At 51.5% G+C, this 118,709-nt stretch overlaps 3 protein-coding genes and 1 long non-coding RNA gene across 12 annotated transcripts; 2 read left to right on the forward strand and 2 right to left on the reverse strand.

The window, feature by feature from the left end:
- Positions 1-336: 336 nt before the first annotated feature.
- Positions 337-11,788, forward strand: KCTD6 (potassium channel tetramerization domain containing 6). 5 transcript variants are annotated; one of them, XM_055135517.1, is made up of 3 exons: positions 337-660; positions 7,515-7,584; positions 10,573-11,788. In XM_055135517.1, exons 2-3 carry the CDS (start codon positions 7,558-7,560, stop codon positions 11,257-11,259), a joined length of 714 nt encoding a protein of 237 aa, XP_054991492.1. In that variant the 5' UTR covers positions 337-660; positions 7,515-7,557; the 3' UTR covers positions 11,260-11,788. The 5 variants fall into 5 exon arrangements, with proteins under 5 accessions (XP_054991492.1, XP_054991489.1, XP_054991490.1 ...); XM_055135514.1 differs by lacking the exon at positions 337-660 and adding an exon at positions 1,375-1,902; XM_055135515.1 differs by lacking the exon at positions 337-660 and adding an exon at positions 2,307-2,327.
- A 153-nt stretch (positions 11,789-11,941) lies between these two features.
- ACOX2 (acyl-CoA oxidase 2) lies at positions 11,942-83,019 on the reverse strand. Of its 3 annotated transcripts, none has more exons than XM_055135512.1 (15): positions 83,001-83,019; positions 46,332-46,537; positions 45,425-45,587; positions 45,154-45,305; positions 44,233-44,340; positions 42,292-42,411; positions 41,916-42,031; positions 41,304-41,476; positions 38,788-38,950; positions 36,770-36,960; positions 35,121-35,300; positions 32,683-32,788; positions 28,316-28,533; positions 19,758-19,890; positions 11,942-14,327 (listed from the first exon to the last, which is right to left on the reverse strand). In XM_055135512.1, the coding sequence occupies exons 2-15, from the start codon at positions 46,489-46,491 to the stop codon at positions 14,265-14,267; spliced, it is 2,046 nt and encodes a 681-aa protein (XP_054991487.1). In that variant the 5' UTR covers positions 46,492-46,537; positions 83,001-83,019; the 3' UTR covers positions 11,942-14,264. The 3 variants fall into 3 exon arrangements, with proteins under 3 accessions (XP_054991487.1, XP_004616528.2, XP_054991486.1); XM_004616471.2 differs by lacking the exon at positions 83,001-83,019 and adding an exon at positions 48,505-48,619; XM_055135511.1 differs by lacking the exon at positions 83,001-83,019 and adding an exon at positions 48,391-48,487.
- On the forward strand, positions 30,394-32,670 carry LOC129404238 (uncharacterized). Its single transcript, XR_008629783.1, has 3 exons — positions 30,394-30,502; positions 32,091-32,221; positions 32,499-32,670. It is a non-coding gene; the product is annotated as an uncharacterized LOC129404238 (long non-coding RNA).
- On the reverse strand, positions 57,508-110,913 carry FAM107A (family with sequence similarity 107 member A). 3 transcript variants are annotated; one of them, XM_055135519.1, is made up of 5 exons: positions 110,579-110,913; positions 85,354-85,417; positions 62,348-62,522; positions 60,151-60,307; positions 57,508-59,710 (listed from the first exon to the last, which is right to left on the reverse strand). In XM_055135519.1, exons 1-5 carry the CDS (start codon positions 110,600-110,602, stop codon positions 59,603-59,605), a joined length of 528 nt encoding a protein of 175 aa, XP_054991494.1. In that variant the 5' UTR covers positions 110,603-110,913; the 3' UTR covers positions 57,508-59,602. The 3 variants fall into 3 exon arrangements, with proteins under 3 accessions (XP_054991494.1, XP_004616552.1, XP_054991493.1); XM_004616495.2 differs by lacking the exons at positions 85,354-85,417; positions 110,579-110,913 and adding an exon at positions 83,001-83,094; XM_055135518.1 differs by lacking the exons at positions 85,354-85,417; positions 110,579-110,913 and adding an exon at positions 74,343-74,502.
- Between the last annotated feature and the right edge of the window lie 7,796 nt (positions 110,914-118,709).

Here is a 118,709-nt window from a genome sequence, read left to right on the forward strand (position 1 = left end):
CAAGGCAAATGCCCTACCCGCTGTGCTATCGCTCCAGCCCCCCAGGAGCAGAAACTAGTCTTCATCAAATTCCTCTGTCTATTTGTTTCCTTGGGTCTTATCTCTCCCTGGGGTGTGGTACACAGAGTCAGAGTTCCACACGTGTTGGAAAAAAACCACAGGAGAAACGAGAATCGGGAAGCCCAGGCCCAAGAACCCGCGGACAGCTGGGTGTGGGATCAGGCTAACCCCAATCTGCGGGCGGAGACGGGATGTACAGGCGGGTCCTGGGCGGGCCCTCGGGGTTTCGGGGCGGAGCCTCGGGGGGGGCGGGACTGGGGCTTCGGGGGCGGAGCTTCAGGGCGGCCGCGAAAAGCCCGTTCCGAGCGAGCGGCGCCGCCGGGCTGCTCGCCGCCGAGTTCTTTCGGGCGGCCTTGCCCTCTGGCCTCCGGCCCGCGCCGCCGTTAGGGGGCGCTCGCGCTCGAGGCGCCGCGGTTGCGCTGGGGAGGCGCCGCCCGCGCCCGGCGGCAGGAGCCGCAACTCCGGGCGCGGACTCAGTCGTCCTCTGTGCCGCCGCCGCCGCCGCCGCCGCCGCCTCCGGGCGCGGGCTCGCTCGTCCTCGCGCTCGCGCTCCTCGGCGCCGGCGTCTCCCCGCCGGGCCGCCGCCGCCGCCGCCGCGCAGTGAGTGGGGGCGGGCCCGGGGCTGGGAGGCCGCCGCGGGCTCGGGAGGGCCCGGGCGCTGCGCTCCGGGGCTGGCACGCGCCCTCGGCAGGCTGCGGCGGGGGTTCCGGGGCCCGGCCGGCCGGCGCTGCACGCGGGCTCCGTGCTCCCGGGTTCCGGGCGCAGGGCCCGGACCTTCTTCCGTCCCGCGTCCGGGTCGGGTCGGGTCGGGGTGGGGGAACTTCGCGCGGACCCCCCTCGAGGGCGGCCGGGGGGAATGATCGTGGCGGTGGCGCCGACTCGCCCCGCCTGGCCCTAATTGATAAAGCCCGGGGCAGGGCTGCTGAGCGCCCCACCCCGAAGAGACCCCTCTGAGCTCCTCACGCTCCGGGTCACAAAATAAACGACTAAAAAAAATTTTAACGCCTGTTGTCAGCCCAGGAGCACCTGCTCGGGGGTGGGTTGCACGGGAGATACCAAACACATCTCCCTCCAGCTGGCTCCGCTGCCGGGGTGTCCTGTGCCGGGCCCGTCCCACAGCAAGTTAAAGTCCGGTTTTCGGACCTTTATGATGGACGAGGTCCGAGAGCAGAGAGCTTGCAGGGACCTGGTTTGGCTTCGAACCTGTGGAGTGACCCCCACCCCCCACCCCCGGAGGCGCTTACCATCCCCCGCCCCCCCCCCAGGCGCGGGTTGATTTTCTTGCTGTCATTAATGCCTCTTAGGGTAGAAACAAACGAAGCCCGGGGGTGGGGGCCAGCGGTCAGCACACAGGCCTGCGGCCAAGACCGAAACGTTTTCAAAGGACTAAATGGGGTGGCCCAAGCAAAGGAGGATCTTTGAACCTGCAGCCTACGTAGGTGGAGGAGAACTTGATCTCCCGCGGAGGACTGTCTGTCCAGTACTGCACAGTCTCCAGGATCGAGCGGTCAGGAGGGCCGGAGTGGCAGCCCTAAGGCTTGTGTCATTTTTGAATATTCTCGGATCATATTTTAACTAAAGGGTGGCTGCACGTGACTCCTTTGGAGCCGTCGCTGCGACTTGGGTTTTGAGAACCGAACTCTTTGCCCGGAAAGCACCTTTATCTGGGACCTGCTTTATCTTGGAGATAGCCCTGAGTCATGCTTTAGAGAGGTGCCCTGTGTGATGAAGAGCTCACGTGTGGGCTGGTCCAAGCCCGATGCTCCCCTTTCGCCTTAGTCCCGGAGGACCCACGGGGGCCCTGGGAGTGAAGAAGCCTTGTCCTCCTTGCTCGCCAGTGCTGTAAGTGACTGTGTTCGCACCCGAGTCTCGCAGTTTGCAGCAGAATTTATTTATGCCACGGCTGCTGGGGTGTCACATATTTCATACTTGCCAGTTTACAAAGTTGGCAGGTTTATACTCCGGATCTCAAGATTATTTTCTCCTTTTCCCCAAAGAAGAAACTGGGCATAGAGTCATCTGCTCAGGGACTCATTTAGTAATATAGTGAACTTGGGGCCGGTTGGCAACCAGCTCTCCTCCCTCTGCTCTTAGCTTGTGTGTGACTTCAGAACCTTGGTCCTGGGGGCTTTGCCCGCAGGAGATGTGGGTTTGTTCCTGGGCGCCTACAGGAGTGACACCCCCCCCCCCACCACCACCCAGCACCACTGGGTATGGCCCTAAATGAAACCAAAACAGAGCCCTCGGCCTCGTCTGTTTTCCTGTAGGTCAGTTCTTGCTTTTGTGTTGTTTAATAACTCTGGGTAAGGTGGTGCTGTGCCGTGTTACCGTGTAGAAACTGAGAAGAGGAATTTCATGGAGATTTTGTGACTGATTGTGATAGTTTTTGAAATTAAGGTCACTTCAGTCTGGAGTGCCTTTCTTTTAGACCAGGAGAGAAAGAAAGAATTAACTTTAGAAAAAAATATGGATGATCTAACACCACAATCATATTTCCCTTATGCGCCTGGCCACAGGTGATACCCTCTATGTGACTATTTTTGTGCATGTGGTTTTTGTATGTGACTGTTAATGCAGACTCCTTTAGATGTCCCTGAACCAGTTTCTATTAAAAACGATTTCACTGACAAAACTCCTGGATTTCTAGGAAAGAGAAATTCAGTACAAAGGCCGTTTTAAAGGTATGTAAAGGTGGAATTTACTGAGCTGTCTTTTCTGAATGTCAAAGTTTTCAGTAGAAAGGAAGGCATTTAAAAAAGAGTTACGTGACACCAGGAAGGCATTGGTTACAGGTTTTTATTGTTCATTCAAATTTGGAGGTGTGCATTGCAGTGCAGAGGTTATTCTATAAGATAGGACTTTCTTTGTCCTAGACAATGTCAGGTGTAGTCTGTAGCAGAAGTGATGAACCTAATATTTATGTTAAATTACTTTATCCATAAAGACAGTAATTGTAATTCTTCAGTGGAGAAGAGCGAATGGCTTTCAGGGACTTTTAGAGTTATTAAGTTATGAATTGTTCAAGGGTATGCTTTTTTTTTAGGTTCACTATTTTAGAAATAGCAATTTATGGCTTCTAACAAATTCTTGAAGTGTTTTACTTACTTATCTGCTATTATTATATGGTCAGAACTTTTACATCAGTCATAATTAGCCCTCCAACTTTAAGTGAGGGTGAATTTTTGTTATTGTATATTTTCTGGAAATGGTCAGCCATTATTTCTAAAAGAATCTACACAAAAGGTCAGGACTTCTCAGGTCAACTGATTTTATGGGCCATAGCCTTTGGGCATATACTGTTCATTGTGTTAAGTCCTAATTAATAGGAAAATGACTTTAAAGGAATTACTTCTTATCGTTATCCTCAGAATTCTAGTGCTGGCAAATTTTCTCAAATACTTGGTTTTTCTTTGTCTTCCTCAATGTATAACAGGCCCATCTGATGCCTATTTCAAGATCTTTCTGCTGCCTGTCTCATGGTCATTTAACTTCTCATTAAACCCACTACTGGAATCTGTGCCAGAAGGGAGCGAAGATGAAAAGTAAATGAATCATTTTCTAATTGTTACCAGCTCTGGAAAGTGATTCAGTAAGAGAGACTGAGCCTATTCTGAAAGTCCTTTTGTGGGTTCTGTTATATTTCATTCATCTGCATTATCTGTGAAAACTTCTAGTAAGTCCATTCAGAGGCTGATTATGCAGCTTGTGGATAATGTGCAGTCTGCTTTCTAGGGCTTCTTGCTGTAGCTAAGCGTTTTCCCAAAAGTTTAGGGATAAAGTTTAATCAATACAATATTGCAGTATTTCCCCTCCGAGCTTTGTATTCTTTTTTTTTTTACTTAAAAAAGTTATTCTTTTCTCCCTTAGAGCTTTTCGTTTATTAATTTATTCGGTTTGGGGCCACACCTGCTGTGCTCATTCTAATGGTTATATTCCTAAACTATTCATTGGTGGGGCGGTGCGGGGTGTCTGGGGGAGTTGAACCATTCCCCTCAGTGCTCAGAGGCTAGGTAGTTCTGGATCTGTGCGAATGAGTGATCCCTGGCAATCTGGTGTGGAGGACCATATGTGGTGCTGGGGATTTAAACTGGGCTTAGCGGTCAGGCCCCTTCATATCTGAATTATTAAGCTTGAGCTTTCTTTATATACTTGTTCTAGAACAGAACCTTGAGTTTTGCTGAGTAATAGATTCAGGGACAGTATCTGAAAAACATTTTTCTTCTTTCCATTTTTGAGCCACAGCCGGTTGTGCTTAGGGATCACTCCTGATATTTGTATATCCTTAAGGAACATATAAATGTAGAGTACTAGGGATTGAGTCATGGTCCCCTGCATGCAAGGCAAGAACTTGAACCTTTGTCCTATCTTACCAGCCTCTCTTTTTGTTGTTGTTGTTGATTTGGAGCCACACCCGAATCTGTCCTTAGGACTTGCTTCTGGCTCTTCTCAGGAATCACTCCCTGTGGTTCTAGGGATTGAACCCAATAATTGTTTTTTAAAGGATTGTTATGTATTTTGTTTTCCTTTTGGTATTGGGGATTGAACTCAGGGCCTCACACATGCAAAACAAATGCTCTACTGCTGAACTCCATCTCTGGCCTAGAGTTATCTAAACCAAAAAAAGAAAAAAAAAAAGGGAAAAGAATTATAGTGGACAGATCTTACATAACAGCTATAACATGATTTTGCTAGCTTTTCCTCTTGAATTTGTTCTCTCATGTAAGTAACTGGATATTCACGATTGGTGTTGTTTGTCTATAAGACTAGATAGCCTTTTTCAGTCACCCTAATATATAGGTTCTTACTATTTTCCTTTTGGGAAGGAAAGTCATTATGACTGTTCACAGAGTTATGGTTTATTTGTATACAAATTCCTACTAGGTTGATAGGATTAGTAGATGACTCCCTGGGGTCTAAAGTTAATTCTTTTAATTTTTACTTTCTTGGATTTTGTTATTTAATTTTTTACTGAAGTAGTAGATTTGTGAACAGTTCTGAATTAAAAATTTGAACTCAAGTTCTTTAGTTACTTTCAGCTGTGACCTATGAGCAGGTCACATATCTGTTTATTTTTCATCTCGAAAATGGGCGCAGCAATTCATTTTTTGCTCACTGTTATCTGGAATGTTCTGTGTGGGAGAGTGGGGGAAAGACCTTCACATCTGCCTTCTTAGATTGTTTCTTCCTTCTAGAATACTTTCTCAGGTTGTCCAAATATTTCTTTAGGTTTTTATTGAGCGAGCACTTCCTGGAAGTCGTCCGTTTTCCCGTTTGTAATTGTTCTTGTTTATTTTCTGGCAAACCTCTGCCAGTTCATTTATTACATAGCACTTTTGAATTCTGCCCTGCACTTCAGTTGTTGCCTATTGCTTTCAATATGCAACAGATTGAAAGGTTTCATGATCGAAGGTTTCATGAGGGCAAGGATTATACTTTTCCTATTTGTGTGTACAGCTTTTTCCTGATAATTGAAAGTTCTGTTTGGTGTGATTTAGGAGGTTATTTGGGGGAGATCTTAGTAGTGAGATATAAATTAATGGCAATACTATTATCAGACTCCAGAAAATAACCTACCAAATTATGCCAAATAGGAATAATCTGGTTTTGAGAAGTGGGAGAAACCTGTAAACCTGACTTTACCTTGTATATAGATTCCCCTGTGCGCACGGGCTCCCTTCTTCACACCCCTCATATTGGTTGACTGAATTATTTTTGAGACTTGGGAAAGAATACTAGGATGATGGAAAGATGCTGCAGAGGAGTATCTTACTAGAACTTTTGGATGACTGGTCTTTTTAACTCCTCAGTTACTGTTCTGTCTGCTGTTACCCAGAACTGAGTCAGATGATTGTGATAGAAGTTGGTAAAGCCCATTTCTTGGTTCTGTTTACTTCAAATACTGTTTGTGAAACAAATCAGAGAAATGCACCAGAGCAGCCCTGAATTTGGCAGTTGTTTTATTTCTTACCTTATAGCATGTGAAGGCCTAATGTACATCCAGCTGCTGAGCATGCAGAGTTGCTGGTCTGCACGGACTGCATGTTGTCTGGCCCACATTTTATCTTGTTTGCTTTGAAGAATTTGCAAGGTGGAGAAATGGATGCTTCAGGCTCTGATTTCAGCCCATGCTGTGCTATGCAAATGTTCTCCACATGCCTGAGTGACCTTTTGAGAAAGAGCCTTTGTGATCATCTGTGGCCAGGGCCTGTTCTGGGAATTGTGTGCCAGATTCCTCCAAAAGTGGGAAAAGTGAATCTGTTCAAAGACTACATAAATAAGTCAGTGCGTTTCCTGGGTAAATACCAATAAGTTTGTGTTTCTTACCGTCTTTGTCAGAGCTTCTGAAATTTGCTCTGTGCAGAGAAGGGTGATGTGTGTGAGAGAACTGACTAAATCAGATTAGTACCTGTGAAACTGTTTAAATGCCTTTGAATTGTAGATAAAAATAAATTTAAACTGGCATCATTAGTAACTGGGTGTTTATCATTGTCTTAAGACTGGCTCTTTCTTTTCTTTTTTTTTTTTTTTCCTCTTTTTGTGTCACACGCGGCGATGCACAGGGGTTCCTCCTGGCTCTGCACTCAGGAATTAGTCCTGATGGTGCTCAGGGGACCATATGGGATACTGGGAATCAGCCCGCGTCGGCCGAGTGCAAGGCAAACGTGCTATCGCTCCAGCTCAAAGACTGGTTCTTTTAAAGTGTTATTTAGACAGATTTGTAAGGTTCCTTTTGTCCAGCTTGTGCTCTAATGGTTTGACATCTGAATTGATTCATATTTGTTTTGATACTGCATAAAAGGTATGATTCATTCTAAAAAGTGTAATTATTAAAGGTATCATTTTTTTACCATATAAAGTAAATACTATTCTGATGTATTTCTCTTGGAAATTGATACTAGTGTCTTGACTTATTGTCTTGAATGCTTTTACTGAGATTTTTAGTTGTGTCACTGATATAGGTGAAAACTTTTCTCTCCTTCTCTGAAACAAACTTACTGGTGGTGGTAGTGGTGGGCTTGCCGCTGCCGGGGTCCAAACCTTGCATGTTCCAGGATGTGCTGTACCGCTGAGCCACATTTCCCTTGACTCCAAAGATAAGATCCTTTTTGATAAGAAACTTTGGTTCAAGATAAGATTACAGAGTTAATAATATTATCATACAAATTACAGAATTTGAATTTTCAATTTCAAAATAGAATTGACTTTGTTTTTGGATGACATTTTCTTTTCCTTTTCTCTAAGTGCAGGATCTTTCTCTGCAGAGGTATCAGCCTCTTGGGTACTTGCGGTGTTAAGGGGAGAGGAGCCCCAACATCTTTGCCCCGTAGCTGATTTTAGTTGAGCAAAGGTTTTCTGGTGTTACCAGAAAATTTGTCCTGCTGTATTGGGTGCAAAGCCCGTCTTGTCTGTTTTCAGTTATCTGTGCTATACCATGTCTCTTTCTGCTCTCCAAGCTTCCCTGGAACCTGGGCCCCTGGAGACTCAGCGCTGGAGCAGATGGATAATGGAGACTGGGGCTATATGGTGAGAGGCTTTCTTCACGGATTCATTATGAAGACCGGCAAATGGCTTTGTTACCTTTCCCTTGTTTTATATTCTTAGGCGTAGTAAAGCTTTTTAAGAATGAAAATTCTGATGCTGAGGTGATAGACTAGAGTGTGTGCTTGGCTTTCTGAAGCTCCGGACTGGATCCCTGGCACTGCTTGGTCCCCTAACCAAGCTCTGATCTTACTGGAAATAGCCCCAGACCACTGATGAGAGTGACCCAAAAGACCCAAAAGAAAGAAAGAAAAAAATCAAAACTTCTAAATTCAGCACCTCCTAACTCCCAACTTAGATATAGTTTGGGATGTTTTTCTTTCGTTTGGTGGTTTTGTTGGGGGCGTCGTGGGGGTGGTGGTGGTGGTGTGTGTGTGTGTCTGTGTTTTGGGACCATACCTGGCTGTGTTCAGGACTTACTCCTGGCAGTTTTAGGGGGCCATGTTGAGAGCCAGAAATTGATCCTGGGTATGCCACATGCAAGGCAAGTGCCCTGCCTGTTGTGCTATCTCTCCGATCCCTGGTTTGGTGTTTTTATATAAGCAAACTCAATATGGACTCCCCGAATAGCTTTTCTTTATTTGTTTTTGTGAAGCAAGATAGTTTTTGTTAAATGAAGCATTGCTTAGAAAGATGTGAGAGTGGGGCTAGAGAGTTAGTACAGTGGGTAGGGTGCTTGCCTTGCATGCCAGTGACCTGGGTTCGATCCCTGGCATCTCATGGTCTCCTGAGCACCACCAAGAGTGGGTCCTATCTGCAGAGCCAGGAATAACCCTGAGCATTGCTGGGTATGACTTAAAAGCAAACAATGAACAATAAAATTAAAACAAAAAACAAAAAAGAAAAGGGAAAAAGAAAGATATGAGAGCACATAGAGAGGGGAAATGTGTTCAAGAAAACATGCGCTTCTCTAGAGTGGAACTAAGTAAAGAAATAGACAAGCTAGCGAGATACCTGTCCACAGGAGAGCACAGGCTTGAAGAGCAAGCCTCTTGGAGCAGCAAGTTTTTACATCCACTTATATGAGGGAGCATCTTTTTGGCTTAAAAATGTACATTGCTGTTAACTTTTCCTTCATGGAATAATGATGGTCAAAATACTCTAGTAGGTGAAGGTACAGAGGACATTTTCTCAGCGTCACGGAGCTACATGGTCAAGAAGCTGTCAGTGTCTTCATTGAACTTTTTTCCCGTGTGTTTTGCCATTTTTCTTTTTCTTCAATAAGAAAAATTTACTTGCCTGGGTCCTTAGTCTTTCTAGTTTGGAGGTTGGTTTTGGTTGTTGTTGTTTGTTTTTTGGGCCATATGTGGTGATGCAGAGGTCTTACTCTGTGCTCTGTGAGCTCAGGGATTGCTGAGCTCTGGGGCAGTGCTCTGGGGACCCTATGGGATGCTGGAGATGAAACTCGGGTCAGCTACGTGCAAAGCAAGTGCCTTACCCAATATACTATCTCTCTGGACCCTCTTTTTCTTTTTGCTGAGGAGTGAACCCAAGTCTTCCTTTATATAAAAAGCCAAGTCTATGCTTTACCACAGATGCGATCCCTGACCCTGTCTGTAATATTTTTTGTTTTATTTTGGGGCTAGCACCTAGCAGGGCTCAGGGCTTACTTCTGGCTCTGTGCTCAGGGATCACTCCTAGTGGGCTCGGTGAACCATATGAGGTGCCAGGGATTGAACCCAGGTTTACTATATGCAAGATAAGTGTTCCACATACTGTTCTATATAGCATTTGATATATGTTGTTTTAAGTTATGTATTATTTAAAAAAATCAGTATGTATTATTTAGAGAGACTTACTTCTCAAAATTAAAGGCCCAATATGACAAGGTTACAAAAGAGAATATACTGTCATATTTCTCATATTATGAAATTTGAAAGTTGCTGTTAACTTGTAGGTAGGTGAGATTGTATTGACTAAACTGTATATATTGGCCCAGAGAAATAGTACATACATGGAGTAAGGCCCTTGCCTTGTACAGAGCTGACTTGGGCTTGATCCCTGGTTCTGCATAGGGTCCCTTGAGCAAACTCAGTCTCTTTCTTTTTTCTTTCTTTTTCTTTTTGGGCCACACCCAGCGATGCTCAGGGGTTACTCATGGTCCTGCACTCAGAAATTACTCCTGGTGGTGCTTGGGGGACCATATGGGATGCTGGAGATTAAACCCAGGTTGGCCTTGTGCAAAGCAAACCGCCTATCTGCTGTACTATCTTTCTGGCCCCTCAGTCTCTCTCTTTTACCCTTCTTTTCTTTCTCATTCTCTCTCTCTCTCTCTCTCTCTCTCTCTATATATATATATATATATACACACACACACACACACACACACACACACACATATATATATATATATACATATATATGTATGTATGTATGTATGTGTATAGCCAGGATCTACATTCAGAGATCACTCCTGGTGGGCTCAGGGACCATATGTGGTGCCAGGGATCAAACTCAGGTTGGCTACATGTAAAAGCAAGCTCCCTACCTGTGGTACTAGCGCTCCAGCCCCAAAACTGTATATTTAACTTAGTATTTGGCATTAGTATTTCCATGAAAAAATTAGATCTGCACAGATTTTTATTTTTTGTGTTTTGATCTTTTTGGCCACACCCCGCTGTTCTCAGAGATCACTCCTGGTGGGTCTGGGACCATACCTGGTGCCTGGGATTGAACCTGGGCCAGCCACCTGCAAGGCAAACGTCCTTTCTGCTGTATCATTGCTCTGCCCTTATTTATTGTTTTTTCGGTCACTGCCTGCTCTGCTGGGGGGGCAGGTACTCTTATCTTGGTGCTCTTGGTTCATGCCTTGCAGTTCTTGGGAACCATGCAGTGCCGAAGGTGTAACTGGGGGCTCCTGCATACATTCCACCCTTTGATCCAGCTCCCTATAGCCCTCTTTAATTTTCTAAAATTTTTTAAACTAGTATTTTAATATTTTCAGATAACTGATCATGTTTTTAAAATTTTCAGATGACTGACCCAGTCACATTAAATGTAGGCGGACATTTGTATACAACTTCTCTCACCACATTGACTAGATACCCGGATTCCATGCTTGGAGCTATGTTTGGGGGAGACTTCCCCACAGCTCGAGACCCTCAAGGCAATTATTTCATTGATCGTGATGGACCTCTTTTCCGCTACGTCCTCAACTTCTTAAGAACTTCAGAGTTGACCTTACCCCTGGATTTTAAGGAATTTGATCTGCTGAGGAAAGAAGCAGATTTTTATCAGATTGAGCCCTTGATTCAGTGTCTCAATGATCCTAAGCCTCTGTATCCTATGGATACTTTTGAAGAAGTTGTGGAGCTGTCCAGTACTCGGAAGCTCTCCAAGTACTCCAACCCAGTAGCTGTCATCATCACCCAATTAACCATCACCACCAAGGTCCATTCCTTGCTAGAAGGGATCTCAAACTATTTTACAAAATGGAATAAGCACATGATGGACACCAGAGATTGCCAGGTTTCCTTTACTTTCGGACCCTGTGATTATCACCAGGAAGTCTCTCTCCGGGTCCACCTGATGGAATACATCACCAAGCAAGGGTTCACGATCCGCAACACCAGAGTGCACCACATGAGCGAGCGGGCCAATGAGAACACAGTGGAACACAACTGGACTTTCTGCAGGCTGGCCCGGAAGACAGACGACTGATCTCCACACCTGGGGAAAGTCCTGGAAACTGATTCTCCAGGAGATGGAGAGACTGATTTTTTTTTTAAAAAATCACAGTGTGGGCTTTTAAAAAACAATGTATTTATTTGAAGGCATAAGGACCAGAAGGTGTGTTAGCAGACTCTTCTGTTTCGTTCTCTTCACCTGAGTATGCATGTGCCTGTTCAGAGCCTCCAGATACCTTTTTTATAAAAAGAAGTCTGAAAATCATTATGGTATATAATCTACCCTTAACTGAGCTTTTGTTTTTATTACAGTGCTAAAATGATTTCTGATTAAATGGTCCCTAACTTAACTAGAAGGCTAAAAATACAGGAATGAAAGAATAAACAGAATACTCATGATGCCTTTGAAAAAAATCAAATCATCAGGGCGACCTAGTTCCAACCCAGTGAGCAGTATTGTAATATTAAAGGAAAACTTTCAATCATTTAAAAGTACTTGTTAAGTACTTCTTTTTACAGTTATGACAACTGTTTCTTTCTATGCATATAAATCAAGCAACCAAATATCTGTAGCCATGGAAATGTCTGATTAGAAATATTTATATTGGATTCTGACTATAAAATGTCCCTCTGGTAGAAATCTTATGTTTTATACCTGGTGCAGTATAATTCCCAAGTGTACTGTCTACCAGAAAAAGAAAAAACCCTAATAAAAATGAAATATGCAAATTAAGTTTGTATTTATTGATTATTGTCATGGGGAAAATCATATTCCTTGTCGAATTTATGTATTACTGTCTCAGTACATACTGCTTATATAGTACATTTGTACTTGATTCAAGAAGGTGGGACTTTAGGGTGCAGTGTTAGTGAAGTTAGTTTTATTGTGTTGAGTCACTAATTTGTCTAGAAGAGTGCATTTATGAACACACAATTCGACAGAGTTGTTTGTTGTTTGGGCTGTGGTGCTCAGGGTTCACTCCTGTCTCTGCATTCAAGGACCCCTCCTGTTGGCACTCAGATGAAGATCATATGCGATGCCAGGAATCCAATCCTACCTGCTGTCCTATCACTCTGGTCCGACAGATTTTTTCAGAATAAGACTAAAATGGAATATGGCAGATTCTTCTTAAAAAAGTCAACAGTTTTTATACAGTGCAGAATATGATCTCTCAGCTTTGTATTGAGTGCAGGAACAAACATTGACTCTTTGCCCCCTCCCCACCCTTTTTTTTTTGCTTCTTGTGTCACACCTGGGGATACACAGGGGTTACTCCTGGCTCTGCATTCAGAAATTACTTCTGGCGGTGCTCAGGGGACCATATGGGATGCTGGGAATCGAACCTGGATTGGCCGCGTGCAAGGCAAACGCCCTACCCGCTGTGCTATCACTCCAGACCCCCTCCTATTTTTAATGTATTATGCATATCCACAAATATATTTTGTTTTGTTTTGGAGCTACACTTGACCATGCTTAGGGCTTACTCTGACTGTGCCTTTAGGAATCACTCCTGGCTGGGCTTGGGACTCTCTGGGGTGCCAGAGATTGAACACAGGTCAGCCGCGTGCAAGGCAAGCACCATACCTGCTGTACTACCTCTCCAGACTCACAGATATATTTTATTTTTAAAGTTAAATTTATTTCTGGTAAGAAGTAAATTAAATGAATGAAGGATCTGGGATATTTGGAGGTGTCTATGTATATTTCTTTCACTGTCATTTTCACAGTGTATTTGATTTCTGCTTTTTGTTATTGTTAATGTGACCACACCTGGTGATGCTCTGTGGACACTCCCAATGTATTGCTCCTGGGCTCGAGTGATCAGGCGTCCTGGAGGACCAATGCAACCCTGCATGCAGAGCACGTGCTCCTTGATTTCTGATGGTTAGATGTTGCATTACTTAATGAAGGAAGACCTGGGCAGGTCACCCTTTCTCCGAGACCCACTGAGGATGAGATTCTTTGAAAGGAGGTGAAAACACTGCTCTCCACTTTTGCCCATGTCTTAAAATTTTTCACATTTGACCAAAAGAAAAAAAAAATAGAAATCTATTAATTACCCTAGTCCCATTATTTTAAAATAAAAATCCCTTAATGTTATGTGCAGGCTGCTATGGCTTTAGTAAATGTATCAGTATGAGCTTTCCTTGCTACCATCCTAAAGAAATGTCTTTTACTTCAAGTTGGTTAGCCGTTAGCTGAACAAACCAAACAAGTCAAAACAAAGTCCAAACAATAGCTACAAGAGGTGACAGTCCCAGACATAAAGATGTCTGCTGAGGTAACCTGAGGTAAGATGATTTGAGCTAAACAATTGTGGGAATGGGAATTTTGGTTTAAAGTTTTAGAAATTCAAAAGTTATGAATAACAATCATCTTTGCCAAGTGTATTGGGGAAAAGTTTGCTTTTGGTAAAAAATTACCAGGTTTGATCTGGAATGAGTGTTTTTATTTGGGCAATTGAAAATTATATGAAAGCATGCAGTTTGCTTGTATTTGAGCCAATCCAGTCGATTTTTATCATTTCTAATAATTTTCATCATGGAAAGTTGATTTTAAAAATTGATAATGAATTGCATTCCCAGGGGTCTATATTTTATTTTAGTTATTTCAAGCAGAGGCACTTTTGGACAAGGACAGTATGCATGTGTCATTTTATACCCTAGACTAAATGTATGATAAAGATACAAGTGCTATGTAATAAACATTGATTAAAGCAAAACCCTCACATAAATCGATTCTACAAATGAATAATATTACTATCTTTTGGTTGTGGAAAAATTTAGGCATTCAAAGTTGTAGAAGGAATAGTGTGGATACAGATATTCACTGACCAATTTCAATCCCCTTTTTCCTTTCATGGGTTATTTTGTCTTAAGTAAATCTCCATATATTTCATCTGCTTCAGACTTGGTCTCTAAAGGATAATGACTCCACTTAAAAATAGGTAAGTACATACATTAACATTTTAATGATACTATCTGTGTGTCTTTGTACCCTCCTCGCATGGTGGTGGATCTTGAATGCTGTCCATTCCTTCATAACTTGGATCTCCAACTTTGTAAGAGTGGTTTTAAATATTTCTCATAGGCAGGGTTCCCCTGTTTGTAGAAAGAAGTACATTATTAAGACAGTATTTATGCCAGGGTTAATACAACTTTTACTTTCAAATTAAGTTTTTAGTTTTAAAAATATAACACTATGTAAAGTCCTAATTTTTAAAATTATTTTTTAAATTCATATTGTGTGAACATACGGAGAAACATTTTTTCCAAAGGGCAGCTTCCTTTCCTTGTGCAGATTTTAATTGTGGATGCAGGTGGCCAATTTAAAAAAAACACAGCTAATTATTTGCCTTTGGAATTTAACGCAAATAACAGTTAACTTTTTGAGGTTCTTTGAAACTGAGCTTTAATCCCATAGCAAGGAGCCAGAGGTGGAATTAGATAGGCAAATAGTATTTGTCAGTACAGGTTATTTCTATTATCCTTGAGTATAATGTATTATTTCCTTCATATCTCTCTCTAGCCTTGTCTTTTATAATATGTTTATTTTTTGCCTAGCTAGATAGAATTGCAAACTCTCTGAAGATGGTATCTATGCCTTTTATTCTCCACTGCACCACAGTACCTAGAATCATTTTTGGCATATAGCATATGCTCAGGAAATATTTGCTGAATGTTAAGTGGATCAATAGAAGTGTTTAACCCATCTAGATACTTAGTGGACATATTTTTATGATAGAATAATTGTGGAGAAATTGGATTCTTGTTCTGAAATTGTTTTGCAGTCTCCATTGTTTTCTTCACTGCTTGTATGGGTAGTGATCACTTAAGAGTTCACTCAGGGAGGAGGAACAACGGCCTTTCGAAGTTAATTTTGGAGGAATTGACTTGAAATAGCATTAAATCAGGAGAAAAAAAAAAACACACCAAAAAGCAGATGCCATGGGCAGAATAAACCACGAGAGAGTGAGCGCATCATCTCCTCATGGGTAAAGCTCCCACTTAACCTGCCCCGTGCAGAGGAGACTGCCTTGTGTTCTGAGTCACTCGGCTTCGCATAGCACTTTTAGTAGAAATATAGCTATAAAATATAGGCTCATTAGTTCTTTTGTGTCTACACAAGGCATATTTCAGCAGAGCTGTTTTAATTTATTTGAAATGCCTGTACTGTGCCTCCCTCTAGTACAAATGAGGAAACATGTCTCAGTACAGCTTTGAGATAATGTGCAGCAGATTAGAAAAATATACTTTAAAAGTGCTATTTTTGATGGTCTCTTTAAGGAGCCAAAAATGTAAGATTTATGTGACTGTATTTTAAGTCAACCATGTGTCATTTTAACTGCCTGGAAGCAGTTCTCTGAACCTCACGTTCCCAACTTGCTGTGCACAGTAGTCACATTGGTGTACCTCTCTGCTGTAACCTGTGGCGGAAGTCTACGGCACAGAATTCTATCTGCAGCAGGTTCTTTGATCTCACCGTTTAGGTAGTCATGTGCATTTGTCCCATCAATGTGAAGCGCACTCCACGATAGATCAGAAGTTGGGAAGAACAGTTCTCAGTTGGCAGGAGAGAAGTGAATGGGATAAAGGGCATCAACACTTTGCCAGATATGCTGCTGAGGGCCAGTCATGCCCTGAATTAGAGAAGCCAGCCTTCTGTCCAACCTAGGGTTTGTCCGGGGTTTTTTTTTTTGGCTTCTGTTTTTATTTTATTTTATTTTTTTGGTCACACCTGGCGGTGCACAGGGGTTACTCCTGGCTTTGCACTCAGGAATTACTCCTGGTGGTGCTCAGGGGACCATATGGGATGCTGGGAATCAAACCCGGGTTGGCCGTGTGCAAGGCAAACACCCTACCCACTGTGCTATCGCTCCAGCCCCTTGTTTTTAATTTAGGGGGGGGCCATACCCAGCGATGCTCAGGGTTACTGCTGGCTCTACACTCATAAATTTCTCGTGGTGGTGCTTGGGAAGTATATGTAGGGTGTTGGGGATTGAACCCTGGTAAACTCTGTGCGAAACAAACACCCTAGCTGCTGTACTATTGCTCCAGGCCCACCAGGGGTTTGTCTTTTTAAAAGGATTTATGTTATTAGTGAGACGGGGAATAAGGGGACCTGGCAGATTTCTTTGAGCAGTTAGCAAAAGAAAAAAAGCAAGGTTTGAGCTATTTGTGTCAGCATTTCTTGACAGCTGCTAGCAGGGTTTTTCTTTGGAGCATCCAAGGGTATGTATTTATCTTTAGATTAAAGAGCTTATTTGCAGTGGCGGATTGCTGTCTTTTTATGTGAGGATTTAAATGTTAGAAAGTTGATTATTTGAAGAAACACTAGAAGTAGCTTAATTGTAGCACTGTCATCCCGTTGTTCATCGATTCATTTGATTGGGCACCAGTAGCGTCTCCATTGTGAGACTTGTTACTGTTTTTGGCATATCGAATACGCCACAGGGAGCTTGCCAGGCTCTGCCATGTGGGTGAGATACTCTTGGTAGCTTGCCGGGCTCTCCGAGAGAGACGGAGGAATCCAGCTTAACTGTACTAAGCAGTAAATGTAGTTGTGGGTCACACCCAGCAGTGCTGGGATTGTGTGGTGCTGGAGATCCTAAAGATCCTAATCCTGGCTTGGTGTTCTGGGAATATGCAGTCCAGGGATTGAGCCTGGCTTCCTGCATGCAAAACATGCAGTCCTGGGCCAGAGAGAGAGGACAGCGGGTAGGGTGCTTGCCTTGCACATGGCCGACCTGGGTTTGATTCCGGAATCCCATATGGTCCCCGCGCACTGCCAGGAGGAATTCCTGAGTACAGAGCCAGGAGTAACCCCTGAGCATTGCTGGGTGTGGCCCCAAAACTTAAAAACATGCAGTCCTGTCCTTGAGCTATGTCGCCAATCCTGTCATGCCATCTATTTACTTACTGTTTTTTGGGCCATGTTTGAGATTTACTCCTTACAAGTGTTGGGTCTGGCTCAGTGATGACTCCTGCCTGGATTCAAGGGCCCGTATGTGGAACATACCGTTTGGTCGGGTTCGTACAAGGCAAGTGCCTTACCCACTGTACTGTCTCTTTTGACCCCTTATCTTTGGGTTTTTTGTTTTTTTTCTTTTTCTTTTTTGGGTCACATCCGGCAATGCACAGGGGTTACTCCTGGCTCATGCTCTCAGGAATTATCCCTGGCAGTACTCGGGTGACCATATGAGATGCTGGGAATCAAACCCAGATCAGCCACATGCAAGACAAACGCCCTACCCGCCGTGCTACTACTCCAGTACCCGCCCTACTCCAGCCCCAACCCCTTATTTTTTTTAAAAAAATATGTATTTTTTTTTTATGGTGGGTAAGGTATGCTTGCCTTGCACACAGCGGACCCAAGCTTGATGCCTGCCATCACATGTGGTTCCTGGAGTCCTGCCAGGAGTGGTCTCTGAGCACAGTGAAATGTGTATGTGTTTGTGTTCTAGTTGCTGTTGTGTGTGGGGGTTGTGTTACTTCATGGTGCTCCGGGGGCCATGTGCTTCCAGGGGATGGAACTCATGTATCACACATGTAAGGCATGTGAACTACCATTTGATTCATATCCCCAACCCTGTATCAAACCTTTAGATAAATTTTTCATATTTACCTATTGAATTGTAAGGACACCTTTCTAGATATAGGGTAGAACAAAACAGGTCGGCCTTTTGTTGGACAGCCGCCTTGGTGGGGAGCAAGGGTCGCTCATTAGGCCGTAACTCTGGATAATGTTAATTTAAGCAGTGACGTGTGACAGGATATAAAATGTTAAAAGCAAGTCTAACACCATGTTAAGTGTGAATAAAAGCCAGAGAGTTGCCAATTTAATGTGGTGTTAAGACACCTTTTCTGCAATTTGACCTAAGTGGTTAAAAAAAAAAAAGTATGCTTCAGCGTCTGAATAACAATATAGTTGCACTACAAAACTTTTTTTTTTTACTATATAACTTTAAAAAAATGATATTACAGCAGGCAGAAATTATAGCAGGCAGGGCACTTGCCTTGTACATGGCCAACCTGGGTTTAATCACTGGGCACCCCATATGGTCCCTTTGAGGCCTGCCAGGAGTGATCTCTGAGCACTACTAGGTGTGATCCATATCAGTTTAAAAACTTTTTTTTTTTTTGCTTTTTGGGTCACACCCAGTGATGCTCAGGGGTCACTCCTGGCTCTGCACTCAGGAATTACCCCTGGCCATGCTCAGGGGACCATATGGGATGCTGGGAATTGAACCTGGGTCAGCCGCATGCAAGGCAAATGCCCTACCCGCTGTGCTATCACTCCAGCCCCAACAGTTTAAAAACTTTGTAGATAAAAATAATAATAATAATAAACTTTGTGTGTCTCACGGTAATTCAGTTAAATAAAAAAGTTTGTACCAATATTGTATGAGGTAGCTTTGTTTTAATGAATTAATTCTATTAAATACTAATACCCAGAATTTAAATTCTGTTAAATTCTAACTACAGAGTATAAATATTCATTCCAGTTAAGAAGATCTTCATCGACATTCGTAACTTTCCCTTGTGAGGGTCAGACAGCATCTGAGATGCTGACCCTGGCCGTGGCCCTGGCCCCGATTGTTAGGAATTACATCTTCTCCCTCTGTCAGTGAATGTCAGAGTCATGGTATTCCCTCCTGGAACAGCTAATTAACTTTTTGCTGCAACCCTTTTAATTGTCAATTATATTGCTTTACTAGGCCACAGATGGAAGAAGCCTGTTCTGTTCCTGCATTGTGTTTGAGTGAAGAGGAAAGAGGGATCTCGACCAGACAGCTGGATTTGAGAGCCATCCCTCAAGTTTCCTCGTCACCTCTGAATGCCCATGTTTTGTTTTGTTTTGTCTTTTGCGCCCTACCTCTGTACTATTTCTCTGGCCCCTGAACACTCATTCTTATCAACACAAAACCTAGAGTTAAGAAGTAGATGGCTAAATCACAGTGAGTTATGGCCTTACTTGTGTTGCTTAAAAGCCAGTTTTTCATTGTGTTTGACACATGTCAAACCATAATTTAGAGCTTAGGCCATCCTAATTCCATCTGCCAAATTCTGAGTGATACATTTTGCTGATACAGACCAGATTGGGGGGAGGGGTACAGGGGGCAGTTGGGCCATGCCGAGCAGTGCTCAGGGTAATATGTGGCGCGGGGGGATTGAACTTTGGCATGTACAAGGCAAGCACTGAACCACTGTGCTGTCTCTAACCCTCTCAAAACACTTTAAACAGACATACTATGCCTACTGATTTCACATGTAATGTGAATGAATTAAAATGGGGGAAATGGAGATGTAATTTTGGCTTGATCTCTGTTCATATAATTTTTTTTTCCACACCAGGCAGTGCTCAAGGGTTACTTATTGCTCTGCACTCAGAAATCACTCCTGGCAGTGATTGGGGGGCCCTATGGGGTGCCAGGGATTGAACACAGGTTGTCCTAGTGCAAGGCCAGCACCCTAATCGCTGTACTGTCTCTTTAGCCCCCTATATATTTGTAGTGTGGTGTTCTCAACTACCTGAGTGTTGGTGGGTGACTTCTGAGCCCACTGGAACAGACGTTCATAGACATTCCCATCGTAACAGCCAAGTGCCGAGTTTAAACTCTGATCCGTGAAGTCAAACGCATCAGTTAACAAGATGGCATCCTTCCTGTGAGAGAAAAGTTTGTATTTCATTCATTTTCTTATTTTACAACACCCCTTCTCCCTCCACACACACACACACACACACACACACACACACACACACACACACCCACACACCCCACCACTACCACCACCACCGTTGTTGCAGACAGCGGTGATGTCACACACCAGGCATGGTACTCACTGGCGATAGTCCTCCCTGAGGCTCACACTCCTTTAGTTAAAGGGTTTGCGTGTGTGTGCCCCAAAGGACTGCATTCTCAGTCCAGACACACGAGTTCTGCTTACTGGCTGCTGCACATGATGCCAGAGTTGCACACTTCCTGACCGTGTGCTTACACGTCTCCTCTAGTTGCCATGCTGGCAGGGGCTGGGGAGTGGGGGGCGGGGCAGGGCATGTCACACTCCTTGTGTTGCTTACACACACATGGCTGTGTAAGCTGCTAACACACATCTGGCTGCAGTTGAGCCAGAAGCTGCGTGAGGAAGGACAGCAGAGCTGCCAGGACAGTACTCGGTGTGTCTGGACCATAGTGGACTCGGACTGTACCTCACGGCTTGTTCCTCTGGTCCCAGCATCTGTAATTCAGATCTCTCATGAATCTAATCTGAGATGGCTAATAACGCCTGTGTGTGTGTGTGTGTGTGTGTGTGTGTGTGTGTGTGTGATCCCCACACTGGGGATCAAACTCGGGCTCACACTTGTGATGCAAGTGCTCCACAGAGGAGTACAATCACAGATCCTTTATTAATTTTTAAAAAGTTTTTGGGGGCTGGAGTGATAGCACAGTGGGAAACGCACTTGGCTTGGAAGTAGCCAACCTGGGTTCAATCCCTGTCACCACATACAGTCCCCAGACCCCACCAGAAGTCATGATCACTTCTGGTGCAGAGCCAGGAGTCAGCTCTGAGCATTGCCAGGGGTGCCCCCCCACCCCCCAAAAAATGAAAAAAACCCAGATAACGAAGGTCTGGAGATCGAGTACAGCAGACAGGGCACTTGCCTTGTGCAATTCCTGACACCACATACAGTTCCCTGAGCCCCATCAGGAATGACCCCAGAGCACCTCCTGGGGTGGCCCAAACCAAATAAAAGTAAATAAAAGGCTTTTATTTTTGATCAGTTACATATGCATAGCATAAAAGGTTAAGTCATTTTAAAATGAAAAGCCTCTAAAATGATTTTTGTGTCTCATATCCATTTTTTCCCTACCACCATCATTTTTCCCCCCTGCTAGTATTTTTTTGTTCACTATAAGTAAATGCCAAAATATGTAGATACAGAATAACTTGTGTGCATTTTGCTTTTTGGGTCACACCCAGCGATGCACAGGAGTTACTCCTGGCTCTATGCTCAGGAATTATTCCTGGAGGTGCTCAGGGAACCATATGGAATGCTGGGATTTGAACCTGGGTCGGTTGCGTGTAAGGCAAATGGCCTACCCACTGCTATTGCTCCAGCCCCACTTTGTGCATTTTGAATATCTTATTTATACTCATTTATAGCGTTACTTCTTGGTTGTCCAGGCTTGGGGATTCTCTGTCGTCTCTATTACAGAAGACAGGACTTATTTTTGGTATTCTCTCCTCACCCATACCCACATCCTGCACCCCTCCCCCACCCTAGGGCTTCTTCCCCTGGCTTTCCTGCTTCCTGATACGGTTTTGGCCGGGCTAACGGCACTCACACCGTTCTGACATTATGACTGTATGTATCCTGTCCATGATGACTATATATCCTGTTCACAGCTGAGCCAGGTCCCCACCACATCTCATTACAGTGATCTACTTCTAGGCTCACTCTGTCTCCAGCACTCTGCCATAAATTCTCAGAGATTTCGCCATGTATGTGGCTGTTCTTTGAAAACATCGTCTCAGAGTTCCCTGAATATTCTCTTGCATCGGCGTAGATCTGTGTCTCCCTTTGTTATTCTCTGCCAAGGGCAGATATGGAAATGCCCTCATCGCCGGCAACCTCTCTGTAATTTCTGCCATGTTCTATTTATTGTCTCCTGCCTTTTTAGTTTACTCCTTCTATATTCGGATTTTTGTTTTGTTTCGGGCTTTTTTGGGGTCACATGGGTGGTGTCCAGGGGCTACTTCTGCATCTGCTCAGGGCTCTCTCCTGGTGGTGCTTGGGGATCATATGCAGAGCCAAGAGTCAAACTGGAGTTTTTGACCCTTGACCTCTCCAGCTCTCCACTGTTCTGATTTTTATAATTCTCCCCCCCCCCCCAGCTTTTTTTTCCTACTTTTTGGGTCACACCCGGCGATACACAGGGGTTACTCCTGGCTCTGCACTTAGAAATCACTCCTGGTGGTGCTTGGGGGACCATATGGGATGCTGGGAATCGAACCTGGGTTGGCCTCATGCAAGGCAAACGCCCTACCCGCTGTGCTATTGCTCCAGCCCATCTTTTTTCCCCCTTTTCAAGTAATAAATTGTTTTAGCTAATTGAATGAAATATTAAAAAGCAGTGAGTGCTTCCCTTTTTAGAAAAATATATAAAAGAATATGCAATTATTCACTTTTTAGCTCTCATTTCATAAGGCATTTGAGGTGACTTGGATACTATTTTAATCTTTACTGGATGTCCCTTTATCCTCATTATGAAGTGCTTTTCAGAGAGAGCTGTTTATAGTTTTCTGACCCTACTGACATGTTCCAGTTTAATTTCCCTCATCCTTCTGTGGTCTCACTTCCCTCCTTACCCATTATACTTGCTCCCTTAAAAATCTATTCAGGGGCTGGAGCGATAGCACAGCGGGTAGGGCGTTCGCCTTGCACATGGCCAGCCCGGGTTCGATTCCCAGCATCCCACAGGTCCCCTGGGCACTGCTAGGGGTAATTCCTGAGTACAGAGCCAGGAGTGACCCCTGTGCATTGCCGGGTGTGACCCAAAAAGAAAAAAAAAATCTATTCAACAGGAGCCAGAGAGAGAGTACAGTAGGCAAGGTGCTTACCTTGCATGCAGCCAACCTGGGTTCAATCCCTAGCACCTCATATGTTCCCCAGAGCCAGGAGTGATTCCTGAATGCAGAGCCAGGAGTGAGCCCTAAATAGTCAGGTGTGGCCTACATCTGTACCTTCTATGTATCTATCTAATCTATTTATTCAACACATTTTCTTGCTTTGTGATACTTGCTTAGAAAACCTGCATCCCTCATTATCTTCAGTTTTCTACCACCTCTAACGATACGGATAAAGAAAATCAATACTGCTGTAATAAAGAACCAAGTGGACTTTATTGCTGCCTAGCAGTCATAGTCAATTACTCGTAATGAATTAATTCTTTCATTCCCTTAGGTGATTACTTCACATTTTCCCTTCCATCATCAAATCTACAGTGTCTACCTCCTTATCTCTCTTACCTACATGATTTTGCATGCTACAAATGATTTGACCTTTGCTTCACTGGTGAGTGAGAAGCAGTAAGAGCATTCCTGAAAGTTCCTACTTACACATTTATACAAACAGTGATTTCAAGTCGTTGCAGTACAGGAGACTGTCTGGGTCCTTGCTCAGACCACACCTCCTTTGCTTGCTTACTGGAAATACCTTATTTTTTTGCTATTGGAAATAGTGTCTTAGAAATTCTGCCATTTCTTAGCTGGAGCGATAGCATAGTGGGTAGGGTGGTTGCCTTGCACGTGGCCGACCCGGGTTTGATTTCTCTGTCCCTCTTGGAGAGCCCGCCAAGCTACCAAGAGTATCCTGCCCACATGGCAGGGCCTGGCAAGCTACCTGTGGCGTATGGCATATTAGATATGCCAAAAACAATAACAACAAATCTCACAATGGAGACGTTACTGGTGCCCGTTTGAGCAAATCGATGAACAATGGGACGACAGTGCTACAGTGCTTTACAATATCAGAATTCACTCTGCTGAATTATTTTCATGAATATACAGACATGCTTTCATTTATTTCACCTTTTTGTTTGTTTTTAGACCACACCCAGCACTGCTGAGGGGCCACTCCTGGCTCTGAGCTCAGCGGCTGTGCCAGCAAGAGCCTTAACCTTTCTAGTCTATCTCTCTCTCTCTTTTTTTTTTTTTTTTTTTGCTTTTTGGGTCACACCTGGCAATGCACAGGGGTTACTCCTGGCTCTGCACTCAGGAATCACCCCTGGCGGTGCTCAGAGGACCATATGGGATGCTGGGAATCGAACCCAGGTCGGTTGCGTGCAAGGCAAACGCCCTACCTACTGTACTATTGCTCTAGCCCCTATTCTATCTCTTAAGACTCATTTCTTTCATTTTATAAAGAAGCTTTTGACCCAATCAAGTTCCTTCTCCATATATGCTGTATCTTAGCTCCCGTTTATGACAAAATGCCTGGAAAATGTTATGCTTGTGTGTGCATGCTATTTCTAGTGCTTCTGCTGTTCTCCTAAACTGGCTCTGTTCAGGTTTTCACTCCCACCAGACCACTGAAATAACTCATGTCAAGGTCACCTCCTCAGCGTGTTTAGAGGGTCCCAGCTCGCAGTGGTTGGGCCTCGTCCTACACTCCCGTGATACACTTCTCAGTGCTTTAAATACTAACCATATGCCAGTGACTTCCAAATTTATCTTTCCAGTCTCACCTGCTTACTAACATCCTACTTTCTAACAGTTTTTTTTTTTTAACTTAATGTGCTCAACACCAAACTCCTGATTTCTAAACATTTTCCTTTCTCTCTTGCCCACACCTGGCCTTCCTCCATCTTTCCCTTTGATATTAAACGGCAGTTCTGTTCTGGCCAAAAACCTGAATTTGCTGGCTCCTGTGCTCATTCTTTCTCTCCTTCCCCCCATCTCCTCTCTCCTCTTTCTCTTCTCTCTCCTCCCTCTCTCTCTCTCCTCTCTTTCTCTGTCTCTCATTTTTGGCCACACCTGGTGGCACTCAGGGCTTACTCCCGGCTTACTCTGTGCAGGGATCACTTCTCGCAGGACTTGGGGGAGCAGGTGGAGTGTCTGGCTGAAGCCCCGACTGGCTGCCTGCAAGGCAAGGGCCCCGCTTGCTGTACTTTGTCTGATCCCTGAACTTGCTGTCTCTTATGTTCCATGGCTAATCTGTCAGGAAATCCTGTTCTAATTTCAAAATTTATCCTAACTTGAAGGGCCAAAGAGATAGCGCAAAGGTTAAGGCACTTGCTTTGCATGTGGTCCACCCTGGCTCTGTCCCCAGCATCATAAATAGTTCCCTGAGCACCAGCAGGAGTGATTCCCGAGCACACAGCCAGGAAACCCCTGGAACATGGCCAGGGACGACCCAAAAAACACCCCCCTGCCCCAACCCCCCCTTACTTTTATCACATTTTTTTCTGCATGAACTAAGTACTCATTTTTTATGAATAAAAATGAATTTTGAAAAAAGAATTTTCATACAGTGGACTTGGGCTTCCCGTCAGCTCGGCAAGGAGCTTTCACAGGATGTAATGGTGTTTCCTTAGCTTTACTAAGTTACTATCCCTCTTTTTTTTCTTCCAATTTTGGGGTCAGGGGGTTGGACCACAGCTGGACAGTGCTCATGGTCTCTTCCTGGCGGTGTGCAGTAGTGGCCCTGGCTGTGTGACCATATGTAGTGTCGGGATTTGAACCAGGAACATGGCAGCCACAGCTGTGTGGGAGGCAAATGCCCTATTTCCTGAACTATCTCTCCTGCCCTATTTCTCATTTTCATGTTACTTCAGAGAGTCTCTTGCCCGCACGCCTGGCTGTCTTCCCCAAGGCCCCTCGGAGGGGATGGGCTCCAGCTTCCCTCCCTGCCCCGAGCAGAGGTCCCGGTGGCCAAAGACCACCGGAACCTAGCCACAGCCATGCTCAAGGCCCCTCTCCACACGTTCAGACAGGCCTCATGCATGAAGTTATCGGCAGGCAGAGGAACCCAGGTGTGTGTAATCCCATCAACGGCCAACATCTAGAGACTTAAAATCGAGCTCCCAGAAGAGAGCGATGCTGAGAGTCTCTTGCCCGCACACCTGGCTGTCTTCCCCAGGGCCCGTTGGAGGGGATGGGCTCCAGCTTCCCTCCCTGACCCTACTTTTCCCTCTGGGAGAAACTCGCAAGCGACTGAGAGCTTTCTGCCCACATGGGACAGCCTCGCAAGCTTCCCATGGTGTATCTATATGCCAAAGCCAGTAACCAGCTGAATCTCATTCCCCTGACCCTGAAAGAGCCTCCAATGCGGCATCGTTGGGAAGGCCGAGAAGAAAGAGGCTTCTAAAATCTCAGGGATAGGACACAGGTAGAGGTTACTGAGACTGCTCGAGCCACTCGACAATCAACGGGATTTCGTGTGATCGTGTGTTACTTCTATCATTTTCTCCTGTGTTTTGTCTTTTTAAAAATCATCTTATTGATGTCTTGATTTCTGGTTTTGATTTTGTGGCCACACCTCGTGGGGTGCTCAGGGATCACTTCTGGCAGACTTGGGGTGCCGGGGATGGAACCTGGGTTGCTTTAGTGCAAGGCAGAGGCCCTGCCCCTTTTACTGCCGCTCCCGCACCTCTTGTAATATTTTAATCGTTGTTTTCCCTTCTTTTTCTGTTTTTATGCCACACGCAGCAATGCTCAGGAGCAGGTCTTGGCTCTGCTCAGGGGTGACCCCGACAGTGAATTGAGCCACTGTCGGCTGCATGTTTTAACCCTTGTCACTGTCTCTCTGGTCCCTTAACGGTTTCAGAAATGAGGGAGCAAAAGTGATAAATGCCAACATTCAATCTCATTTTTTACCTGAAAATCTCCCCACTGAGATTTTATGATCATTTATAGCCGCTTGGGTCTGTTAATTACCATTACCTAGAGAACTGTCACGTCATAAAAGCCTTCATTTATCATTTCTATCTCAGGGCGAGAGTGAATAATCAAGGCAGGATATTGTGATAACCATTTAAAGCCCCGAGTCTGCTACACACCTAATTGCCTTGCAGTAGTGGCAAGGTTACTTAGAAACCATAATGCGAATGAGTCACTTTATGGGGTTTATGCATGCAGAAGCTGTCCATTTGTGTCAGTGCTATCTGTCTTGTCTTGAATTGTAAGTCTCTGGTGTCAAGCTAAGCACTAGAGATGCGGCCACAGATTAAAAATCATGCGCATGAGTTGTTAAGGTAATCTGTTCGTGTTTCATCATTACTGACAATCAGGCTAGAACATCATTGTCTCTATGTGCGTTTAAATGCCAAGTGTTTCAGAAAGGTAGACGTACTTAGATTTTTAACTGTGAAATATTCAATTATGCTATTAACAAGTTTCTACCACTGAGTTTTCTATATTAGGGAAAGTTGAATATCTTTTTTAGTTTAATACAAAGTTTCATACAAGAAGCATAATTGTGTTCTTGTCAGTTTTTGATGATGCAATTATACTAACATGGGTTGATCATCAATTATATGATAGGTGTTTTAAGTATAGTCATCAATGGTATGTTTTTGGTGTGTTGTTTGGGATATTTTTTTGTTTGTTTGGGGGCCACCCCTGGCCATGCCTGGGAGTATCCCCTGAGCCACCAGGTGTGGGCTGTGTGCCCCTACCTACCCAAAAAAGCTCTGCGCTCAGGAATCACTCCTGGTAGGGCTGAGGGATGCAGGGGATTGAACCTGGGTCGGCCATGTGCAAGACAAGCACCCTACCTGCTGTTGTGCTGTCTCTCTAGCCTCCGCAGCTGAGCCTGGCTGGGTCCCTGATACCGGAAGTGGTTCCCTGATCACTGCCAAGCACCTTCTTGAGTAAGGAATTGCCCCTGAGCATCACTGGGTGTGGCCCCAGACAGTGCCCTCCAAATTTTATTAATATATTACTGATCTGTAGAATGCTTCATCTTTTGTATATACCTTAGAAACTATTCTTGTTTCCTTGGAAATGTTGATGACTTCAGTTGGGGTAGTAGATAACTTAATTCTCTTTTGTGGGAGGTGGGGGGGAGCCCACCCAGCAAGCTCAGGATCTACTTCTGGCTCTGGATGCACTCAGGGATCGCTTCTGGTGCTGCTCAGGGAACCATCTGGGGTGCCGGATTCAAACCCAGGTCATCGGTGTGCAAGGCAAGTGCCCTACCTCCTGTATTAGTGCTGCAGGACTCAGGGTTTCGGTGTTTAATGTGACAGGTGAGGATCCTGAGTAATACTAGCACAGCAATTGAGAGTACCTGCCCTGAGTATGGCTTTGAGTTTAAACCCCAGTGTCTCACATGTGTCAAACATTTAGGTCCTGGCAGCTCTGTCGTTTGGACCTGGCAGGTATATATGTGAACACCATGATATTGGGCAAAGCGAGCGCTGAAGCTGAGAAGGGGTGTGGACACCCTGGGCAGGTAGTATGACCCCTGACAAGTCCAGGTATGAGCAGTGTAGGCGCCCTGGAAGCACCACAAGCAGAACCTGTGCCTCCACTGAGAAAAAGAGGGGGCTCACTGAGATAGCACGCGAGGGCAGGCCACTCACCGAATGAGACGGAGCAGGTCCATGTAGGCTGTTCTGGCCATGTCTACCTGGGCCCCAGATAGGAAGCCATCGTGGAGGAAGTCGCCCGCGTTGGTCAGAATACCTTGTAATGCATGGAGGTCACACAGGCGTTTGAGTGCCTGCCGAATTGCTGGTTCATTTTCTAGTTTCTCCAGAGCTTCTACAAAACTCTTCACAGTGATATAGTAGCAGTGTGCCTACAGAGACACAAAGGAGCATTAGTCTCTGACTCCTATTTTACGTCTTTCATTTTGGGGCCACACACATTTCTGTGCTCAGGTCTGCAGGGGCTGTGCAATGCTAGAGTCGAACCCTGGCCTCCTGCGTGCAAATCATGCACTCGCCCCATTCAAGGCCTCACTCTGGCCTCGGATACTGATTTCTGACTTCTGAAATCATCTGGGAGGCAAGGCGGAACTGCTAGATAAGCTGTCTGCTCCAAGTGTTTGCTAGCAGTCTGATACCTGGTCTGAGCCTTTTAGATGGTATGCAAGAGTGCGTGCACGCGCAAGCACGCATGTACACACACACACACACACACACACACACACACACACACACACACACACACACACACACACACACACCCGTTGTTTCCTCATTTTTGTCTCGGATAGTTTCAAATAAGTTTGGTAGCTGACAGGAGGATGCAGGAGCATTGAAGGCTGGCCTGGGACAGTGGAGGACAGCACAGGGAGGAAACAGCTGTTTGTTGTCAGTCACGTTCAAGGGAGTGAGAAAGTCGGGGTTCGGGATGTTCAAGATGTAACCCTGTGGGCCGGAGTGATAGTACAGCGGGTCGGGTGCTTGCCTTGCATGTGGCCAACCCAGGTTCAACCCCAGATGGTCCCTACAGTCCTTTGATGTAGGCAGGTAGACAGGGAAAGGTCAACAGAACTTCTAGGAGGAAAATCCTAAAACTGACCCACCCTGTGGGTACAGAAAACAGACCTGATTAAGACTTTCAGGAGACCCTGAGGAGGTTGGGCCCCTCCCCATGAAGTTCCTCAAACCCTTGGACCTCTCCCTTAATCTGATTAAAATGTGATCCAGCCCAAGAAGACTTCAGAACTTCTGGATCAAGACAACCTGCAAAGAGCCTATAAAAGCCACCTTGAGCAAAGGAAGGGCACGTATGTGCTGCCTGAGCCCATGTGCTGCTTGTGCCCATGTGGCTGAGCACATGTGGTGCCTGAGCACGTGTTGCCCGCATTTCCCCTCTTGAGATGTGTACTTTCATACTTTCGTATCTAATGCTGGGATGTGTCTAGGGGCCTTCTCTGCTCTTGGAGAAGCCCGCATTCTCTCTTGAGTGTTTCTCTCTCTCTCTCTCTCTCTCTCTCTCTCTCTCTCTCTCTCTCTCTCTCACTCTCTCTCTCTCTCACTCTCTCTCTCTTCCTCAAAAACCCTCCAAATAAAATCTGTTTTACTTCACTGCTTGTCTACTCCTGAAATTCCTTTCTGCGAGCAAGACAAGAACCCAGTAGCCCTGGGTCCCAGGTGGCGGAGGCAGATCTGGACAAAGTGACCATCTTTCTCCTCCCCACTTCACACGAGCCTCCCGTGGGGCCCACCGACATCACCTTCAGGAGTGATTTCTGAGTACAGAACCAAGAGCACCACTAGGTTTGGCCCCCAAACAAACAAAACAAAACGATGTACTATAAAACATCCCACCTAGGGTCCGAAGTCCTTAAGCAGAGCTATTATTCAGCCCTGCGCAACCACTTGCTCTGGCAGTGGTTACGATAGATAATGTGAAGCTACTGGTTGGTAACTAACCACAGCCCTCAACGTGGTGAGCACCCCTTCTCTGGAGGACCCTTCCTTCCTACAACCTGCACACAGGCTCAACGCCTGACAAGTTAGTAGGCTTTCAGGATCCTGCCTCTCATGTCTGAAGTTCTTTCTGTTCAGTCAGTACCTACTATTTCCCCCTCTCCCTAAGCCCAAAGCACAAACTGATTTTCTTTCTTTTTTTTGCTTTTTTGGGTCACACCCGGCGATGCACAGGGGTTACTCCTGGCTCCTGCACTCAGGACTTACCCTGGCGGTACTCAAGGGACCATATGGGATGCTGGGAATTGAACCCGGGTCGGCTGCGTGCAAGGCAATCGCCCTACCCGCTGTGCTATTGCTCCAGCCCCACAGACTGATTTTCATCAGGTGGGATATATGTGTTCCGTGGGGGAGGGGAGGGGAGAGTCCAGCAAATGGGCATCTCAAGAGTTTTAGGTGCCTGCCTCTGTTCCCTGTTTGTCAACATGCCTATTGGGGGCGCTGCTTTCTGGCCAGCTCTGCAGAAATGGCCGCACTGCTGGCTGAGCGTTTAAAGAGCAGGCCAGAGCATGTCTCCGGGGTGGACGGAGCTCACCGTGGGCGGGGGGAGGGGGGTGGGGGGAGGGGCAGAAGACAAAAGACGGGGATGGTCATTCCAGGCAGTGGGCACTTGTGCAACATGAACTTTGCCGCCTGGACATGGCGTGCCCTTGGCTTGCAGCGCTTGGACAGGGACGAGGAACAGATGTGCCCACTGTCTTGCCAGGTCACCATAACCCCGCTGTTCAAACTGGGTCCCTTCTTTTTTTTTATTCTGCAAAACCAGATACTTCTTTCACACAGGCCCCGCTTGCCTGTTCTGCCAGGAGGGGGGGCACGGCTTAACACTCTTGTGTGCAGCTCCCGGGGCTGAGGAGTTTCGGCTCGGTCTGTGCCGTGGACAGCAGGTGAGGGGACAGAAAGAGAAGGCGACCCTTACGCTTCAGGAAGAGCCTGAGCCAAACCTGTCCCCTGAGGTCTAAGCACAGTGAACTTGACCTGCTGTTTGTAGGCCTTGGTTTAAATCTTGTCTCGTTTTGGGGGGTGGGTGGTACACAGAGCTTTTATGTGCTAGCTGCCTTGCTGAGACTCATTCCTATTAATTCAGTCATCCAAAATAATCCCTCGAGGCAGGTGCAGGTGTGTTTTTTGTGTGTGTGTGGGAGAGGGGGTTCTCAATTGGTGCTTTTACTTTTTTTCTCACTTTTAGTAGTCTGGTGACAGCACACTCTCTTCTGCGTGGATGGGATGTTTATACCAGTGGGAAGCATGCCTGAGGGGGTGGGGGTGGCTGCGGTGGCAGGCAGAGCCGCACCAGCAGGTGTGATGGCGCTTGCGGGTCACTAGAGGGCGCTCACGTGCAGCCTACCCCGGCAGCCTTGCCCTGACTCCCGGCTAAAGTCTCATTCCAGACTGCCCCTGCCCACGGTCCTTAAGGATTGGGTACTTAAGGATTGATGTGATCACCTGGGTTTTCCAGCTGTCAGCAGGGGCCCGGCTGCTGAAGCCACAGCTCAGGAGTCATCCTTAGCTCCTTTCCACGCCTTTATTCCCGGAAACCTGTGCCATTCTTAGATTTGGGGGGCTGCGTGGCACGTGCACGTGTCCCAGGTCTCGCCCATCTTTCTTTCTCTGTGATATTCTTTTTATTTATTGTTGGTTTTTGAGCCACACCCAGCTGTGCTCCTGGCTTGCTCCTGGCTCTGCACTCGGGGATCACTCCTGGTGGTGCTTGGGGGTCTGGGGATGAAACCTGGGCCGGCTGTGTCTAAGTCAGGCGCCCTACCTGCTGTACTCTCTCCCCACCCCATCTCCCCTATTCTCTTAACTTTTCTCTCAGGTTTAGCCTCCCTCCTTTGATTCTTCCTTGGGGTGGGGGGACCTTGCATTTCTTCTCGGAAACCATGCTCTTTTTTTTTTTTTTTTCCTTCCTCAGCCTCTCCCAGATTTGCAGAGGAATTGGTCCCCTCCAAAGATGAAGCTACCTCCCTTTGGCTGATTTCAGCTCATCCTTGAAGTCTTGGCCTGGGGCCATTTCTGGGAACTCTCGCTGACCACTCTAGGCGGGTAAGAGGCGAAAGCTCTGGGATCCTCTCCACAGAGCTTCCTAACCTGGAGACGGGGGTGGGTGAGCACTGCCAAGCCCCCAGCGCCCAGAGCAATGCCGGGTGTTGAGTTGAGTTGCACATCAACACAAAAGAGAATGGAAATTGACTCAGACATCTAAGGATTGCCTGTGGGGCCATCACGGGGAACTTGACCTGCTTTTTTTTTAATCTGGGAGGAAATATTTGAACAACCTGAAGCAAATCCAATAACACTGCCTCATTACGTTTTTCCCTAGGAGCTGCCAGCAAGACTGCCTTGGAGTTAAATCCTTTAATTAAAATACCCCAGACTAAAACCTTTTGGTAGTGAAAGGAGGGCAGCCGCTGGGCCCGGAAGAATGGCAGAGCTCAGGTTGTCCCCGCAGGAGGGCCTGCCAGGAGACAGAGGTGCCCCGCAGCCTCAGGTCACTGGTGACTCACCTTGGCGGCCTGGAGGTGTATGACGGTGGTTTGGTTCCAGGCATCCTGCCTATCCACCCCGGACTCCATCAGAGTTTGTAAATGATGCACAGAGTCCTTGATGAGCCTGGAAGCCAAAGGGGAGGATGGTTGAGCTTCCTGACTGTGGCAAAGACAGTGGTGGGGTTTGGACCCAGGCTGCCTGCGAGGGTCTCACAGAAAGAAAAGCGGCTCCCAGCTCCTGACCACCCCTGGGTTTACAGAGCTCGGTAGACCTCACGTGTCTGGCCCTCCTAGTTTACTGCGGGTGGAGCAGACTTGTCTGGGGCACACAGCTAAGAAGCGGGCAGGCAGGTCCGAGCCCCCTGCCCTCGGCTGGCCATGAGGGCATCTGAGCCCTGTGTCTTCAGGCCAGGCGGTCACTGGCGGCCGGAGCCCAGCAAGAGCAGCTGTTCTGTAACGGCTCCTGAGCCCGCCGGGCGTCCAGCCCTGGCCTTCCACCCACCTTAGAGGAAAAGAAGAAAAGGACACCCGTGTTCTTCTAACTCATTACATTCGGTCAGTTTGCCACTTTCTGTTGTTTTCTTCTTGTTGTTCAGGGGCTAAACCCAGCAGGTAACCCTCGGGGCTTACTCTTGGCTCTGTGCCCGGGGAGCACTCCTGGCTGTGCGTTGTAAGCTAGGAGTGCCTACCAAATGCAGTGATATTTTGAACTGGGACCAGCCCCATGCAACCCTTGGAATCTATATGCAAAGTCAACTGTGGGAAGCATTGTTTATTTTGCTTTTCCTGGGAGTAGATAAGCAGATGTTATGTAAGCTCAAAGCACTCTAACAGCATTTTTAATGACCTCAGCACCTTTCTTTTGACCTTCCCTGAAGTGTCAGTTTTGTGAGGCCTGGCCTTATCACACTGGCTTATTGGTGGATTCCCATTGCCTAGCATTGTCCCGGCATGGTACAGCTACTTAGGAAGGACTCATGGAACAAACGAGCAAATAGCCCAAGTTGCAGGGCTTTAGTGATAGCAAAATGGTAGGGTGTTTGCCTTGCGGCTGACTCGGGTTCGATTCCCAGCATCCCAAATGGTCCCCTGAGCACCGCCAGGGGTAATTCCTGAGTGCATGAGCCAGGAGTAACCCCTGTGCATCACCGGGTGTGACCAAAAAAGAAAAAGAGAAAATATATATATATATATCCCAAGTTGCTTGTGATCTTGAAACAATTATTAGCCATCCCTGGGACAACAGATTGGCACACAAGACCTCAAAAGATTTTTCTGAAAGTTGCTTTTGATATTTTAGTTGGGGAGTAGTTCAGAAGGCTTTCGTTTTTAGAGTGAATTTCTCCACCACGGGCCCAGGATGAAGCTCAGTGGTAGACCAGTGGCCAGTAGAAGGCCTGGCTCTGATCCTTATCCCCCCCCCCCACACACACACACAGAGTATTGACTTGCTCCCTCTTGCCTGTGATGGCCTGAGTTTGCCTGTTAGAGCAGGGCTTCTAGTCTGCCCTGGCCCTTCCCCATGCACACTAGGTGGATGACAGTATTTGCTGACAGAATGGAAGAGTCTTATATCTTGTTCTGTTCCCTGGAGTCCTGTGGACCCTGGAAACAATCTACTGTGACACCTCGACGCAGTCACACTGTTTTCTGTTTCACTTGGGCCACAGCCAGCTGTGCTCAGGGGACCGTGTGGTGGTGGGGGGAGGGGGTAGTAAAGTAGGAACTTTAGCACTTGTTTCCCAGGCGTTGAGGTAGTCGTCTATATTTTTTATATTTTTTAATTATTATTTTGTTTGTTTCTGAGTCACACCCGGCATTTCTCAGGAGCTGCTCCCAGGGGACCATGAGGTACCAGAGACCAAACCCAGGCTTCCTGCCTGTTGGGCTAGCTCTCTGGCCCTGTGAGGTCCGATTTTTAAGAATTATTTTTACACTGTGGACAAATATTGCCTTATGTGTATACATACCGATACACAGTAGTACTCATCTGTGAATGTCCTTTGTACTGGAAATTATTAAAGAACCTAAAGAATTTTAAAAATTCTCTTTTTTGAGGGGGTGGGCCGGGCCGTCCCTGGCAGTGTCCGGGAGCCACTCCTGGTGGTGTTGGGGGTAAGTGCTCAGTGCTCGGGATCAAACCCAGGGCTCTCCAGCACAGCCTGTGCCCCAGCCCTTGGAACCATCTCCCCAGCCCTGAAATTCCTTGCACTGGCCAGAAGGATGATGCTTCCTCCTAGCTTGACCAGCTGGGATGGGGAAGTGATGGTGGCCCGCGACTTAGCGATATGACTCCCCCCGTCTCTCTGCCCAGAGCGGCAGGAGCCGAGAAGCCCAAGGAGTCTGGGACCTGGACGGGTATTTCGAAAACCGTCCACAGACACGCACCTGGCCGTCCCACTGCCCCCCCCTCTCCGCCCCCATGTGGGAGGAAATCACCCCCAGCATGGGCTCACCTGGCCGCCGTGTGTGCCCAGGCCTCACTGTAGAGCTCCGGACGCAGGAAGTCCGCTGCCTTCCGGGCTGGACACCGGGGCACGCCAGCTGTGGCCAGGTAGGCAGCAGACTGAGGAAGAGACCTTTGCGATCCGGCACCCTGGGAGGTCTGAGCCTGCAGGTAGGTCTTCACCAGGAACCTAGGGAGGCAGGTGCGAGGGAAGGGGGTGGCCCAGGCCTCAGTCAGGCCCCCCCCTCGTCCCGCCTGACCGTGGGTCACTCTCCAACCCAGAGCCCCCAGAGACAGCTGCTGAGAGGCCCGCAGGCAGGGGGGAGACGGACAGACTTCCTCTCCCCGTCCGGGTGAGAGCCGGGCTGACATGCTCAGGTCCTGAACGTCATAAGCCCCTTTGATATCTGAGCAAACAACCCTTTCCGCGGGGTAGGATCTTGTGACTCGGGGATTTGTACTGAAAAGTTCAGCGACTGCGGAAATCAAATTTTCTTAGCTGAGAAAAGACGGGTAGATGCAGAAATGCTAACACGAGTGGGCGGATTACAGGTGATTCAGCGTCTTAGGATAATCCTGAGTTTATAAGGCGCTGGGGCTCAGAAGGTCTCTGGAGCCCCAGCTCTGAGGTCGGTGTGATGCTCCTGAAGTCAGTTCACCTCCCTCAGCCTCAATTTCTCGGCCCTGGTTGTTCTCCCCTGATAGGGCTTGTGAAAGCCGGGTGAGACTGTTAAGGAGTCAGGCAGGCGCTGGGCTCCGGGCAGAGCCCAGGTGTTAACTACCCCTCTTGGAATTTGAAGGAGGGAAAAAAAAAGAAACCCAAGCCAAAATAAATGATATTAGGTTCCAAGAAATGTTCCATAGTGTACTTGCAGGCGAACCCTCTCTCCCGGCATGGGGAAGTATTTGCCTGAGGGTGGATGAATGTGAAGGTCCAGATGCAGAGAAGAGAGGTGGGGAGTGGGCCGGCTCACCCCGCCCTCCTTGCCCCTTGGGGTGCAGCCCCTGCCCTGGGGCACAGGGTGTGTGGGTGCCCGGCCCTCAAGGGCACTCCTGCTGCAGAGGGAGACCCCTGCTGTGAGCGTCACCCACTTGGCAGGAGGAGGGAGGGCTGCCGGCTCGGGGCGTGCCCGCTTCCTGCCCAGCAGGGCCGTGAGAGCCGCCAAGGAGCCCGCAGAGGAACACGTGGATGGGCGTCGAAGAGAGCAGGCGGGCGCAGGGGTGAGGGGTGGGGGGTGGGAAGGCAGGTGCAGAGGCGCCCTGGTAAGGGAGCCCGGGCTAGAGTGTGGTGGACCGGGAGGGCAGGAGGGCAGCGCCAGGTCTGAAGGACCCAGAGCGCAGGGCCACCGGGCAGGGTGTGACAGGTGCCCAGAGCAATGGGAGAGTGCGAGTGATCGGGGTTAATATCCGACAGGAAAGCAGCGTGAAAAGAGATCTTCTCTCTCGGCCTTGCAAAGCTCCCTCTGGCCACGTGGGGAAGAAGGACTGATGTGGGGCGGGGAAGAAGGGGGAGGCCGAGGCCGTGGTCCAGGAGAGGGGACGGCGGCCTGGCTGGGCGCCGTGGTGCCTCCGGGAAGAGGTTCCGATCAAGCCTTAGCATCCTGCTCCCCTTAGAGTTCTGCTTCTGTTCCAGTGGGGGCCGGGCCCCGCCCGCCTTACCTGGCCACCTGTAAGTAGAGCACCGTGTTCTCCCCCTCGTAGGTGCAGGAGGCGGTCACTTTGGTGACCAGTGATGGCAGGCCACTCAGCTTTGAGAAGCCGTGTCCACCGCAGGCCCTGCGGCACGCCTCTGTCCCCTGGGCGCAGAACTCCGACACCAAAGCCTTCATCCCCGAGCTCAGTGCATGGAGCTGCGAGAAGAAGCGGGGAGCGTCGTGAAGGGCCCCCAGGACCGGCCAGGCTTCCCCCTCAGGGAGCCCCTACTCTCAGGATGGCGTAGGCTGGGCCGCGGATGTGGCCGGCAGCAAAGTCTGGCCTCCCCGCTGGGACACATGAACTCAGTGTCTAGATGGGCAGTGGGGGCAGGGAGGGGGTGGCAGCATGGGGAATAAGAAAGCTGAGACTGAAGTGTGGCACCTCATCAAAGTCACACAGGTAGCTGGGCCAGAGAGCTGTGGGGGCAAGAAGAAGAAGGGCAAAAACAAACAAAAGAAAAAAGGGGGCTGGAGCAATAGCACAGCTGGTAGGGCGTTTGCCTTGCACGCGGCCGACCCGGGTTCGATTCCGAGCATCCCATATGGTCCCCTGAGCACCGACAGGAGTAATTCCTGAGTGCAGAGCCAGGAGTAACCCCTGAGCATCGCTGGGTGTGACCCAAAAAAAAGCAAAAAAAAAAAAAGAAGAAGGGACCAGGGCTGGAGCGATAGCACAGCAGGTAGGGCATGCAGAGCCAGGAGTAACCCCTGTGCATCGCTGGGTGTGACCCGAAAAGCAAAATAATGATAATAATAATAATAATAATAATAATAATAATAATAATAATAATAATGGACCTAGGATGAAGCTAGGATGAAGGTAGCCTGGGGGAGGTCTCACTCAGTGCTCATTGCCCATTCGGGGTTAGGTCTCGGGCTGGCAAGCAGAGGGGCTGGGTGGGGGTGGGGGTGGGGGAGGAGGGGTGAGGCATCAACGCCCTGCTCTGGCTAACAGGAGGGCCTGGCAGGCAGCTGACCAGATCGGGTCTTTGTTCTTGAAGCCTCCCACAGGTTTCAGACTTTCCAGTGCTGGGGGGAGGCGCATGTCCTCTCGGCCCTGTGAGCCAGGATGCGGAGGGTACCCGCTGTGCCCCGGGAAGGATGAGCCGGAGGAGTGCACAAAGCCGCACCACAGCAGGGGCATTGGCGTGCGCGCCAGCCCAAGGTGTTTCATCCGCAACGCTGGGGTTCGGAGGTGTTCAGGAATCAGAATCGGTTTTTGGTTTTTTTTTGAGTTTTAGGCCGGTAAAGCAGGGCATTTGAGGTAGAGTAGATGTCATAGTACCCGTAGAGGAGTCTGGGATAACCTAAATAAGCAGACACCATAGTGCTGCAAATGTGCTCAGACGTGGCCGGTGCGATAGGACAGCGGGTAAGGGCTTTGCCTTGCACGTGACTGACCGAGGTTTGGTCCCCAGCATCCCTGAGCACCACCAGGTGTGATTTCTGAGTGCAGAGCCAGGAGTAACACCTGAGCACCACTGGGTGTGGCCCAAAAGCAAACAAGGAAAAAAAAAAACCACGTGCTCAGGGGGCCCACAGGGCTGCCGCAGCGACTGTATTCTGAGTCAGACTGTGGGTTTGCTGGGCACTTGGGGATGCCAAGTGCAATCTGGGATTGTGCACCCTGGTGTTCTGTCTAGTGGGTGTGATTATTTCCTCTGTGTTGCCTTAGGGCCACGGGGAAATCATGTGGTGCCAGGGATCAGCCAGGCCGCCTGCTTACAAAGCGTGCGCTCCAAGTCCTTGGCGCTATCTCTTGGCACTGAGGCTGCCTATTGTTTTCGGAGCTTTCTGGGGGCAGGTGGGCGTGGGTTTACTTGTTGGGGTAAAGTTCACCGTGGGTACCTTGGTATATGGGAGGGACCCAGTGCGGGGCTGTGGGAACAGGGTTGTGGCTGCTTCCCAGGGCAGGTGGGGGAGGGGGCGGGGTAGGGACAGTTTCACTGGCCAGCCCCTAGCGCCCCCGAAGAGAGCAGGTACCTCGGGCAGGAGGCTGAAGTCTCGGTCCCGGATGGCTCTGTAGGAGTGACGGAAGAACTCCAAGAGGTTGTTCGCCAGGAAGTGGAATGCATAGGCCGAGGCCAGCGGAGGGAAGAGTTTCTGCTGCTGCGTCTGGTAGTCCAGGACTTTGGCTTCCGGGTCACTGAGTGGAGCAGAAGCAGAAGACTGAGAACACTGCTCCGTGCCACAAATGGCTTCTGACATTCCCCAGGGCCAGGACGGTCCTGGGGGAAACTAAGAGGACAGTTGTTTTGGTAGCAGGTTGCAGAGTCAACTGTTAGGGGTCAGTTGGTAATCTTACAAAATCCCCACAGCCCATCTGAATTAGTTCACCCAGAAATCCTTGCTGAGGGGAACTGACAAAATGGTGGCAGGTGAATCATTCTGCTTCAACCCAGACGCTTCTGCATGCCACACCCCGGGACTCAAACTGCTCTTTTATTATTATTATTATTTTTGCTTTTTTGGGTCACCCCCAGAGATCCACAGGGGTTACTCTTGGCTCGTGCACTCAGGAATTACTCCTGGCGGTGCTCAGGGGACCATATGGGATGCTGGGAATCGAACCAGGATCGGCTGCGTGCAAGGCAAACGCCCTACCCGCTGTGCTATCGCTCCAGCCCCTCAAACTGCTCTTTGACTGCCAAGGTACATGTGCTGTGCCTGGGACCTGTGCAGAGGCCGGTCCAGAATTCTGAGGACATGGACAGAATCCCAGGAGGACACGGCACTGGCCAGTGGTCGCTGCTGTGTCCTTCAAGCCGGAGATGAGCCCGCATGGTAGGGCCTCCCTTTGTGAATGGGGGGGGGGGGTGAAAGGTGAGAGTAAACCCCAGCTTCTGCCTGTCCAGCCTCTTGCCCACTGCAGCCCAGACAGCAGCAGCCTCCTCCTCCCCACTCTGCTGGCCTCTGGAGAACACGCCCGATGCCCTGGTCTGCCAGAGGCCATTGTGTCTGGCACTCTGGATAAGGTGCATGTCCTTGATTTCTCCTCAGCTACACTCTGAGGATCATTCCCATGACACCCGGGTTGAAACTAAGGAAGCTGGGGTCGGGCAGCTGGCCTTAGCTCTCACAGGGGGCCGGTTGGACGAGGGGTCCCCGGCCTCCTGGTCTCTAAGCCCCAGGCACTTAGCATTTGACTCCTGGGTCCCCGAGCTCAGGGCAGAAGTACCACCAGACACCCGGACCAGTGTCCGCTGGCTGCTGTCCGTCCTGCTGATCTGACTGTCCGTCTCACAGGGGAAGGTCAGGGCCAAAGGAGGGGGCAGGGCTGGCCAGGGGGCACTGAGGACAGTCCGCCAAGTGGAAGCTGTCCCCTCCTAGTCCCCAGCTTCCTTTTTTTTGCTCACGCAGCTGTGAGCTCCCGCTCCACTCACCACACTGACACCATTTTTCTGTGTCCTGGGTGGGTGTGTCGTGCCCACATGAAACACATTTCATTGAAAATTTTGTTATTCAATCTTCACATACTTTTGCCTAAGGAAACTTAAAAAAAATTTTTTTTCTTTTTGGGTCACACCTGGCAATGCACAGGGGTTACTCCTGGCTCTGCACTCAGGAATCACCCCTGGCGGTGCTCAGGGGACCATATGGGATGCTGGGAATCAAACCCAGGTCTGCTGCATGCAAGGCAAACGCCCTACCCGCTGTGCTATCACTCCAGCCCCAAGGAAACTTTTTTGGATCATTTTTAGCAGATTATTCATAACAAGCAATACCAAATAAATTATTTAGGGCCTGCTGTTGGGGCAGTCTTGGGAGTAATTGGGAAAATTTGAAATAATGGGGGTGGGAAGGTGTTATGGTGGTGGGATTGGTGTTGGAATATTGAATGTAATAAAATACTGTGAACTTTATAAAAATAAAATAAATTTTTTTAATTGAAAAACAATTTTAAAAAAAGAAAATTTTGTTACTTATTCTAACTTCAAATTTAACAGACAGTCCTGCATTTTTATGTTCTGAACCTGGCAACTGTGTGCACACAGACATTAAGAGAGGCGAGAGGCCTTTGCTCTTTGGCACCATGGAGATGAGGGAGTGTGATCCCGATGCAACCACGGACAATCACACTGGCCCAGACTTGAACTTACCCTGGGGGGAGGCTGACACTCCCAGCCAGAGAAACCCTTTCTGATGAGGACAGGCTGCTGTGAGGGTGAGGAGCTGTGCCACACACACACATACACACACATACACACATACATACACACTTATACTGACTCATATACAGACACACAGACACACATATATACACATTCACAGACACACACACACGCACACCCCTGAGAGAACAAACACAGAAGCCACAGTCCCCTGCAGTGTGCCAACCTGCTGCCCGTCACAGAACTGGACACTGGAACCAGTCAGACCATAGCCCAACTGGTGCTAAGGGCCAAGGACACCAGCCTGGGAACCCACGAGGCTAAGAGAGCCGAAGGCCAGGGCCAGGCCCTGACATGGGCAGCAGTGGCGGGGGGCGGGGGCCTTGCCTGGGCCGGAGGCGGGACTGGTGGCGGATGACAGAGTAGCGGATGGCGATGCAGCAGGCCTTCTGCAGCAGGGGCACGATCTCGCCCAGCAGCAGCTCCACGCGCACCACCACCATGGAAAGGTAGTTGCTCTGCGGCGTCCCCAGCTTGACGTAGGTGCCGTCAGGCCGGACCTGGTGGGCCAAGGACAGGTGCTGGGTCTGAGCTGAGGCTCGTGGTTCAGCAGCCACGAGGGCGGATCAGCACCTGTTGCTGGTGGCTGGGTGCCACTGTCCCCAGGCCCTGGCTCGGGCTCCTGTGCTGGGACTCGCTGGGCGCTCGCTAGAGTCTGCAGCTGAGCCCTCCTGGCCGGGGGACACACAACTGGCTTCTGTCCCGTGGCCAGTGTGTCCACACACACTGCGCCCTCCTCTCAGCTTGCCACCCCATGAGGTGAGCGTTTGCTCCCAGGAACTGAGTCTCAGCGAGGACAAGTTGAGCCCGAGGTGACATATATCTTTCACCCAGCTTTCAGGGACACCAGAGCCTGGGACCTCAGCGTCATGAAGGAGGCCGCAGAGCAGTGGCTGCCAGGGACAGCCGCTGCCCCCCCCCACCCCTCGGCTCACCCACCTGTGCAAAGCGGTTCAGCATGTTCTCCCGGGGGATCCGCACGTGGTCCAGCCGCAGGAAGCCATTGTCCGTGTGCTCAAAGTCCATCTTGGGCCCGATGTCTCCAACGGTGACTCCTAGTAGAGGAAGGAGACGGGACAGTCTGTCACTCAGTGACACACACACACACACACACACACACACACACACACACGGTAGCTCACCCGCGCCTCACGGCAGCCTGTGCCCCCTGGGGGGCGAGTCAAAGTCAGGACACGCCAGGTCTGCCCCACTGGGGCCCTCTGCCCAGGGGAGATATACCCCCTCATTCCCAAGATGGCACGGCTGGGTGGGGTCTCCTCGCAGGGGTCCCCGAGGCCACAGCAGCAGCACTTACCTGGCAGTGGGCTGTGGTCCTTGAGGCTCCGGATGGGCACGATGAAGGCGTGCATGCCCTGCCGGGCTCCCGAGCAGATGAGCTGGGCCTGCACCAGGGCGTGGGTAGCGGACCGTCCCACTGAGGGCAGGGGGGAGAGGCCAAGCGTAAGCCGCTGCTTGGGAAGGCGTAGGGTGTGGGGTGGGCGGGCCAGCTCTCCCCTCGAGGTCCGGGATGCAGATCCCGCTGATGGCAGGGAATGGGGGAGGGGTGCCGGGAACCTGGGGGAGCCCCGCTGGGAGGCCCTGCTTTGGCAGAAGAAGGGCACAGGGGGGGAGGGGGGGAGTCCTGAGCCCCAGATCTGCCCCGGGGGGCACGAGGAGGTGGGCCCAGAGCAGGGCTACGAGTGCCAGGGGGGCCTCTCCCTGTTGGGGCTGGGCTGCCTGGAGCCCCCAAAGTCTCTCACAGCACGTCTGCTCAAAAGCCTGGCTTGAGGCACTTATCCGGGCGCTCGGGGGCTGGTGGGGCAGGGGCTTCTGTCTGAATGCCAGCTTTGCTGGGTTAGCGGCCGCCTTACGAGCGACAGTGTCACATGTGGGCAGGGATGCTCAAGGAGGTGCGTGGAGGCCCAGAGGGACCCCCGCCCCTGACGTGCTCTTCTAAAGGGCTCAGCTCGGTCACTGAATTCCAGCGGAAACAGTCTGCAAGGCGCTTCTGGAAGTGCGCGGGCCCCGTGGCCGGCGAGAGCTACTCTCCGACAGTGCTCAGACAGTCGGGGCCATGCTGCTCCCTGCCAGGGACTCCCCAAAATCACTAAACCTGGGGGGGCACTGCCCCCAAGGAACCGAACAAGTGTGACCCTGGCTCGCTGCAGATGTGCATCTTTGTTTTTCTGTCCTTCAAACCTGGTACTGGGGGCCGGAGAGAGTACAGGGGAATGGCCGAGGCGCTTGCCTTGCACATGTCTGATCTGGTTCAACCCCCAGCACCCCATAACGTCTCCCGAGACCTGCCGGCAGGAGAGAGCAGCACTGGTTGTGGCCCCGAGCAAAGACAGAACAAGGGAAACCTCATCATGACTCGCTCTGATGTCAGCCCAACTGGGAGGCATACAGACGCATCACTCCAACAGGCCCTGAGAGCCCGCCCTGGCCTTCCCTGCCCGGCTGGGCGCGGGACTTTCCCAGTTAAGGGGATTAAAGTTCTGAGAGTGGATGGGTCCTCGAGGTGGTTTGAACCCTGTCCTCTCCGTCGTTTTACCTGCTGTCCCCCCTTATCTCTCTCTCTGAATACTCCCTCCTCCTTTCTTCTCGCTCTCTTGCCCTGTAGCTGGAGTCTTTGCATCCGCTATGTTCTGTTTTTCCCCTTAGCGCACTCACCCACTACTCCCCCACCCCCATACAAGTGCCACATGTGTCGTCAGCACTTGTTCCTGTCAAAGTGGAGGGGAAGGGTGGAAGCCCCTCAGTCCCCTTGGGCTTCGCCAGTCTCTGAGCCTCAGGGAAGCGCAGTGAGGCTGCCACCTGGCGGCCATAGGGGAGCATGGCACTGGTGGGCCGAGGGGGCCTTCTCTGGTTTCCAGCAAGGTGCAGGTGCGCTGGACCCAAAGCAGTCAGGAGCTTGGGAGACAGAGGAACTGGGGTATGGGAGGTCCCTGTGTGTGAGAGACAGAGACAGAGAGAGAGGGAGAGAGAGGAGAGAGAGGGAGAGAGAAGAAGCGAGAGGAAGGGAGAGGGAGGGAGGGGGAGAGAGAGAGAGAACCTCGGCCCTCACGCTCCAAAGGCTGGGTTGCTTTTTACAGTTGCTTCCAAATTCCCTCATGGGTGAAACTCTCTCTGTCCCACCCATGGCACAGGGCGATCCCCTGGCGTCAGGGAGGTCAACCAAGGGGGCCTCCAGCCTCGACAGGAACTCAGTCTGAGATGCTCACACTGTAGGGCTGTGTGGGTTGGGGGTACTCACGGTCCCCAGGCCACCACTTGGTGGCTGTCAGTGTGGGACTGTGCATCACGAATTCCTGGGTGGCTGCATCATAGGTGGCTTCAGTCTCCAGGCCCTGAAGATACGTCCCTAGGAGTCAAGGAGGGAGGGGCATGCTGTGAGACAGGGTACCAGGCCGGGTGCCCAGGGGGCTGCATCTAGCCAGGCTGAAAATGTGCATGGGGCAGGGCCCTGTTTTCCAGCACCTCTCTCCCCCCTCTCCCTCTCCCTTCCGCTCCTCTCCCTCCTCCTCCCTCCCTGTCCCCCCCCTCTCCTCCCTGTCCCTCTTTCTCTTTCTCTCTCTGTCTCTCTCTCTCTTCTCTCTCTCCTTCTCTCTCCTTCTCTCTCTCCTCTCCCTTTCTCTTCCTCTTTCTCCCTCTCTCCTTCTCTCCCTCTTTCTCCCTCTCTCCTTCTCTCCTTCTTTCTCTCCCTGTTTCTCTCTCCCTCCCTCTCCCTCTTCCTCTCCCTCTCCCTCTCTCCCTCCCTCCCTCTCTCCCTCTTCCTCCCTCTCTCCCTCCCTCCCTTTCCCTCTTCCTCTCTCCCTCCCTCCCTCTTCCTCCCTCTTTCTCTCCCTCTCTCTTCCTCCCTCTCTCTTCCTCCCTCTCTCTCTCCCTCTCTCTCTCCCTCTCCCTCTCTCTCTCTTCCTCCCTCTCTCTCTCCCTCTCCCTCTCTCTCTCTCCCCCCCCTCTCTCTCCACAACACCCCCCTCTCTCTCCCTCACCAGCAGCCCAAGTGGGGGATGAGGAACAGCTGCTGGCCTCTCCAAAAGGAATAACCCTTCCCATCACCTTCACACAGGACGCTGGTCTAAGTTGGGACCCGGTTCCCCCTTCCTCAAGCCCCTGACCCGCCTGCTGGAGGGTTTCCCGGGCAGGTCTCTGAGGCGCGCAGCCTCCCGCTCACCGTGGCCCAGTTCCGTCTGGGCGTACGTGACGATGATCTGGAACTGGGAGCTCGGCGGGCCCCATTTAGCGATCTGTTCATCTGAGCCCAGGCTCTCGAGCGCCTTCTGGAACACTCTGTGGATGTTGAAGGCCATGTCTCCAGAGAGGGCTCTGTGGGGAAGACAGAGGCGGCCGGTGAGCAGCGGCAGGCGGGGGGGTATGGGGGCTCACCTGGCAGCTTGGGGGCTTGGGGAGATGCCCGGTGAGCCGCTCTCTGCAGGAGAACGCACCTGTACGCGTATTTTAGTTCCAGCCCGTCTTCAGGCCAGCCCAGACGCTGTGCCAGCATCAGGACACGGCATGCCTTCTGCACGGCCGCCTCGTAGCGTTCATTCTGCGTCATGAAATAAATATCCTTCACACTAAGCGTCTGGTCGCTCTGGATGATGCGCTCTGCCGGGGACAGACAACAGAGGCCTCGCAGACCTGAGTGGTTCCTGGTAACCCCACAGGTCCCCACCCTGGCTGGTGTCAGGGAAGGAAGGCGGCGAGCACTGTGCCCAGAGGAGGCAAATGACTTGTCCCAAGTGGCTGGGCGCCACAGAGCGAGAGTCGGGGCTGGCGTTGAGCCTCCTGCTCCAGGCTCGGAGAGCACCGACGTGACAAAGATACCTTTCCCAGCTCGAGGTCGGGGAGGTTTGAGCTATGTCTGGTTGATGCTGCTATGGACTACTCCTGGCTCTGTGCTCAGTGGTTTTTTTTTTTCTTTTTTGGGTCACACTCAGCGATGCTCAGAGGTTACTCCTGGCTCTGTTGCACTCAGGAATTACTCCTGGCGTGCTAGGGGACCATACGGGATGCCGGGGATTGAACCCAGGTCAGCTGCATGAAAGGCAAACACCCTACCCGCTGTGCCATCACTCGGGTCCTCAGGGGTTGTTCTTGGCCGTGCTTGGGAGGACCATGGTGCTGGGGGTCAATCCTGGGTCGGCCGCGTGCCAGGCATGTGCCTTAACCTCTGTACTATCTCCAGGCCCAAAGGAATGAAGTTCTACCAGTGAATTTTGAGAGCAGGACTGGCTTTTGAGAGATGGGACTGCAGTGAAGGACCTTTCCAGGGCAGCCTCTGGGCGCCAAACCGCTCCCCCAGCCCCACGCCCCCGCCCCCGCCTCCGCCCCCGCCCCCACTCCCCTTACCGATCTCCCTGCGGAGAGCAGTGTTCTGGGCGCCTCCGTCGAGGAGGTTGGTGAGCCGCTCCACGTTGAAAGGCCTCACGGACCTCTCGCTCTCTATGTCGGGGTGCACGCCCCTACTCGGGGTCTCCCCCATGGACACGCGGTACGCTGGGCTGCCCATCCTGGCTCCGGCTGGGCTCTCCACTTTCTGGCTGACTGCAGAACACCTGTGCAGGGGCGCGGACATGGGGGAGAAAACGCTCAGCATTGGAGCTCCACTCCAACCCCCCGCCAGGCCCGCCTGGGCGCTGGGATGTGTGCCAGGGCTTCGGGCATCACCTCCCATAATGGCCTGGGAGGTGGCAGGGCAGAACGCGTTAGCCAGAAAGGGGCTAAAGCCTCCCGCCCCCTCCCCCCACCGCCCCCAGACACCTGCAGCTGTACAAACAGCGCTGCTGTACAAACTCACGGGGCCCCCAGACCTGCTTTGTCCACATCCCCTGAGTGCAGGGCCCCTTGGCCACTGCTGGGCGCCGATGGCATAACTCTGGGAATACCCTACCCCAACTCTGGGCATTCACAGGCCCCCCAGAGCCACGGTAGACCCCGAGTCCTTCATAGCAGTCCCTGCCTGCTTAGCAATCCCCGTTTCCCCTTGACAGTCTCCAGTGCTTCTGCTCTAGTTTTCTGATTGTTTCCAGTTTGGGTTTTGGGGCCACACCCAGTGATGCTCAGGGCTTACTCCTGGCTCTGCACTCAGGAATTACTCCTGGCGGTGCTCGGGGAACCGCACAGGATGCTGGGGATTGCCATGCAAGGCAAGTGCTGCGCCCGCTCTATTATCCCTCTGACTCCTATGTTTTGTTTTTGTTTTCTTTTTGGGTCACATCTGGCGATGCACAGGGGTTACTCCTGGCTCTGCACTCAGGAATTACTCCTGGCGGTGCTCAGGGGACCATATGGGATGCTGGGAATCGAACCCGGGTTGGCTGCGTGCAAGGCAAACCCCTACCAGCCATGCTATCACTCCAGCCCCAGACTCCTATGTTTCTGTTTGATTTTGGGTGCACCTTGGCAGGGCTGGGGAGTTACTCCTGGCTCTGTTCCGGGTCCACTCCCAGACGTGCTTGGGAGACCACGTGGCACCGGGCGTCCAGCCCAGACCATGGAGCACAACAGGTGCCCTGCCCCTTGGTCTGACCCTCATAAATTTTTCTGAAGTCTGACAGTGCTCAGTGCCACTGCTCGTGGTTCTGGGGGACCACGTGGGAGAGTATCAAACTTGACTCCGGCCCACAGCCATTCTCTGGGCCCTAGCCCCAGACTCCAGGGCCCCCTCCTCGCAGAACCTTCCTACTGGCAGCGCCCCTGGGACAACAGAGCAGTTCTTGTGACCCCCACCCCCACCCCCAGCCCATCCCCTAGGGGTGGGTGATCCTGTCTCCAGGCAGGCCATGTCAGGGGCACCTCTGCTTTATCCTGGAATCTGGGAACCAGCTGACAGGCAGCCCTGACACTCTTTCCTGCAGGGGCCCATTTTCGGGGGTCCAGTCTTCTGCACCCCAGCCTTACAACTAGGCATGGTCGGTCTTCCCCGGGTAGAGCAGGGCAGGAGCCAGGGAAGAAGCTTGGTGGGGTCACAGGCTGCAGGGTTGTGGGGACGCTGGGCATGTTTAAGCCCCGCCCCTCATCTGTACAGTTCCCCCCCCCACACACACACACTCAGCTCTCCCCGCTTCCTCTGGACCCTGGAACACTCAGGGCCCTGGGCCTCAGCCCGGCCTCTGGCTGGCTGGCGCGTGCCCAGATGCCCTTGCCTTTTCCCTTTCCCGCTGCTCTTCCGTGTCCTCAGCACACGGGCAGGGTTGCACCAATGTCACCTTTTCAGTGTGGCCCACGGGACCACCCTCTTCCAGACCCCCCCTTTCCTCGCCTTTCTCGGGGCCCTCACTCAGCTCTAGGGGCCTCTTTCCCTCCCCTGAAACCGCCAGGGCGATTTTGCTCACGGATGGGGCTTCCTGGGCTCGCCCACCCCAAGGTCAAGTCTGTGCAGGGGCTGCTACCGCACCGCGGAGCCGACCTCTGGCGGCGGGTCTCGGTGCCGGGGCGCGCAGGCGGTGCTCGGGGCCCCTGAGGTGCTCGCGCCCCGCTCGCCGGGCCCTGCCCGTCCCCCGCCCGGCCCGGCCGGACTCACTTGGGTCCCGTGCGCCGGGTTGCGCCGCCTCTGCTCGCTGCAGGCCCGGGTCCCGGGGCTCAGGCCCGGCCTAGGCCCGGCGAGCGCGGCCCGGCCCCTTTCTCCTCCCCCGGGGCCGGCCCTGCCCCCGGCCGCGCCCGCCCAGTTCGAGCCGCGGCGCTGCAGGCCCAGCGGGTCCCGGGCGTGGAGCCCAGGGGGTTCGGCCTCCGCTTCCCGCCTGGCCTCGGGGCTTGGGTTCCGACCCGGTGCACGCCCGCCCCGGCCGGTTCCGTGGCGCCCTTCCCCGGCGCGGGTGGGAAGGGCAGGGCCTGGTCCAATGGGCCGGTTCGGTGGCCTCCCTGCTCCTCCGCAGGAGCATCTCTCGGTCCCCGCAGGGCGCAGGGTGCACGGTGCTCTCCAGCAGCCGCGACGCGTGCGGGCCGCGGTGCGAGGCCTCGGGGTGGTGGTGGTGGTGGCGGAGGTGTCGGGGGTGTGCACTGGCTGCAATGACTGAGCTCATCCTGATAGTGTGTGGCTGGAAGTGGGGCGTGGGGGCTCACGCCGTGCACTGCGTGTGCTCTGACGCTTAGCCACCCTCCGAGATCCCTCCCATGCTGACCTCACTGCCCAGTGCCCAGCAGGAAGCAAGAACAACGCAAAACCGCCCTCGGGAAACTTGTAAACTGGGGGTGGGGGCTCTGAGGCTGTTGGAAAAAGAGAGAAGCACTGTCGGAAGGAGCCCAGGACTCTAAGCGGGATATTCCAATGGTTTATGGTTCTGAACTTGAATCTTTCTGCACTGGGGATGGGGGGGAGGGGGGATGCAGTGCTGGGGGTCTATCACCCGGACTCCCTGCCAGCAAGGCAGGAGCCATATCCACCGACCAGACACCGCTGTCTTCTCCATTCCAGGCTGAAAACCAAGCTCTGTCTGCCTTTGCGGTTCTCAGTCCCTGTTGAGCCACGCAATGGTGTCCAACCGTTTTGTGCTGGGGACAGTGGAAATCGGAGCCCTGGTCTGGCAGAAGATAGACCTACACAGTTCGCTTCCACCTGCCCCGCGTTCCAGGCTTCCCAGGTGTTCAGTGGCTGTAGCGTGTGGGCCAGCCGGACGTTTCTGTGCATCCGTGAAAGCTGGACTCCGGCTGTTATCTCCGAACTCTCCTCTGCATAGGGCCAGGCGTTGTCTCTCCCCTCGCTGGTGGGGACGCCGGCCTTACAGCCGGCTGCTCACACTCGCTTCCTGTCTGTGAACTGCTGTTTCCTTACCAGTAGAGCCTCCGATGCCAACCTGATCTCCCTTGAGTTTATAGAAAACAGTTCGTTCCCATAGGCTGCCTTGGAGTTGTGGTGTTTTGAATAAACTGGTGTGTCAACAAAGTGGTTTTCTGAGTTCTTGAAGTCTCTCGTGCCGATTAGTCCAACGTGTGGAGGAGGTTCTGGTACTTGGGTCGGATGCTGGGTGAGGCGGCTGAGCCTGACTCCAGGAGTAAAGTCAGAAATGGAAGCTGGACCTGTCCCCATTAGGTGTTGGAGAGTTGGGAACTTGGTTGCTGGGAGTGAGGAAACCACATGCTTTTTTATGACAAATGGGGACAAAAAAAGGCACTGTCACTCGAGGCTCACACCTCCACGGTGGTGCATGTAAATAACTTTTATTTAACTGACATGTTCCCCCCGTCCCTTCCTGTGATTGATTTTGTGATGACATGGTGCTCACTGTGGGTGACAGTAGTTTGGGTGCTTGCAGAGGTGGTTGTGATGCTCACTTTGTTCTGAGCTGGGAGGAACAGACAGCAGTGCAGCTTGGGCCACAGGCACAGGTTGGGCAGTGCTGGGGCCCTACTCTGAGCTTGTGCTCAACAACTAAGTAGGAGCTCAACTACTAAGTCACAGCCCTGGGCACTGAGTTGCTTTTTGCTTTAACTTTTTTTTCTATTTTTTTTTTTTTGCTTTTGGGGTCACACCTGGCGATGCACAGGGGTTCCTCCTGGCTCTGCACTCAGGGATTACCCCTGGCAGTGCTCAGGGGACCATATGGGATGCTGGGAATCGAACCCGGGTTGGCCGTGTGCAAGGCAAATGCCCTACCCACTGTGCTATCGCTCCAGCCCCTGCTTTAACTATTGATTTTCACCTGAATCACTTCACCTTTTGACACCTGCAGACTGGTGAAAATCGGAGAAATATTTTGCAGATTGGCAAAATGGCGTGTGCGCACACACTGGCGCTGTGCGCACAGACAGTCCTGTCAGCTCTACTCAGCACCAGGTACCGGCAAGAAGTCTGTGAAGCTGCACTCCTGATTCAAACCAACCCCGACCTAAACCCTCAGTGCTGGCAAGAACTGTGTTCTCCAGATCACTGTCCTGTTCTAGCCCTGAACTGATAAAAAGTACACAAAGATGGGCAGGAACCAGACTCTACCTTAAGACAAGAGCTTAGAGCTTTTAAAAAAGGGCTTTGGGCCACATCTGGCAGTACTCAGGGGTTACTTCTGGCTCTACACTCAAGAATCACTCCTGGGGGCTGGAGCCATAGTACAGCGGGTAGGGCATTTGCCTTGCGTGTGGCTGACCCGGGTTCAATCCCTGGCATCCCGTAAGGTCCCCTGAGCACTGCCAGGAGTAATTCCTGAGTACAGATCCAGGAGTATAGGAGTAACCCTTGAGCATCACTGGGTGTGACCCAAAAAGCCAAAAAAGAAAAAGAAGAAAGAAGAAAGAAAGAAAGAAAGGAAAGAAAGAAAGAAAGAAAGAAAGAAAGAAAGAAAGAAAGAAAGAAAGAAAGAAAGAAAGAAAGAAAGAAAGAAAGAAAGAAAGAAAGAAAGAAAGAAAGAAAGAAAGAAAAAGAGAACGAAAAACAATCACTCCTGGATAGGCTTGGGGGCCATGTTTTTTGGAGACAGGGATTGAACCCAGGTGGGCAGCATGCAAGGCAAGTGCCTTATTACCATACTATGGCTCTGCTCTTGACACTTTTTTTTTTAAGGTCTATGAATCCACACTCTTTGTATCCCTTGCTATCTTAGCATGCAAGAGACCAAGGTCTTCCATTTCAAAGCTGGGGATTCTTCGATGACCTGGAATATCAGAGAGCTGTTCCCAGGCACGTGTGCAAAGTTGTCATGGCCTTTCTGCTGCTTTTCCCTGATCTTTTCTCACCATGACCTCTGCCAGCCACAGCCTGTCAGAAGCTGGAGCTGCTAATATGCCCGGAGTGAAGACCCCCTTCTGCAACAGACCCACAAGTGCACAGGGCTCAGCCCTCCTGTCCCAGAACAGGTTTTCAGGTTGTTTTGTTTGGGGGCTTACTCCTGGCTCAACACTCAGGAATTACTCCTGGCGGTGCTGGAGGAGTGGGGGCGCGGGGACCATACAGGATGGCAGGGATTGAACTCAGGTCTGCTGCGTGCAAGGCAAGTGCCCTACCCAGCGGGCTTCCACCCTGACCCCTTTAGCTTAAATTTTTATATAAAAGCTTTTAAGACTTTACAGTAGCAGAGCGAGCACATGACCCCACCAGCATCCAACTGCAGCTGTCGTGAGGAGCACTTCAACTGTGCTGTGTTATTGCTCCCGATTCATTTTTTTTAACCTTTTATTTCAAAATAACTTGACTTTCAGAAAGTTGCAAAAAACAGACCTTTTGGAATATCTTTTACTTAACTTTCATCAGTGTTAACATCTTACACAACCATTGCCCAATGTTTGGAACTGAGAAATGAACTTTGATACGAGTTTAGTTGGTAATTTTTTTATCTTTGAAAACAGAGCTCAGAGAAACCATGCAACGTTATGTGTTATTCTTGCAAAAGGATATGTGTGAGAAGGGCTGAAGCAATAGTACAGTGGGTAGGGCATTTGCCTTGCATGCGGCCGACCTGGCTTCGATTCCCAGCATCCCATATGGTCCCCTGAGCACCGCCAGGAGTAATTCCTGAGTGCATGAGCCAGGAATAACCCCTGTACATTGCTGGATGTGACCTCCCCCCCCCCCCAAAAAAAAAGGGATATGTGTGAGAATCAATAAAGGCAAGAATTGTGGAGAGCAGGTTGAGGAGAGAACAGGCACGCCTAGTGGCCCACTCTGGCCTCTAGGCCAAACACAAAAACACCCAAAGTCATCATCCACTATAGTCTGGAGAGGCGAAACCTAGCAGAGATGAAATCTTTACTGTTAACCAACTTTACAGTATTGGTTCAGTCTCCCAAGTTAGAGAAACAGCCCCTCTTAGTGACTAACTCTTGTTAATGATTTCAGAATTTTCTTTGAATAAATCACTTTTTTGTGTGTGCACTGGGGATTGAAATCAGGGTCTCATGTGTGTTAGGTATGTTTTGTTTTGTTTTTTTTAGTCTACATGACTTCTTTAATTTTTTATTTCTTTTATTGAATCACCATGTGGAAAGTTACAAAGCTTTCAGGCTTAAGTCTCAGTTACACAATGCTCGAACACCCATCCCTTCACCAGTGCATATATTCCACCACCAAGAACCACGGTAAACCTCCCCCCCCCCGCGCCTGCTCCCTAGCCCCCCCACTGCCTGTGTTTGTGTTTTTTTTTTTTTAAAAAAAAAGGGGGCTGGATCGAAAGCACAGTGGGTAGGGCATTTCCCTTGCACTAGGCCAACCCGGGTTCGATTCCCAGCATCCCATATGGTCCCCTGAGCACTGCCAGGAGTAATTCCTGAGCGCAGAGCCAGGAGTAACCCCTGAGCATCGCTGGGTATGACCTAAAAAGCCAAAAAAAAAAAAAAACCGATTTGAGCTATTACACTGGACCCATACCTTGCATTTTGAGATAAATCAGCACCCTTTTATTTACTTTTGAAAGCCATCACCTTAAACATTATATATTTCCTTCCTTCCTTCCTTCCTTCCTTCCTTCCTTCCTTCCTTCCTTCCTTCCTTCCTTCCTTCCTTCCTTCCTTCCTTCCTTCCTTCCTTCCTCTCTTTTTCTTTCTTCCCCATACCCACTGGTGCTCAGGGGTTACTCTTGGCCCTACCCTTAGGGATCACTCCTGGTGGGGTCAGAGGACCATATTGGGTGCCTGGGTCAGCTGTGTCTTGGGTACCTGCCCTGCTCACTATCTATCTCTCTGGCCTCAAACATGAGATATATTTTTGGAGTCATGACCTCCCAGGAGAAACTGCTGTCAACGTTTGTGGCTTCAGCTTGTGTTGTGGCATTTGGTATCATGTCAAAATGATGGTGCAATAACGAACCCACCCCCAGGTCTGAATGGCTAACCCCCAGCTAATTTCTCTCACGCGCCAAGTTTGCTGCTGGTGAGGGACATTCATGATCCCGGTGGTGATTTAAGAAGACAGAATGTTCTTATTTCTTGGTTCCTCTGTCTTAAAGGAACTTCTCGTGCTGGATGCCGAGGCGGAGAGAGGTGCATTTCCCCAGTGCTCCTTATGACCTCAGCCCAAAAGTGACCCAGATCACACTTCTGCCCCAAGTCACCCCCCAGGACTCCTGCCAGGTCCCTGCCTAAGAGTGAGGGCCGGGAGCAATGGCCCGGATGGCCAGGGAGGAGAGGAGCAGGTCAGGGCATGGAGCCTGCTGGCCCACAACGCTCTTGGTTTCCTCGGGACTCCGTAGTGGATCAAAGCAGAGAGAAATTCTTTGAAGTTGTTGTAATTAATTTATTTTTGTTTTCTTGTGCCACACCTGGCTCTGCCTACGGCTTACTTCTGGCTCTGCACTCAGGAATCACTCCTGGCGGGGCTGCGGTGCCCTGCGGGTGTCGGGGAGTCAAGCCAGGCTGGCTGCGTGCAAAGTGAACACCCTCCCCACTGCGCTATCACTCTGGCCCATCGAGAGTTGTTTTAAAAGAGCAGAAAAGGAAGGGAAACGTGGAGATGAAAGGAATAAGGTGGTTTCCTGCACCCCCAAATTGAGGCACAGGGGAGTCTTAGGGTGGGCAGCCCTGAGGCAGGGCTGTGTGCTGGGTGAGCTTCAGTCTCAGAGTGATGGAAACTTTGAAGGACTTGGTCAGTGACAGATGCGACTGCACGGGGCTGCCAAGGACAGGGAAGAAGATAGTAATTAACTTTGGGGGTGAGAGGGGGTTGTCACACCTTGCAATGCTCAGGGCTTCCTCCTGCCTGTGTGCTCAGGGATCACTCCCGGAGGGTCTTGGGAAACAATCTGCAGAGCAGAGCTTGGCATCACGCAATGCAGAATCCTTACCCCCTGTGCTATCATTCCCTGCCCTTTTTTTTTTTATGCTTTTTGGGTCACACCTAGCGATGCACAGGGGTCACTCCTGGCTCATGCACTCAGGAATCACCCCTGGCTCACTCAGGGGACCATATGGGATGCTGGGATTCGAACCCGGGTCGGCCACGTGCAAGGCAAACGCCCTACCCACTGTGCTATCACTCCAGCCCCCTCCCCCTGCCCTTGTTAAGTATTGGTTTTACTTGGGTGCCAGCTGTGTGCCTGGCACTTCCCAAACTTTTTACATTTGTCCACTGTCCTCTAAGCAACCCGTGAGGCTGGCATCATCGGACCCTCATTAAGAGATGAGAAACCCCCCAACCATGCATGGAGCTGATGGCTGAGCCGCTGTCCCTCCCACCTCACCCACCAGTCTGGAGTTCATGAGACTTTGGAGTCTGCCGAGGGTACTGGAGTACCATGCAGGGCTGTGCTGCAGTTCTGCAGGACGGAGGGAGCATCCCCAGGCGGCTGGAAGCGTGCCAGGCTCCGGGCCAGATGCTCTGGTCTGTTCTCTCAGCTTCCAGTACGATCCCGGATATACTAGCTGGTGCTCTGTGCCTGCTTCTGTCCTGCACCTTCCGCCAGTTTTGGGGCCAAGGGCGGGCACTGTAGCGCCCCTGGCCATGTCCATCCAAACTGGGGCTGAGATTCCTGTCCTCGAGGCCCACTCTGCCAGCTGGCGTGGACCTGGCAGGGAAAGAAGGAGGCGGACGGCCAGCACGCCAGCAGAACGTTTCTGGCGACAGATGGCGAAGCTTGAATGTGGGTGCTCTGAAAAACATCCTCCCGCGGCCCCCACGGTGCGAGCCGCGGGGTAAACGCGCGGGCTCACGTCTCGCTTGCGCCACCTGCTGGCCGTGCGCCTGCGGCTGGTCTCAAGGTGGGATTCGCACCTGGGGATTTCTCCGAGGATTGAGTGAATTGAAGGGAGGCTCTGGGGAATGAGTGAACGAAATTAGCCTCAAGTGCTAATCCCGACCCCGACATGTTCAATGAGATCACTCAACTGCACCCTGCATCCTGTTAGGGCGGCCCGGGTCCCTGAATGGTGCTGGACTGACCCAGTATCGTTGGGACTGGTCCCTGCCTCCAGCCCCTGCAAGCCCTAGTCCAGCCCTGGGGGCTGCCCCTCTGAAGGCAACAACGACAAAAGGTATAGGTTATAAGACGGGTCACAGAAATGGAAACTGGAGGTCAGCAACTTGCCCAGGCTGGCAAATCATGGTTGAGCCAAGCCGGGGCTCAAACCAGGCTGGGCACAACATCAGCTTTCTCCACCGACGCCGGCTTTGCAGACGAAATGAGCAATTTAGGCCAGACACTGAGACAGGCAGAGCTTGTGAGGAGGGAGCCCTTGCTGGCTTTGCCCCGTGAGACACTGGGCGGCCCCACCCCTCTCTCTGTAAGGTCTCTCCGTGGAAGGCGAGAGCGACAGGGCACTTTGTGAAAGTCACCCCCCTGTTTCCTCTGGGAGAGGGTGACCCACATTAGTTTCAATAATGAGGACAGGACGAGGTTTGGCTTGGCTGCGAATCCCCGAGAGCGGAGAAGATGCGATTCAGGAGAGGCTTAGCGAAAGGGGGCATCCCAAGGCGAGACTGTGGGGTGGGCGTGGGGGAGGATTGGTGGGTCTTTGGGACCACTGAAAAATCAGCTCCTTTAGAGACCCCTCACTACTGAGACCACTCACTATTTGAGAGACACACAAGAAAAAATCAGCCAGATCTGTGTCATGTGGTGATAAATGGTGAGGATAATTAAGGCAGGGGAGGAAGGAATAGGAAATGTGTGGGAGACAGTGAGATTTTAGGGGGCTGGGGGGCTTCATTTGGATGAAGACAGTGAGGAACAGCTGTGTTCCCCGAGGGAAGCTTTCCTCTGGGCTCGGGGTTGCAGTGCAGAGACAAGAGGAGGAAGAGCTGGTATTGATGCTGGGCAGGGCTGCAGGATCAAGAGGGAGGGCAGAAGAAGTGAGTCAGGGGATAAGAGGGGGCTGGGGGGCTGGGGAGGTGGCACAAAGGGCGGGAGTGCAGACTTTGCATGAGGGAGCTCCAGGTTTGATCCCCAGCACCGCACGCTCCTCCAAGCACTGGTATATCCCCATCCGCCACAATAAAGAGCTGGACCCGCAGAACTGTCTAGTCAGCGGAAGGCAGTGGAGAGCGAGTGCCGAGAAGCGGCCAGCTCTGCCTTTGGGTTTAGCAGGCTTATCTGGCTGCTCCGTGGGGGGCAGGGGCAGAGCAGTGAGACCAGGTAGGAGGCGGCCACGGTATAGTCCCGGTGTTGTGAGTCCCACTGAGCCCCCGGATGAGGCAGACTTCCTGAGCAGTATGGGTCACAAGCGCTCATTGGCGATGCCCCAAAGCCAGCTCCCAGACTGGTGCCATCCGAGGCATTACTGCGGGGGGTCCTGATCCATTTGGGTTTTGATGGTGAGAGGAATCTGGACTTGGGGGGGCTGGAGAGATAATAAGGCAGATAGGGCACTTGCTTTGTGCTTTGCATGCAGCTGACCTGGGTTCCATCCCCGGTATCCTGTAAGGTCCCCGGAAAACCACTAGGAAAATTCTTGAGTGCACTCAGAGTAGCCCCTGAGCATTGCCACGTGTGCTCCCCCAGACCCCTGCCCAGAACAAAAACAAAATGCAAAAAAAAACCCAAAAAACAAAAAACAACAAAAAAGAGGAACCTGAATTTTCAGTATAGGCTACAAGTCATTTTGGGCAGAGAACCACCGACCTATATTAGGAATGCTTTGGACTATAAGTAAAAAAAGAACAAGCAACCTGTGACTTAAACAAAGAAGGTTTTATTTTATTTACAAGAATTCTGAAAGAAGACAGTTGCTGGCATTGGCTTAGTCAATGATGATAAGGCTCAACGTCTCTGAGAGTCTCTTGGCCTTTTTCTCCTGACAGCAAAATGGCTGCGATGGCTCCAGGCATCACATCACCAACCAAGGCAGAAAGCAGGCGGGGACTAGGAAGTGTTAGCCATGTCAGTATCATTTATCAATAAAAGCATAAGATGTCCCAGAGCCCAGTAGACTTCCTTTAAATTTCACTGGCCTGTACCTGGACACCCTAAGCTGCAAAGGAGGTTGGGACAAGAATGTGGACTTACAACCTGCCTAGAGGGAGGTGGCTTGAGAGGAGTCGGACTGATGCCGGGGAGTGCACCAGGGTGTCTGCATGGCATGAGGTGCAGCACCAGGCCACCTCTGCGGTCCCCGAGGGAAGCCCCGAGCAGTCCCTCTGAGGACACTCTTTGCTTCGGGATCCTGCACCTGTTGCTTCACTCTCACCCCAGAGGAGGAGTCTGAGATGGTGCCACTGCAACCTCACGAAAACAGCCACTTTCGGGGCCTTCCAGCTCGACTCACACTTTTTTTTTTTGCCACACCTGCCAGTGCTCAGAGGTTACTCCTGGCGAGGTCAGGGTTGGTCCTGTGCAAGGCCAGCGCCTTACCGGCTAGACTGTCACTCTGGGTCCTCAGTGATTCGCTCTCTCATGCACACACGACACAGCACAGCGACACGGACCCCCTCTGTGGGCACTACCCCCTCCCCGTCCCTGGCCTGGTCCCGCTAAGCATGCAGAGAGGAAGGGGTACGAGCCTTTCATCCTGGGAGTCTCACATCTGGCTCCAAGACCCAAACCGCCACCTAGTAGGTGCTGGTGAGAGAAAAGGCCTTTCTCGCACGGCCCTGCCCGCTGGGAGGAGGCGTGCCCAGAGCCGAGGAAGGGGGGCGTTCTTCTTGGGGTCTGGCGCATTCATTCTCTGACCCTCGCAGAGCCCCAGGCAGCCCACAGTTACAACACAGGGTCTCACGGGAAAGGGGTTCCTGACTTCCCAGGGGCTAAAACCAAGTGGCTGGAGATGGGGACTCAGAGGGATGGGGGCGGGGCGGGCGGTTTCAAGCCTCTGCTCCTGTTTCCGGAGCTCGGTGCTCACCACGGTGCATCTGCTCTCCACAGGCTATTTGGTCGGACTGTGGTTGGGAACAGACTATGTCGTCAGCGTGGTTGGGACGCAGATTGGCAACAGCCCTAGGAACTGGGCGCAAACCCCCGCCACATCCATCCTCGGGAGCAAGACGGGGTCATAGAGAGCCCCGGGGGCTGTGGCGTGTGTGGGGACCTTCAGGGTGGAGGGGGGGAGGAGCAGTGATGGCCTGCTGGAGAGTTCCAGCCCGCAGCTCTGGAGAAACGGTGCAAGCCTCAAACCAGTGGCCCCATGCTAGGGCGCGCAGACATCAAGCCCCGTCTCAGCGCCACTGAGTCCGAGGCCTGAGTTCCCCCAGGTGCCCAGGCTGGCCGGGAAGGCCATGGAGAGGCTGCGGGGGGTCGAGGGGGGGTGATTGGGGACAGGCCGGTGAGCTCTGGGCCGCCCGGCCCTTCCCTGCCTTGCCCGGGACAGTGGCACCTGAACGTCCCCCCTGGCCGCTCACGACAGGCGGTCCAGGCTGCTTTGTCCAGTGGCCCAGGCCTGCTGCAGGTCACACCAGCGGCCGGATACTCTCCCAGGAGGCTGGCGGGGGCGGGGGGGGGGTTGCCAGAGATGCCACAGGGTGAGCTGGCCAGGTCAGAGACCCTCCAGCTCTGCCAGGAAAGCCTGCAGGGCTCAGGACCCCCGCAGGGAGAGGAGCTGCTGAGAGGTCTGTGCTGAGGTGGGCCGGGGAGGTGGTCTGTGGGGGGCGGGGGGCTGGGGAGAAGCCGGGCCACAGGCTCCCGGAGGGCAGATTTCTAGGAAGCAAAGCCAAGTGCCATCAATGTCACAGATGCCCCAGATCTCCGGTCCTGGGCTACCGGGTACGGGCGGGCTGGAGCAGGGCGGCTGGGCGGGGGCACAGTCGGTGGAGAGGGGGGGGTCCCCGGCCAGCTCTACAGCACTCTCTCCTCACTGCCCAGGGCTGCGATTCTCCGCAGGTTCTCCCGGACCTTGATGAATTCAGGTGCATGCTCCTCTTCCTTCTCCGGTGGCTTTTCCAGCTGAAGGAGAGAGAAGCGAAGGTGGGAAGTGGGGGGTGGGTGAGGGGTCGGAAGGAGTTTCCTCTTCGCAAAGGGGGGGTGGGGAGCCTGGCAGCTATCTGTCTTGTCACCAGCTGGGGGGAGACAGAGCTTGAGCCCAGGCAGCCTCCTTTAAATCCCTCATGTCATCAGGGCCCCTCTGGGTCCCCAGGGCTGACTCCGGGACAGCTGTGAATGAAATCAGGATCAGCTGCTGGCGGAAGAGGAACAGAGAGGGGAAGCCAGGGGCCCAAGGTCACACAGCGAGGTGAGTGGCCACGGGAGGACTCAGGCTAGTGGCAGACTCCTAGGCCGGTCCTCGTCCTGCTCAGCCTCCTTCCTTTGGCCAGCTGTGGTCAGCAGGGCCAGGAGATGGCCCTGGAGGGGGCCCGGGCTGGGGCTGGGAGCTCCTCGCACCGCACCTGGTTCAGCCTCTGCTGCCGTTTCAGCAGCTCCTGCTCGAAGGGGCACTGCAGCCGCTTGGCCTCCAACTCCTCCTTCTTCTTCTTGATGAGCTGGTTCCGCCGGCGGTGTTCCAGGACCCGCTGCAGCTCTGGCTTGCTGTCCACGCCGAGCCCCCTAAGGTGTGGGCGACAGTCAGGAGGACCCCCCGGCTGCCCCCAGTACCGTCTCAGGACAGTGAGACCCTCTGGTGAGTCCTGGCCGCCCCGCCATGCGGAACTGTCCCATTTCACAGAGCAGTGGAGGACTCGAACCCAGAGCGCTGTCTTAGGTCATTTATGGCTATTTTCTCAAAGTGAGTTTCCGGAGGCGAAGCTGATGGGTCAGACTCTTTTGAAAGGTTCTGAGTAAATATTCCCACCTACCCCCCCCCCCCCCGAGAAGGGCTTGCAGTTTATACTCTGTCAGCAAATCGCTCTGGCAAAAAGTTTCTATCTCTTCACCATCTCTAGCTAATCTTTTTACACCGGAGGATGTTGGCATGGAGGTAGCTCAGTGGTTGTGTGTTACATGATTTTCATTTCTCCTTTTGCGAACTATGCCTGTGGGTTGTTTGTTATTTTTCCCTTATGGGTTTGTATAACTAATCAATCTGTTGTTGAGATTGCAAATATTTCCCCCTGAATTATGTTAGGATTTTGTTTTGTTGTTGCTGTTGTGATGCTTCTGACATTCAAAAGGATTACTTTAAAAGGCAATTAGGGGGGCTGGAGCGATGGTGCAGTGGGCAGGGCGTTTGCCTTGCACACAGCCGATCCGGTTCGATCCCCATATGGTTCCCTGAGCACCGTCAGGAGTAATTCCTGAGTGCAGAGCCTTGTGTAAGTGTAAGCTCTGTGAATAGCCGGGTGTGACCCAAAAATAAAAAAAAAATGAAGGCAATTAGAGAAATAATTGATGATATACTCAGAGGAAAAACAAAAGTGAAAGCATGGAGGAAACAAACTGCCATTTGTCTGCACGAGGGCCCCCAGCTGGAGAATGAAAATCACGGCCCGTGCCAGTACCAGAATCTGCCAGCAGAGGGAGCTATGTATCCCCAGTCCTTGGGCTCCGGGAGGCATCTCCCATGCTGTTGAAAGATCCCCAGACACCTTTTCCCGTTTCCCACTCTCCTACTCCATGCCCCTTCTCCCAGCCCTGCCACTGCAATCCTAGCTGTGTCTCTCATTGCATGACGTCGCCTCTCTACTCCAATCATGCTTCCTCCACGAGCGTGATCTCCTGCCAGGTATCTCCCGAGGGTCCACAGTCAATCTACCATAATGCTCCAGCCCCAGCCAGGGGGCTCCAGCTCACAGAGCTCACCTCTCTGCTGGGTGACCTCGGAAATGAGGCATCACCGCCTGCCTGAGGTCATTTAGTGCCTGTCCCAGGCACATATGCCCGAAAGCCCCCATCATACTTCCAAGGAAAGAGGATCGGGGTCAAAACGGGCCAGGAAGACTGGCCAATGGCTGGTCAATGGTGTGGGAGATGGAGGGTAGTTAAGACAGAGGAGGGTCCATTAGGACAATACTAGTGGAAATGATCACTCTGGGCAAGACATGAGTATTGAAAGCAGGTAGAGGGATATAGATAGATGATAGCCTTTCAGTATCTGGATTGCAAACCATAATGCCTAAAATGACAGCGGGGGGGGGTGGAGAGAGAGAGAGAGAGAGAGAGAGAGAGAGAGAGAGAGAGAGAGAGAGAGAGAGAGAGAGAGAGAGAGAGAGAGAGAGAGAGAGAGAGAGAGAGATGCTTGCCATAGAGGCAGTCTAGGGTGGTGGGTGGCTTGAAGGGATGGGAGAGAAACTGGGACACTGGTGCTGAGAAATTACACCGGTGGAGGGATCGGTGTTGGAACACTGTTTGAAACGCAATCATGAGCAATTTCATAACGCTCTGTCTCACAATGCATAAAAAAAAAATAAGAGGACCCAGGTCTGTAAGGGCGGAAGTAAGTCCCACTCCTAGTTGTTCCCCCAGTGACAGGCATGTAGTAGGTGTTCAGTCAATGCATATGGCGAGCAGGCATGAAGTGGAGCAAGGCAAGGAACAGAGGCTACGGGGTTTCTGCTGGTGACCAGCTCTCAGGATGAGCACCAGGGGGCGCCACTCCAGCTCCCTGCGGCCCTGAGGAGCTGCTGGCTGTGCAGAGGCGAGAGGACGCACCTTCGGTGGTTCATGAGCAGCTCGCGGTGCAGCTCTTGGTGGCTCCGGGAGGCCTTCACAGGGTTCAGCAGCTTCTTGGGTTTGATGAGCTCTGGGTTCCAGTCTCTGTACTCCGGCCGCGCCATCAGGCCCCCGATGTCTGCTCGCTCCCTCTGGATCTCGGAGTACATGGCGGCTGGGGGGGGGGGGGAGAGGGAGCTGGTGAGAGCGGGGTGACTGGTTCCCAGCCACCTGCTCTGTGTAGCTCTGGGCTCCTCTGTGAGCTGGAAACTGTGGGCGCTGCATGGGGGGGGCGGCGGGTCAGGTGGGCAGCGGGCAGGTGCTGCTGGGTCACTGACTCAGGCCACACACATGCAGGTGTTTGGGGCCCGGTAGAGAACGGCCAGTGTCCCTGCATACAAGTTGGTTTTGCCATGAGACTGCATTCGAAAAAGACATTTAAAAAGAGTTCTATGCATTCGTTAAAGATCATTCAGATAAAAGCAGGGATTAAAGAAAAAAAAAATCGTCCCATATTGTCCATCTTTCCTACCCATAGTTCCCAATCCCCTGGTGGAGGAGTCCATCTTTTCACCTTCTCTGGGCCAAAGAGGAGAGTCTGAAGCCCAGAACTGCTAAGAGTCTTACTGCCACGTGACGCTTGTCGTCTCGAAGGCAGAGGGATTCTGGTCAGCCAGAGTCGTGGCCGACAACTACTGAGCTGGCAGATTGGCTGCAAATCCATCAAATGTCTGGGGCCAAGGGAGAGGGAGGGTGAGCGAGAGGGGATGGCGGGACTGGCAGAGTCTGCTCTGGCCTATAGTAGCCACTCAATAAATATTGCACTGTAGCACTGTCGTCCAGTTGTTCATCGATTTGCTCAAGCGGGCACCAGTGATGTCTCCATTGTGAGACTTGTTGTTACTGTTTTTGGCATATCGAATATGCCACGGGGAGCTTGCCAGGCTCTGCCGTGAGGGTGGGATACTCTTGGTAGCTTGCTGGGCTCTCAGAGAGGGATGAAGGAATCGAACCTGGGTCGGACGCATGCAAGGCAAATGCCCTATCTGTTATGCTATTGCTCCAGTCCAATGATAAATATTTATCGGTAGAAATATTTGTTGCAGAAGAGAGGAAATGGAGGCACAGAGATTTGACCTTCAAACTGATGCCTTTCCACCTGGCCGCTGAAGGGTCCCGTGTCTTCCCCTCACTCTGCTGGGGAGCACCTCACTGCCTAGGGACAGACCCTCCCTCCCTTCCCGCACGGAGAAGAGAACGGGCGGGGTTTGTGGAGGAACGGGCATTCTCCAGACCAGACGGAGATGGTGTCTTATGCACAAACCTGAAAGTGGAGTCTGGAGAGACAGGACAGCAGGTAGGGCGCTCGCTTTGCATGTGGCTGCCCCTGGAACCCTGTGTGGTCCCCCAAGTCTCACCTGGAGTGATCTCTGAGCACAAACCCAGGAGTAAGCCTTGAGAACCACTGGGTGTGGCCCCAAAACCAAACAAACAAAAACCTGGAAGTGGGCAACAGTTCTTTGGGATTAGAAATCACAGGAGGGGTTGATGGATATGGATTGTGAGGTGTCAGGGGTGTAGACACAAACAGGGGTGGCGTGGCAGACATATGGTCGGCATTTCTGATCTTGCTCATCACAGGGCGCTGTTAGAATGAAGCAAGACCACATTTGCAAAGGTGCTGTATAAGCCAGGAAAGAAAGTGTAAGTTATTACAGGATATTTTGAATGTGGACAGATTGTGTCAGAGCACGCACAGGGCTCTATATGCTAGTTCTTCTTAAATTTATAGTCTCAAAACTTCTTTTTGTTGCTGTTATGTTTGGGTCATATGTTTGGCTCACTCCCAGTTCTGTGCTCAGGGATCATTCCTGGTGGGGATTGGGGAACTCTATTGGGTGTCAGGGATGGAACCCAGGTCAGCCATATGCAAGCAAGCACCCCACCTGCTGTCCCATTGCTTGGACCCCTCAAAACTGTTTTTAAAATTAGAATTCTAGTTTCCTTTCTTTTAAGGCTTGTTGCTCTTGGCTTATATGCTTCCTATTTGTTTTGGCTTTTAATAAATAATTGTGACAGCATTTGGTGTAACAAAATAAAGAATCCTATAAACTCCTCTTTGTGAAGGACTGGCTACCTTCTTAGGCTCAAGCAGGCTGGGATCCAACATTGCCACTGTCACTGTCACTGTCATCTCGTTGCTCATCAATTTGCTCGAGCGGGCACGAGTAACATCTCCATTTTGAGACTCGTTACTGTTTTGGGCATATTGAATATGCCATGGGTAGCTTGCCAGGCTCTGCCGTGTGGGCAAGATACCCTTGGTAGCTTGCCGGGCTCTCTGAGAGGGGCGGAGGAATTGAACCTGGGTGGGCCGCGTGCAAGGCAAACGCCCTGCCACTGTGCTATCACTCCAGTCCATTCAACATTGAAATACCTTAATTCGGATTGGAGTTCTGGAGTTTTCTTCTATGAAATTTTGTGCTGTCTGTTGCCATGACTGAATCCTACCAGTTCCTTACTGAATAGTTGTCATATACATGCTTTATTTTCTATGTCCCGAGCGCATATTCTGCCCAGGCTCGTATCACCGTACATTGAAGGAACTGCAGCTCCGTGGCTGTTTGTCCTGCCCTTGACCCACTTGGGTCCCGCCCTCTTCCAGAGCCTCATAATTTTCCTCATCATTCTTATTTTCTTTCCCTTCTCCCCAGCAGTGCTCTCTCTGGTGCTCGGGACCCCTCTCTGCAGCGTCCAGGGCATCATTTTTGCTGTTGTTGTTGTTACTGTTTTGGGAGCCTCACCCGGCGATGCTCAGGGGTTACTCCTGGCTCTGCACTCAGGAATTACTCCTGGCGATGCTTGGGGGACCATATGGGATGCTGGGATTCGAACCTGGGTCGGCCATGTGCAAGGCAAACGCCCTACCCGCTGTGCTATTGCTCCAGCCCCAGGGCCCAGGGCATCATATGGTGCTGGGCACAGCATGTATTCCAGCCCGTTGAGCTATCTCCCCAGCCCAAGAACTAATTGTATATTGCTGAAGCGATAAGGCAGGACTCGGAAAGCAATTGCTTAACTATAATAAAGGAGGTGGCAGAGGTAATCTATACATCAGAGTCTGCCGTGTTCTCTGAATTCCCAAGTGGCCGAACAGAGAAGCATTTGGAACTAATGAGAGAATCAGTATTGTGGTCTGCTCCAAAATAAGTACATAAAACCAAGAATCTTGCATAACAGGAATGAACACAGAGAAAGCGGAGGACAAAAGAAGCATTCATTGCCTTATGTCTGAGCTTCTACACTTGGCCTGGAGGACCAGGGGAGGCAGAGAAGTGCAGGCAAGCAAGCCAAGTTCCTGCCCGAGGTCCTGCCATCCTTCTAGGGAGGCAGGGAGCACATACATACACAAACCAATAGACATAAAAGGTTTCAAATTGGAGGGTTCCAGCAGGCTGAGAGCAGAGGGCGGCAGAAAGAGCCTCCCTCAGACGGATCCAGGGAGGGCTCTGGGCCTGTGGGGGGAGGTTAAGACGGTCAAGGAGGAAGGAGGCGCCCTGGGGCAGAGGGAGCGGCCAGGGAGACTCAGGTGTCTTGAATAAGCTTGGCCTGTTGGGAGGCAGGGTAGGGGGGAATAAGAAGGCACAGTGTCGCTGAAGGGGTGCCAGTGCTGATGGGGAAAGGGGAGTGAGGGTGGAAGGGTGGGTTTAAGCTGGGGCAAGATTACATTTCTTTCGATTTTAAAAAGGTCATTCTCGCCATTCTGTGGGAAACAAAAATAAGTCAGCAGGATTTTGGTGAAAACTTACACACACACACACACACACACACACGCATGTACATATATATGTCTTTGGTTTCTTTACAACGAGCAAGGCCCCACCCTTTAATTCTAGGCTGGGAACTATTGGCTAGGCTGTGTATAGGCCCTCAGTCAACCAATGAGCTGGCTGTCCGGCCCAGCCATCCCTGAAGGTGGATGGTCAGACAGGGTCCTCCTTGGGAGAAGGGCTCCTTGTGTCCAGCCTGTGCTGGCCACTGCCAGTGATACACCCCAGTTCTGCATTCCTGCCAGTCAGTGACCAGCTCTGACCCAAGGACAGACACCAGGAGTTCATCGATTTGCTTGAGCAGGCACCAGTAACGTCTCCATTGTGAGACTTGTTACTGTTTTTGGCATATCAAATATGCCACGGGTAGCTTGCCAGGCTCTGCCATGTGGGCGAAATACTCTAGGTAGCTTGCCAGGCTCTCCGAGAGGGGTGGAGGAATCGAACCTGGGTCGGCTGCGTGTAAGGCAAATGCTCTACCCACTGTGCTATAATAATTTTTTGGAAGGGGCTCACTCAGGCAGCGCTCAGAGACTATTCCTATAGTGTTGCTCGTCACTCTTGGCAGTACCTGGGGGACTGTGGTGCCATGCTGAGTCTGGGTCTCTGGAGGCAAAGCCAGTGCTCTGGCCGGTAACCCCTCTCCACCCCCTCACAAGGGGTTCTCCTGGCTCTGCGCTTGCCGTGGGGAGCGGGTCACACCCGACAGGGCTGGGGGCCTCGTGGAGAGAGCCCAGGCCTTCATCAGGCTAAGTGTGAGCTCAGTACAGGGAACAATCTTTTTTTTTTTTCCTTTTTGGGTCACACCTGGCTCATGCCCTCAAGAATTACTCCTGGCGGTGCTGGGGGACCATATGGGATGCTGGGAATCGAACCCAGGTCGGCTGTGTGCAAGGCAAATGCCCTACCCGCTGTACTATCACTCCAGCCCCCAGGGAACAGTCTTTTCAGCCCATATTATTCTTTGTCAAACTAGTAGTGAGTTGTGGCAGGTGGTGTTTTCCGGAGGCCAGCAGTGTGGTGAGTGTGGCTGGAGCCTGAGCGGGACAGCTTATTCTTGGGTTCAGAGCTGGAAAGCTGCAGCCCCTTAGTGCGTGGAACCCCAGCAAACAACACGAGGCTGGGAACATGGGCACCCTCCCTCCCCCCCAGGTCCTGCAAAGCTGTCCAGCCAGGCTTCCTGCCCCTCAGTTTGATTAAAAAGCAGAAAGAGCCTTGGACTGGAGAGTTAGCATAGGGGAAAAGGCTCTTGCCGTACAAGCGGCTGACTCAGGTTTGAGCCCCAGCACCACTAGGAGTGATCCCTAAGCACAGATCCAGGAGTCATCCCTAAACATTGCTGTTACACAGAGACTGGCATATATCCAAAAGAACAAGAGCAACCAGTGCTGGCGTGGATGCGGGGAGAAAGGGACTCTCCTTCATTGTTGGTGGGAATGCCGACTGGTCCAGCCTTTTTGGAAAACAATATGGACATTCTTCAAAAAACTAGAAATTGAGCTCCCATTTGACCCAGAAATATCACTTATGGGAATATACCCCAGTGAGGGGGGGAGGGCAGGTCCAAAGGCCCAAAACACACAGCAGAAACACCATCTGCACTCCTATGTTCATTGTAGCACTATTCACCATAGTCAGAATCTGGAAACAACCTGAATGTATGAGAACAGACAAATGGATAAACTATGGCACATCGATATAATGGAATATGACACAGCTGTTAGGAAAAAATGAAGTCATGAAATCTGCCTATAAATGGATGGACATGGAGTATATCATGTTCAGTGAAATGAGTCAGAAGGAGAGGGACATATATAGAATGACTGCATTCATTTGAGGTATATAAAAAATATGTAGTAGAAGACCAATAGCCATGGCTAGGCAAAACAAGGATTAGGAGGACTGGTCAATAATTAGAATCAATCACAAGTGTGTGTGGAGTAGAGGGTAGGTAAGACAGAGAAGGGACCAGTATGACAATAATAGCTGGGAATGATCACACTGGACAAGAGCTGAGTGTTAAAGATAGGTAAAGGGATATTCCTGATAACCTTCCAGTATCTGGGCATTACAAACCACAATGCCCAAAAGGAGACACACACACACACAGACACACAGACACACACACAGAGACACAGAGACACACACACAGAGACAGAGAGACAGAGAGACACAGATAGAGAGGAGGTGGGGGGAGAAAGGAAAGGGAGAGCATGAGAGAGAGAAGAAAATTGCCTGCCATAGAGGCAGGCTGGTGGGGCGTGGGGGGTGATGGGAAGGAAACTGGGGACACTGATGCAGGGAAATGTATAGTGGAGGAGGAATGGGTGTTGGAACATTGTATATAACTGTAGGGTAACATTGGTTCTTCCTTTCTCCCTTGCCGCAGGGAGCTTAGGTTTATTGGATTACACCCGTCATAGTGCTCCCAAGGCACTCCCGTTCCTCTGTGTTTATCTTTAACTTCTCCTCTGCTCTCTGCTTCCCCTATCTGTTAATCACCTATATCCCCAAATCAGACCCTGTGACTTGTAAGGTCAGGTTCTTCTAAGGTCTCTGAATTTTGTATTTGTAAGTGAAATATTGCTTTTCTCTTTCCCATATATCCTTTGCATAGCTTACTTTAGAGCAATGTTCTTTTTGTATAGACACAGGAAGACAGTTAATGCTATGCTTTTGTAACTTGGTAGTTAATTGACTCCGAATAATATTTACTCCTGGGCATCTATAATATTTACTCAACTTAAGCCTCAGTTGACCTTAATTCCACCCTCAAAGGAGGGCCCCGACAAAGGGACTGGATGGACCCAGAGCAAGCTGTAAGCTACCTTGGCATCGAAACGGGATAGGCTAAGCACCATAAAACTTACCAATAAGTTAAGAACATGGTCATGGACAAAGTCTGTCATGATCCAAAGAGAAACAACTGGATAAGGACCCTGCTGGGGTTAGGAAGGACCGTAGTCTGGGATGTATAGTGAGATGTTCCCAGGAGAGCCACTCTCTAAGCTTAATGTATCTCTTACTATGTGCATAGAAAATGACTAGAAAGATTATTAAGAAGAAAATTTAAGGTGACTGTTTTAATGGTTATGGACTAAGGAAAGGAGAAATACAGCCTTACATGAAATTCTGCCCCTGGGCAGATCTCCTGGCAGGAGGAGATCTTTGCCTTAGAAGAGCTTCCCAGAAGGAAGGAAGGGCTTTATTATGTTGATTGTGCTACTTCATCTAGGTGTAGTCACTCCCCCCAACCTTGGAGGTCGGGCTCTTGACTAAGGCAGCAAGACAGTCCTCTTTGAGGGAGACTAGCATGAGGGACAACATCACTGTAGCACTGTCCTGTTGCTCATTGATTTGCTTGAGCGGGCACCAGTAATGTCTCCATTGTGAGACTTGTTACTGTTTTTGGCATATCGAATATGCCACGGGGAGCTTGCCAGGCTCTGCCGTGAGGGTGGGATACTCTCGGTAGCTTGCTGAGCTCTCTGAGAGGAATCAAACCCGGTCGGCCATGTGCAAGGCAAATGCCCTACTCGCTGTGCTAGTGAGGGAGAGTGTGAGACTGGAATTGGGTGTTCAGTGAGATTGGAACAGGTGCATGGGGCGAATGGAATAGATAGTGGGACGGAAATTCGAATTAACGGCACCTGATCACCAACCAGCTTGGCGGCCCTGTCCCCTCCTTCATGAATCTGTTGGTAGCGGCTGCAGGCCAGGGTGGGGAAGTAGCTCGTAGCCACTGAGCACACGTGGCAAGAGAACCCACAACTATTAGTGAACATACACATAATCGTGAACAGCTTTGTAAGGGTCTATTTCACAGTGATTCAATGAAAGAAAAAAACAATTTTAAACCCAAAAGACCCCAAAAATGGTTACAGCCACCGCCCCTCCCCTCCCCACCAAATCCAACTGAGTAACATCAAAAGCCCAGTAAAAGAGCCTCCCATAGGAGCCAGAACTGCAGGTGTGGGCCCCTCCAATCCTGGATCTCTTGCGAGTCAGGTGGGCTTCTGGGCAGAGATGAGTTCCTGTCCCCGCTGCTCAGCCCAGGTTGTAGGGGTGTCCAGAGCGAACTGAGGTTCACGGTGGCCACAAGGGGGCAGAAAGCTGAGCATCTCCAAATGATAAAAGATGAGCCGGAGGAGGGGGGCTGGGATAAGGACAGGCAGCCCGAGGAGAGAGTTAAGTGGCAGGGGGGTTTGTCCGAAGGTTGTTAGGTGTAGGCACAAGCACGCAGGAGTGTATGGAGGCAGGCGCTGTGCAGACTGACATTCGACCCAACTCTGCCCCTTTGTAGCCTCAGCAAGGCTCCCTGCTCTGCGGCTGTTGGACCAAACCCACCCGCTCTGGGACGCAGCCTTACTGCCACCATGCTTCTGGCCACTCACTGCAGAACAGCGAGCCAAGTCCCGGTGACAGGGGCCTTCCATGGGCTGTGAGGGTCAGAGCAATGTTGGCTACCAGGGCGGCCCCAGCGGGGCTGGTAGGTTCCACTCCAGAGGAACAGATGACAAGCAGGACTAGGGTTCAGAAAGTCCAGGTCCACTCCCTGCTGCCGACAGGTGCTAGGACTGACTCCCATCCTTGGATCCACCTTCCTAACCACTGGGACTCTGAGCCCTGGGTGCATATGGACATCACCAAAGGTTTCCAAAGCCAGAGTCTCACTCTAGGGAGCCCATTTAGTTGGCCCAGTAGGCAGTCGGGCTTTGGGATTGTAAGAGCTTCACAGGTGATTCCAATAGCCAATTTTGCCAATTGAGCAATGGGATGACAGTGATACAGTGATGGAGTCAAAAAAGAAAAACGAATGAACCCTCCCTCTAACCCCCAAGCAAAACCTAAACTAAGCTTCTTTGTCTTGGCCCGAATGATTGAGCTGACAGGTTGCCAGGCGCCCTTGCAGATCTGGTTTGGGTCACAGTTCTTCCTTCCTTCCTGGGGAAGGGGCTTGGGGCCACACTTGAATGAGTGCTCCGGGGCTATTCCTGGCTCTGTGCTCAGGAGCAACTCCTGTGGGTGTTCCGGAAACCATAGCTGGTGCCCGGGATCAAACCGGTGCCAGCTAGATTGCCAGGCAGGGGCTGGAGCAATAGCACAGTGGGTAGGGCGTTTGCCTTGCACACAGCTGACCCGGGTTCGATTCCCAGCATCCCATATGGTCCCCTGAGCACCGCTAGGAGTCATTCCTGAGTGCAGAGCCAGGAGTAACCCCTGTGCATCGCCAGGTGTGACCCAAAAAGCAAAAAAAAAAAAAATAGATTGCCAGGCAAGCCCCTTACCCGCTGTGCGAGCTCTTCTGCCCCAAGGCGTGGTCTCTGCAGCCCTGGAACCTTGGATGGGTTGAGGAGGATGGAAGGAGCTGAGCATGGGGCAGAGGAGCCAGGAGGTGCCAGCCAGCTCGAGAGACCTGCAGCCACGAGCTGGCACGTCATTCTCAGGGAAATGGGGTCGCTGGGACTGCGCCTCTCTCAAGGGCTGGGTAAGAAAAGGTCAGAGCAGAGGAGCTTTTCACTCGCTTGTCTCTGTTCTAGTGACACATGCGGGAGGCATCACCGGTTTTCCCAGAGGCTCCGCGTGGGGTGAGCTCACGGAGTGCTGGGCTAGGATCACTAACGGGCGCCAGGGCGGGTGCCGGGTGACCCTTGCTCGGGGGCCGGCTGCGCAGACTGGGGCAACAGTAGGTAGGGCGGCGGCTTTGCAACTAAACAGGGTGCCCTCTGGCTGCACCAGCAGAAAGGAGCTAGAGAAGGGCCCATTCGTCAGAACAGCTGTGGGGGACCAGGCGTCTGTCCCCTCCGGTTGCCTGTGTTCTGTCCTGGCAACTGTGTGTCTACTGGAACAGGACAGTCAGCCAGTGAAACGAAGCTTTTTGGGCGGGGGGGGGGGGGGCGGAGGGACACGACTGGCTGTGCTCAGGGCTTACTCCTGGCTCTGCGCTCAGGGATCACTCCTGGCGGTGCCTGGGACCCAGATGGCGTGCCGGGGATCAAATCAGGGTCAGCTGCATGCAGAACAAATGCCCTCCCCCCTGCACTATAGCTCCGGCTCCAAAGCAAAGCAGTTTTAGAGGATGTTTGGGAGGCGGCTGACGGGGTTTGACTTGTGGCCACACCCCTTCCTAGTTTCAGTCCCTTGGACAAACAGCATGACCTCTCTGAGCTCCTCAGGGCCAGACTTACAGTAGGGGGCACTGAGATTGGTTACTCAGTGACTGGCAGCCCAGGCAAACTGGTTCCTCTTGCCCAAAGGTGGTCTGTGGTGAGCACCCTACCTGTGGTAAAGGTTCTCTTGCCTCCCCTGGATACCCCCATGTGGCCTCGGGAGGCAGCCAGTAGTGCTCCTCATAGGGGAGTACAAAGAGGTTCAAAGAGACTAAGCTGCTTGTTCCAAGATTCACCAGGTGAAAGGCACTGTGCAGACTTCTGATTAAGTGCTCTTCCTACCACTTCCTTTCTTCCAGGTACAAAGTTCTGTTCCTTTGCCAAAATAGGTTTACATGTGCCTTCTTTCTTTCCTTTTTTTTTTTTTTTTTTTGGCTACTTAAGAACCTACTGAAGAGGCAGTGTGAGCCCATTTTACAGATGAGAAAACAGAGGCCTGATAATCGCAGGGTCCTTCATCCCTGTACAGACTCTACAAACTGACCCTGCGCCCAGTCCCAACAGTTTTTGGGCTGAAGCCAGTATCCACAAGCCTGTCTGCCCACGGGCCATTCTTTGTCCAGGACGGGACTGCGGGTGGCCTTCCTTCCCTGGGCGTTGGTCAGACTTTCCCTCTGTGGCCCTTTCCCTGCCCTCCCCCGCCCTCCCGCACCCGCTGAGTTACTCCATTCTATTCAAGCTGGTGGGCTTAGAACACACCCAGGACCTTCTTGGTTCAAAGTTTCCCGGGCGGAGGTGCTGAGAGGGGAGAGGCCTGTAAATAACTCACTGGCAGAACAGACAGAGGCTTTCAATAAAAGTGACAAGTGTGGCAACCGAATTTGCCGACACTTCTCGCTACCCAGTGGAGAAAGAGCTGTTTGTATTTCGCTGGCCGTCCACCAAAGGACAGTATCCCGAGGAGCCTCTCTGGGGCCCCCGGCAGCCTGGAGCCAGGCTGGGGCCCCCGGCCGGGCAGTCTGTCCCCTCGCTGCCACCTCCCGCCCTGGAGAAAAGGGGTCAAGATAAACCTCCTGGATCCTGACTGGTCCTTGTGACCTCCCAGTGTGACAGGACGCCTGGACGGGGGCTCGGGCGTCGGAATCCAGCTGGCAGCAGCATCCAGGGCTGCACAAGGGCCCTCAGCAGGGTGGGTGGGGAGGTCTGCGCAGCCGGCCCCCGAGCAAGGGTCGCAGGGCAGAGGGCCTGCTTCCCGGCCCTCGCTGGACACTCACCATGCGCATGCAGATGCCCTGGGCGGGGGGGAAGACCCTAACAGAGCTCAGCCCACTCAGGAGCCGTGCCTTACAATACTCAGGCCTGGGCGGCCCCCAGGGGCTTGGTGGCAGCTCCAAACCCTGATACACCCCATCCAACACCCCCTGCTCCTTGGCCCCATCCCACACTCGCTGTGGACGGCAGAGCGTGAGAGCCAAATTCGCCAGACGTGTGGGTCACCAACACATGTTAGCTTGCTGTGAGCCACGCGTCACGCTGGTTCCTTACAGTCCCATCTAGTGAGACCCCGGACAGAGGGCAGCGGGATGATGGTTACCTCTCTCTACAGATGGGGAGACTGAGGCTCCCAAAGGAGGGCCATCAGACTTCCTCAGCTTCCCCAGCTTGCAGGGCCAGGATCTGAGCCAAGGGCTGTCTGGCCCCCTGAGCTGCCTTCTTGCCCTCATCCTGCCGCGCAACCCCCGCCCCTACCCCGCCTTCCACCTTCCATGGCTCAGTTGAACAGGAAAACCTCCATCCGTGCGATGAAAGACTGGGCTGAGATTGGACATCACACTGATCCTTGGGATCGACAAGAAAGTAGGGTGGAATTGAGGGGTTCCCTCCACTTGTGTCCTCCCCCAAGCCCTGAAGTTTTTCAGCCTTGGGAGCAGAGCCGAGCTCAGAGCACTCAGCTCTTAGGACAGCCCACCCCAGGGCTCCTGCACCCTCCTGCCCTTCCTGCCTCGCACGGCGCCCCACTCCACAGCCGGTCAGACAGAAGAGAAAGGATCTTACTTCTCAGCCGCGTCCTCGAAGAGCACTCAGGAGCCCAGCGCCCGGCGCACACGCCACGGGGTGGGGAAGTCCCGACTAGCAAGAAGCCTGCCTCCAGGGGGCGGTTCTTAAACTCCCAGGGACTGCAGGCAGCTGCCCTGTGCCAGCCAGGGACGCAGCTTTGCATTCCTGTTTATTCTGGTATCAATAAAAAGGAACGGTTGCCATAGTAACAGATATTTCATTTGGTGCGGGGCCACTTCCACTCTGCGGAACACCCTGTCCACGCCGCGCGCTGGAGACGCACAAATAAATACCCATTCTGTGGGACGGCAAGGCACGCCAGGCTTTGTTCCAGCCAAGCAGCTCACGTACAGGCATTTCCCTTGTTCCTAAAGGGAGGGTCGGCGAGGACATTCTGGCACTTCCCTGAGGGCAGGAGAGCCACACTTCCCGTGCGCGGTGCGGAAACCACGCAGCTCTGAGTCAGCTCCTCGTCATCCAGAGAACTGGGGAACTTCACCTAAATATTTACACGACCCCCGGAGCGTCAGCGACAGGAGTTGGGAGGATGTGGACAGGGGAGCACAGGCGGCGGGGCGGTGGGGGGGGGCAGCGGAAGTGGCCCTAGGCCAGGGCAGGGAGCGACCCTCAGGCAACCCACTGGGGCACAGCAGCTCCGTGACTTGGAGCTTTGGTCTGCTGCTTTGTCAAATGGAGCAATGACAGGAGGACTGGGAGGTGCCAGAGGTGACACTTTTTGCGAAAGCAAGTGGTCAGTGTGCAGCCAACAGGTCTGTTGCTGCAGAAGGACGGGGTGCCCCAGTGCTGGACCTGGCTGAGTCTTTGCTCCAGGAACTCAGGGAGTGAAGTATCGTGCAGAGAGGCTGACGCCCACCTGGCACTTAGGGAGAATGAACAGAGCGTCTCCGAACATTACGTGGACACAGGCAAACGTGTCTAAGCTCTGATTACTGTCTTCGGTCTCTGAGCAAGACTGCTGGCAGCTGCCAGTCAAACTCAGACACAGACAGGCTTTCTCATGATGGGCCATTGTGGGCCGGAAGGTGGCAGCAGGTGGGGGGAGGGGGGCGGGTTTCAGAACGTACAATGAACATGAATAAAGCACGAGAAGTGCGATTTTTAAAGATCGATTGTTTATGCAGTTGGCACTTCCTGAGTACCTGCTGAGTTCTGGGAGCTGTTTCAAGGGAATTGTAGCCTGGGACTCAGGTAATCTAGCTACAAGCTGGGGGAGGGACAGACAACACCTCAGGAGACCAACAAGGACACGTGGAGCAGTGAGGAGTATTGTGGGGAAGTGAAGGGGTGAGGTGAAAGGCCAGGGGGCCACCTGAGGAGGCGACATTTAGGGAGGTCTGAGGGTGAGTCTAGAACATTCCAGGGTTGAAGTGAGCTTGGAAAGATGAGAAAAGGCCAGTGGGGCTAGAATGTGGGGTGTGTGCGTGTTGGAGGGGGTGTGTGCGGTAAAGAGGGGGCTGGGGGCAGAGTGTACAGGTCCCGGGGGCCTTGTAGTCTGCCATTTAAACGGAAAGGCCTACAGATTCTTGGCTAGGAAAGAACAGTCTGGCTCCAGTGTGTGGTCTTTTGTTTCTTCTTTCCCAATTCTGCTTCTCTTGAGATACTTTGAATGGTGGCCTCCCCCAGCCTCCCACCCTGTTCTGGCTTAGCTTTGTTGAATTCTGATGGTGCAAATAAGCTAAATTCCTGTCAAATACAAGCAAATTCTTGCCAAATCACTCTTTGCTGCCCTGGTCCCCGCCCACACGTTGTCCTGCTCCCAAACGACTCTGTTGAGCATTTCCGAGGCCCACAGTGGCTTGTCTGGGCCAATCCCAGTGCCTTTGGACAGCCCGGAGAATGGAGGGGATCTCGGAGCAGGGGACAGCTGACAGCTTCTGATGCCCCTGCAGAGGACAGCTCCCCTTACTTAGGTCATCTAGGGGAGACAGAGTCCCCTTGTCAGCTGTGACTTCTAGTCCCATCCAATATTGAAGACTCTGATGGCAGCCCCCCCGCCCAGGTAACTGAGAACCCAGGAATTGGGCAGGGATCCCCCAAGATGGGCTGGAATTTTCCTTAGGCAGTGAGACACACTGAGCTTCTGACTCATGTACAAACCCATCAGCTCCTCCATCGAACTTCGAGGCTGAGTGAGACGTGGGCCTCTTCTTATCCTTCTGAGGTTAGGAAGTCCCAGTACCACATGCTTAATGGCTATTCTTAACTTGAACACACCAAATTCTTGAGCTTGTTCTAACATCACCTTCTTGAGTACACGTGTGTGTATATGTGTGTGTTTATGTGTGTGTGCTCGTGTGACCAACAGCCATCATGGTTCAACTCATACCTCATCATTGAAAACTTGTTGCATCCCACACATAATGGTATACTGCCAGTAGCACATCCATTCTGGGGACCATAGACATGAGCTTTGTGGTTAGTCCTTCCCACTGCCTTGCCACAACTGAGATCCCAACAACACAGCCCTTTGGGATGCTTAGTGCCACAATGAAGTGTGCCATGGCTGGTGTGCTACAACCGAGTCTGTGTGAGCACTGTGACGCAGAGTGTGAGCCCTGGAGAGCATCTCAGCCAAGTGTATGCGACCTCCGTTCATCACCACAACAATGATTTCAACAACCACAACAGTAACCACAAAGGGAAGGGGGCGATAGAAGTTAACACAAAGGGAAAAACAGCTCTTTAAACTCACACATCCATGTATTGATCTGAAAATAAAAAAATAACCACTATGTTTGATGAAGGATCAGTCAAATGGAAAAATCACATAGATGAGTCCCTCACCTCTTCTACCCAAGATAAAAAGTTAATATATACACAGAGACCCAATCTGAAGGCGTGAGCATTGAACTGGTAACAGGGGCCAGTTCCAAACCAACGCATCTTAAATGTCACTACCAGACATCATTTGAAATGAGAGTTAAGATGGAATCACTGGGCCATGGATTGCTGTGTGAAAATCAGTGGCGGAGGGGGCGGGGCATCTGGATTGTCACATGTTTCTCTGAAGATTTGTTCACACTTGGGAGTTTATACTTTGAGAAACACTTTCCTCAGCATAAAGCCGTAGGCACTTCACCTTTGTCACGGCACTATAGAAATAATGTCTGGGGTTTTTAAATGTAAGCAGAGGGCCTGGGGAGGTAGCCCCAGGTGTGGGAGAAGTGGTCTCGCGTGTGTGGGGCTCTGGTCTCCATCCGTGGTACCATGGTACCCTGGGCACTGCCTGGCCAGAATAGCACTGCATTTCTGAGCCAGAGCACTGGTCCTTCCCACCCAGTTGGCTGAGTATCACCAGGAGTGGCCTCTGGGTCCCTGAACACGGCTTGCAAGTCTGCCCCCTAAAAGCAAGCATATGTTTTTCTATCACACACAATACAAACAACAAAACCAGCACAGGTTAAACATAGAAGAAAATGCAACTTTCCCTAAACAGTTGTGTTTTAGTACTAGCAGATCTTGTTGTTCCTATTTTACATATTGGAAAACAGAGGACTTTCTGGGTAAAGGCGTCTTTTGGGAATTGACCTTAGTAATGGTCAAACTCAAGCCCTAGGTGCTGCCTCCCTCCCCGACGGCTCTGTGGCTTTCTCTGCCAGTCTCGCCATTCTCCTGGAAGGAAGAACTCTGGGCTAGCAAGGCACAGGAGATTCTGAGTCATGCTGAGCCCCATGCAGTATTGAAGGGGGTTCCAGGGACTGGCACAGCTCCCCTACTCCCCACTCCCATTCCTTTGAATTCTGTCCTCCTGGGAACCAGAGACCCCAAAAGAAAGGGGCAGTGAGCATTGGGAGAAGTGGTCATAAGTGGGAGCGGGGAATTGCCCTGCATCCACCGAGGATGGATGCAACCACGGCTGCTGCCTGCATTAGGAAATGCCAAAGACGTTTTCCTTTTGTTTTTGCCCCCACTTTCTCCAAGTCCACAGGCATAGGCGCCGGCTTATCTGGACCCAGAAACATCAGACAAGAAGTTTCCATGGCAACTCAAAACCTCCACCTCGGCCCACTAATTCAGTCTGAATCTCCAAGGCCTCTTTTCAGGGTTTCAAAGAGGTTTCTGAGAAACCACCCAACAAAACAGCCTAAGATCCAACCTTCCCCTCCTCCTGACACGCTCCGCTGAAAGGGCACCGGGAGGCGGGCTGGGGGGCGGGGAGCGAGAAGCAGTATTATTGGCAGGAAACCTTGTCATGGGATCCTTGAAGAGATTATGAAAGGAAGGAGAGTTGCCTTTACAACAAGTTTGAACCAGGAAGAATTTATCCAGTGGAGGCATTTCAAATGTGAAATAGGGAAGTACGGGGGAGCAGGGAATAACGAAGAGTCTTGTTTCCAAACGCTGGCTCTGGAGCCAGCTGCAATTAGGCATGGTTAGTCCCAGGCTCTTAGCTTCCGAAGGACCCTGGGGTGCCTTCCCCTCTCAGCGCACTTTAATTCATTTGTGATCAGACAAGAAACAACCAACAGGGCCTGGAGAAGTGGCTCAAAGGATGGCTGTGCCTGCTTTGCATGTGGAAGCCGTGGTCCGATCCTCAACACCATGTGGTCTGTTGACTGGGGGTTTCATCTTCCTTCCTATAAGAGATGGATGATGGGGCTGGAGCCATAGCACAGTGGGTAGGGCATTTGCCTTGCATGCGGCCGACCTGGGTTTGATTCCCAGCATCCCATATGGTCCCCTGAGCACGGCCAGGGGTAATTCCTGAGTGCAGAGCCAGGAGTGACCCCTGAGCATCGCTGGGTATGACCCAAAAAGCAATTAAAAAAAAAGAGATGGATGATGGAATGAGGGATGGGAGTGAAAAAGAGGATGTGGATGTGTGTATGTGTGTGTGTGCGTGCGTGTGTGTGTGTGTGTGTGTGTGTGTGTGTGTGTGTGTGTGTGTGTAAGGGGAGGCGCAGAAACGGGACAAACCAAAGCTTGTCAAGCCATGATTTTTTTTCTGCCTTTTTGGGTCGCACCCAAAGGCATTGAATTCACAGGCAATGTGAGTTAAAACAAAGGCAATGCTCACAGGGGAGCATTGAACTCCTGGCTCATGCACTCAGGAATTACCCCTGGCAGTGCACAGGGGACCATACGGGATGCTGGGAATTGAACCTGGGTTGGCCGAGTGCAAGGCAAATGCCCTACCTGCTGTGTTTTCACTCCAGCCCCAAAGCCATGATTTCTGGGGTTGCTAGATGTAACAAAAATGCAGCATGTCCAGTTAAGTTTGAATTTTAGGTAATTTTCAGTCAAGCAAATTCATGCAACGCTGGGGACACACTTAGACAAAAACATTGTTGTGTATCTGAGACTCGAATTTATTTGGCATCCTGTAATTTATCTGGCAATTTTGCTTGGGGCCTGGGATGGGTAAGAAAGGAAGTAATGTCTGTCCCAGAGCAGAGAAACAAAGTCACAGATGCCCTTGACAGCTGCTTCCTGCCTCCAGGAGCCTGGTCTGAGCTCCAGGTAGGAGAAAGGCTGCAGGTCATGTGCTTTGGGTTGACCCTACCCATGGCACTGCAGGGTCCACAGGCAGGTCAACCAGGCATGAATCATCACCTGCAGAGAAAGCCCTTCTGGCTCAGCGCTGAGTGCAGACGGCACTGTTGGGATGGGGCAAGCATTCTTCTGAGGCAAAGGGGAGACAGGGCACCAAAAACTCCTCACTCAGTGCCTGGCGGAGGCTGGGCTCCACAGTGACAGGAATAGTTACTTGAGAGCCAGAAAAACATCCGTTCAAGTGAAAAAAGTATGATGAAAGTAAATTTCAGTAAGGTAGAATACACACACACCCACACCCCCCCTCCCCACACACACATACTGCAGAGTGGAAACCAAAAAGAGATCTCTCTAAGTATTACCAGTAGCTGCTGCGATTAGTAGAATTATGGGTAAGAATCTGCCTTTTTAAAACTTATTTATTTGTTTTCTGGGCCATATACAATAGTTCTCAGGGCTCAGTCCAGCCTCTGTCCTCAGGGCTCAGTGCTGGCAGTGCTTCAGAGAACCATAGGGGTGCAAGGAATTGAACCAGGGTCAACTGTGTGCAAGTCAAATGCCTTAACTCTTGTATTATCTCTCTCTAGCCTTGAATCCCCCTTCTTTAATCTCATTTCCCCAAAGATTTCCAACATATTTATGGGACACATATATTACTCTAATAGCAGAAAATTGTTTTAAAATAATTTGGGGTGAAATGGTCTGAGAATGTTACATAACAAGGTATATGTCTTGAGGCAACATTCTTTGGTCCTATTATCCCATTGATGGGGATCTCTTTCTTTTTTTGGGGTTTTGGGGCCATATCCAGTGATGCTCAGGGGATATTCCTGGCTCTGTGCTCAAGAATTACTCCTGGTGGTGCTTGGAGAACCATATGGTATGCCGAGGATTGAACCTGGGTCGGCACACACAAGGCAAATGCTCTACCCACTGTAATATCACTCTGGACCCCACTGGTGGGGGTGTCTAATGGGGAGGGTGTCTCTTGTCATTTTACTAAGGATGCAGCTGGCAACTGACTCCTAGCCAGATTCCTTTTGCTCTTGCTAGGTAAGATTTTTATTTTTTGGCGATGGAGAGGACTGAGCCCAGGGCCTCCCACATGCTCTAGCATTGAGTCTCTTCTTGCTCTGGTTTAAGTGAGACAGTCAGAGGCTCACAGTCCAGAGTCTGAATCTCAGCTCCATCCTCTGAGGGGCTCTAAGTCTCACGTCTTCCTCCTGCCTTCCCAGCCTCCTTTCCCACCTGTTTAGGGTAGGGTGAATGTTGCTTCCTTCCTTGGGAAGATCACATGTGTTTCATCCGCACATCTCTGGGCCTTGAGAGGGCCTGGCGATCAGGGAGCACTGAACACTGGCTGCAAAGTGCAGTGCATGATGCTGAGATGACACAGTGCCGCATTTGGCAGAGGGCAGCCACTAATCACTCACTAGGATTCTTTTTATTCTAAGAAACAGCTGGACCTACATTTCTGTGTATATGCTGTCCCTCAGTGGGACAGGAAAGGGCCCTTAGCAGGATTGTGGGCAATCTACCTAAGTTTTCTGAGCCTCAGTCTCCTCATTGGCTAAATAGGGATGACAATTAACAATGCCTGGTTGGTGGTGGAGATTGACAGGCCATCCACCTAGCACAGGAAATTCTCCTGCCGAGGGCTCTGATGCCTCTGCTATTGTGGGTGGATTGAGAGCCCGAACTGTTCCCTCTGAAATACCAGCTCCATATTAGAAGGAACACTTGCAGAGTGCCTATAGGGAAATCGCTGGAGCTGGGATTTAAAATCAGATTCATCTGCTGATAGGGCCTCTTCTTCTGCCCACACTGGCTCACTCAGGCTTATGGTGCTTCCCCAGGGAGGTGCTGCCAGGCCTGAAGTGTGGTCAGTTTTTGCCTTGAGATTTGGAGATCTGTTCTTCCAGTTCCCATCGATAACTCTGTGGCTGCACCCCCCTGGTGGACTAGTGTAAGTAAATCAAGACTGTTAGTCACTGTGCTCACTCCAAGCACTTCTGGGGCCTAGGGTCTGTAGGGAGGATCTCTGGGAGGTCTGGGGGAATGGGATGGTTCTGGTTCAAGATAGTGAAGGGTAAAGCCCTAGTCCATTGACACTTTTTGCTTTTTTTGTTTTTGTTTTGTTTTAGTCGTGCCTTGAAATGTTAAGGGGTTATTCCTGGCTCTGGGCTGGGGGATTACTTTTGGAGGGGCTCAAAAGACCATTTAGGGTGCTGGGGATGGAAATCAGGTGGGTTTTTTGCAAGGGAAGCGCCCTACCCACTTTACTCTCCCCAGGCCCCCTTTCACACTTCTTAATCACAAAGTGTCAAGGATGCCCCCTGGCCCGCCCCTCCACCGTAAGACCGATTTTTCACTTTCTCTAAACCTCTCTCAGAGCAGAGTTGTGAAGAAAAAAACCAAAAAGCCAAAACCTGCCAAACTCTAAGGGATACACACACACACACACACACACACACACACACACACACACACACACACACACTTCACTCTTTCCTGCATCCCTGTTATGCAAATTATGTTTACACAGGCCACATACTACACGTTACATTTGTTTAGTTTGTGCTTATTTCTAAGTTAACACACTGGACAGAACACGGAGAAAAACTCCTGTCATCAGACTCCACGCCGAGAAACATCCATCATCAGTTTCCTTGCAAGTCTTTTCCTTTTCCTTCTTGAAGGTGAAGAGTGGCTTGGAGCGAAACCTCGCCGCCCTGAAGCTTGCCACCGCGCCGCGACCCCCGCAGTGGAAAATGCATCACTCAGCCGGCGGCCGCCCCGCGGCCCCGCGCCCCCCGCGCCCGGGTGCGTGTCTTCGCCCCGGGCCTCTGCGCGGCGGGCGCGTGTAACCGCGCGCCCAGGAAAGCGACGCAGCCGAGAGAGGCTCCAAGGGAAGAGAGACAAGCGCGGCGGGATGCGGGGAAGCCAAGTGCGCAGGATGAAAGGAGGGAGGAACCAGGTGCCAAGAGAAGGGAAGGAAAGGAGGGGGACGAGCCGAGAAGGACCAGGGCCCCGGGCCCAGGTAGAGGGAGAGCTGCGCACCTGTCGTGCAGCCGCGCGCCGTCCCACGGGAGACCGGGATGCCGGGGGTCTCGGGAGTCCCGGGGCTTTGTTCGCACTTACCCGACCTGAGCAGCACGGCCCGGTAGAGCCCGCTGGCCTCGGCGGGGCCCCGCGCCCGCTCGCCCAGCCGCTGTGCCATGAGCGCGAGCGTCCGACGGCCGAGCCGGCCGAGCGCGCAGTCCGCGGCCCAGACCCCGCCGCCGCTGATCCGGTTACGCCGAGCGCCACGGAGGAGGCCGGCCCGAGCCCGGCAGGTGTCCCGCCCCGGTGCGCGCCCGCCTGCAGCGCCCGGGCTCCGCGCCTCGATTCCCAGCCGCGGGCTCGCACCTCGTCGTCTCTTGTACCCGGGGCCGCTGGCCTGGGCGAATGGTCTAAGGTGTGGGGTTCTAAAGTGCCCTCCCTGGGGTCCGATCCCAGCGCCGCCCGTTAATCGCGGCGTGACCCCGCGATTGAGCTAGCTGACCTCGCAGTCTCAGTTTCCTCCTCTGGAGACGGGGGTCACCCTACCACCCATCTCACCGGAGCGGGAGAGTAACGTGCTTTCTGTCTGTCTGTGTTTGTCTTAGAATTAACTCTGGCTAGCGCGGAGCCAACACTTGGGGGAGGGAGTGGCTGGGGGAAGGTTGTGGTCCCCACTGCCCGGGGATTCTGCAGGATGGGCTGTGCTGGTAGAGTCCCTCTACAGCCACAGGTGGAAGGACGAACCAAAAGAATCTGAGGGACAAAGATGCAAAGAGAAGGGACGGAAAGGAGCGAAATGGGCAGACGGTTCTAGAACCGGTGAGAAACGTCGCGCTGATGTTGTCTTATGTCAGGCTATGGCTACGTTTCTGTTTCTTCTGAAACAACTCGTTGTGAGGCCAAGGGGTAGCTCGGCGTTAGAGCACCTGCCTTACCGCTGGGAGGGAGGCTGACTTCCATTCTGAACAAAAGCCCACTCACCCGGGATTCTGAACTCACCAGCTGAGTCCCATCCTGGGCTCATCAGTGTGTGCGGTCTCTGCCATCATTCCCTCCAAAACTCATATCCACATGGCAGCTAATGTGTGTGGCTGCTATTATATCTGCAACCGAAGCGCGCATCAGCACCTCCCTGCCCCCACGTCAACACCTCCATCGTAGGAAGGCAAGGGTGGGGCAGAAATAAAACATAGAAGGAAAAAAGTAAATAAAACAATGGTTGACGATTTGTGTGTATGTGTATGTGTGTGTGTGTGTGTGTGTGTGTACATTATGTACTAGTCTTTTTGTGTTTATGGGTCACACCCAGCTGTGCTCAGGTCTTTCTCCTGACCCATATGGGGTACTGGGGATTAGCTCTGGGCCGGCCATGTGCAAAGCAAGCATCCTATCCATTGTACTGTCTCTCCAGCTCCATGTCCTAATCTGTTTAATCTGCCCAAGCCTGTGAATTAGAATTTATAGAAATTCCAATTTCACAGATGGGAAAACAGAGGCTCAGAAAGCTGCAGCCACTTCTTGGAGAACACCCAGTGTGGAGCTGTCACCTGACCCCTGAACCAGGCCACTCTGCTCCACTGCCTCGCGCTCACCTCATTTTCTCTTCAGAACAGTGCTGAAAGGGAGCAGCAATGTCCAGGTTAGAGATGAGGTTCTTGACTTGCTCATGTTTAATACCATTAGTTGGAGGAGTCAAGACTTTAGCCAGTTCTCCAGTCACAAACCAATCCCCTGAAACTTATAGATCCTCTGGAGCTGCCCAGAAACGGGCAGCTGTTCAAGGCTCTGTGTGGGCCGGGGACCCTCAGCCTGGCTGTTTTCTCTGCAACCAAAGTGTTGGGGTTTCACTGCATGGCATCATCTCTCTTTGCCTCTGTTTCTCTAGTCTTGGTGCCTCCTAGGTCAGCTGCAAGTCAGTTCCTTTCTGGATTTCCTTGGCTATGAACCAGCCCCAGCTTCTGCTCTAATTCAGAATTGTCTGTTCTTTCATACCCACTACGGGTCCCCAGGGCCCAAGTGACACACTTAGATCCTCAGGGACTTAGCTGTTTGGTCAAATGGATCATGCCTCTTGTCAAGATCCAGCCACCAAGAGGGCCAGGCACGGTGCCAGACATTTGGTATTTACTAGCTCATATTCATATTTTAGAGGAAGAAATGATATCCAATTTGCCATTCATCTCATTCAGTCTATTCAGTTGCTTTTGGATGAAGCTGTGGTTTCTCTCTTTTAGAGATGAGGAAAATAAGGCTCAAGTGACTAGTCAGTAGTGGAACTGGAATTTGAACCCACATAGAACCAAAGATTTTGCTACTGGGAGGAAACCAAGTCAACCGTTGAATAAAGAGGGGGGTGCAGGAAAATTGTGACTAAGGAATGTGCTTTTACAGAGCATTCCAATAGATTAACTTGGGTTGCACTCCTCAGGAATTCTGGGTAGGTCTAGCTTACCTGAACCATGGAGTTTCTGCTTCACATTTTCATGATGAAATCTGGCCTGAGGAGAATATTCTTTCTGTGAAGAGAAAGAGAGTAGGTGGAGGTGAAGACCTTCTGTTCCTTGGCAGGGGAAGATAATCATAGTGTTCCTGGTCATAGAAGAGACTATTTAAGGTCAAATTTTCTTCAGAGAAACAAACTGAGAGAGAATATAGATGGGGATAGCTAAGGTGTGTGTGTGTGGGGGCATGTATGAGACTCATACTCTCAGACTTTTTTAAAAAGTAGATTATTTTTAGAATATTTTTTAATTTACAGAAAAATCTCAGAGGAAGTGTTTACAATGTTTCTCAGACTCTGATCTTGTCTCCTTTGAAATGCTTGGTGTCCCTTTGCCACTGGAATCAAACACGCCTGCCTCCCCGCACCACTAAGGCCTCTGCAACCTGCTCCCTGCTGCCAAACGCTCAAATCTCATCACTTTGTTCATTCAGATATTGGAGGGCTTAGGATGCCTCCATGAGGAACAGACAAAAGGTGCTTGACCTTGTGGAAGGAGCATTCCGGGGGGCAGGCAGACAACAGGCCTCGGGAAACAGGTCAAGGAAACAGCGTGTTAGAAGGTGATCAGTGTCAGGAAAAAGGAACAGTACAGGAGGGCACGGGGCACTCAGTGGAAGGTGGGGCCAGCATGTGGTAATTAGAGGGTTCTCAGAGAGAAGAGGGGAGTGAGCCAAAGAGATGTGGGGAAGAGCGTCCCAGACAGAAAACAGCTAGAGCAAGGTGCAGAGGCTGGAGAATGCTGGAATGTTCAGGAGAAAGCCAGGCAGCCAGGACAGCTGGAATGGAGCTATGGAAACACAGGGTAGGAGGGAAGGTCGGTGGGGAATTGGGGTCACTTCCCTCTCTCTGCAGGCTCAGCCGCTAAGAACTGCTCAGGTTCCCTGTGAGCTGTGCTGTCTCTCTCCTTCCACTTTTCCCTCCCAGGGCTGGGGATGGGGTGGGTGGGTGGGGAGGGTAGAGAGCGTGATGGGGGAGAGGCGGCAGCCCCCAGCTCTGCCCGGCTAAGTAATTCTTCCTTATCTTTTAGAGCTTTGGCTAAAAGGCCAATTCCTTAAGGAGGGTCCCCTTGGCCCAGCATGTACTCCCAGACGTCCCTGTGTTAATTCCCGCTCCACGGGATTGTCTCCTGCTCTGGACTGTGCTCTCCCCAAGGGGTTCTTGGGGGCTGATCACAGGTCTTTCCCCAGGATCTGATCTGGGGCTGAGCTTTTATTGATGCCAATGATTATTAATTGAGAGAACGCATGAGTGAATGAATGATTGCACTCATGTGTGGAGCTTTGGGCGGTGTGTGGGAAAGCAGCAATTATATAGAGAGTGAGCTGTGCCGGAGATGAGGGAGGGCCCCTGCTGCCTGCCCAGGGACGGTCAGGCGGACATAGGACCTGGGGTCCTGACTTTCCCCCTGGGGATTCCTGACCTGAGCACTGCCACCAAGGAGAGCATAGAAGAGGGAGAGTATTTGGGATCTGGCCAAGTCTCTTTTGTGGTTTTTAACAAAAGGTTTAAGAGGACAAGTAACTTTATCTATGGAAGAAAATTCTAGGACGTGCAAAAAGGACCTGCTCCAGAGGGCTCAAAGGGGATCTGAGCTTCTCCTTACATCTCCCTCCTCAGCGCTGGAAAGTGGGGCTGGGCCCCCGAGGGTGACATTATTAGCATCACAAAACCAGAATTTCATAAGGAGCAGCTCTCAGATCTGAAGTTCAAAGAATGTCCCTTGCCTGCCAACCCTCTTTGCATGAAAGACTTGCTGGAAAATAAGGCCAACCTTTTTGTCCAGTGAAACCCTAATGACCAAGGCAGAGGCCTCTCCCCCTTCATTGATTGGACTTTGGTTTGAGTGAGAAAGTTCTCTACTTGCACGCAACTCTTTGCAAAGGCAAAGCCGATTTGAAAAGCCTGGGTTTTTGTTGATGTTGTTGCTGGCTATGGTTTGTGTTTTCCAAAGACTGTGCCAATAAATATTTCTAATTCTCATTTGCTCACAAAATTTCAGGATTGAGAATTGTGGGTTCCGTTATACTTCTGGTTAGTGAAGAAGGTTTGCACTCCCAATTTTCAGAGGAAGAATTGCATTATTTCTGTCTGTGGCTGAAGACAACTCAAGTGTTGGCAAAAGTCAAAGACACTGACGTTTTTCCTGTCCTTCGGGTGGCCACCAACTGCTCCCACCATGTGCCTGACTGTTTGGAAAGAGTCATTCAGAGTTGGTCCTTGGTGACTTTCAGCGAGCCCAACCCTAACTCTCCTCCTCTCTACTTTGCTCTGCTGCTTCCCCTCCAGGTTGAAGAAAGAAGCCTTTCTTCGATTTGTTTGTTTTGGGCCACACCCAGCGATGCTCAGGGGTTACTACTGGCTCTGCATTCAGAATCACTCTTGGTGCTCGAGGCACCATATGGGATGCCGGGGACCTGACCCAGATTGGCTGCGTGCAAGTCAAGCGCCCTGCCTGCTGTACTGTCGCTCCAGCCCAGGATGATGCCTTTCTTTCGAGTGTCCCAGACAATGGAGCATGATGCTCACTGCTAAGGCTTGGATGGAACTGGAGGGATCATGCAGAGTGAAGTGACACACCAGGAGAAAGACAAATACAGAATGACGCCGCTCATATGTGATGTCAAAGAAGCAAAGAAAGGGAACAGACATTGGTCAATGAAAACAAACCTTGAGGTAGAACTGAGGAAGCCACAGGCAGAGAAGGGACCTAGGGAGTTTCATCGGCTTGGTATCTCTTCTGAGATTTTTCATCTTTTTTTTTTTTAAAATTAGGGACCTCCCCAGTGGCGCTAGAAAAAGCATCTGGGGGCCACTCCCAATGAAGCCAGGCCAGGCTATGCCATGCTACTCATTGACTCAGGCATTCTGTGTGCAGGGCATCAGCCCATGCACACTGGTCTTAAATGGGCAGCTCAGTGAGGTTGCATGTGTGGTCGCCCTGACAACCACCTCCAAGTTTGAGACAAAGCATTTCTTGTGCCCCAGCAGCCTCCCTGTGCTCCTTCTCAGTCGATACCCACTTTCTCCCATCTGTTCTCTCATATTTATTTATTTTTTTGTTCTAGAACTTCGTGTTCGTGGTGTCATGAAATTGCTTTTCATGTGTGTCTGCTTTCATCGGCAGAATCTTTGAGATTTACGAGTGTTGTTTCCCGTGAAGCAGCTCACTCTTCATGCGGCTCTACTCTTTCCGCCCCTCAGGCCTAGAGGCCCACCACCCTGTCCCTGCGCTGAGGCCCTGCGGGAGGAGTCCCAAGTCCAGGATGCAGAGCCTTCCCATCAGGCTGGGATTTTGCAGGTCAGCGGTTTAGTTCTCCTCAAAGGCTTGCGGACTAAATAAACTGCTGCTTTAAACATCTGAAGTCGTTCGCTTGTGTCTAAATATAAGAACTTCATTTCTCCTGACTGTTCTTTCTTAACCTGATGGCATCCCCTCTCCAGAGTCGTCAACTGGTTTTGAGGCTGGGTTTGTATTTCAGCAGGCATTTTGTATTGTTTTAAGCTTTTATTTTAAAGTCTACAATATACCCTGGGGGTGGTTTGTATGCTAGCATATGTGGATCCACACCATTCAATTTTTGTGGGGAGGAGAGAGAGGAGCCCATTTGGGGCCCCTTCTGACAATAGTTGACCAAGAAGACTGGAGGTTCAATGCAAGGAAAAAAAAAAAGAAGGAAAGAAAGAAAGAAAAGCAGGAGAGTGGTTACAGCTGGGTGGAGTGGGGCCATAAGTTGATGGATACCCAGGCCGTATCCCTCGGTGCTGGGGACCTCCAGGGTTGCACCCTGAAATGCTCGGGGGACCATGTAGTACTAGGTATAGAACCCAGGTTAGTGCATGCTAGTCGCACACCCTAATACTATGCTATCTTCTGGACCTACTTTTAAAAATCCTTGATACTGGATCAACTTGAGGCATTGACCAATGCTTGGGTCTGGTTATACAGCCTTATTGGAGTGCAACAGTGCTGGGGCCAACTAGGACCATCCTGGTGGTAGCTTATGGCTGCCAGGACTGAGCTACACCAGATGGGACTGGGGTCTTATGAAGCCTGACCCCTAAGCTACTCCCCAGTCCCACTCTACTGTATTCCAAAGGCACCTTTCCATGAGGCTCTTTTGGAGTTCTGGCCTGCTCTACTGTTTGTGCAGCTGTCCTAGAAAAGGTCTTGCAGAACTCAGTTTTCAAATCCTTACCGATGGCACTGATTGTGCTCTCCTGAGCGGTTGTCTGTGAGCATTAAGATATGTCTTCTGTACATGGGTGAGTTCACCCACCCAGAGGAAATGTTCTTATCAGTAGAATCCTGGTTATTTTCTGTCCAAGCATTTACTTTTATTTGGGGGGGGGGGGAGGAAATCACACCTGGAGGTGCTCAGGATTTACAAATGACTCTGCACTCAGGGGTCATTCCTGGTGGTGCTCGGGAGGCCATTTCTTTTCTTTTTTTTTTGCTTTTTGGGTCACACCCAGCGATGCTCAGTGGTTACTCCTGGCCCTGCACTCAGGAATCACTCCTGGCGGTGCTTGGGGGACCATATGGGATGCCGGGGATCGAACCCGGGTCGGCCGCGTGCAAGGCAAACGCCCTACCCGCTGTGCTATCGCTCCGGCCCCCTCGGGAGGTCATTTCTGGTACCAGAGATTGAACCTGGGTTAATCACATGCAAGACAAGTGCTTTACCCCTGTACCATGTCTCAGCCTAATCCCTGGGTTTTGTGATGGATCTTGGTATACATACACTTTATTCTAAATCCGGTGAGCACTTAATCTCATGGGACCTTTAAACTTCATGAGCACTGGATTTCAAAGGAATGTTGTAGTGGGAGTTTCTGGAAATGTTCCCTAAATCATGCAATAAACACCTCCTGGAATGTGTTTGCTGGGTGGGTTTACAATTTGGGGGGAAACAGATTTTTTTCATTGGGTATATCTGATTTCCAAAGTCTCCGTGGTAAAGAGGCATGGACTGGGCCTAAAGAGGGGACTTGGCAAGGGGGGCGAAGGAGCTAGATTCCCAGGAACCCCAGTGCTGACGGCCTCTGATGAGTTGCTGAGAGCTCAGGTTGTACCTTCCTGTGAGGCCAGCACATAGGAAGCGGGACTCGGAGATAGTATGAAATCGCACTCCCGGGGAGCCACTGAGCCTGTGGGGAAGGTGCAGGGAGGGGACACCCAGAGGAGCCCCGCCAAGGATTGGACAATAGCAGGTCTCAGCAGGTGAAATCCAAGTGGTGCACATGAAAGAAAAGATACTTGGTCTTCCCAGAAACCAAGGAAATCCACACTCAAGCAACAATTGGAGCATTATTTTTTCCCTTTGCGTATCAGATTGGCAAAAATTACAGCAAAACAATACCTTGTGTTGGAGAGGGCTGGATACTTAGTCGGGGAAATAGACGCTCTGGGTGCCCCTGGAGGACTCTGGGTAGTATGGCCCCCTGCAGGGAGATGGTGTGTACTCCATGTCTGTGCGCTTCCATTTCTAGGAATTAGCTGTGAGGAAATCTCGGAACACACGCACAAAGATATGTGATGGAGGGTGTACATTAGCCAGCATTGCTCATAGTGGCAAAAGAGATTGGCAACAAGATAAATGTCCGGGGATAGAGAATTGATTCAATAAGCTGTGTTGTCCCAATAAAATGTAACAACTATGGCTAAAAGGGATACATAGACCTATGTTAACAAACATAGAAGATGCACATTATCTTTATGTGAGCAGCAAGTGAAAAGGAAGCCCAGTTTATAGGCTAGTGTGTAGAGTGTGATTCCTTTTGTTAATAACAAAACTATATTACATATTATTACATATACAATATGATATCACTTATTTTATGTTCTATACTTATGAAATATGTTTTTTGGATAAGTTATATATATAAATATGCCTATAAACATGTGTATTTGTACTAATGTAAATTTATGTGGAAAAGTTTTGGAAAGATACAAATCAAGGGGCTGGAGCAATAGCACAGTGGGTAGGGCATTTGCCTTGCACGCGGCCGACCCGAGTTCGATTCCCAGCATCCCATATGGTCCCCTGAGCACTGCCAGGAGTAATTCCTGAGTATAGAGCCAGGAGTAACCCCTGTGCATAGCCAGGTGTGACCCAAAAAGCAAAAAAAAAAAGATACAAATCAAAATGCCCATAGAGATTATATTCAAGTGGTGGGGATTTTATTCATTCACTAGTTTTTATATATCTCAGCGCTCTTCAATATTTTTTGTTTTGAGGGCAATTACTTTTTATTAGTTTTACAATAGGAATAATAGTTTATAATATTAGTTTAGGAAATAAAGAAAGTTGATAGCTCTTTATTTGCTGCATTAGTCTGTCTAAATTATTCCCAGTCCCTCCCACACACCCACCCCCAATAACAAGACAGTCCCCTATTCTGGTCCTCACTGGCAGTGCCTTCTGGTCCCAGGCCTGTCTGTAATTACAATAATGCTAAGAGAAGGAGGAAACTATGTCCATTTTCTGAGCACGCCACGTGCATCAGCTGTTGGTTGGTAGTTCGTGGGTATTTCTCAGTGATCCTCACAGTGATCTGAGGTGGAGGGAGTCCATGTCATTTGCTCTCTGCAGGTGATTTATTGAAGGACTGCTCTCATGGGAAATCTGTAAGGGGTAAGGGAGGGGAGTAGAAGGGGACAGAAGGTAAGCAAAGATGTGGGTTCAGCAGAAGTCTAACTGCAGACTGATTGCACGGACTGTCCTGAGTGTCAGTGAAACCACAGCATGGCAAGGGGACTGAACTTTCTCCACCCATATCAAGTGGTTTTTGGCCATTGGATCAGAGGAAAGGATAACCAGGCACATGGGGGGCAAATTCCCAGCTACAAGAGATACCACCAGCTTGAAACACCACTCATGGGTAAAGGACAATTATTCTAGAAAGAATGGACTTGATAGCAGCCAAATAGCACAGCAGCAAGAAGACGGGTATGAGCCAGTCGAGGGGATATTATTATATATATTATGCACTAGTATAAGGAGGAGCTTGTGACTCAGAGTGGTTAAGAGACTCATCTAGGGTTACCTAACAAGAGATGAAAACAGGTTTGGAACTCAGGTGTGAAGGCCTTGCTCCATGCCCTGTAGCTAGACTGCTGGTAATTTCCCAAAGGGGAAAGAGGCTGAGGCAGTGAGTGGATGCCCTCCAGACCCCCTCCCCACCATCTGCTCCCTGTGCTTCACATTGGCATCTGGACCAATCACAGTTGCAACCTGGGCTTTTGAAGAAGGCTGCCACAAAAAGCCTTTGTGCTTCTCCAAAGTTCCCTGAAGGGTGTGCTGGTGGTGGAGCTGGTTGCTAGGAGACATTTCTCAAGAGACTTTTTTTGGAACATAAACTCAGTTTCTGCCACAGCCCCGTGTTATTCTACCTGGGAAGAAAGATATCCCAGTAAGTGTTTCCCCCGAGGTATTAGAAGTGGATCTGATTCCTTCTCTAACCAGTTCTTCCGGGCCCTGTAGTGTAGCCAGATTGAAAACAGTTTCCATGCCAGACAAACAGAATCCTGAAGAGAAAGGGCCCATTAAGATGCTCTGCCTACCTTCCCCATTCAACAAATGGGAAACCGAGGCACAGGGATTTGAGGGGCTCACACAATGAATTGTGACAGGGTTATGGTTTATTTCTTTCATTATTCAGTGAGGCAGCTCACCTTTCTTCCCCCTCCTGACTTTGTGTAGTGAGAACAGGAACTTGGCTATGTGAAGACTGGGTGACTATTCCTTTATTAACTCTTGGATTTCAAAATTTTGGGGGGGGGGAGGACAATTGATTATGCTGCTTGAATGCAGAAGAGCACCTGGCATTTATTGAGTATCTCTGAGATGCCAAACACTGCTAACTCTGACCTCTGGGTAATTTTGAAGGCACTCTCTACTGACCTTTTTTCTTGACTAAGGATCACATCTGCCTGATTCTTTGTATGTCTAGAAAATTTAGAAAATTTTAGTTGTGTACCAGATGGTGTGTGTGTGTGTGTGTGTGTGTGTGTGTGAGAGAGAGAGAGAGAGAGAGAGAGAGAGAGAGAGAGAGGCATTGTACCACCCTGAATTGTTATTTCTTTCTGAAGAGTGCTATATTTTATTTTAGTATGCAGTACATTTAATGACATCCCTTTAAACTTATGAGTTTTATTTTATACAATTTTAGGGAAAATTTGTGCATGGCATAGCTGTTTCCCAGCTTCTTTAATTTTATTAATCTCTAATAACTCTAAATACTCTTCTCTGTGGACCAGGAAGGATTTGGCTGTAGGCTTTGTTAGGGCTGGTCCAGCGCATGGTCTTCACTCCCATGACCCCCCCAAAGCACCCCTTTCTGCGGTCTCAGATTCCTGCCTGGGGGAAAAGCACCTTCAGTGTCTCCCAGCACTGCTTGACCTGAGGGGTCTCCTATACTCTCAATCCCCTAATATCTCCTCTCTGGGAAGCCTTGACGAGTCTCACCTGGCTTTGTGTAAACACCAACTTTTGGGAAAGGAAGTGCAGGTTCTGGAGGGGGGCCTAGACATCTGACATCCCCCTCCAATAACCTGTCCTTCAGAGTCGATCGTCTTTTGTTGCCGAGTTCTAAACTTTGGTCTCTGCTTTCCAGACTTGGAGGGACTATTATGCTCTAGTTGGGATCAAATGGCCTGTGCCATGCTCAGGAAATTTTCTCAGGACAAGAACCTGGTGCTTAGGATCTCACGTCCTAAGAATCACAGTGCTCACTCTCCACTGCCTGCTCACCACTGCCTGAAATCAGCTGCCTCTTATTTTGTCAAGGGTTATGTTCCTTCAGCACAGGGTTGTTTGGGTGCCAAGTCCTCCATTGTTGCTAAAAGTGAGAATCCACTTCATGGCTTGACACTTTCTTACAGCTAGACTGCCTCTTCATGTTCACCTTGGAAATCTCATAAAGACCCCGAGGAAAAGGGGCTTTACTCATTTAAAAGTAAGGAGGGGCTGGAGCGACAGCACAGTGGGTAGGGCATTTGCCTTGCATGCGGCTGACCTGGGTTCGATTCCCAGTATCCCATATGGTCCCCTGAGCACCTCCAGGAGTAATTCCTGAGTGCAGAGCCAGGAGTGACCCCTGTGCATTGCCAGGTGTGACCCAAAAAGCAGAAAAAAAAGAACTAAAAGTAAGAAAACTGATAGGGGCTGGAGAAATAGCACTAAGTGCTTGCCTCACGCATGACTGTCTCTGATTCAACTCCCAAGACCACCAGGAGTGATTCCTGAGAAAAGGGCCAGGACAATACCCTGAGCACCACTGTGTATGGCCCCCAAAACACACACATAAGGATGTTGAGGTCCAGAGGGGTGCAAAACCTTGCATAAATGACAAAGTGGTCGAGCTAAGAATGAGTTCTCTGAATATTAGAGTGCATGTTTTGTTCCTGCACCACCCCTGCTTTCAGTGGAAAAGCTAAAATCGATCCAACATGTTACTCTGAATACCTCCTGATCCAAGCCACCGTATGCATGTTCCTGAATCTCATCTCTCTGTGTGCCTTTATTCCTGTTTCTGTCTCTTGCTCCCTGGACTTGGTGGTCATAACCCTCAGATGAATGATTACAGTCTCCTCTTGTGGGCCTCTCACTGTGTTCTCCCCAGAACACCTTGGCTATTTTCTCTTGCTCCCCTGCCTTCAGTGGTTCCCTGGGGACCTCCTCTGGGACAGGAGGGAGGTTTGAGAAGCGTGTCTCAGGCATACAGAGCCCACAGCTCTTTTCCTGGAGAGTCACAGCGCAAGTCAGAACAAGTAGAGGTGGCACAGCGGAGATACCTGTTCCCCTGTCCTAACTCCCCCCTGCTGACCCCCAAACTCTTGGCTTGCCTAATGCCTATTAGCACCCTCGAAGCACATTGGAAATAGTTGGACTACAGCACAGCGGGTAGGGCGTTTGCCTTGCACGTGGCCAACCCGGGTTCAATTCCTCTGTCCCTCTCGGAGAGCCTGGTAAGCTACTGAGAGTATCCCGCCTGCATGGCAGAGCCTGGAGAGCTACCTGTGGCGTATTCGATATGCCAAAAACAGTAACAACAAGTCTCACAATGGAGACATTACTGGTGCCTGCTCGAGCATATCCATGAACAACCGGACAACAGTGCTACAGTGCAGTGCTACAAATGAAAGGTTAGTCCTTTCAAGGACTGATTTCTAGTCCTTCTATATTTCACCTACTCTTTCAGTGCCATCCCCATGACTTCTTGTCAGAAGTCACTTTTCCCCCTAACAACTATCTCTTCTAGTCTTCATACTCTTTGAACTGTAAAAAAGTTTTTAACGTACAACCACTGGGATATCTCATGGGGGCGGGGGGCCACTGGCCTTACACTGTGTAGTGCCTAGAGGTAGAGTTCCAATGTATCTTCCATGTCCCAAGCCACTGGCACTCAAGTGTCATTTTTCTTAGTCCCAAGATGATCGACTCTTGCAATGGGAAACTAACTTCATAGATGCCATCTCTGTCTTTTCTTTTGTGGATAATGTATGTGAGGAAATCAGCAGGGCAAAGAGAAGCTGTGGTGGTGAAAGAAGCATGGGGAACCCCAAAACAACATAATCCAACCCATCCACTATTTGTACCTTAGTGTGATAGTCTCTGAATATGTATATGTGTGTGTGTATGTGTGTGTGTGTGTGCTTGCATATGGAGAGGATCTGAAACTTTCTTCTACTAGTCAATAGAACATGGAAAATGTAATAGATACACATATGTGTATGTAATATATGTGTGTTACATTATAATATATGATATGTAACATTATAACACACGCAAAGGGAATATATGTTGCATTTGCCAGCAAGCATGTAGGGGTTCTCCAACCACAAAAAAAAAAATTCTGGCAAGCACTATGAATGCGCTCAGAAGCAGCTTCTAGAGAAGCAGGCCCCTGGAGAGGAATATGCAGCCCACCCAGCCCTTAGCCACAGCCTGGTGGGACTCTGAGCAGAGGGTGCCGCTAAGCCTTCCCCGATGCTTGCGCCTGGAAACTGATCAATGTCTGTTATTTGAAGCTGCTGATTTTGTGGTAACGGGTAACACAATAACAGAAAATGGGCACAACGAGCTCTGGAGAGTGAGCACCCAGGTTTCACTGCTGCCCCACTTACCGGCCATGTGACCTTACATGAGTCACACTGCTCCTCTGAGTGCCAGTTTTCTCTCTTTATAAGCAGGGTGCAACTTTGGGAGAGTCAGAACTCATGAACGGGAAGCACCTAGCCTCGGGCCTGGGACAGAGTAGGAGCTTGGTAAATCATGCTGATTTTTCATTGACTTTGTTCATTGTTTCAAGTTTTGATATCCATCCTGGGTGGCTGTGATAAATAGGGGCACTAATTTTGATTAAACTAAGTTTTGGGGGAATTGACTTCTCTAAGGTCACAGAGAGACCAGCAGCGGGACCAAAGGACACCTGAGCATCCTATGCTGGGAATCTTCCAGAACACCATCTGCATCCCTGGAGTAGCAGCACCTCTACGAAGCAGATATGCCCCCTGTTCCAAAGCTGCCCTGTTCAGGGTGATCTGTTACCCCCCCCAGCAGAAGCTGGGGTTCAGGGTAGTGAAGTCACTTGTGCCAAGTCCCACAGCTGCCAAGCTCCAGAGCTGGGTCCTGCTCTCAGACCCACCTACAGTGACCTTCCCGGTGCCCCAGAGGGGGCAGGGGACACACTTGGGCTTTCTGGAATGGGACAAAGGCGAGGAAATCAGGAAAGAGTCCTGCCTGGGATCCCATTACAGAGGGATCGCCTTTCCCCTGTTCCGGCACTGTGAGCAGGGCAGAGACCTGGGCAGGCAGCCACTTCTCTGCTTGGTCAAGTAGAAAATTCCAGGTGCTCGAAATAGCCCAAGCATTGTTTTATTGATGAATAAGCAGCGAGTCCATGGGGCTGGGCGCACGGTGTGCCTCGCTTTCCACCAGCTGCCTTCCTGGGCCCTGCACCGGCCGCTCCGCTCCTGGAGAGATCTCTAAGGGGCTGGGGGGCACTGGCAGGATTGGCTGGAGGTGATTGCAGGGCCTGGTTGTGGGAATGATATCCCACCCCATAGAAACCGGAAGTCATCCTAGACCTGAGGGACTGAGCCCCCGGGGTGCAGAAAAGGGATGGCAGGTAGGGTGTGACAAACCCGCCCCTTCTTCCTGGCAATGTGACCTTGGGCAAAGGCTACACCCTCTGTGTTCACATTTCTTCAGTAAAATGAGATGACTCTGGGTTGGAACAACAGTACAGCCGAGAGGGCGCTTGCCTTGTATGTGGCCAACCTGGGTTTTAATCCCGGCATCCCAGATGGTCCCCCAAACACCACCAGGAGTAATAAACACCACCAGGAGTAATTCCTGAGTGCGGAGCCAGGAGTAACCCCCAAGCATTTCCAGGTGTCACCCAAAAATGGTGAGGGGGGGTGAGGGGTACAGAGAGATGACTCACTCCCATTTGGCCCTTGGTCCTTTTCCCCTTCCTCTGTGGATATATAAGAGGTTGCCTATTCCATCGCTCTGCACTAGAAAATTCAGCCCATTGGCAGTCAGTTGTAATACTGAACAATTCTTGGCTGGCTCTGGGATGTCATGGAGACACGTTCTCTGAACACTATCCAGCCCCTCTCCAAACACACAACACACACACACACACACACACACACACACATCTTCTCTTTCCCTAGCCTGCTAGTGACAACCTCAGAACCCGAGTCCTTATTCAGCAGCCCCCTGCTCTGCCTGTAAAGGGAGTCTCAGAGAAGTGTGGCTTCGAGGATGAAGTGAACTACTTGCAGCTCTACTTGACCCCCGCTAGTCGACTTGATGTCATAGGGCTTCTCTTTTCCACCTGCTTGGGGTATGGGGAGAAAAGCTGTGGCTAGATTAGTTTAAAGATTCCCTGAATTTCCCCCAGAATTTGGAGTTGTGCCACTCTGATTTGTCCTTGGTTGGGTCTGCTGCAGGTGTTGGGGCAGGGGGATCCTGTCTCTGATATCCATACCACCCTCCTCCCTTTTCCCCCACCATGGTTTGGCATCAGCAGAATTTTGCAGCCAACTTTGTGCTCAAGAGAAAAGATGATTCAGAGCTGGTGGAAAAGTAGCTGATGTGGCTTCAGCTTATTGGGGCCTGGTCATACTGGTGGAGTATTACGTACCTATGAAAAAGATATTGCCATGAAAGGAGAGGGGTGTAAAGAGAAAATGGCAACTGGATATAATTTATCAAGTGAGAATGTGGGCTGGCAAAAGTTAGAAAAATTTCACACCACATGTCTGCAATGGCTATACTAGATAGGGGAAGGAGGAGAGAGTCTATTTCTTTTCTGATCTGCATTTTCTTTCTTTCTTTCTTTCTTTCTTTCTTTCTTTCTTTCTTTCTTTCTTTCTTTCTTTCTTTCTTTCTTTCTTTCTTTCTTTCTTTCTTTCTTTCTTTCTTTCTTTCTCTTTCTTTCTTTCTTTCTTTCTTTCTTTCTTTCTTTCTTTCTTTCTTTCTTTCTTTCTTTCTTTCTTTCTTTCTTTCTTTCTTTCTTTCTTTCTTTCTTTCTTTCTTTCTTTCTTTCTTTCTTTCTTTCTTTCCTGAATGCATTGTGTGAAATAGGGAATGTTGTATAAAAGGCTGGAGAGGGGCTGAGGATGTGACTCAGTGGCAGAGCATTTGCCCTGCATGTAATAAGACCTGGGTTTGATACCTGGCATCACAAAAGAAAACAAAAAATAGAGGAGCAAAGTTTATTTTAAAAAGTAGCAATTGTGGCAGGAGGGAGGTGCAAGAGAGGATTAGAAGTGACCTGGGGACAGTGGTTAAGGACTTTTGGCACCTTGGTGGTGGTGAAGTAATGTTATGCCAGAAGCAAAAGCAATACTACTGTAAACCATGTGATCTCAGTAATAATAAGACAGAAAAGAGCTGACATCCCTGCTTTGCTTTGCTGGTGTACCCAGTTGAATCTCCTGCATTGCATGGTCCCCAGAGCACTGCCCCTCAGCCTATCCTCCATCAAAAACAAAACAAACTAAATAGTCCCAAACAAACCGATAAGTATAAAGTATTGGGGGGGGAGTAAAAGACCCCAATCGCTAGTAAGACCATCTCCCTCACCCTCGTTGTCCACTTGCATGCCTTGTCTGGAGTTGGGTGTGTTCTGATTCCAGCTGTCAATTGGAACTTTTCCTCTAGGAGGTGAATCTATGGTCGCTTTATTCTCCCTCAGGCGATTGGTGGGACTGGGAGACTGTCTCTGTCACACTCCCTTGTTCTTTCTGGAAATTGATCTTATTTTCCTGCAAGGACTGTGTTGGTCGCCTTGATTCTCGGGGCAGCCCTCCTGACCAGATAGAAGGTCGCTGCCTTTGGCTGAGCTTGGGTTGTGCGCCAGCTCAGTGTTTAGTCGGTTCTGCTTTAGTTAATGAAGAGACTGAGGCTAACGGAGGTCATGGTGCTGGCCAAGGTCACAGAGTGCTGACGAGGGGACCAGAGGTCACGCTGAGGTTTGCCTTAACTTTAGGGCCCTGACATCTCACTTGGCCTCCTTTGGAAGGGGCAAGAGAGGCATATGTGCTCCAAATAACTTTATGGAAACACATTATAAGTTCTGTAAGTTCTTTTTCTTTTTGGGTCACACCTGGCAATGCAGAGGGGTTACTCCTGGCTCTGCACTCAGGAATCATCCGTGACGGTGCTCAGAGGACCATATGGGATGCTGGGAATCGAATCTGGGTCGGCTGCGTGCAAGGCAAATGCCCTACCCGCTGTACTATTGCTCCAGCCCATGTTCTGTAAGTTCTGTCTGAATTTTTTCTTTTGCCTTTTCCCCTGTGTCCATGCTAGGGGTGGAACTTCCATCTACCTTGATCCTTGGCTGGGCCCTCTTTTTCGCTTCTTCTTTTCTTTAAAATGTTTCCATAGAGTATCTGCCCTTTGGCGTCCTTCTGCTTTTGTTTTAGAGTCTATGCCTGAGAAGGGATGTGTCATGAGAGGTCCAGAAGTTTTGAATATTGGGAAAGTTTCTGCCACATCATTTAACGTGGATTTGTCTTCTGGTTGTTGTGTGTATGCTTCTTCCCTCTTTGGCCCTCGGTGTGGGTTTATCAGCACAGAACTGGACTGTGAAGTGCAAAGCTGGGTTATTTAAGTATCACCGTATTTCTTTCTCTTGCTCTTTCGTTTCTTTCTATTTTTATTTTCTTTGACTTCTGGTTCTTTGGATTGGTTCTATTCTTTTTATCAGCTTATTTTGTTTTTGGCTTTGGGCCATAACCGGCAACGCGTGGGGGCTGCTCCTTCTGGGATGCTCAGGGATCACTCCTGGTTGATGCTCCGGGGTTCTCTGATGGCTCAGACCAAAGCTAGACCTCTCACCTCCAACGTGCTCAGCCCTTTGCGTTCTCTCTCCATCCCTTTACCAACTTGTGTTTTCACTGTTTTTATTTTTTGCTTTGTGGCCTCCTCTGAGCATTAGACGGGTAAGGTGCTGTTCTGGGCTAAGGGGTCACTTCTCGTGGTGGTTGGTGGCCCAGGCAGTGCTGAAGGTCAAGCGCAAATCTCTTGCATGCAAAGCATGTGCTCCAGGCCATTTCTCTGGCACCTTTTAACCAGCTTCGAACTCTGACACTTAGCTCACAAAATCTCAGCCTTCTTTTCTATTTTTATTTAATATCGCTGTAAACGTATTCCTTCAGTAGTTTTAGCTGGACTTTTCATTAGGGTATCAAGATTTTCTTGGTGTCTTCCTTGGCCAATCGAAAAGTGTATCACATGTTACAACTGTATTCCGGTTAATTTTGTTTCCTTTGCATTTGTCTGCTCTACTCCTTCAGCCGTGTGGTGGGAATACTCTGGAATGTGCATGATACTCATTCTCTGGCATGGAAATTTGTTTGGTAAGGTAGAATGTGGGCAGCATTTGTGTATGCTAGAAGAGTGCTTGGGAAAAAAATGTGTAGATTTCTAAACTTAGGAAAGTCAGGCCTGCTTTTAAAGGAGAAAGCAAAAGCTATGGTGAGAGACCGGTAGACATCACTAGGTCCACACAATTTGAAAAGCTTAAAAAGCCTAAAAAAAAATGTTGGTGTGAGGCAATTGGACCTTTGTTAGACTGTTGGTGGGTCTAAAGATGTAATTGGTTCTGATTGGCTTGGTTTCGTCTAGCAAAGGTGGGACGGTGACTAGGTCATCATGCTATTTTGTCCTGGGACTATTCTGAGCTAAAGACACTTGAAAAGCAGCAGATGCAGAAAGGGCATGTAAGTTTCTCCCTTTTTTCCCCCTAAAAGCAAGAGATAAAATGCTGGAAAGGGAACCCTCTCTATTTTAAGAGGAAAGAAATCTTTTACCAGAGACGGGGAGCTGAGACCAAGAAAAATCTGTAAAACAGATCTTGTTCAAATAATCCCTGTCTTTCTTTAGTCTCTGGACGTCTTTAAGAACTTCCCCACAATTGCAAATCGTTGTTCAATCTGGTGTTTAAGCTCTTGGGCCTCTACGTGGTAATTGGTTGCAGCAGTCATGGAAAACGAATATGTCACATCCTTGGGCCTATCTCATGGCCACATGGGCCTTCTCTGACACCATCCCGCCAGGCCCCCTGATATGATTCTTGGCAAACCCTGGGCATTTGCACACCACAAAACAACAACAGCCTCTTTCCCAGAGCTCAGTGCCTGAGGAAAAGCTCCTGGCCGGGGCCTGGGAGGCGGAGGGGGAGAATGGGTCTCTCAAAAATACAAGCTCCCCCCACTCTGGTTTTTGAAGTTCATAGATTCAGTGGAACTCAAAGGTCACATTCTGCATTTCCCTAGGAGCCGAGACCAAACCCTGCTCCCCAGCTTCCCGGGGACGGGAGCGTGGGTCCATGTTTGGTTTGGGCTTCCTCTGAGTTTTAGATGACAAGACAAACGCTTCCACTCCCTGCCGGCCCCCTCCAGCCCAGCCCCTGAGACCGGATCTCCCACTCCAACAAAGTCCCTCTTTCACGGCAGCTTCGGAGACACAAGGTTCTGCAAGCGGATCCCTGGGCGGGCGAGGGAGCCTCCTCGGTTGGGCGTCTGCCTTCCTCAAAGCTGGCTTTTGATTTGGTCTCTCCTACTCCACCTCCGAGTGCTCTCAGGATGCAAATGAAATTCTTCTGAACTCTAAGAGCCCCCTTCAGCGAAGTTCCCGGGGGTCTGGGGAGGGGGGACTGCGGGTAGTCATGAGACCCGGCTAGGTGAAGACGGGGCTCTGGCTGAGATGCCCAGTTTCATCCAGATCAGTGAAAAACTTGAAAAGTACAAAAAGGGACGTGGGCTGTGAGAACATCTGGGCTCAAGTCCTGGCTCTCGCACTTGGTGGCCATAGGGTCTATTTTTATTTTTTCTTTTTGGGTCACACCCAGGAAGATGCTCAGGGATTACTCCTGGCTTTGCACTCAGGAATTACTCCTGGTGGTGCTTGGGCGGGGGGGGACTATGTGGGATGTCGGGGATCAAACCTGGGGGTCGGCCGTGTACAAGGCAAACACACTACTTGCTATGCTATCTCTCCGGCCCCTGGCCACAGGGTCTTCAGAAGCAAACTCAACCTCTTTGAATCTGGGGTTTTTGCCTTGGTGTCATGGGGGCAGTGATGCCTCAAGGTAATGGCCAGACTGGCAAAGATTCTGAGAAACTCCAATGATTAGAAAGCATTTGGGGGAGTAGGGGTGGGGGATGGGGTGGGTTGATGGCCACGCCTAGCTGTGCTCAAGGTCTATTCCTGCTTCTGTGCTCAGGAGTGACCCCTGGTGGTGCCTGCCTGGCCTGCCTTCATCCCGCACCTGTGGGGACTGAACTAACACCCGCTGCTCCTCGGGCGCGAGCTTTAGCTCCTGTGCTAGCTCTCTGGTCCCTGGGAAGCATGCTTACTCCTATCTGTATAAAGTTTAAGGACACATTTATTTATTTAGGTTTTGGGGCCTGACTCAGCTAGGCCCAAGGGCTCTTCCTGGCTCTGTGCCCGGGAGTGACTCCTGGCGACCCCAGGGACCAGGTGGCTGCAGAGGTGGAACCAGTGTTCACTGCCCCAGGCAGGTGCCTCACCTGCTGTGCTGTCACTTGGGACCAGATATTGCCTAGATGAGAAGGGTGGCGGCCTGGGAGGGGGGCGTGTGGGTGCAGGCAGGGGGCGGGGGTCTCCGAGAGCCCTTGCTCCTGGAGGATTCTGCAGGCGCGTGGAACTGCCGTGGGGATCTAACTTGGCTGCTCCTGCATGACTGTGCATTGGGGGAAGCACCAGGCCCGGGACTGAGGGGCTTGTTTGGGGGCACATGCCGAGGCCCTGCCACCATGGCCATTGGGGGTGCTGATCATCTCCCCACTCTCTTGTCTTCTCCCTGCTTCACTGGACTCTCTCCAAAGCACCTCCTGATGGATGGGGCAGGACGGAGAGTCCCACAGAGCCTGTGAGGTGAAGACCCTCCTGCCGGTGTGCAGGAAAACGGGAACCAGGGGAAAGGCGTGGAGGGAAGTGACTGGAAATGACGGGAAATGTCCGTCCTACAGCAAAGGAGGTTGTCCCAAAGGCCTGAGAGGGGTCCCGGGGGGGAGGTGGCCAAGGAGGGTCTTTCCCCAATTTCTTCTCTGGAGGCCTGGACACCTGTGAGTGGAACAGAGCCCTAGGAGGGCACCCCAGGGTGTGGGGAGCAGGGGGCTGAGGTCAAGGGCGGGCTTGGGGTCCCCTCATGCTACTCCGGGGACCCTGGACTTTCTTCCTGGCCCTTTGTTGGCCTCTGTGTCTCCCTCTCACCTTTCCTTTTCTCTCCAGGTTGAAAAATTAAGCGGGGGAAGTAAGGGGGTGTAAGAATGGGCGCTTTGAGAAAAGACTCAGAGGCAGATCCACGGCAGGATTTGGGGGGGCCGGGGGCTGTGGGAGGGAAGACCGCCTCAAACCAGCACTTGTGGCAGGTCCACCTCGGGAAGTGGGAGGTCCCGAGGCTCCAGGAGAATGTGGGGGTGGACACTGGCCAGCCGTGACCCCTCCTGTATCTGGGCCCCAGGAAACCTCTCCCAGTCCCTGACCCGCCTCACATGCAGGGTTTGGGCATCCCTGAGGCCCTTTCCCCTAGGCCTGAGGCTGTTACTGCAGCAAGCCCAGGGGGTGCCCAGGGAGCCACTGAGGAGTGACTGAGGGATGAACCATGAGGAGTTTGCATTTCCTCAGGAAGGCGCCTGTGGGAGTGTGTGTGTGTGTGTGTGTGTGTGTGTGTGTGTGTGTGTGTGTGTTTATGCGCCTTGCACAGGGGACTGTGGGGATTTGAGTTAGAGCCCTAAAGCCTTTGGCAGGAAAGAAGGGCCCCCATGGGAAAAACTGGTCCTCAGTGTCCTGACCCCAACCTTAGGCGCCAGGATCTTTCCCTGACCTCCTCTCTCCCTGACTCCAGGCCTCAGTTTACTGAGTGTGGGTGGTGTGTGGGTCCCAGTGGGGAACCAACAATCCCACCCAGTCTGTCTTTCCTCAAGGACAAATCAGAGCTGAGGGAGAGGTGACAATCACGGTGGTGGTGGTGGTGGTGGTGGTGGTGGTGATGTGTGTGTGGGAGGTGCTGAGTGCAGTAAGGGGAGGGGAGAGTTGTGGTTCCCCAAGACCCAGAGGGGCTTCCCCCCTTCTAATCCTCAGGTCCCTTACCAGCTGTCCTAGTTGCCTCCTGTGAAGGTTGGGCCCAGCTACGCAAACACACCTCAGGAAAGTTTGCGCCCTTCACTCTTAACGTCAACTCTGGGCATCTGAGATCCATTCTGGGAAAGCTTTCTAGATACATGAATTGCGGGGACCTCGCCTCTCCTGCCCTCCTCTGCTCTCCCCTCCTCTCCCTTCCTCTCCCCTGTTCTCCCCTCCTCTCCCTCTTGCCCATATCCTTCCTTCCCCCTTATTTTAAGGGCCACAGCCAGCGATGCTCAGGGCCTCCTCTGTGCTCAGGGATCTCTCCCGGCAGACTCCGGGGACCAAATGGAGTGCTGAGGGTCAAACCAGTCTGCATGCAAGCCAAGTGCCTACCCATCGTACCATCTTTGCAGCCCCGCTGGGCTGGTCTGTGGCTCAGGATAGGGCAGGCGTGTGCTCCACCCTCAGAAGTGCGTCCGGCTGACCAGATGCTCTACTGTCACTGTCCTATGATGCTAAACCATTTCTGCCCGACGGACCTGCATTTTCATTTACTCTGACCCAGCCAAGAGTTAAGGTACAAAGTCAATACCCTGGCCCTCACCGTGGGCTCCAGCCAAAAGGCACAGAAAGATAGTTAGAAGTTTGTCATTCTCTCACGACTGAGGAGCACTGGGCATCAGGGCCCTTAGATCCCAGGTGTAGTACCCAAATTGTTATTGTCTCATCCCTATTTTATAGATGGGAAAACTGAGGCCTGGACATCACTTACGAAGTGCGTGCTGGAGCTGTGACTTGTCCTGAGGCCTCTTTTAAGGAGGCTCACCTGCTGCTTGGGGCTCAGTTTCCACACTGTATTGAGGGTGTTGAGGGAGGTACAGTCCCTCAGCCCTGCCACCACCTCGCAGGTGACCTTTGTGACTCTGTGTTCGGTCTACATAAGGAGCAGGAGGACAGAAGAATGGCCTGAAAGAGTCCGTGCAGTGCTCAGCACAGGGCCAGGTGGGGGGCTGGGCTCAGGACTGCATGCCCAGAGAGGCTGTGCTCCAGCGCTGAGGCTGAAGAGCGACAGCAGGCGGGGCTCGGGGCAGGGCCAGGCCAGCGGGGAGCCCCAGAAGGCCCTGCTCTCCGGGCTGCCCGGGGCGCGCTGTCAGGTTCCCCTGTGCACTGGCCCAGGCACACAGGAGCAGTGGGAGGGCGCTCGGCCAGGGCCTCAGAGGAGGCTGGACTGTGAGGGGCCGGGGTGTCCCAGGTTAATCCTGGGGACTAGCGAGGAGGTGGCCGGCAGGAGCAGACACTCAGCGTTGGTTGGGGAGGACGGGGCTCTGGAAACTTCGTGTGTGTTTGTGTGTGTGTGTGTGTGAATATGTGTGTGAGTGTGTGAGTGAGTGTATGAATGTGTGTGTAAGTGAGTGTGTGTGAGTGTGTGTGAATGTGTGTGTGAGTGTGTGTGAGTGAGTGTATGAATGTGTGTGAGTGTGTGTGAGTGAGTGTGTGAATGTGTGTGAGTGTGTGTGAGTGTGTGAGTGTGTGTGTGAATGTGTGTGTAAGTGAGTGTGTGAATGTGTGTGTGAGTGTGTGAGTGTGTGTGTGAATGTGTGTTTAAGTGAGTGTGTGAATGTGTGTGTGAGTGTGTATGTGTGAATGTGTGTCTGTGAGTGTGTGTATGTGAGTGTGTGAATGTGTGTGTGAGTGTGTGTGTGTATTTGTGTGTGTGTTTGTGTGTGTGTGTGTGTGTTCAGGGCTCACACCTGCTGTGTGCTTAGGGTCTGTGCCATGCAGAGCTGGGGAGTAAACCGGGCCTTCCTCCCGCACACAAAGCCTGTGCTCAGCCCTTTGATCATCTTTCCTGCCCTGAACACTGCTTCCCTTGGGAACCCGACTGTGGTCTCCCCACAGAGCTGTGGAGGGGGGCGGGGGGCACTTGAGCCCAATTCCCTCAGAATCAGTCTGAGGCAGGGGTAACAGGGTGGCACTGGCCTGAGGGCCCCTAACCAGGCCCCGAGGCCCGCGGGGTTGGGCACTGCCCAGCCAACCCTGGGCAGTGGGCAGTGGGCGGTGGGGCTGGCAGCCCATCCGTCACTGCGGGTGATTGCTCGGGGAGTGCGCGGCCCTGCCAGAGGCGCCTGCTGGGCCCCGCGGAGGAGCACTCCCTCCCAGGCCATCTAGCAAGCTCCGCTGCGGTGTCTGTGTTTCTCTCCCTTTTGTTTTAATTGGGGAAACTTCCTTGTAACGAAGATAAATGCAAGGTGAGGACCCTCTTGGCAACACCCACGGGCTCCGAGTCCTGATTCTCAGGGAAGTGAGAAGACTGGTGGGACGAGCATGGTGGGCTGTGTGTCTGAGGGGGTCCTGAGCACCCCGGCCATGAGTCAGACTCTGGACTCGGGAGACGCGGCCGCTCTCCCTGCTGACGTGCCACCAGCCCCTCCCACAGAGGGGTGACAGTGTAGCCGCCACGCGCCTGCACCTCCTGCAGCCTGTGTGCAGGTGCCTCCCCCGCTGAGGACTCCAGTTGTGGTGCTCACAGATGCATTGGTCCCAGTGTTCTGTGCACTCAGACAGTGCTCAGAGCTCGTGCTTCTGCTTTCAGTGCTCGCTCACCCTTGAGGTCCAGTGCTCACTGGGGCTCTCACCCTGTGGTGCTGGAGTCCCAGACAGCTGTGTTGTCGGGACTGTACAAGGTGACAGCATTGAGTATCAAACTCATGGGCTCATGCTCACAGGGGGGCATCTTCACCTCTGGTGTCATTCCCTGGCCCCGACCCCCAAGGGGAAATATTAAGCCCTTTGACAGAGGAGGGGACCTGAGCTCAGAGAGGTGCAGCCTGTTGCCCTGAGGGGGTTCCAGGTGGGATGTGGACGATTCCACCTACTTTGAAACCTGCCTTCTGAGCACAGGCAGTGGAGTCCTTGGGTTCAGAGGTCAGGTTCTCCTGATGGTTTGGTTCAAATTTCATCTCTACTACTTGCTCTCTGGGTGACTCTGAACCTTTTGTTGAATCTGTCCATGTATCTGATTTTGTTGTTGCTGTTAAAAAGAAATTCCAGTCCCACAAGCTGAGGATTCCATGAGATTCCACGAGATTCCCTGAGAGAGCTGACATTAAACACTGCAGAGAGCTCTGCTGACAGTCTTATGCCCTTTTTCATGTTAGGTACCATTTAACATTGTTCAGTGTCAGCTGCTTTGCAGGTGGAATGAAGACCATGGCTGGGGTGCTGGACTGGCCTGGGAAGCCTGTGGGCCCATCTCCTCCCTGGGGACAGGACTCTGGCACCGAGTGGGGCCGCAGTGAAGTGTCCAGACCCTGCTGGCTTCTGGGAATTTTTTTTTTTTTTTTTTTTTTGCTTTTTGGGTCACACCTGGCAATGCTTAGGGGTTACTCCTGGCTCTGCACTCAGGAACTCTTGGCAGTACTCGGGGAACCATATAAGATGCTGGGAATCGAACCTGGGTTGGCTATATGCAAGGCAAACGCCCAACCTGTTGTACTATCACCTCGGCCCTTTAATTTGCTTTTTTATGGGATTTAAATTTTTTTTTTATTAGAGAATCACTGTGATGTACTTATGAACTTTTTGTGTTTGCATTTCACTCATACAGTGATCGTTGACCCATCCCTCCACCAGTGCGACTCAGAAAGAGAAGGGAACACCAAGCAGAGGATGTTGGGAGGACACATTTGGGTTGGAAGATGTGAGCTGAAAGTAGACTATAGACTGAACGTGAAGGCCACTCAATACCTCTATTGCAAACTACAACACCCAAAAGGATAGAGAACAAAAGGGAATGCCCTGCCACAGAGGCAGGGTGGGGTGGTGGGGGATGGGGCGGGGGTGGTGAGAGGGATACTGGGATCATTCTGAGATCTTTTTTTTTTGTTTGTTTTTGGGTCACACCCGGCGATGGACAGGGGTTACTCCTGGCTCTTCACTCAGGAATTACCCCTGGAAGTGCTCAGGGGACCATATGGGATGCTGGGATTAGAACCCGGGTCGGTTGCGTGCAAGGCAAATGCCCTACCCGCTGTGCTATCGCTCCAGCCCCTTTTCTGGGATCTTTTGACTGGGGCTTCTAGAAGCCTCTTTCCTGGATGCTCTGCGGCCCTGGGGCCTGTGGGTTTGCTGTGTCAGGAGGGGTTTCCCCTGAAGGCAAGGGAAAGTGCAGGGATTGACTGGTGATGTCTGTCCTGGGGGGGGGAGGAGGAGAGGGGAGCTGCACAGGGCTCTGTCTGCTGGTGTGACCCTGTTAGGCTTCTCTGGGACTGGGGAACTGGAGAGAGGAGAACGTCTGTGAAAGTGGGGAGTCTGGCTTTCACACTCGGCAGAAAAGACCTTGAGGCTGAGCTCACTGTTTTGGAAGGGCAGGAAGAATGTTCCTGAAAAGGGGGCTTGGGGGTGGGGATGGGGCACAAGACCTGCCTGGGAAAGCGGCGCCCACGAGAGGAGGGGGCATCCTGTGCCCCATCGTCTGCCTGTGCCGATTCCACGTGACCTGCACTCACCCCTCCAGATGGGACCCAGCATGGGCTGGGTGGGGAACAGATGCCTGCCGTCAGGTGTGATTTTATTTATTTAAATGGTCATTTGGGGAACAGCATTCAGGGGCCCGAGGCCACGCCTGCTGAAACTCGATGGCTCAGTGCTCTGGGCACCTCCATAGCTGATATAGTCTCCCTTCCCCCAAATTTTAGGCACCTTGGCCTTCAATACTATCAGTGATAGGGCGTCACGTATAAGTGTCCCGGCACCACCCCTCCAGTGCCTGCTCCCTCAGCCTCACCCCTGCCCCGCCCCTCCCCCACCACGGGAAGCTCAGTTCTGTGGTCCAGTTCCCAGGCGCTGCTGCCTGTGGCCCTTTATTCACCCCTCACTAAGCCTCTCCATATCCCACACATGAGTGCGATCACTCCGTGTCTGTCCCTCTCCATCTGACTGATGTCACTCAGTGTGATACTCTCCAGGCCCCTGGTGGTTCCCAGCACCACACCCCCGGGGTCTCGCACTGAACTGCTGGCCTAATTGACCCAGTATTGTGGGGAGTAGTCCCTGGGCCCCCAAACACCCTTGTGGGGGCCCTTCCCACCCCCAGTTAAAGGAAAGAAGCGTCCACGGAATGGCTGCAGCCCCCATCTCGCAGGGCACAGACCGTCTCCCCAGACAGTGTGGGGAGAGGTTGACAGAGGGAAGGAGAGAAGAATCCCAGCAACGCCTTCTGAATCACCCGCCGGGTGCCAGGCCCAGCTCCCGACTGGGACCCAGGATTCACTTCCTGGGGATGGTGACCCGGAGACACCGTGAGTCTCCGACGGTGTTACTAGTCTGCCCGTGGGCTGCAGCACCATGAGGGTGACCCTAGGTCCCCATCTCGCCTCTGCACCCGCTGTGCTCACACCCCCTCTCACCAGGGCCGGGCACCCGGAGACAGGTGGTGGGTGGCGGGTGAGTTAGGGCAGCCCCAGCTCTGCTCTGAGCACCCCACTCTGGGTTTCTCCATGTGAGCTCAGGGAGGGGAGGGGGGCTTGTGGCCTGGTGGCTGAGGGGGCTCCTACCTTCTTCCCCTGGACAGCTCCCATGGCACGAAGCAGGCCTGGGGGTGGGCCCGGCGGGGGTGCAAGGTGGGGTCTTCCCTCCGGGAGTTGTTCTCAGGAACCGGGGCCTGAGGGGTTCCCCCCGCCGGGGCCCCCCATCCTCGGGAGGCTTGCTCTCCTCGCTCACAAAGGCGGCTTTCACAGTGGCCGGGGAGCTGGCGCTCCTCAGACAGGCTTAGGGAGATGGATCCTGACAGGAACAACATGTCCCGGCCGCCCCCGCGGCCACCCTGTCCTGTGGCCACCCCCCTGCTGGCCCCAGCCCGGCTCAGGAAGGGAGGCGGAGGTGGCCGGGTCAGGGAGAAGCCCCACTGTCCTCTCACGCGGCTGCTGACAGCTCCGGCGGGCGCGGAGCCTCTGGCCGGCCCAGCGGGCAGGGCTTGGCCTTCCGAGCAGGCTGGCCACTGCTCAACAGGCAGGGCCCGGCCTGGAGCCGCGGGGCGCCTGGGCTCTTGGGTTTGGGGGCGGGGGATGGAGGGGGACGTAAGCCTCGGGTTTTGCAGCCCCTGAGCTATGCACCTGGATTCAGCTGTGAGCACCAACAGAGTTGGCTGCGAGACAAACAAGCAAGCAAGATTCCGGATATCCTTGGAGACATGTGGGGCTTGTCTCTGCGGGAGCAGAGACGGACAGCAGGACAGCAGGACAGCAGGACGGCAGGAGAGCAGGCTCCTTTATGGGCTGGGAACAGCAGCAGAGCAGGCACGGGGGCTGTGGGCTTCTGTTGGGCCCACCAGGGAAATATCTGGGGCTGGATTCCAGTCCTGGGGCCGGGTCCTCCCACCTTCCTCCCCCTGGCTGGCACCCTCCACGGCCTCAGCCGGAACCCCTTTCTCTTCAGTACCAGCCTGGGAGCAAGGCTGGGATCACCTTGGCTTTGGTTCTTACTCTGGTCATCACAGGGAACGTACTTTGACTGCTGGGAGCCTCAGTTTCTGTGTGTGTGTGTGTGTGTGTGTGTGTGTGTGTGTGTGAGAGAGAGAGAGTGTGCGTGCCTGCATGCTCGTGTGATTAGATAATCCGACAGGGCAGGGCTGTGCGGCCGGCTGGGGGACACCCATGGGAAGCCATTGTTTTGTGCAAGCATGAGTCAGGTCATGACTTTCCCTGTTTTCTCATCTTCCGCCGGGACTCCCAGGGATGACAATGGCCCCCACCTGGGCAGGGGTGGGGGTGGGGGGCGAGGTGAGGTCATTCATGGGCAGACCAGTGAGTACTCTGGTCAGCGGCAGTTCTCCACAGACAGTTCTTGCTGTGGGTCGGATTCTATCCGTAACAGACTTGGCCTGGGCAGGGCCCCGTGACTGACTGCCTCAGTTTCCCCAGAGGGAGGTGTGGGGAAGCTCGCACCCTGCCCTCACTCAGGCTGCCATGTCTGGCACAGGAAGACCGACGGTTGGTTCACAGAATAGCATCTGTGGCGAAGGGCCAAGGATGATGCTTCTTCAAGCTCTGGCTGCCCCGAGCACAGTCCCGGGGTCCACAGGCTCTCAGCTGTCCAGTCTCGCTTCCCTGCATCTTACCTCAAGTTTTAGTTTAGGCACCTCAAGTCTTACTTCCCTTTCTGGGTCAGAATGCCTTTCCCAACCTCCAAACCACCACGCGCGCTGGCTCTCTGCTGGAATATTGCCATCTCTCTCCCTTTCTTTTTAGTTTTGATTCTTGGATGATTCTTTCCTTTTCTCTGTGAGGCTCAATGACCACCTCCTCCGAGAAGCCTTCCCTGAAGCCCCCTCTGTGGAGGAGTCTTCCTGGCAATCCTCATTCTCTCCCGCATTAGACAGGAGATTATTTCTGCACTTCATGAGCAGCATGAAGGCTGGGGGCTGGACCGTTTTTTCCTATCAGTCTGGGGTCTGGACAGCGCTTGGCATCCTGTGGGGGCTCCATAAACACAGGTGGAGTCAGCAAGGACATGGTGAAGGGTTCCATGGAACAGCCTGAGACGCTGAAGTGGCTCAGCGGGATGGCACTTGCCTTGCAGGTGAGAGACCTGGGTTTGCGTGTTTCTCACAGCCCTGACTCTGCTACAGTGCTCACTGCGTGACCACTATCCCTAATCCCCACAACGCTTCCAGCCAAGCCAAAAACTGACTTCCTCCAGCTGCCCATTCTCCTGGGTCCACTCCTGTCTTGGCTGCTCTTACTTCTCTTCTCTCCATTCCATTCCGGACCAGGGTACGACTTGATTTCCTGCAGTGAGGGGGAGCACTCACACATGTGTAAAGGCCGAGAGGGCGGGAAGCTAGGAGGATAAGAATGCCAGACATGAACCCCGAGGATCAAAGTCCTTTGGCATCTGTAGGCAGGAGGGGAGGAGATACACTGAATTTTGCATCGTTGTTCACTCCCCCACTCCTACCTCATCTGCTTGGAGTCTTGCAGAAATGTGACCTAGAAGGTGCCACGAAAGTCAGGGTGACTGGGGGTCATGATCGCCATGATTGGGCTGAAGGCTGCGTCCAGCTCCTGGGGGACACTGGTCTGAGTGGTGCAGTTTAGACTCACACCCTGGGCGCAAGGAGTGGGCACCCTGGTCCTGGGTAGGCTCCCCTACAACCCCCTGCTCACTCCTGGGAGGGAGGGCTGGCCCGTAGCAGGGAGGTGCTGGCAAGTCAAAGTCCCAAATTCTGAGTTTGTGAGCACCTTTCGGAGGTCTCATCTGAAGGACTGTCCTCTCTGATGGTGAGAAAGTCAGGCCCTGGTCACGGCTCAGCGCCTGGCACAGACGAGGTGCTTGAATGCTGGACACTGGTGGCATACCAAGTGCGTGCCCGTGGTGAAATGAGCTGGGAGTCAAGGTCCAGGCTTCCCACGTCTCATTCTGTGGCTAGGCCTTGTCTCTGAGCATCTCTCAGCAACTGCAGGATGAGGGTAACACTTGCTCCCACTTGACCCATGGCCTTCAGTGGGAAGCAGGCCTGGCAGAGTGTGGGAGGGTCTTGAAGAGAGGGGGTCCCACATCAAACCCACTTACTCTCCATCTCTTTCCAAGAAATGATAGTGGAAGTTGAGACTGTTGGCTCAAAGGTCCTGAGCAATTTTCAAGAGTTTTCTGAGGCCTTCAGGAGGAGGGAGGGAAAGGGGGAGGAGGAGAGGGAGAGAAACACTGTTTGTGGCAGAGGTGTTTCAGGGCACGTGTTTCTGAGGAGCCTGTTTCATGTAGCCATGGAGATAAGACTGCATTTCCAGTCTTTATTCTGTGGGGCTTTGGATGAGTCACTTGACCTCTCTGAGTCTTATTTTCCAACGTGTATACAGGGGATACCAGTGGTTCCATTCCACGAGACTATGGAGATTCAAGGATGTTAATTCAGGTAAAACTTGGAATTGAGGTGATATTCTTTGATGCTTTAATAATAACGATGATGCATCCACAGTCCATTGGAAAATCCCATATAACCAATCTATTAGGGTCAATATTTTCCCCTAAAACTGGTGGTCGTGGGAACCCTTACAGCCTTACAGCCTTGGGCTGCCACCTGCTGGTAAATACCGGAATTACAACAGCTAAGAAGATGGCCCTGGTGGCTGGGGGAATTCCCCTCTACCCCATCACCCCTATTATCCCTGTCCTGGGAGGGAGGGCTGGTCCCTTAGCAGGGAGGTCGCAGGAAAGTCTAAGACCCAGACTCTGAGCTCATGAGCACCTTTCGGAGATCTCAGATAGGGACTGTCCACTCTGATGATGAGAAAGGTAGTCCATGAGTCTTTATATTTTTTGGGGGGTCTTTTCGGGGGGAGGCTACATCCCACAGGGTAGGAGCTACTCACACAACTCGGTGCTTGGGGGGTCGATTTTGGGGAGCACTGCATGTGGGGCTAGAACCCCGGCTTGCACATGACCTGCGGCCCTGAGCTCTGAGCCCGCCCCCAGCTTGTCCTCCCCTCCCCCCTCCTCGTACCCATCTCTCCCCGGAGGGTCTCCAAGCCTCCTCGCCGCTCCTTTCTCCACAGAAATGTTGCACCAGCTGCAAATCAACCAGGTCACTCACTAGCGTGTCCTTGAGACCCCCAGATAAAGCCCGAGGGAACCCTTGTGTCTTGCTCCTTCGTGCTGTTCCCTGCCTGGTGACGTTCCGGAGCCAACTCCCCGCAAGGTCTGGGGGATGCAGCTCCACCGCCCCCCCCCCCCATAGTTCTGTGGGCCAAAGAGCTTCAACCTGGGTGAGTTTCTCCGCTTCAGTGTTGGGTGCCTTCCCCAATTAGGACACACAGCGGGTGAGCGGGATTCTTTGTAGGGGAGGGGTAATAGGCCCAGCTCTGTACAGATGAGTCTTTTTCTTTTAAAATAAATATATATGTATATATATATTTGCTTTTGGGGTCACACCTGGTGATGCTCAGGGGTTACTCCTGGCTCTTCACTCAGGAATTACTCCTGGCGGTGCTCAGGGGACCATATGAGACGCTGGAAATCAAACTTAGGTCTGCTGCGTGGAAGGCAAATGCCTTACCCACTGTGCTATCAATCCACCGCCTCCCCCCCCCCTTTTTTTTATTGGACATACCTGGCGGTGCTCAGGGCTCAGGCTTGGGGACTGACACACGTGGCAGTGCCTGTAATCAAACCTGGGCTGGCCACATGCAAGAAGAGTGCCTTATCCACTGCATTATCTCTCCGGTCCTTTTATTTTAACAACAACAACAACAAATTGACCAAGGCATCATGATTCATAGTCTTCATCTTGATGTTTTGGGCTTACAGTGCCACTGGTACCCAACTGCCAGCATCCCTCCCCTCAATACTAGGTCCTCCACCCCTGGCACAGACATTTTCTTAAACTCAAATCCTGCCCCCCAAACAGCCTGAGGCTGATCTGCAGAGTGGACACCCTGATCATTGTTTGCTGTTTTCAAAGTCTCCCGCAGCCACCTGATGCTGAGACCCCTGGGTGACTGCCCTAGAGCTCCTTCTATTGGGTGGGTTTAGTGGCATAACATGGTCTCTTGGGTCACCAGGAGGGGGTAACCACTGTGCCCCCTGTCCCAGGCCCAGCCAAGTAGCTGTTGTCAGCTTTGTACCATCCTGGGCTGATAGAACTCAGCACTTTTCTGGCCCAAGATGCAAGTGGTTCTCCAAAAAAGAAGAGCTCAAACTGTCCAGAGGAGCTAATCCCACAGGGCTGGTCCCTATCTCTAGGAGACCCTCCCTTTACTCTTAGACTCATCAGTTAACATTATCTTTGTGTTGTGAGCCTGCTCGGGATCGGGACTGGGCCTCTTCCTCCTACATTCCCTGTTTTCCAGTAGCTAGGTGGTCACACCCAGGGACTGCCCCCGGCGCCGTGTAATCCCACCAACGGCCAACATCCAGAGACTTAAAACCAAGCTCCTAGAAGACATCTTATAGCCTACTTCTCCCTCTGGGAGAACCTGGCAAACTACCGGGAGTTTCCTGCCCCCATGGGAGAGCCTCGCAAACTCCCCATGGCGTATTCATATGCCAAAACCAGTAACAATGCTGGGTCTCAAGAGGCTTCTGAAATCTCAGGGCTAGGTCACTGAGACTGCTGGAGAAAATCAACTGGATGGTGATGATGATGATAAGTGTTGTGAATGCAGCTTCCGGTGGGGCTTTTTCTTACAGCCAGGTGGCTGCCCCATGGCCTTTTACAATCTGCCAAAAGCTCTGCCCTGCCCTGTCCCAGGCCATGCACTTACTTTGGGAAATTGCTGGGAGATTTGGGAGCTTTATGTTGTAGACTGTTGTAAAGAAACGTTCCAGCAACAAAGGTGGAACTTTCTTTATAACGCAGACTCCCTGCCAACGTCATTCCCAGATGTTTCTCAAGCATCGGTGTGGGTGTCTGTACACACACTCGTGATGCCAGCAAGCTGCCCACCTTCTGCCTCTGGGAGTGATCTACAGTGAGTGGGGCAGGGCGGGTCCGGCTTGGGGCAAGGGTGGTGTGAGGGGGTGGGGGTGATGTTCTTTCTGGCTCTCATCCAAGCTGCTCAAAGCTGTGCGATGAGGCTTGACCACCGATTATGACCTTACCGCACGCCACAGATTCCCCAGGTCCCTGCCAGTCTTCCTCGCTGCCCTGACCCCCAGGAACACTTAAGCTCTGGGGACAGACTCAACTTGGGAACCTTGCGGCCCATGGCCACCCTGTGTGCAAGACTTCAGCTTCTGCTCTTGTGCACCTCAGGATGTTTGCGCAGGGCTGGGTCCTTTGCTTGAGCCCAAGGACCACTGATTTCTGATTCCAGAAAGACCTCAGGACCCCCTAATTTAGGCTCTTTGACCCCTACCTCCTGGGTCCTTCTTGGAAACTGCAGACAGGGCCTCACTTATCACCTACAACTCATCCTGATGTAGGCAGGTTAGGTTAGGGAAGGGTTCCCCTACAGCTGGGCTAGCTGAGGGTTAATTTCTGGGAAGTAATAAAGCCACCGGTCCTAAGTCTGACCCACCTTGTGGATACAGAAAACAAGACCAGATAAGACCTTCTCCAGCAGCAGACCCTGAGCAGACTGGACCCCTTCCTACAGAAAGGGCCTGGAGGAAATTACTGGAGAACCCTCAATTCCTTCCTTTAATCGTCAGCTAGCCCAGGCCAGAGAAGGCCGGGCCACCCAGTGTGAGAAGATCTGGCAGGAACAAAGGTCAAGAAGGAGTTTCAAGAAGATCACTCCCAGCTCTACCAAGTGACCAATAGCGCTAGCAACAGACTCATTTGTTTAGCTAGAAACTCCCATGTGGGGGCGGCTTGGAAACTCCATAAAGGCCACCTTGAGCAAAGGAAGGGTGTGCATATGCTGCCCGAGCCTATGTGCTGCCTGTGCCCACATGGCCAAGCACATGTGGCGACTGAGCACATGTGTCGCCCGCATCTCCCCTCTTGAGATGTGTACTTTCATGCTTTCCTATTGAATGCTGGGATGTGTCTCGGGGCTTTCTCTGCTCTTGGGGAAGCCCTCATTCTCTCTCTCTCTGCCCCCCCTCTCCCTCTCTCTCTTTCTCTCTCTCCCTCTCCCTCTCTCTCTCCCTCTCTCTCTCCCTCCCTCCCTCCCTCTCTCTCTCTCTGTCTTTCTCTCTCCTTTTCTCTCTCCCTCTCCCCTCACCTTCAAAAACCCTCCAAATAAAATCTGTTCTACTTCACTGCTTGTCTACTCCTGAAATTCTTTTCTGCAAGGCGAGACAAAAACCCGGTACCCCTGGATAAGGCCTAGGACTGACTTTCCTGCAAAGAGCAATTTCTCGTCCCAACCCGAGTTTGTGGCTCCCTGAGAAATTAAGTGGCAGGGATCAACTCCTGTGCCAAGAAGACCTAGCGGACATCAGGTGTGGCTTGACGGCCACCCGGTGGGGCTGGCGGGACTTTGGCCAGTGCCCAGCAGGGGCTCATCGCAGACTGGTCTGGGGTGTGTGTGGGGGGCAGAGGTGGACCAGGAGAAAGTGATCGTCTCTCTCCTTCCTGCTTCACATAAGCCACCAGTGGGGCCCACTGACATCAGTCCTACCCCTTGGCCTCACCTGGACCCATGTTCCAGGGGCTGGTGCTGCCAGTGCAGAGCTGAGGACGCCCTGAGCAGCCACAGACCCCCGCTCACAAAGGAGCGAGGAGAAGTTCACTCACTCCAACATCAGCACCCAAGAGATGGCGGGAGGTGAGCACCACAGTTTGCAGCTGCAGGTGTGCTGCCGTGCGCTGCTGGGGCAGGTGAGACCAGGCTGAGCCCCATCATCAGGGTGGTGGTGGTGGGGGGGCCAGACTTGGGGGCATTAGGGACACCAGACTGCAGAGCTGAGCGTGCTTGAAGGAACAGACCTGGAGGAGAGGGCTGACAAGCACTGCTCTCCGGGGCCCCTGGGTGTCGCAGCCTTAGCGGACAGCCTTGCCTTTCTCCATAAACCCCCTCTGCCCCAGGAGTGATTCCTAGACTCCTACCCCAAACTGGTGTCCTGGGCTAGACTGTGTCAGGGCTGCGGGGCAGGCCACGGGCGACAGCCAGGAGGCGCCCCTGCAGCCTGCCCCAGTCTTTCTCAGTGACCCCCACCCCGAGAGCCCCCCACCCCTGCACCCAGCGCTCAGGCGAAGGCAACGCGCTCAGCTCCACCCTGGGGCTTCTCTCTGATCCCACG

Source organism: Sorex araneus, chromosome 4, assembly GCF_027595985.1.
Source record: "Sorex araneus isolate mSorAra2 chromosome 4, mSorAra2.pri, whole genome shotgun sequence".
NCBI lineage: Eukaryota > Metazoa > Chordata > Mammalia > Eulipotyphla > Soricidae > Sorex > Sorex araneus.

Bases quoted from the DNA above. Each gene is read 5' to 3' on its own strand.
- KCTD6 (XM_055135514.1), top strand. From the start codon at position 1,820: ATGCTCCCCTTTCGCCTTAGTCCCGGAGGACCCACGGGGGCCCTGGGA. The intron at 1,903-7,514 runs GTAAGTGACTGT...CTGCTCTCCAAG, and splicing joins CCTCCTTGCTCGCCAGTGCT to CTTCCCTGGAACCTGGGCCC. The intron at 7,585-10,572 runs GTGAGAGGCTTT...TAAAATTTTCAG, and splicing joins ATGGAGACTGGGGCTATATG to ATGACTGACCCAGTCACATT.
- ACOX2 (XM_055135512.1), bottom strand. From the start codon at position 46,491: ATGGGCAGCCCAGCGTACCGCGTGTCCATGGGGGAGACCCCGAGTAGG. The intron at 45,588-46,331 runs GTAAGGGGAGTG...TGTCCCCGGCAG, and splicing joins TGCTCTCCGCAGGGAGATCG to AGCGCATCATCCAGAGCGAC. The intron at 41,477-41,915 runs GTGGGTGAGCCG...TTGGCCCACCAG, and splicing joins TGCTGAACCGCTTTGCACAG to GTCCGGCCTGACGGCACCTA.
- FAM107A (XM_055135519.1), bottom strand. From the start codon at position 110,602: ATGGGAGCTGTCCAGGGGAAGAAG. The intron at 85,418-110,578 runs GTAGGAGCCCCC...TTCTCTTCACAG, and splicing joins GAGCTGTCCAGGGGAAGAAG to AAAGAATATTCTCCTCAGGC. The intron at 60,308-62,347 runs GTGCGTCCTCTC...CCCACACCTTAG, and splicing joins CTGCTCATGAACCACCGAAG to GGGGCTCGGCGTGGACAGCA.